This window comes from Sinohyriopsis cumingii, chromosome 4 (assembly GCF_028554795.1).
Source record: "Sinohyriopsis cumingii isolate HCF-2022 chromosome 4, ASM2855479v2, whole genome shotgun sequence".
In the NCBI taxonomy this organism is placed as follows: domain Eukaryota; kingdom Metazoa; phylum Mollusca; class Bivalvia; order Unionida; family Unionidae; genus Sinohyriopsis; species Sinohyriopsis cumingii.
In genome coordinates, this window is record NC_142964.1 from 84,230,299 (window position 1) to 84,350,241 (window position 119,943).

A 119,943-nucleotide genomic window follows, 5' to 3' on the forward strand; every position below is an offset into this window, starting at 1 on the left:
GGTCTTTATTATGGCATGCTGGCCATAAACATGCTAACGGCATACTGTGTGTTACAAAGTTGGTCAATCAATTTGACAAGTGTAGCCTTTTTCAAGCGACAAATAAACATTTGCTTTACTGGACAAAGCAGATGTCATAACTGTGTGCGTCTCCAGATTTTCACACAGGATGCATTGCATTTAAATATTTGGATACCCTAGTGTACTAATAATTTGCTTATAAGGTAACTTAAGTAGCATCTGCAAAACTACTTATGATTTACAGTTGAACCAATTATGATAAAACTTAGTAGAAGTCACATGAGCTTGATGTTAGATTGTGGGTGGGGTGGGTCTATGATCCAGAAAAAATAGAGACACTAATGTTGACTACCAATTGTAGAAACGTGCTTTCAGCGCACAAATATTAATGTCTTAGCTAAAATAAGGCTTAAACAGACAATTAATCTTCACCTTTTAAAACCGAATACATCACACACACACACACACACACACACACATATATATATATATATATATATATATATATATATATATATATATATATATATATATATATATATATATATATAGGGGTCGTCCATTAATTATGTCAACAAAATAGGGGGAGGGGTTTTGTAGAAGTTTGACAATTGTTGACATGGGGGAGGGGGAGTTCAAGATAAACTGACGTCAACAATGTTATTTTTTTACAATAAATTTAATAAATCAAAAAAATAGTAAATTAGTCGGTGCGTTGGTATGGCACACACTCGCTCGCCCGTCAGTATCCCACAGATTTCCATCTCTTTTCTTCAATCAGTCTTTGAAAGTTGATAACATGCTACCTCGATCGGCAAAGGCATTCAGAATTCTTCCATATGATCTATATTGTCCTTCCATTCAGTTGTCGTTGCTTGAACGGATCTGCAAAATCTGTCACCTCTATGTTGCTTCACTAGTCATGTTGAAGAAGCATGTTCAACAGCACCGACAACGCGATCTTGGGCCTAGGCAATTACCACATGCTCCTCAACCGCAAAGAATTCGGCCAGTACGAGTGGCTGCCAAAAGACAGAGAGAGCTGATGGCAATTATTGCTCATAGAGAGATGTTAAGCGCAGAATGGTTAAATGAAGATGATGTTGACTTGTCGGGTGTATCGGTTCCACAAGAAATCAATGAATCAGCCACTATGCCCATTATAACAATTGAGGAACATTTGGCTTCCCCATGGGAAGATGATAGAAGCTAGAATATAAACTCTCGATTTTTTCATGAATTCAAAGTGTTATAGTCAATTTTAAATCTGTTAAACAAGTTTTAAAAAAATGTTTTAAAATTTATTGGTAGACCTTTTAATTTCTATAATTCTATATAAAAATTGTTGACATAATTAATGGACGTCCCCATATATATATATATATATATATATATATATATATATATATATATATATATATATATATATATATATATAGAGAGAGAGAGAGAGAGAGAGAGAGAGAGAGAGAGAGAGAGAGAGAGAGGGTCATATATATATATATATATATATATATAGAGAGAGAGAGAGAGAGAGAGAGAGAGAGAGAGAGAGAGGGAGGGAGAGAGAGAGAGAGGGTCATATATATATATATATATATATATATATATATATATATATATATATATATATATATATATATGAGAGAGAGAGAGAGGGGGTCTTCAGTCGGATATATTAAAGTTGTCTCAAATCAAAAGAGTTAGAAACCATACAAGAAGTATTTAATTGGAAACATTTAAACAAAACTGCTAATAAAAGCAAATTTAAAATGTGTGCCAAGTCAATTCATAATAGCTTTAGTAAATATCTGTTTAAACGATAAATTAGTCTGATTCAGTGAAAGGTCCAGTCAAAAATGTGGAACCAGTAGTAAGTCATGTGGTAGCCTTCTCTCGACATGGCAGTGAAGCATGCTGGCAAAAGGTCCTGGTCGGGTATCCAAGCCTCCTTGGGAACAAGGTAAGTTCCATTCCAAGGTAAGTTACATGTTGGTGAGGGAGCGTCAAGGATCACGGACGAGTAAAATGTCAAATTTACATTCTGTAGGGAAACGAAAAACCTTTTATCAGCTTTTGATGTACTTTTTCTGCCATGTTGAGATACCAAGTGAGTGGAATATTAGACAGTCAACATTTCATAGATGGAACAATGTCAAGAGGATATATCCCACTTACCAATGCTTTTTTTATTAAAGAAAAGAAGAAAAAAGAAGTTAGCCCAAATCTAGAATAGTTGTCTGAATAAAAACGTTGGAAGAGAACAAGATCTGTGTACATGAAAACATTAATTTATTTACAAAGAAAATAAAAATAATACGACAGCAGAGACAATCAGGACGAATTCGACAAATGCTCTAAGTTGTAAGTCTACTTCAGTGAAATGTCCAGTCAAAAATATGAAACCAGTAGTAGGTCATATGGTAGCCTTCTCTGGAATCTGCAGTGAAGCATGATGGCAAAAGGTCCTGGTCAGGTTTCCATGGCTCAGTGGGAACCAGGTATGTTCCGTTCCATGGAATATTACATGTCGGCGGGGAAGCATCGAGGATCACGGATGAATAAAACGTCAGAAATACGTTCTATAGGGAAAAGAAAAATGTATTGTGTCCTTGTGATAATATTTTGTCCAACATATAATGATGGCTGGTTAGTGTGGCTTCTACTGTGCACATATATTATAGTTCAAGACTGGGGGAGGCGAGATTTCATGGCTTAATATTGAAATAAATTGAAGTCGCCAAAAAATCCACAAAAAATCCTTAAACTTTAAATTGGTTAGATGATTTTTAGAGCATGGTGAATGAGATACTACATCTTGGGAAATTAGGCGATTTGATTAGTGGAAATTATCATGTCAAAAACGGGATGATAAGAGCTATCGCGTATCTTAAATTATCCAGTAGGGTCATGCAGCGATGGAATAAATGACAGTTGATTATCAAACTGGCTTATAAAATTGGAATGAATTTGCTGTATGACGATAGAGCAAAGATGGTCTAGATCTAAACGTCTGACGAGAAACGTTCAGATGGATTTTACAACAATTACCTTTGTTGAAGATAAATATCTGTCGACAGCAGAAATAAATTCGACACATAATCGGGCTACATATTGCAAGTTTGATTCACGGAAAGGATATTAGAAGTAGAGAGTGCTGAAATACTTGCAATTTGTAAAATTTATATTTTTATATTTATTTATATCATATGTATAGCGATATAACAACTTTTCTCGATCACTCGTTTTTATACCACCAAAATATAATGGTGATTTTGTTTTTTGTTTTTTATTAAGTAATATCTTTTAGTCCCTGACAGCATACGTAGAGACGTTTTACTTGGGTATTCAGTGGCAAAATCAAATAGACTAAGGTATGTGGCCCAAAAGAAAATGAATAAACATCTTGAAGGTTATGACGTGTTTTAGATCACATTAACCCCAACGGAAAATCAATAAATGACGCATCAGTAAAAACATCAATACAACTGAGTCAGGCGCATACATTCATGCAGTCCAATATGAAATATAGTCTATTATTAATGGGAAAAATGATAGTGAAAGGACACAAAACTACTGCTTGTTTAAACCCGTGCTGGTCAATTATAATATGGCTAAGTTGCCTAGAGTTTTTAATGTCGCTGTTGTTGTGGTGGTGTTTTCTTTTCTTTTTCTGTTTCCAAATGGTCCAGGGACGAGAATGTATTTTAATTCTAAAAGACACGAGTGGTCCATCAATGTTATCGCATCTCTACATGAGATTTGAACAATATAACTGTTTTCAAAGTTTTCCAAGGCTCAACTTCTACACTACTACAGACGTCCAATCAAAAACGTGGAAGGAGTAGGAGGTCATGTAGTAACCTTCCCAAGAGTTCCTTGTGAAACATGATTGGAATAATTTGTGATTGGGCTTGAAAGGTTTACTGGGAGCGAGGTGTGTTCAATTCCATAAAATATTGCATTTTTGATGGGGAAGTGTTGAGGATCGCAGACCAGCAAAACGTCAGAAACACCTTTTGTGAGGGCACAAAAGATGCAAATGAAGTATACGTACTTTGGGGCAATTTTACATCTATAATGTTCGCTAGCCGAGAGAACAAAGCAAATCGACGACTGTAAAACTGTTACTGCAATAAGCTCTTGTAAATGAGACAACATAAACTGTAAATGTAATCAACTACATCAGTCCATAAATGTTATAAATTCCGGTAAATATAATACAATTTTCAATTGTCAAAGTAATAAACTTCTACAAATGTAACAACATCAGCTATAAATATAAGAAATCACGTGCCACGTAAATGGAATAAGCATCACCCGGTAATTCAGCTAACCTTGAAATTAACAAGTATGAGTACATAAATTCGTTTGTAATGCTGCAAAATTCTGTAGAATGATTTCTGTTGAATAATTTCATAGTGCATAATGTCGGCGTGACACATAACCATTAAGTTTGACGTATAGGTTAGACTATCCATAAACTGTTGACTGTGAGGAATGGAATCTGTTCTGCTTGGGGCATGAATTTGAATTTAGTTGGGACTCGCTCGACTAACGGTTAGAGATAGAGTGCAGTGTTAATGCCAGGTCGATAGTGGTAAAATGACAAGAGTTTGAGACGAACTATGGAAATGTGTTAGGAAGTAGTGGTCCATTTGAAAAAGGTGCAATAAAATTATATTTTCCAGAATATTTATTAATAAAGGCGCACTAGAGAGGATGATTCTGACTTATATGGGAGTGATAGAAAATTTGGCGATGAAAGTAGTAATCATGACTGGATAAGCTGAAAGAGGGGTGTGTGGTCCCAGATGGAATTCAGCGTTTTAGAATAATCTTCCTCGCGGTATTAATCATTCTAAATTTCTGAGGTGAGCCAGAATTTAGCTTAGTAGATTTTCCTCAGGGGCGCCTGTCGGAAAGTGAGAGACACGAAAAGGAGAGAGATTTGACTTCATAAGGAGGTGCAAATCTCAAATAAAGCGCATGGTTAATCTCAATCACATACAGTGTGTTCACTGATGTACGTGTAATTATTGTTGAATTTATTCATTTCAAATTCATGCTTCATTTATTCTTTGAGTTAAAAAAAACAATCGTCCATGTTATATGATTCATGTATTGTAAGAAAGTCATACACTATTTCTTTATATGAATGAGTTCGAATTCAGTTGTTTGTATGTAATAGAAATCATGTAGTGTACGATTGCATGCATTGCTCCTGACAGTAATTATGAGGAGTACATTATCTGTCTCTAATTATTTGCAATATTTATGCAGAGGATTTATTTTGCTATGTCTGATAACGTATGTCAATGAATAGCTAATTAGCAAAGTAATGTAGTTAGGACAGCGAGCGAAGGCCATTAATTCGTGTGTAATTAAGTTGTGAATTCTCTTCAACCGAGATTCGGGTAACGTGTACCTATTGGCATAGCTCTGCAGGTAATTTAAAGCCATAACGGGTTGTGGTGGTTTATATAGATAGGTCTAATTATGTCATGGTCTCAGTAAGAATGCGAGAGCAGCTTGAAACATATATTCGCGGTAATAGGGTTGTGAGTGTGTATTAGGTGCGACACGACCATATCTAGTTCTGTTAAATTTCGATGCAAGATATATGACGCAGAACGAGTGGAAATAGTGTTGATCACAGGAGAAGAAAAAAACCCTGACATTTAGGTTGGGGACTATATTTTAGTTTGAAGGAAAGAAAATAATTTCACACCTGTATTGCACATTGGAAAGAGCACGGTCTGCAACCAAGAGGCTGATGACCCGAAGAGGCTAGCAATGAGAGAGAAGGACAGAAATATAAAAACACCGGCATATCGCCAGCAGTGATTCGGAAAAGACCGGAAGCACCAGGTGATGCTGTCATGCCGTCAATCTGAGTTCAATTAATCACTCGATCATTTGATAACAATTTTTCTATTATTATAACATAACGGCTAATTAAATTTCACATAATTTTGTAACTCTAGTTCTGACAGACAACGAATCATTCATATGTCATGTTCGGTTTAACTTTTCTTATGTAATTTATTAAATTGTTGTATTTTACATACGGGGAATCGTGTTATTCTGTTCTATAGCTGTGCTCAGATCTCTGTTATTTCAACCATTAATTCATATTTTATTTATTTTTTACATGACCTATGGAATTACATAGTGGTCGATCATCTCATGGATAACAATAACGAAAAACCTACAAAGAGATGGGGAGATCACCACCACCTCTTGACATCCATATTATCTTGCAGTATTACTTTCGACTGTCATGCATTGAATTTTGCTTTATGTAACATGCACTGCAATATTTAAAAAAAACATCCGATAAGTTACGTTTCTATATTTGTAAAATGTTTTGCTGCTCTTTTATGTTATTGAACAAATAATCCAAAACAACTTCTACAGGTCACTCGCGAATTTAGTAAAGTATGTATATATGTAGGTATGTAGGTAAGGTAGGTAGTAGGTATGTAGGCAAGTAGGTGGATAAGTAGGTAAGTATTATTTTTGTGCGCATAATTTTGTATATACAGTGAGAGTTAATGGGTTATCTATTATAAGTGACCATTATCTGTTTTAGTATCTGACGATGTAGATGTTGAATGTAAAAGAAAAGGTTCACAGACTAACCTTTGTTAGCGAAGATGAGTATGTATGTATAACATCACATAATTAAGAAAGTGCAATATCGTGGCTACTTGGATATTTATTACAAAATAAAAAATAAGTCTGAAACTATATTATTATTATTATTATTATTATTATTATTATTATTATTATTATTTTCCAAGCATTAGTCGTGCACCGGGTATCAACACCTGCATGTAAATTTTATCCTAGGATCTGTCAGGATTGCATATCTATCTATCTATCTATCTCTGCTTACCTACTTTTCAGGTTCAATGTATAATAAAGAAAAGGCCATTTAATACAGAAATAGGGAGGTTCTGAAAGTCTCCGCTATATAAAGACTTACGTATTTGCTATCTCCACTATTTGATGACTGAACAGTAAACGTAAGGGGTCCATGATCACAGTCCCCAACTTGAAAGGAGTCCGACATATTGTATTTCTTGTCAGGAATCAGCGTTGGGGTCACAACTGTTGCGATGCAACCGCTGGAAAGACAAGGGGGTAGAAGTGTTAGAGTGTGTGTGTGTGATTTGGATTTTTAACGTAGCTTTAACAATTTTTCAGTCATATCGCTACCATGTCTGCAGTGTGACAGTTTATAGTGATGTCCAGCACTGGGGCATCATGCCGCAGACATGTAGCATGATGTCCCACCCAGTCACATTATCCTGACAACAGGCCGTCCAGTCCTAACACTAACCTCTTAATGCTGAGCGCCAAGCGAGGCAGCTGTTAGTATCGTTTTTGTAAGACTTTGGTATGACTCGGCCGGGGATCGAACCCACGACCTCCCGCATCCGAGGCGGACGCTCTAAGCACTAGACCACCGGAGTGGTCTAAGTGTTTGAGCGTCAAGGGCTTACAAGGAAGGTATCTTTGGCAAATCAAAATGGTATTTATTTGAGAAGTTACATATCACATAAACAGTGTAACATATATATAATTAGCCTCTTATAATATCACACACACACACACACACACATACATCCATATATATATATATATATATATATATATATATATATATATATATATATATATATATATATATATATATATATATATATATATATATATATATATATATATATATATATATATATATATATATATATAAAGTGTACAAGACATCTGATAAACGTTACGAGATATCATATAGATTATACCATATGTTAATAACCAAATTAAATTATGATTGTTCATATCTAATAAACATATTAAAATATCTAAAATATCGAATAAAGCGCATACAAATTTCCCAATTAAAGTTGGATATAAGATATCTTATAAAGCGTATAATATATTTCGTCAAGGTTATCAGCTATTAGCATCTTATAAAATTTATAAAACATCTTTTAATAGAATCTGCTACAGTTTATGATGTTTTTATGTTCTGAAATAAATAGTAATTTGGCTTGCCATAGAAGTAGGTAATAAATCGGAGTTTTAACAAAAACAGTTAAATTTAAATAGTTTCAAATTTTGGAGCAGAACAAACTAAATAAATGTATCACCTAATAATTCATTTTTTAATCGTACTCTTATATAGTACATACTACTGAACACTTTCAACATGTGTAAGTGATCACGAGAATATTGTTGGAACATATTTTCCTTACAAATAAAAACATCACCGTGTTCCTACACCTTACAATAGGACAACTGTTCTTACTACAGATTTTCAAAAGTGAGTGCCTGAGCTCACAGGTACCTTATTCCTGAAACACTACCATACTAACATGGTATTTCAAACATTATAAATGTGATATATGTAGTTCAAAAACCCCGATCGAGATGGAAGGGAAGAATACTTGATAATAACGAAGTATAATTGTTTGTTTATTAAAAAAAAAAAAAACAAGCTTTGTGGGGGAGATAAAATGAGCAGTTTGTACATCCCTGCTGAGTTTGATGATTACGCATTTATGTGTATTTGTGGATGGATGATTAAACAGAGATATTTCCATCAACCTAAAGAAATATAAACACAAAATTTGAACAGGCATATGAACCATGCATTGAAAACAGGATGTGTGTGTGTGTGTGATTTAGATTTTTAACGTAGCTTTAACAATTTTTCAGTCATATCGCTACGATATCTGCATTGTGACAGCTTATTGTCCAGTCCTAAAACTAAGCTCTTAATGCTGAGCGCCAAGCGAGGCAGCTGTTAGTACCATTTTTGTAAGTCTTTGGTATGACTCGACCGGGGACCGAACCCACGACCTCCCGCATCTGAGGCGGACGCTCTAGCCAGTAGGCCACCGGAGCGGTCCAAAACAGGATATAAAGAATAATAACCAAAACCAGAGAAATACACTGCGTTTGTCAATCAGTTAAACAAATGACTGAGCCGTGCACTGAGAGTAAACAAGTCAAGGTAAACCATCTTCTGTATTAAAGCAAATGAATGACCGATTAATTTAGATTCTAGCTATCCCTATTTACTTAAATATTCAGTATAAATCGATACCTTACTGTATTTACATGACGTTGCTTAGTAACGATGTTGTTGCTGTAGATATAATGACAGCACTGGGTCACATAGTTTTCAAGAAATTTTTCACGAAAATAAGTAATAATTGAGAATTTCTACATAATGAGCTATTCACATTTTGATTAACAATACCAACATTAATAGCTGACTAAATTAACTCAGATGCAGTGAGATCATGAAACACAAAACTACAGTATTCGTAACATCATAAACATTGATATTTGGTCAGATCAATTCAGCATAATTACCCAACACAAAATTGTCAGGACGCTTTACCGAGTTACTGTTTGCATACAAATGTTGTTACAACTGGTCTGGTAGGATGGTGAGACTAATCTACAATGAAACGTAGAAGGCAAAGCCTATGGCATGCACATATGAAAACGAACAACATTTTAACTTAACGAGTACATGTCATAAATGTAAGAGAAAAATATTACAAGGCAAAGTTAAAGATTAACTTGTTGTAACTCAACAAGTTAATCTCTAACTTTGCCTTGTACTATTTTTACATTAAACTGAGTTGCTGAACAAATAAAGGCGATGTACTGTTAAGTTTCATAAAATATGAAATCCGTTGGTTAACGTATTTTTTTTAAATCTGGAATTGGCTTCTCTTGAGCTAATATACCATTGTTCTATCGACTGTTTTGTTAAACTTACTTAGCTGTTGTTTTAGTCTCATATTTTCATTTCCTCTGACGATTCATCAGATTCTTTCCATAAAACGAGTATATTGTTGTTTTTTTTCTTTCATCCTTTCGGTCTTTAAAATCTTTTAAAATTTGTATACATCATCTTCTTTGTCATACAGTGATAAATATTGTTCATAAAGCGTGCAATTAATAGTCTTTCCTTGCAAGTCTTGAAGTTTCTAAACTATCGGATCGCCTAATATGTCAACCCTGATTTTGAATATTACCCCATTGAAAAATTGTTTTGTATTTCGAATGTCTACTGTTTCACCGATTTTGAATATTGGAGCTCTACATGTATCAGTTATCACACAGACAAATAGATTGATCCATACATTTTACCTATTTTATTTACTCGCCCACTTCAACAGGAGTCATGTCGTTTTGATGTGTTATCACTGTTATTTTATCCATTAGTCAGCTATAGTACACCTTTAACCCATTTTCCGATTTTATTTTCAATTAAATACTTCCACATTCTAGTTTTGATTGTTCCATTAAACCCTTACGTTACTGGTGGCATTTTGTTAAAAACTATCCGATTCTTTTCCTTAACGAATAAATTCTTGACTGTTTACCTGTAAAACTCCCTCTCTTCATAAATTGTATCTTACATCCTTTAGTTGTCTGAAGATATCTGTAAAAGCGTCGTGTATACCATCTCCTATTTTGTTTTTACTTTTTAGCCCATTCGTATTTTGAAAATATATTAACTACTGTCAAAAGCGCCCAAAGTGGCCGAGTGGTCTAAAGCGCTCACCGTTACGGATCACTGCCATCTCACCTCTGTCTGCATGGGCTCGAGTCTCGGGCTCGGCCAATGTGGGTATGTAAGAAAGTTTGCCAGTAGCTTCTCGTGGGTCGGTGGTTCTTTCCGGGTTCTTCCTTCACCATTTATACTGGCCGCCATGTAAAGCCTATCTTGTGCTGAAAAATAGCGTTAAATCCCATAACAACATAAAAACAAGTACTGTCAAGATGTTGTATCTGTCGTTGTATGCTTGATACATTTGCATGTCAGCAATCCCTACTTGCCAATGGACATCTGTGAAAGTAACATAAATTCTTCTGTAAGGGATATTTTCAAGGTTACTCATGCAATATTTTAGTAGATTGTTTAGATAACCATTCTTTCAATTGAACATATTTTATTCTCATTTTACCCCGTTTCATTTATTTCCACAGATGATTGACATTTATCTAAGCAGCTGTATTTTCCAGATCGTAGTAACAGTATCTTAAACAATATTCATTTTCAGCCATTTAGAATGGTATGACAGTCTCCAGAGTGTTCATCACGGTTGATATAATGTCTTTTGCCATGATCACCAGGCCAACAGAACATCTATTTAAAACAGGTACTTTCATTTTCAACAATATGTAACATTTGTTTAATCCTATCAAATTTACGAATTATTTCAGATGTATGTCATTTTTGGCCATCCCAATGGTTGATTACAAAATAACAACGTCATTGACTGAATCACCATGTGCTGTTTTGAATCGAACATAGTTTCCCACGAATTCTCTCTCTGTATTTGACGAATCATTGTTTATTGACCTTTGAGTTGTGCTGTAACTTTGAACATATGTGGCGCTCAACAGTTTAGTATTTTGAATACAGTGACATTTTTAAAGATAAAAAAATACTTTTCCAGGGTTTCCTCACTGGTTATACTGGCTATTAAAAAAAAGAGTTTCTAAACCTTAGGTATTTTAAAAAGAACTTTTAATTCTCTTTATTTTGGTGTATGATTGCTGGGTGTAATATGGGTTACACAGTATACAGCTTCGTCTTACTTTATATGCGCACGTATAAAAAGAATCCACTAGCTCCGCTTGGTCATTTTCACTTTCCTGGACATCAGAGGTAAATTGTGAAGAAAGAAAAAATAGAGCCGATAATACTTATTTTTATATTTTAAACATTTTAACATTTTATATATTTGGTAATTCAATCACTGCACTTTCAGAATCTGGTATTGTCTTCTCTTTGAAAATTCGTTTCCCTATTTTTATAACTGCTAAAGGTAGTATACTTTAGACTAATTCAGGATGATGTTTTATGAGCACATGGGAGCAGTCATTTCAGTTAGCTGTGTGCTTAGATCATGTACAGTTTCCGCAAGTACAATATCCAAAGAAATGTCGGCCAGATATACGAAAGTAGCATAGCAGTATGCCAGCATTCTCTCCATTGTATATGCAAATGTAAACAAACTTCAACTTACACTTTCACTCTCTCAGCAGTTCATATCTATAGCACGCCCCAAAAATTACCACATAGGTATTATGATTATTATTGTATGATTTAATTTTGCTTGTATAGATGAAACATTTAAGTCACAAGAATAAAACAGTTCTTTTGAATAATCCTCATGTTTTCCCATGGAAGAGTATTTATTAGCCGCAACGTCCCACACAAGCCTTCCCCCACCTTAGATGTGTGTGATTTGGATTTTTAACGTAGCTTTAACAATTTTTCAGTCATATCACTACGATGTATGCAGTGTGGCAGTCTATAGTGATGTCTAGCACTGGGACATAATGTCGCAGACATGTAGCATGATGTCCTACCCAGTCACATTAACCTGACACCAAGCCGACCAGTCCTAACACTAAGCTCTTAATGCTGAGCGCCAAGCGAGGCAACTGTTAGTACCATTTTTATAAGTCTTCGGTATGACTCGGCCGGAGATCGAACACGCGACCTCCCGCATCTGAGGCGGACGCTCTAACCACTAGGCCACCGGAGCGGCCCCCCCCCCCCTTAGATGAAAAGTGAGCTATTTTAAAAATGCAAATTGCGTTTTCTCAACATAGGAACCAATGTTATGCTGAAAGACAGGAACATGAAACTTATCAACATTATTCCTGAGAAATTACTAATAAATTTTTCAGTTTGAAAGGAGATGGATGAGATATGGTTCACAGAGGTCAAATGTCACAGTGTAAAATGTTTCCTCATTGTTCTAACACTAGTATATATAAGAATGCGAATTTGCTTTGCCATCATTTAGTTCTAAATTTCATTACAAATGAATGAAGAAAAAAAAATTTCACCATATATTTCTTTCACTTAATAAAATGGCTTAAATTTAAGTTAACTTCACTCCTGTGTTCAAGACTTCACATTTCTGATACTTAAGATTATTACACAGATAATATTGCCTCAAGGCATACTGTGTATGCAACAACAAAATCAGCATAATTAGCTTAATTTCATGCATAACATCAATGTTTATGCACCGTTTTGTTGAGAAAATCATACATGTTCATAGTTAAGGTGGCGCTCTACAGTTTCGTACTTTGTCTAGGGTCATTTTCACTTCTTAGAGTTTAGACGTAAATTGTAGAAAAAAAGAGCCGATAATTTGTTGACGTTTTATATATTTGATGATTCATTCATTTATTGCACTTTTTGAAGCTGGTATTGTCTAGCCTGGCAAAATTAGTTTTCTCTATTTTAATTACTACGAAATATAATGTATTTTAGACTAATTGCGGCTGACCTTTTAAGCAATCCTCTTTGGTTAGCTATCACTCTCAAAAGTTCATCATATCTGTAGAGCGCTCCTATGAAAATCTGTGTATTTGTCAGCACCTATTACATAATGTAACTCGTCCTCTTAGTGAAGTTTTGTTATGTATCAATGTTTTCATAATTGAAAGCAATCTTCAAATCAGCATCTTCACTGAAACATTACATCTTTTTATGTTTGAAACACGCAAATCAGCATTACATATTTTCTTGTTTGAAATAGGCAAGGCAAGTTTTTGTTGGTAATGATGTTTTGCATCACAACTAAATTTGAATACACTTTAGTTCCTTTCATAGATGTAGATAAGGCCACGTTGTCTCTTGATACCGCGATTGTTGCTTGATGTTAAACTCATTTAATATCTCTGTCACCTCTCTGAAAACTGCAGAATTGATCATTAGGTAGTTCAGCTGCATCGTTTACATTGCTCGAAGAATGTATTGTGATCTTGAAATACCACCATTTCAGCATGGTGTTAGGTTCATTGAAGGTATTAATACTGTTTGAAATATCACACTTTTATAGTAATGATTCAATAGTACGAAATATCACCCTTTTAAAGCAATGATTCAATAGTACGAAATATCTCACTTCTATAGTAACGATTCAACAGTACGAAATATCACTTTTTTTTAGTAATGATTCAACAGTACGAAATATCACATTTTTTAGTAATGATTCAACAGTACGAAATATCACACTTTTTTAGTAAAGATTCAATAGTACGAAATATCACATTTTTATAGTAATAATTCAATAGTGTGAAATATCAACTTTTTTTTAGTAATGATTCAACAGTACGAAATATCACATTTTTTTTAGTAATGATTCAACAGTACGAAATATAACAATTTTATAGTAATGATTCAATAGTGCGAAATATCACATTTTTATAGTAATGATTCAGTTGTACGAAATATTACATTTTTTTGGGGGGGGGGTAATGATTCAACAGTACGAAGTATCACATTTTTATAATAACGATTCAGTAGTACAAAATATACGATTTCAGGGTGATATTTTTTTGAAAATCCAGTAGTAAGGAAAGCAGTCCAGTAGTAAGGGCTAAGAACAAGGTTTTCGGGGGTGGGGTGGGGTTGTTTTTATGCAGAATAAGGGAACGTGGTCAAGCAATATCCTCGTGGTTGTTTGCACATATTAAAGCTGTTTCATTTGCAGATAACATAAGAGCACACGATAGAACAGCAAGATTAATTAATGAGCAATTCATTGTATATAATTATTTGTGTTGCACCCCACAAATTTCAAACTGTTTTTAAATTTCACTCTCATGTATTACGTACTGATAAATATCAATATCACATTCTGCGAATTCACGTGATCATTTCAAAGAGACTTGAGAGACTAGCCTCACATTTATACAATAATATATGAATACATGTCATGTTCTATACAATAAAATAACAATCGTTCATAAAATGCTCTGCTGAACAATCGTACTATTTCAGTTTAAAAGGCTGCTTTCAATTACATACTGATTTCAGTTTTTTCATTCATGTATTCAGGAACATTAAATGCTTCCCGCAGGAATGTACACTATAGAACATAGTTTTACCAATAAATAGGAATAAAAAAATTAAAGTACTTTTTTGAATTTGTATGCCTCTGTATAACATCACACACAAAAGTACAATAAGACAACCATTAAATAATCGCCACAAGAGGTTGTGATATAAATCGTATCTCTACCAAACATGATTCATTAAAATATAGCCAACATGATGACGATAATCGTGAGGAGGAGAGGAAGAGGGAGGATGTGATTAAATTGATTATGATGACGACAAAGACGAAAATGATAGCATTGGTGGTGGGAACTCTAAATGAAACTTTGTTAGGATTTCACCAACGGAACTTGTGTCTCGACCATTCTGGAACGAATCTGAATGTCTCCTGGAGGAAATTTAAGTGCAACTAACTTTAATGAATGAAATTTACGTAGTTTAGATTTTAAAATTTTTCTCCTGTTGGTTTGTCAGTTGTTTTTGTTGTTGTTCTTGTGTTGTTTTTTTTTAATTTATACGCAATACTTACTCGGGATCCCACGTATCATTGACACTCACGAGAAAGCGCATCGTTGCCACCTTGGGGACAACGCCACCATGTAATCCGTTTGCATCTGTTCCCAAGAAGCAGACGAACATCAAACCACCAAAAATCAGGTACATGTTCGAGCGACACACCATTATGCGAAAGTCAGATACAGACCTAAGTAAATGGCCTTGAGCTAGGGTCGCTTTCTTATCTCATTCTGGCCTTAACGTACGGCCATTTACTAATCCTCGTGTGGTTTGAAATCGGAACGTTTCCTTATCTTGTTAAAATCGCAACATTTACGGCCAATATGGGTTTAATTTAAGTTCAAGTTCATTGTATGTATGAAACAATGATGGAAAATATTTGCTATAAAGAGAAGATTAAAACAAAAATAAGGTACCCCACCCCACCCCACCCAAAAATCCCGCTCCCTTCTCACAATAGACGTGTCAAAAGAACGCATGCCCGGGGCTCAGTCGGTCGGAGCGTTCTCAAATGAAAACCGACTCTTTGAAGGCAGATTTTTTTTCAGGGCTTTTGCATATTCCGTGGCTTATTTCTTATATATATATATATATATATATATATATATATATATATATATATATATATATATATATATATATATATGAATGATTCAATCATCAAAAGTCAGTAAGTAGAAAATGTACCTGCACAAATGGAGCATATACTAGACTGATACGGTAAAGTTACTGATTTGTTGATCTCTTTCCGTCTGCACTGTGTGCACCTTTCAGTACAAGTGGCAGCTGGCATTGGCCAATAGGATAACGCTTGTAACACTCCGCTAACAATTGGAGGAAAATTAAACAGATAATGCCATAAAACAATACTGTGATTCAACCTATTATTTTAGAGAGGCAATAGCAACGTTTAATGAATTTAGTTTAAAAAGCAATAATATAAATGTCAACAGATAACGATCATCTATTTACAATTTTGGATTGTTTTAGAGTATAGTCAAAGCTAGTTGATTTACAACATAACATTGAGAGAATAAGACTCTTGTTGTGTTGGTTTTACACATGAATAGGATATCGTGCTATGTGTTGCAAAAGATGAAGCTTTCACGATTAGAGTCATTGGTGATAGCATCGGGATAAGTATCATCTATTTGATGTTAATGTTGCTAAAAGACTAAGGTATAAAGAAGGTATACATTATGTATTTAATGTGAATAAATATATAAATTTTTGTTTGCCAAACTGGCTGCATAATTAAAAAGTCTATTAAACTTCGCAAGGTCAATCTAAAACGACAAAAACAAGTAGAATTCATGGAAACAAAGTTCGATTGAAAACAGCATATGTTGAATCGCTGTATGAAGAAGCCATTTTTGAATCAATCATAGAAATGACACAATCTGTCATCAATCTGAAGTGGTTTATTGGTTTGGAAAAATTGAAGCAAGGTTGCAAATTGTTGAAAATAAAAGTTCCAATTGTAAATAAACGTCTTTGCTTGGTAATAACACCAAATGACAGTTTGCCAAGCGTAATTTATTCCTGGGATGCTTTAATACCGTTTAAAATGGTTGACGAAGGACAAAGTATCTTTATTACCATCTGGAAGGTACTATTCCTGACATAAATATCAATCAACCGTGTGAAGGAATTACACTCCACCGGGGGTAATACACAAAACGCATCAAAAAGACCTGTATTCCAACAAGGATTTCTTGACGGATACGAATGAGCGATGGTCGACTGAGAGCATCGACGTTCGAATGGAACGTCCTCGCCTTTTGTAATACAAACAATATGCCTCGAACTGAATTTTTTGTAGGACTGACCTCGAAGGATAAGAAATATCTTAATAATACTTTCAAATTGGTATGTTTTTGACGAACGAACATCCTGTCAGATGTGTACAGCCTTTCAGATGTTTGTGTGTGTGTATTTTTAAACAATTGTTAACATGGCGTTAACAATTTTGCAGTCATCGCTACGATGTTTGCAATGTGGCAGTTTATAGTGATGTCTAGCACGGGGCATCATGCCGCAGACATGTAGCATGGTGTCCCACCCAGTCACATTATCCTGACACCAGGCCGACCAGTCCAAACACTAACCTTTTAATGCTGAGCGCCAAGCGAGACAGCTGTTATTATCATTCTTACGGTATGACTTAGTCGGGGTTCGAACCCACAACCTCCCGAGGCGGACGCTCTATGTGTGAAGAACAGTCTTATAATATGAATGAACGAAGACGTTTTAACAATCGGTGAAATACCTGCACATTTCGATTTTAACGTTACTTATGCAATAATAATTGAAGATATCATTCGGTTTCAATTGCCTGCAACTGCTGCTTATGCTGCTGTTAGTAACGATATTTAATTGTGACGTTATGAAGTTATTGTGTCATATAATCATTGGTTTGAGGTCGGTTCAAAACAGCCATTAATTAGGTGGCGCTCTACCAATATTACGTATTTCTGACAGAGGGGCTGGTGTGTATGCTGAAGTGGTTTGCATCTGCAACATGCACAGGGGAGATATTGTCAAACCTCCAGGCTACTTTCTTGTACTGTGGCTGAAATATCTTTATATGTTGTATTTGTGGAAACTGAACATGAAAAAGTTATTGGCTCTTTTTTTTTTTTAACAAATGACCTGGGGAAGTCCAGGAAGTGAAAATGACCAAGAAGAGCTACTAGCTTTTAACAGATGCATATCTGAAGTAAGGCCAATCTTTACACATATACTCTATAACCCAAATCTTAGTAAACACCCATCAAACATGTACCAAAAATAACGTGAATTTAAAGTAAATACCCAAGATATGCAAGGTCATTTTTAAACAGCCAGCATAACTAGTGATAAAACCTGGGGCATTCTTTTTTCTTTAAAGATTAAAAATGTACGTAACTGTAAAGCGCCACCTTACAATCGAGGATCTGTTGTTGTTCTTGCTAATTTGCGATTTTAAAGGCAGAGGATGTTCCGAGTGACCTTGAAGTTGTAATGTGTTGTCAGTTCCCAATCTGTCAGTTCTTAAAGACAAGTAGCGTCTAACAGTGCACTCTGCACCATCGTCTCTGCTATCTCATCTGGCGATTTACAAGCTATTATCTCTACACCGAAAAACTCAGCGGTCACGTCTGTATGTAGTCTGGTTCCCTGCTACATATGTTTCCTGCGTGCAAGGCAAGTAGCATACAAATCAGGGAACCAGACTAAGAATTGTTTCGAAAAGCACCTGAACTGGTGATGTCCTAAATACGGATGTAAACACAAGCACGTGATTTCGTGTCTGACCACATTCAACAATGAACTTGTTGCTTTTAAACAAACGTTTATTGTGGGCAGTTTACATCCTAAACCTGATTTATGAAGAAGGTGAAACCTCTGGTTTTATATACTTGCTAATATGTTAGGAGTTTTGTTTAAAACGAACATTAACGGACGAACTGATGGTGGTGGAGTTGGTAGATCAGGACGTGTGATTTGTGTATGCGATTTGGATTTTTAACGTAGCTTTAAAAAATTTCAATCATGTCGCTGCGATATCTGCAGTGTGACAGTTTATAGTGACCTACATTTTTACATTTTACTGGTTTATGTGATGTGTTCGCATTTAGCTCATAAATACATTTGGGTTTTTATCTATTGTAAGATATTGTTCTATCTTGAATCATGGTACTGTACTAGTCCTACAATGCAAGACATAGCACTGTTGGTTTTGTTTAAGTACCCGACGCCCAAAACATAAATATCAGCGTCAAGGTCTTACCTGTAGGACTTGGTAGTGTACTTGGTCAGAGGATATGTCATGAAGTACAACACCTTTATCTTTAAGTGGGCCACTCTGACCCATATTTCATAACTCATTGACTTTGATTACATTTGGTGAGTGTGCGATTTGGATCTTTTATGTAGCTTTAACAGTTTTTCAGTTATATCACTACGATGTCTGCAGTGTGGCTGTTTTTAGTTATGTCTAACATTGAGGCATCATGCAACAGACTTGTAGCATGATGTCCCACCCACATTATCTTGACACCAGGCCAACCAGTCCTAACACTAACCTCTTAATGCTGAGCGCTTAGTGAAGCAGCTGTTAGTACCATTTTTATAAGTCTTTGGTATGACAACTGGGGTTCAAACACGCGACCTCCTGCATCTGAGTCAGACACTGTAAGATCAGGATGTAGTCCAACAAGTAGATCTCCATGTTGTTGTTTCCAACAAGTATATCTCTATGTTGTTGTTTTTGTACACACCAAAGAACTCTAGTTGGCTATTTTTTTACACGTTCACCTTCATTGAAATCCCTTAGTCTGACCAGAATAGTGAATTTAGGAAGGTGGCGGCTATCACTTGGGTTTAATGTCACTACTAGTTTTTGAACGTATGCCCTAATGATTTATCAGTTTCTTTGTCAACAACTCATTCAACAAAGTATATCAAAGGCACAAAGCCATAACTGTTAGGTTTTGTGTGACATTATCAGGTTTTGTTAGGCTTAGCAGTATTTAGGAGGACCCCCCTCCCCCATTTGGATTTTGTTATGTATACAGAGGACATATATATTGTCCAAGATATAGCTTTCTAGTCAACTGTTAATATTATTATTATTATTGTTATTATTACTATATCTTCAAATTGGTCAATAGAAAGACCAGCTTACTGAATATCTTGTTATAGCAGAGCAAAATTCTTGTTTCAATGCAGGTTTTTCACTTGCCAGTATTAATTAATGGATGGTTTTATTACATAAATGTTCCTAGGATGTGGTATGAGTATTCTGATTACTGGCCATTCCGTGTCAGAACCATTGTGAATATGTTGTTATTACTTAGCACCGGATGTTGCCACTTGGGAAAAGTGTGTATCATTGACCCAGTTAGAACCCATTAAGCTGTTGTATTTCCCCTAGCAGGTGGCTGAGAGGGCTTGGTGTAGACATGTACATTGAATGTACATTCTTGTATTTGCATTGAGCTTAAAGTTTTGAATATTGTATAAATACTGTTATACTTGGAATAATGAAACTTGGTGAAGGGACTCATCTTAATGAGTACTTTATCACTGTGACATTTTGTATTTCACTGAATGTATATGTATCTGCTTAATATCACACCCTTACCACCAAAGAATGTCACTGTGACTTCCATTTCACATTTGACTTAATTGTGTCAAGTTTTTGCAATTAGCTGATAGTCAAATAAGTTTTTAGCACTTTGCATACATACTGATATAACAAGATTAATTAAACTTGATGACAGAATATATCTTGATGACTACAACACCTTTGTCACAAAGGTAGATTACTGTGACCGAAATTTGATGCATCATTGACTTGGGTTTGGTCTCAAGCACTATTTATGCCTGAATCAGAATGTCACAAATATACTCCATGCAGTGAAATCAACCCACTATACTACTAAGATCACTGGCTTATGTTAAGTTGTGACATTTAGCTCATGACCTCATTGACTTTCTCTGCATTGTGTAATACTGTTTTACCTGTTAATCGTACACCTTTGTGATAGGATGCATCTTGATGAGTACTATACTCTCATCTTCATAGTAGGTTTGATGCTTTACTGTTCATGCTTTAATCATTAAACTAGATGATTGTATACATTTCTTTTAGTACTACACACATACCAAAAATAGCTCACAGTGACCCATCTTTCACTTTTTAGTGGCTGAGCTTCATTTTAGCATTTCGCTTGTGACTGCATAGGGTTTTGGCATGCTATGTACATACTATCATATTTAGGATCATACAATTTGGAGATTCATCTTGATATGTGCTGTTCTCATTCATGTACTTGGTCATTATGGCCTATTTTAAAAAATTTTGTGTTTGATGTTCATTTCTCACACTCTGCTCACGCTAAAATCATGAAATTGATATACATGTACATCTCTGATACTACCATAACCTATTTTTTACTGGCTTTCATTAATTATTTGCATTTAGCTTAAGACCATGCAAGTTTTTTCATGTTATATGCATATTTTTCTACTTGAGTCATGAAACTTGGTGTGTGGATGTATATTGATAAGTTGTAAATCTTTTCTGCAAAAAAGAGGTTTTGTGACCTATATTTTTTGCTTCAGTGACTTTATTACATTTTGTATTAAAAGTTCGTTAATCATTTGCTGTTTATATTCCAGGTAAAATTGATAACTGTATGCTTCTCTTACTATTGGAGCCATAAAATCGTAAAAGGTCACTGTGACATTAATTTTATGCTTTTTTAAATTGGGATAAATATTTGTTTATGTTCACATAGATTCATACTTGTTAGACCTTTATACATCTAAGTCTACACAGAAGGCCCTTTCTGATCAGTGCAGTCAGCAATATCTTTATTCAGTGGTAAACTTTATATAATAAAGACTGTATATTGTATATTGTGATAAGTTACTGTCAGCAGGTTAATTGTGTGTTGCAAGTGTGAATGAATTTATGAAATAAATGAGTGAACTGGTGCTGCATGGTTTTCATATAAAGCTTCACATGTAGTGGCTAATCATTGTAATTATTGATGCATGAACTATGTTTTTACTGGTTGCTCTTGTTCCAAGATTACTCAGAATCTGTGATTTTCACTCTCTTCAGCTGGGCTCCTAGATATGAACAAAAAGGGTTTCAAGTAGATTTTAAGAACCATGTTTCAAATAAATACTAAACCAACATTACCTCTATTTGATATCATAGAATATTGTTTTGTCTTTTTGTCCTGTCACAACAGATAGGTGGATGGGTGGATAGGTAGGTTTGTGGCTTCACAGAATGTCAAGATAATACTGGCTATATAGTGCTGATTAAAAGTTCAAATTGTACAGTTTAAAATTACTAATAGTTCCAGTGCCAATATAAAGTTACAAAATAAATCTTTAGTTTGAATTTTTGCATGATAATGTTTACCATGGGTAATAAAGACTAATAAAATTAGAGGTTACCTATGTGATTGTTGATTACACCATAGTTTAACAAGTAAACCCAAATTAAAGCAGCACCTCATCTGAACTGCATTGATGCCTGATGTTTTGAATACTTGCAAGACTGGTAATGGACAGTGAACAATAAAAATCTAGTCGAAAATAGACCTGAATCAAAATCCATGAATAAATTAAAAGACTACCAAATTTTATTAATAATTTTTTTTTCAAACTAGAGGTGTGATGGCTCAGACCTACCCAACTAATCATCTCAAAGTTTTCACTATGTTGACAATGGGGATCATTATAGTGTAGTGACACCCTTGATTTCAGTAGAGTAGACATTATGGTCAGTCTACCCTTATGATTTCAATGAGTATACATTGTGGTAGATCTAACTTCATGATTTCAATAGAGTAGACATTGTGGCAGATCTAACATTATGGATTCAGTAGAGTAGACATTGTGGCAGATTTAACCTTATGGTTTCAGTAGAGTAGGCATTCGGGTAGATCTAACCTTATGGTTTCAGTAGAGTAGACATTGGGGTAGATCTAACCTTATGGTTTCAGTAGAGTAGACATTGTGGCAGATTTAACCTTATGGTTTCATTAGAGTAGACACTGTGGTAGATTTAACCTTATGGTTTCAGTAGAGTAGGCATTGGGGTAGATCTAACCTTATGATTTCAGTAGAGTAGACATTGTGGTAGATCTAACTTTATGATTTCAGTAGAGTAGACATTGTGGTAGATCTAACTTTATGATTTCAATGAGTATACATTGTGGTAGATCTAACTTCATGATTTCAATAGAGTAGACATTGTGGCAGATCTAACCTTATGGTTTCAGTAGAGTAGACATTGTGGCAGATTTAACCTTATGGTTTCATTAGAGTAGACACTGTGGTAGATTTAACCTTATGGTTTCAGTAGAGTAGGCATTGGGGTAGATCTAACCTTATGATTTCAGTAGAGTAGACATTGTGGTAGATCCAACTTTATGATTTCAGTAGAGTATATATTGTGGTAGATCTAACTTTATGATTTCAATAGAGTAGACATTGTGGTAGATCCAACTTTATGATTTCAGTAGAGTATATATTGTGTTCGATCTAACCTTATGGTTTCAGAAGAGTAGACATTGTGGCAGATCTAACCTTATGGTTTCAGAAGAGTAGACATTGTGGTAGATCTAACTTTATGGTTTCAGAAGAGTAGACATTGTGGTAGATCTAACTTTATGGTTTCAGAAGAGTAGACATTGTGGCAGATCTAACCTTATGGTTTCAGAAGAGTAGACATTGTGGTAGATCTAACCTTATGGTTTCAGAAGAGTAGACATTGTGGTAGATCTAACTTTATGATCTCAGTAGAGTAGACATTGTGGCAGATTTAACCTTATGGTTTCAATAGAGTAGACATTGTGGTAGATCTAACCTTATGATTTCAATAGAATATATATTGTAGTAGATCTAACTTTATCATTTCAGTAGAGTATGCATTGTGGTAGATCTAACCTTATGAGCAGAGTAGAGTATATATTGTGGTAGATCTAACTTTATGTTTTCAATAGAGTAGACATTGCAGTAGATCTAACTTTATGATTTCAGTAGAATATACATTGTGGTAGATCTAACTTTATTATTTCAGTAAAGTATACATTCTGGTAGATGTAACTTTATGATTAGAGTAGAGTAGACATTGTGGTTGATGTAACTTTATGATTTCAATAGTGTAGACATTGCGGTAGATCTAACTTTATGATTTCAATAGAGTAGACATTGTGGGAGATCTAACTTTATGATTTTAGTAGAGTATATATTGTGGTAGATCTAACCTTATGGTTTCAATAGAGTATACATTGTGGTAGATCTAACCTTATGGTTTTAATAGAGTATACACTGTGGTAGATCTAACCTTATGGTTTTAATAGAGTATACATTGTGGTAGATCTAACTTACATGAACTCCAAAGTTTTGATGTAGGTTCTTTTCAGAAGTTCATCCTTCATTGGCCCCAGATTGCTCCTGTATGAGCTCTTAGTAACATTATTACACAGAAAGAAATCTTTTTTTATGAAGTACAAACAAATTTTTAAAATATTAATTCCGGAAGTGATTGCAGTGTTCCAGCCAGCAATTATGAATTTTGTACAGAATTTGGCCCATTGATGAGAGTTGCAATGTCATAATGGCATTTTGACTAATTATGATGTCAGTTAGTACTAAATAAATATGGTTATGATCTGACATTTAGTATGGCCACCATGGCAGCCAGCTTAAAAATCTTGTTTTGTTATTGCTTTGTCTTCTGATATGGGGGTCATATTGACATTGGGTTTTCACTAGTAGAATAACTATGATGTCTAGTTGGTCCTAAGAGAAAATGGCATCTATCAGACCTAAAATATGGCTGTCACAATGAACATATTGAAATCTTGTCACTAATTCTCCTGAATGGAAGGGATTTGCACCAAAGGCTTCTGATGGTGAACAGTTGTTCCTGAATTAAAATAGTACCAATGTTACATCCACCTTAGCTACGAAAGTTGATAAGTTGAAAATCTTTTTTCTCAAGAATATCAACACTCAGCAGTAATGAGCTACAAAAAATAGAAATGATCTCATCTGGAATTCATGGAAATTTTTTTATCCATGTTGCAGTGGAAATTATCACATTTGAGCAAGGAAGCACAACTATATGTACCCCCCACTGTGTTAATGACTTTTTGAAAATGTTTAGGAATTTCATTTAATTTCCATTAAAAATGAAGTGATGGCCATTAAAATATTCGTTATGAAATGTGTTTTATTAGCAGATTTCTTGGGGTTTTGTGGTCAGATGATTTGTCATGTACCATGGTAGTATTTATATGATATGTACAGTGAAGCAGGCTAGCTGGTATGTATATGATATGTATAGTGAAGGCTAGCTGATATGTATATATGTACACTGAAGCAGGTTAGCTGGTCTGTATATAATATGTACAGTGAAGCAGGCTAGCTGGTATGTATATGATATGTATAGTGAAGGCTAGATGGTATGTATATATGTATATTGAAGTAGGCTAGCTACCGGTAGTCTATGCATGATATATACAGTGAAGCAGGCTAGCTAGTACTTATATGATATGTACAGTAAAGCAGGGGAGCTTGTATGCATATGGTATCATATGTACAGTAAAGCAGGCAAGCTAGTATTTATATATGTACAGTAAAGCAGGCAAGCTAGTATGTATGTATGTTATGTACAGTAAAGGAGGCTAGCTGGTATGTAAATGACATGTACAGTAAAGCAGGCAAGTTAGTATGTATATGTACAGTAAAGCAGGCAAGCTAATATTTATATGATATGTACAATAAAGCAGGCAAGCTAGTATTTATATGATATGTACAGTAAAGCAGGCAAGCTAGTATTTATATGATATGTACAGTAAAGCAGGCACACTAGTATTTATATGATATGTACAGTAAAGCAGGCAAGCTTGTATTTATATGATTTGTATAGTAAAGCAGGCTAGCTAGTATTTATATGATATGTACAGTAAAATAGGCAAGCTTGTATTTATATGATTTGTATAGTAAAGCAGGCTAGCTAGTATTTATATGATATGTACAGTAAAGCAGGCTGGCTTGTATGCATATGATATGTACAGTATAGCAGGCAAGCTAGTATGTATATGTACAGTAAAGCAGGCTAGCTGGTATGTATATGATATATACAGTAAACCAGGCTTGCTAATATGCATATATTTACAGTGAAGCAGGCTAGCAGGTATGCATGATATGTACAGTAAAGCAGACTAGCTAGTATGCATATATGTATGTTGAACTGGCTAGTATTTGTATGATATATCTAGTGAAGCAGGCTAGTATGATTATATGTACAGTGAAGCAGGCTAGCTAGTATATATATGATATATACAGTGAAGCAAGCTAGCTGGTATGTATATGAATTATACAGTGAAGCAGGCTAGCTGGTATGTATATGATATATACAGTGAAGCAGGATAGCTAGTATGTATATATGATATATACAGTGAAACAGGCTAGCTGGTATGTATATGATATGTACAGTGAATCTGGCTAGCTGGTATGTATATGATACCAGTATATACAGTGAAGCAGGCTAAATGGTATGTATATGATATGTACAGTGAAGCAGGATATCTAGTATATATATATATATATATATATATATATATATATATATATATATATATATATATATATATATATATATATATATATATATATATATGATATATACAGTGAATCTGGCTAGCTGATATATTAGTTACATTAAAGCAGGTTAGTTAGTACTATTTGTATATTGCAACCGTAACAGCATCCTCTGAAATGGCCAACCTAGGCCATAAATAGAAAGTTTCAGTCCAGTGACATTCCTGTGTATACTGTAAACACTTTTCTAACTATGTACTTGTAACATCTGTTATGCATGTCAGATCTGCAGGGGTGGGGGCGAGGGGCTTTAAAGAAAGACAATTTACCTCAGGTATATACTCCAAAAATAAAACAGATCCATAAGAACAGTACAACTACTTGAAGAAAAATGTAGGGTGGGATCGGCAACATTGTTATCAATGACTGACTAGGGAAATATCATAATAGACATTCCCATTACATAAGAAATATCCATTACTAAACAACAAACTTTACTATCAAAACTTACAATATAGCATGAATCATAAAAATTAGTGACATGGCTTTTATTCATGGTGGGTTTATTTATCTCCAGTTTCCCAGCAAGGTTTCTTTATATTTATTGATATAACTGTTTTATATCATACACCCCAAGTACGGTAGATATACAGTCTCTTGTTAATTATTCATTCTAGTTCAAAACAAGGCTGACCACAGGCTCATGTATCGAGTAATATGACTGGTAGAGATAAATAGTGACAACATTGATTTTGTAACATATACAAAATCATGCTTTTATGAATATGACTGGTAGAGATAAATAGTGACAACATTGATTTTGTAACATATACAAAATCATGCTTTTATGAATATGACTGGTAGAGATAAATAATGACAACAATGATTTTGTAACATAATTACATATTTAAAAATCATGTTTTGATTGATTTTTCATTCAGTATTATTGTACCATAATTGTAAATAAACTAACAAATGAATTGTGTTTTGTTTTGTTTTAAAATAAAAATTAGCTTATGCCTACAATTTAAGGCTCTTTAATTAATGTGGCAGAAAGAACAAGTGATATCAGCTTGGGGTTAGTGAGCTTCAGTAAGATTGATGCTTCCAAGCCAGACTGCTTGATTTAATACCCGTTGGTCTTCAAGATTAGGTCAGGCCAGGATATACATCAGCCACTTGGTGTTTAATCTAATTAAAATCTGATTTGCAATCAATTAACCAAGTAATTAAAGTGTGAAAAACAATTCAACCAATCAGTTGAATTAGTGAGGCATGTGGAAAATGACTTAGTCTTTATAAGATGCTAATTTTGCAGTTAAAGAAGTTAGAGGGGTGCACTGAAAAGGTAGATAAATGTTCAGTTGTAGTGGAGGGGAAGGACAGGGTGCCCCTGTAAATGGTATATGAAAAAATAAAGCTGATGTCTATGAGATCATCATGTTATTGTGAAAAGAAAGACATCAACTTGCTCACAATAATGGGGACTATTTTATTATGGTAAGCATTAGGCTCTGCTAAACTGAATACATGTGTTGCTTTTAATATCTGTCAACATTTCATCCAAATTTAGCTGTCTAAAAAGTATGCAGGTATGTTTTAGTTTAATATGTTTGGAAAGATAGGTAGCTGATGATTTCGGTGTAGAAAGTGGCCAAAATTCTAGTAGTAATGTTAGTTAATGCAGGGGTCTCAAATTCAGATCACCATAAGTGCCACCTGAGGACTAGTACAAATTCTGGGTGTCATTGTGGGTTTCAGAAAATAACTCTACAGGCCGCATGCAGCCAGTGTGCCATGTTTTTTAGTCCCCAGAGTTAATGTATATTGTATTAAATATCGCTAAAACCTTTCTCTGCACTCTGGTCTATGAGAGAAGGTCTGAGAATAAATATGGATGAAAATGTCAGGCATTTCAGATGTGAAATATAGAACACAATTTCAGTAAATATATTTTCAGTTTTGTACAGTATTTATATACATACTAACTTAATTTCTAAAAGAAGTTGATCTTCCGATTTCAGACTTTTAGATTTATATGAAAAATTAAAAGTTCTTAATAACAAAATGATCTCCAGTGTATGAAGAATTTTGGGAAAAAACTAATTATGATTTTTATTGAGTAACTTTACCAAAAATTATATAAATTTCAACATTCCATCATTTTTATGCCTTATGTATTGGACAAGTTTTTGAGCAGTTGTTGAAGTGTTGTACAAACATAGTTTATATATGAATGGACACTAAATTACATACCATTTCATTTCCTTGAAAAAATGCAGTTTTGATCATTCCCTCATGAACTTGGAGTAAACAAGTAGCCTCCCCTTGTTCATCATAGTCTAAAACTTAATCTCTTATATTGACCTGTTTCAGTATTTGTATATTATGTATTGCAGTATGCTGCCAGCAAGTACCCTGTGCTGCCCGCAGTTATGGACAGAGTTCCTTCATTTGTGTCTGTAATGCTACATATTGTGACACAGTTGAACCAGAGAGCAGACTTACCCAGGGGTATGCAAACATGTTTGTATCAACACTGGCTGGACAGCGACTGGAGAAATCTTTGATCAATTTTACACATCAACCATCAAAGACAGGTAATATTGTGTACCGTACATGATTATAGGCAGCTTATGTTCACTGGAGCAGTAATTGAGCAAACTAGGATATTTTGATAATTTAATTTCTCATTGCAAACATTGTAAGCAGATAGTTTCTTAGGTCAGTTGACTACATCTGGTCAGTTGTTTATAAAGTCAAGAATAGAATGTGGTGGGTATACTGCCTTTGTGTACACTAATGGTTGCTTTCCTCCATCATGATACTTGACCATTAGTGACTATTCTTTGTTTCCTACCAATGAAGAAGTTCTTTGCCCAGGTAGTGCTCTCCCCTTCACTCCACCATGCTCTGACCTTTTTAGAAGATATGGATATGGGGAACTCTTTTAAAAGCATGGAAAAAGTCTAAGTGTGTTGAAAATGTTGACCGCTTTATCACAAACGAAATTCCAGTTTAGTGTACTGGAAAATGGAAAACAAATATGATAACCTGTCTTCATATTTAAGCACTTTATGTAACCCAAGTTAAATAAGTTTTGTGAGAATTGAATTTGATGTGCATAACTGCTTTGTCTCCCTGTGTATGTTTTCCAGCAGTAAATATAATACAAAACTTACATGTTGACTTGATGTATTGCTGATGACTGTTGATTTTATAGCTATCAACATGATTCATTAATTCCACCAGCTGTCTTAAAAGAGATTTTTTATGCTTTATTTAGCTTTACCAATATCCTTGATCAATTACTAAATATTAAAATATCACTGAGTCTTAAAATGAAAGGTTGTTTTTCCTTCATTATTGCCATTTACATTCTTACAACTTGCTTTGTTTTGGGAACTACTTTGTTGTGAGTTGTGGAGTGTATGAGATGGTTTATTTTGCTGTCTAATGATAGCACTTTGAGTTAATTCATTAGTTCACAAGATACTTAGGGTAATCAAAACAGTTTCTTGACCTGATGGTTGACTGTTCAGTCACCACTTTTTGATTATGTATAAAACATTCCATAGTTTAGATTCCAGCTTTAGTTTCTTAATTTTCATTTGGCTTTAGAAAAACGTGCAAGGGGTCAGTAAACTATTTATATTATTTAAAATTAATAAAAGTGTTGAAAATATGATGTCTGGAAAAATGGATGGTCAAATTATTTAGATTAATCATGGTACCAGTAATGCTAAGTTATTTTCTTTCAGTCCGACATTTGATAAACCCATTCAAGCACAATGTTTTTCAGGAAAGTGGATATTGAAAATTCTAAACTAATCTTTTTGTTTGTATTTAAAAAAAGTATAGTATTGGTTATGGGGACATATCATTATTTCATTAATTATTTAGAGTTACATTATGAAGGGTGTTATACCAAGAGAGAGGTTTATGTTTTTGGGGTGCCTTGGTCATTGAAAACTCGACTCAGTGATATTTTAATATTTAGTAATTGATCAAGGATATTGGTAAAGCTAAATAAAGCATAAAAAATCTCTTTCATTACAGTAACTTAAGTGTGAAGTTCTTATCCTACTACATTTTAAAACTGGATGTTAAACTCAAAGAGAAAATGAATTGAAGAGTTTTGTTAGGGCCATCATGTCGGGACTGGTCTTTTATTTGCATCACATGGACCTGAAATGAAATAACCATTTCTCATCCATGAGACAGAGAAATCTAGCTGTTTTGCTAAACTTTCTTTTCTTATCTCAGTCTGGTCATCTCAGACCAGTCGTCTCAGTCAAGGTGTCCACGTGCTCAGAACTACTTTAAGAAAAGAAACCCTTGTTGTCTTCTGCTGTGCCTGATGTAGTTATTCTAAAATTAAACAACAACAACAGCAAATATATAACAGAAACATAGTAACTTAAGGTCACTCCATCTTTGAGAACATACCATACACAAACATTTCGAGAGAGACAAAGTCACACACGTATACGATGTCAAGCTTTCTAGTATTATGCTAGTTTTTTCCACACAGCATGGTCAGTTTTATCCTATATGCAGGCCTAGCTCAGTACATTTTTCAGGTCAGTATCATTAAATGTAGCTAAAGCTACCTAAGTAGTTTTAAATACTTTGTGTGAAACAAATTATATACTGTTAGCTACATTTAATGGCGCTGACCTGAAAATTGATTGTGCTACACATAGGATAAAATTCTCAATGCTGTGTGAAATGAACTAAGACAGAAAACACTGATCCATGCACATAGACTATAGACCTATACACTTCATAGCCTCCCAACTCTCATAACAACTACAGAAAACTTATTAACAGCCAGAAATGTGTTATGTCAAACATGCTTTATTATAATTTTGTTAAGCATCTCTATTGTGCCCCAGTTGAACCAAAAATATACCTACAATATTTAATGACAAATAATGCACTTACCAGCCAGAAGGAATCATTTATCTGTCAACACATTAATCCATAAGAAAATTTCACTGTAGCATTTGCCATATTTTCCAAGACAGAAAAATAAATTTTCAAAGAATCAGTGAACTTGAAAGTTTAGCACATGGCTATCTGCTAGGGTCTGTATTTGGAGGGTCTTTTATACATTAGGATAATTTTACAATCAATATTAAGGACAACACAAGTCTGTCACAAACAGTTTCACTTCCTCCAAAGAAAAGGAGAGCTATATACAATAGTGACACAGATCACTAATTACCCATGAATAATCTAATGCAACATGTTACTCTTTGTTACAGCTTGTACTAAGTATAACTACAGTAGAGGTGTGTACCCAGTAGCATTTCATTATTTACAGTATAACTTTTCAAAACTGGAACTGATGAAAAGGAAACAGTTTCTTGTAAAAAATATTTATTTATTGTCAATTTCATAGAACATCCATATATTAAATGTGATAATACCTCATTATTATGCGATGTTTTATGTTGTTATTTTTCTTTGCTCATGTGTATAAACTGTGTACTTTGGATGCAACGGTCACACCACAGCCCTTATTAACATATTTGTATTAATGAACCATATGTAAACATTTGTACATGAACTATATTATACTAGTGAAGAGTTCTTTTTACTTTAAAGGAAAATATTGGGTGAGAAAAATAATCTACGTTGGGATTCGGACTGAGACAAGGAAATCCCAGTAGCAGGGTTACATTATTTGTCTCCCCTTGAGGCTTGTCTCATGGGGAGACAAATAATGTAACCCCTTGACTGGGATTTCCTTGTCTCGGTCCATACCCCAACATAGATTCTATATGTCACAGAGTATTCTGTACCTAAAATACTTTGTGCTGATGTTAACTCACATCATTATGTTTGCAGCCCAAGTGAATCTAGAAGTTAAGCCACAAATCATGTACCAGACAATGCTAGGGTTTGGAGGTGCTTTCACTGATGCTACGGGTATCAACATCCTCAGCCTGTCCTTGCCAGCACAGTACCATCTCATTCAGTCATACTTTGGCCGCATGGGTAATTTTGTCCACAATGACTTTTGCTTGGTAGGTTTTTGATATTGGAGGTCCAGTACCTCCATCTGCAGAAATGTGAGATTCCTGTTCAAAAACTTGCAATCCTAGGCTACACAGAATTTTAATAGCAATAAATGAGTTTTAGTTAAACTTGAATACTCCAATTTACACTGTCATTTTCTAGTTTATTTCAACTTTAAACCCAGATAGAATGCATTCTTAATGTTTCATTGCCTGTTAAAGATTATCTATACTTTATAAAAGCATGTTTTAAAAGACTTGTTTAGTTATATGCACAAGCATAGTATCAAAACACTCATGGCCCAGGGTTAATTAGTCAATGTTCAGAAGATGCACTGGCCTGGAAATTTATGGACCAAGCTGCAGAGCAAGCACTTGCTGAAATTGCTCCATCTAAATGGCTTTAAATTCATAAACTTAAAAATGACAATTTGCTTAAAGAAAACTGATGCATATATTAATCACACTACTAATTTGTGATCAGAAAAAAGATTGCAAAAATTGTTGGCCTTAAATATCATGCTAAATATGAAGGAATTATTATTTTAGCAATATTAGGTATTGGAAAACCTCCAAGAAAGTAATAATTATAGACTATCAGTATTCTTAGCATCTATGGCAATCTCAGCATCCTAACTTATTTATGGCATTACCATAGTTTCTCATACTGTTGACTGATCAATGTAGAAGGTCTTATATGAGATGCATTTATAAAACCTTTAAGTCAAACTTATCTTTGTTTACTTACAGCCATGAATATGAACAGGGCATATGTTATCCTAGTCCATCTGTCCATACTTAAGTCAGTACTTAACAGCCATGAATATAAACAGGGCAATATCTTACTCTAGTCCATCTATCCATCTGTCCTTACTGAGGTCAGTGCTTACAGCCATAAATATGAACAGGGCATATGTTATCCTAGTCCATCTATGCATCTGTCCATACTTAAGTTAGTACTTACAGCCATGAATATGAACAGGGCAATATCTTACCCTAGTCTATCAATCCATCTGTCCTTACTTAGGTCAGTGCTTACAGCCATGAATATGAACAGGGCAATATGGTACTCTAGTCCATCTGTCCATACTTAAGTCAGTACTTGCAGCCATGAATATGAACAGGGTATATGTTACCCTAGTCCATTTGTCCATCTGTCTGTACTTAGGTCAGTGCTTACAGCCATGAGTATGAACAGGGCAATATCTTACTCTAGTCCATCTATCCATCTGTCCTTACTTAGGTCAGTGCTAACAGCCATAAATATGAACAGGACATATGTTATCCTAGTCCATCTATGCATCTGTCCATACTTAAGTCAGTACTTACAGCCATGAATATGAACAGGGCAATATCTTACCATAGTCTGTCAATCCATCTGTCCTTACTTAGGTCAGTGCTTACAGCCATGAATATGAACAGGGCATATGGTACCCTAGTCCATCTGTCCATCTGTCTGTCCTTAGGTCAATGCTTACAGCCATGAATATGAACAGGGTAGTATGGTACTCTAGTCCATCTGTCCATACTTAAGTCAGTACTTGCAGCCATGAATATGTACAGGGTATATGTTACCCTAGTCCATCTGTCCATCTGACTGTACTTAGGTCAGTGCTTACAGCCATGAATATGAACAGGGCATATGTTACCCTAGTCTATCTATCCATCTGTCCATACTTAAGTCAGTACTTACAGCCATGAATATGAATAGGGCATATGTTACCCTAGTCCATCTGTCCATACTTAAGCCAGTACTTGCAGCCATGAATATGAACAGGGCATATGTTACCCTAGTCCATCTGTCCTTAGGTCAATACTTACAGCCATGAATATGAACAGGGCAATATGGTACCCTAGTCCATCTATCCATCTGCCCATACTTAAGTCAGTATTTAAGCCATGAATATGAACTGGGCATATGTTACCCTAGTCTATCAATCCATCTGTCCATACTTAAGTCAGTACATACAGCTATGAATATAAACAGGGCATATGTTACCCTAGTCCATCTGTTCATACTTAAGTCAGTACTTACAGTCATGAATATGAACAGGGTATATGTTACCCTAGTCCATCTGTCCATCTGTCTGTACTTAGATCAGTGCTTACAGCCATGAATATGAACAGGGCATATGTTACCCTAGTCCATCTATCCATCTGTCCATACTTAAGTCAGTACATACAGCCATGAATATGAACAGGGCATATGTTACCCTAGTCTATCTATCCATCTGTCCATACTTAAGTCAGTACTTACAGCCATGAATATGAACAGGGCATATGTTACCCTAGTCTATCTATCCATCTGTCCATACTTAAGTCAGTACTTACAGCCGTGAATATGAACAGGGCATATGTTACCCTAGTCTATCTATCCATCTGTCCATACTTAAGTCAGTACTTACAGCCATGAATATGAACAGGGCATATGTTACCCTAGTCTATCTATCCATCTGTCCATACTTAAGTCAGTACTTACAGCCATGAATATGAACAGGGCATATATTACCCTAGTCCATCTGTCCATCTGTCCTTACTTAGGTCAATGCTTACAGCCATGAATATGATTTGATTCAACTGGGCTGGTTGGGTGTGTTTGACAAAGTTTGAAGAACAATGGTCTGACATTGTTGTAGCAGTAGCTCTTAAGAGAGTTTGGATTTTTGTAACCAGTGTTGTGTATAATCTGTGTGCCTCAAGAAGTGTTTTCTGTTTTATTATATTCTACATAGTATCTTGAATTTTGTCCTATCTGTAGCTCAGTAAATTTTCAGGTCAGTGTTATTAAATGTAGCTAGGAGTACCTAATTCATTTTTATATGAAGTATTTAAAACTAATTATTGAGTTACAAATAGTTTAAAATTCACCATGCTGTGTGGAATGAACTATAGTTTCTAGTATAATACCAAATAGCTCGACTTCATGTGCATGTGTGTGTGTCTGTCTGTCTCACAGTGTTTTGTATGATGTGTTATCAGAGTTTGAGAGAGCTTAAGTTGCTTTATTAGTGAATATCTTTGTTATATATAAGTTCTTCTTCTTCTTTGATTTTATAACAACTCTATCAGGCACAGCAGAAGACTTCAAGGGTTTCATCTTTTTAAAAGTAGTTCCTAGCTCCTGGACACCATTACTGGCATAAGCTGACTGAGATAAGAAAGTGAGGTTAGCAAAACAGCTAAATTTCTCTTTTGCATGGGTGAGGTCTGTTGTCTGTTATCCATCTGTGCATTAGCACAAGTTATCACTAATTCTCTTAAACTACTTGGAGGATTGCATTGAAAATTTACACATACATTCATCCTAGTTGGTTCTAACCGAAAATGATGTTTCTTGGATGTCCATTATGGCCGCGGGTTGGACAGCACTGCTTAATATTATTAAGCCTTAGGTAGGAAAACAAAATGAGTATGAAAGGTTACCGTATTTATATGGGAAAATATTAACTCATTTTTTCAGAGTAATACTGCAGTCTCAAATAGTGTGCAGTACTACTCAGAAAAACTCATTGATATTTTCCCATATAAATGCAGTAACCTATAATGATGGCAACAGCTTGCATAGTGGATTTTAGCCATCTTATAATTGTGATCCTATTCATTGCCCCAATAGGGGCCTGGAAACTAACAACAGATTGGTTTCATTATTCCTAATTCTGTTTGGCCTATCAAAATATTCACATGAGTGACTGGTGTATAAGCTGCCAATCACATTTTACCCCAAAGATTACCTGAACACAAAGGCTAAAGATCACAGATTATAGAGATAACTCTGTTCTTACATACATGTAAATGTCTATGATTTAAGAAATTAAGGGATTGCCCTCTTTGCTTGCCTTGCCAGAAGCAAAACCAATGTGTTTGAGGGTATTTTCAAGGGAAGTTTACAAACTGGTGAGAGCATTTTATGTATCTTAGCACAATATTAACAAATGATATGACTATATCATTGGGTAAATTAGTTCTCTGGTTAAACACTTTTCTACTGAAACATGCAAATAATGGCTGTTGTGAATACTTTGAACTGTCTGTCAAAACTAGGCATCCTAATAGCAGATATGGCTGCATTGATAACACTATAGCTTTATCCATTATGAATGAGCACAAGTAAGGATTCCAAACCCAAATGTACAAATGAGCCGATAGATCTGGTTTTGGTCATAAAAGCAGAACAATCACTGGAGATATGGCTGATATCATAACTGTGTTGATTATCTCCAAGTGCAGCATAAAATATCAGAAATTGACTGCAGCAAGTTTGTTTTCCATAGCCTTACTGATAATGGAAACACTTCCAAATTGGAGATTTTTTAGTGGGTGCATTATGGTGAGGTTCTGTGGAAGAAACAGAATCTTGGACGTTTCAGTATGTACAATTGATCAGGCACAAAAGACAGTAGTTTGGGGAACGATGGCTCAGTACTCAAGATTGTTGCTACCATCACCACCTCCCCTCCCTCTCCTCCAGTTTCTTAGAATTACACTGAAAAGGGGGAAGAACGTATGGTAGAATGTAAATACTCCAAGATACCACAAAGGTATCAATAAATGAAGTTTGAGGGTCTGGTTCATATGAAATATAATTAGACATCTGACAATTCAATGTTAAGGCAAAAGGGCCAGTATCACATTTACCACATTGTTTGATTTCCTGGATATTTTCAGGCCTCAACCTTCATTAAAAATCATGGTTTAATTAGCGCTGTACAATTATTCTAGTCACTTTGGAGTCCATGGTGTTTTTCTGATTTTTTTCCAGGTCTAGAATATACTCTTGGCAGAATCCCTATGGCAAGCTGTGATTTTTCCACACACCCTTACTCGTATGATGATAATCCAGGAGACTTTGACCTTGCCAATTTTTCTCTTGCCATGGAGGATCTCAAATACAAGGTGAAAGCAGTGATCCAGATAGTGATTGCTAAGTCATGTTATATGATTGTAGATTTATGGTACAGTCTACTCTTTTTTTCTCTGACGAATTTCACAGGAGTAGAACTCAATGCATAAAACCAAATGTTAGATAGACAAAGAGTATCTTAATGGAGTGAATTGTAACATGATGCTCTTACAAGTACATTAAAAACATGTGCAAGTGTATTACAAGACTGCTAATTTAGACCAGTATGCATTACAAGACTACTAATTAAACCAGTATGCATTACAAGACTGCTAATTTAGACAGTATGCATTACAAGACTGCTAATTTAGACCAGTATGTATTAGGACTGATAATTTAGACCAGTGTGTATTATAAGACTGCTCATTTAGACAGTATGCATTACAAGACTGCTAATTTAGACAGTATGCATTACAAGACTGCTAATTTAGACCATTATGTATTACAAGACTGCTAATTTAGACCAGTATGTATTACAAGACTGCTAATTTAGACCAGTATGTATTACAAGATTGCTAATGTAGACCATTATGTATTACAAAACTGCTAATGTAGACCAGTATGTATTACAGGACTGCTAATTTAGACCTGTATGTATTACAAGACTGCTAATATAGACAGTATGTATTACAAGACTTCTAACTTAGACCAGTATGTATTACAGGACTGCTAATTTAGACAAGTATGTATTACAGGACTGCTGATTTAGACAAGTATGTATTACAGGATTGCTGATGTAGACATTTTGTATTATAAGACTGCTAATTTAGACAGTATTCATTACAAGACTGCTAATTTAGACCGTATTCATTACAAGACTGTTAATTTAGACCAGTATGTATCACAAGACTGCTAATTCAGACAATATGCAATAAAAGACTGCTAATTTAGACCAGTATTTATTACAGGACTGCTAATTTAGACCAGTATGCATTATAGGATTGCTAATTTAGACCATTATGTATCACAAGACTGCTAATTTAGACAATATGCACTAAAAGACTGCTAATTTGGACCAGTATGTATTACAAGACTGCTAATTTAGACCAGTTTTATATTAGAAGACTGCTAATGTAGACCATTATCTATTACAAGACTGCTAATGTAGACCATTATGCATTACAAGACTGCTAATGTAGACCATTATGTATTATAATTCTGCTAATTTAGACCAGTATGTATTATAAGACTGCTTATTTAGACAGTATGCATTAAAAGACTGCTAACTTAGACCAGTATATATTACAAGACTGCTAATGTAGATGTATTACAGGACTGCTAATTTAGACCAGTATATCTTACAGAACTGCTAATTTAGACCAGTATGTAATACAAGACTGCTAATGTAAACCATTTTATATTATAAGACTGCTCATTTAGACCAGTATGGATTACAAGACTGCTAATTCAGACAGTATACATTACAAGACTCCTAAGTTAGACAGTATGCACTACAGGACTGCTAATGTAGACTAGCAAGTATTACAAGATGCTAATATAAGCCAATATGTAATACTGCTCATGTAGACAGTATGTATTACAAGACTGCTAATGTAGACCATTATATATTACAAACAAGACTGCTAATGTAGATCAGTATGTATTACAAGATGGCTAATTTAGACCAGAAAGTATTACCAGACTGCTAATTTAGACCAGAATGTATTACAAGACTGCTAATTTAGACCAGTATGAATTACAAGACTACTAATTTAGACCAATAAGTATTACACCCCTTCCTTGATAAATTGCAATCAGCAGTGTCCATGAAATCAACCACAGCATAATGAGTGATGGTGGTGATGAAACAGCTAAAGACATTTTGGTTAACATTCATGGTGGGGGTGGGGGGCTGTTAGCAACTCTCTTTTTATATATGAGAATTATAGTCTTCTTTGTTCTAAGCAGATATTCATATTATTTGATGTTCTGTTTTGCAAAGTCAAATAAAGTTGATAAATTACAAAAACAAACTTTTAATATAAATGAAGGTGAGATGCAGTGCCTTCAGATTTGTGCATTAGTAAAGTTGGAGTTGCCTCCCACTTGGTATCATTGCATATATATCCATCATAAATGAAGACAAATAAACTAAAATTTCAAAGCAAGAATTATACTTTGAAACTGCCCATGTTGAGCACATCCTTATGGTTAAACTACTTAATTCCTCCAGACAGCTGTTGTAGATGGCACAACTTGTTCGTTGATAACATGTGGCAATGATGTATGACCCCATGGAGTTTATATTAATAAACGGCATATGCTCTGTCCAGGAACTCTAAACCAGGAACTCTAAAATTGGAGGGGGTAATTAAAAATATGGTGCAAAAGAAACGAATAATCCAGAATATATATTTTATTAGAACAAGTTACTTTTTAATCCATGACTTAAAAGTTTTAGATGAACACGTGCATGATAGCCAAAGAGAGGTATTTAAAAATTGTCTACAAGAAATAAGGGTGATATACTCTAGTGTGTTACTGATATGTTGGCATTTTTCGTGTGCTATAATCAGCTGGAGTCATGGACAGCTTATCTGTTAATTAATCATGTTAAAAAAGACCATTAAGTTCTGAACAATAGTCAGAATAAAACTAGATTAGCCACTGAGCAAACATTTAGTTAGGTTCTCACAGATGTACTCAAGGTGACAATTAGGTGATTAATTTATATTTGAATTACTTGTGATAATTATAGTGAAACCTATTTAAAAGATCAAACTGAAGTAAGAATTTCACTTAAAATGACATCTTTATTTTGATATTTATTTCATACAGTCGTGCCACCAGTAGTCATTTACCAACATATTCTTTGATATTTCATTGTTTTGTTGTGTCACTCTTTTGTTAATGAAAATCTTACAAAATGAATGTTTTTTTGTTAAACGTTTGAAATTTCGTTGAGATTATTAAAAATTTCTGAACAATAACTGGCCTTTATACAATAAAATCTGCACTGTTTGGATCTTTTATTGACAGTTTTGAGTGTTTTTTTTAATGTTTGACCAAATAGGAGCTGATCAATTGATTGTTTTATGAGAAAAAATGGGATTTGCACCTACCTATGTGTTATAAGTGGCTCATGAGATATCGGTGAGCCATTAAACAAGGAAGCAGAATAGTTTTAAAATTACACTTCTTACAATTTTGTGAGCTGAGCCCATCTATTTCATATCATGATCATAAAACATAATATGACCACTTACCCAGTATGGCATAAGGAAGAAAATTATCTAGGAGATGACATTGCCAGGTAAATGAATTTGATGCATTGGGGTGAAAATGAGAATGATACACTTGATAATCACTTTAAATGGCAGTAAGATAAAGTAGGCTTTATATTATATAAGTGTTAAGGGTAATGAGGAAGCAGATAACTCAGCCAAAGCTGCCTTATATGTCTCTGAGCAAAAGATCCAGTAAAGTGACTCTTTCATTTTTCATTGAATCTACTCAAAAAATGGTGAGGTAAAAGGACTGTTTGTAATGGCAAAGACCAAATATTGTTTGTGCTGTTTAATACCATGGTGGTATTCTGGGAATAGTGAATATTGCAGTTCTGACAAGATTTTTTTTTGGCTTCTCTTCGATGAGGCAAATTTTTATACCAAAAGTTGGAAGAAATTTGATTCCATTCGTTCAAGGTTTGGTATTTGGGTCTGAACATAAGGTCCTAATATCATAAGGCCATAAGGTCATAAACCTCATTAGATGGATTACAGGATATGTCAGTAGTATACTGAAGAGCCAGTTTCGTTCATTAAGTGATATTCATTTCTGCCAGTTTCATTTGTATGAGATAAAGTGATGTTCATTGCTGCCAGTTTCATTCTTATGAGATAAAGTGATGTTCATTGCTGTCAGTTTCATTTGTATGAGATAAAGTGATGTTCATTGCTGCCAGTTTCATTTGGATGAGATAAAGTGATGTTCATTGCTGTCAGCTTCATTTTTATGAGATAAAGCGATGTTCATTGCTGTCAGTTTCATTTGCATGAGATAAAGTGATGTTCATTGCTGCCAGTTTCATTTGTATCAGATAAAGTGATGTTCATTGCTGCCAGTTTCATTTGTATGAGATAAAGTGAAGTTCATTGCTGTCAGTTTCATTTGCATGAGATAAAGTGATGTTCATTGCTGCCAGTTTCATTTGGATGAGATAAAGTGATGTTCATTGCTGTCAGCTTCATTTGTATGAGATAAAGCGATGTTCATTGCTGTCAGTTTCATTTGCATGAGATAAAGTGATATTCATTTCTGCCAGTTTCATTTGTATGAGATAAAGTGATGTTCATTGCTGCCAGTTTCATTCTTATGAGATAAAGTGATGTTCATTGCTGTCAGTTTCATTTGTATGAGATAAAGTGATGTTCATTGCTGCCAGTTTCATTTGTATGAGATAAAGTGATGTTCATTGCTGCCAGTTTCATTTGTATGAGATAAAGTGATGTTCATTGCTGCCAGTTTCATTCTTATGAGATAAAGTGATGTTCATTGCTGTCAGTTTCATTTGTATGAGATAAAGTGATGTTCATTGCTGCCAGTTTCATTTGTATGAGATAAAGTGATGTTCATTGCTGTCAGCTTCATTTGTATGAGATAAAGCGATGTTCATTGCTGCCAGTTTCATTCTTGAGATAAAGTGATGTTCATTGCTGCCAGTTTCATTTGTATCAGATAAAGTGATGTTCATTGCTGCCAGTTTCATTTGTATGAGATAAAGTGATGTTCATTGCTGTCAATTTCATTTGCATGAGATAAAGTGATGTTCATTGCTGTCAGTTTCATTTGCATGAGATAAAGTGATGTTCATTGCTGTCAGTTTCATTTGTATGAGATAAAGTGATGCTTCATTGCTTCATTTTAGGGACTTCTGAATGGAACATTCCAAATCAAATATGCTACATTTTCAAAACATTTGTCAAATTTGAGGGGCTGAAATGTTTCACAATCTGCCTTGTTCAGTTTCTATCTCTGGCCTAGCCCATGATGTTTGTATTCTTACATATACTGGGAAGTGGTTACTACCACAAAGGTCATCAGCAAATTTCCACAAGAAGTCAAGTTAAAGAGATGGATCACAGATGGTTATGTCTAAGGATGAGTAGTACTGTATGGCAGGATGCAAGTATGTATACAACTTGTTTTTAGAAAGACAAGGATTAAGTTTTTCAAGCAAACTCTTCTATTTTCTTCCCTGCCTCTGTGATGTCCTTGCAGTGTATGAGGCCATAAAAATTGACAGGGTGCTGGAAACTGTTCAGTAAGATTATCAAGATCAGATTGAATGATTTGCATGATTGGATTGAGATATGTTGAGCAAAGTATAAGAATTTTATATATGCACACTTGAGTGATTATAGCTGGCATTGCAGTATCGAGATTAATTGGGTTGTGAGGAGCTTTGCTATTTATGATGCTGGATGCTTTTCCAGTGGCCTTATCAGTATTTCTTAATTTCTTGTAGTGTATGACATTATTTTCAATTGTTCTCATTTTGAAAAATCAACTAAAGTTGTACAGGAATTGAGTCATGTTGTTTAAGTAGACTTATTTTATCAAATTTCGCCTTTTAACCTCAATAATTACATTGTATTGTTGTGTCAAATATATTTATATATAAGTAGTGGAAGAATGGAAATTTGAATCTAGTGGTGAAGTGATACACATGTGCCACATATAGACATGTTACATGATACAGATCCTACAGTACAATACATTATTGTCAACTTGATAATCTTTTCATCTTTTGAAGGTCTGTCAGTGGTAGAGTGGTGCCATCTTATATGTGTTGGCATCTTGGTTTATTTCCAGTATGCAGATTATAGATAAACAATATCATCAGTTCATATGCCGTTCTCATCCTTAACAAGATGGAAAAAAAATGCTTCTGAACAGACTACTTGTTGGTTGTCAATGGTTGCAATTCAGCCAGTTTGGCCATTTCAGGCTCCTCCATTGATCAGATGCAGGACTCATCTTAGTCATCATGTACTTAGTTTTGCATTGTGTAAATGTTTTAAAGGCATGTTATTTCATGATTTTATAGGAATGCATTACAATCTAATCTTCATTCCTTTCTGTCAGTGAAAAAAGGAGATTATTGACGAGACCCACTTGCCTTCTAGAAATTAACAAGGTGACTATTTAACTCATGTGGCTTTGGCATCTACTCTCTCCGCATTTCTGTCCTAATTTTTTTAAACCCTTGTTGGCACGGTTAGTTGCTGATTACATATATCAATATAAAAGGAGACATTCCAGACTTGTTCTCTGTATACGATTTAATTACTGTGCAGACCATTTAAAAGCCACTCTTGCTAGAAGCTTATTTGTTGTTTTGTATCTGTTTGGGTTGGGATTTGATGTATGGTATGTCATGCAGTGAATAAGCTACAGTTAGTTCTGATTGGTAGTTCTTGTTTTATCTTGGACATGGATTATACATTAACCAAAAATCAGAATCAAATGCAACATATTTCATTGTATGACACACCAGCAGTGTAGCCTTCTAATTCAATCTTAGGAGACAAGATATGAAGCAGAAGAGAAGCTTTGCATAAAAGTGGTTATTAAATAATTAGTAAAGTACTTAATTCACACATCAAGAACAAGTTTGGAATGTCTCCTTTATGTTGAAACTTTATCAGTGGCTGAACTTGCTCACAGGATAAAATAATTAAGATGGAAATGGCAGGAGGGGGTAGATTTCAAACCATATGAGTTCAAACCACCTTGTGTTAATTTGTAGTAAGCAAGTGGATTTTTCAATAGTTTTTTGTTACACTGACCGAAATTAGTGCATATGCCTGCAACAGCTGTCTTAGACAAATTCTCAACTTAAAAAAAGGCAAACAACTAATAGTTATTTATGACTGCTGAAGATTAAAGTAACTTCTATAAAGTTAGTATTGTTTTGTATTGATTCTTTACTGCTTGTATTGATATGGATATTAATATGCAAAAGGTATTGATGTATCAATATACTGACTAATCATTTCACCCCTTCTTGACATGATTGTCAGATCCTTTCAACAGTACATCAGAGTCTTTAATTTGTTCTTTGTTTGGCTTTTAACATGCAGTTACCACTGGGACAAGTTGTTTGCTTGCTGCTGTTTTTGTGGACAGAACTGAATGGGTTTGTCACTAGTAGTGTCAGGTTTTTGTGTTACACTGTTACAGTGATTAGTTTATTTTATCATTCACTCTTGGTTTGCATGGCTGTTTGCACTGTTACAGTAATTAGTTTATTTTCTTTTTCACTCTTGGTTTGCATGGCCTTTGCACTGTTACAGTGATTAGTTTATTTTCTCCTTCACTCTTGGTTTGCATGGCTGTTTGCACTGTTACAGTGATTAGTTTATTTTCTCCTACACTCTTGGTTAGCATGGCTGTTTGCATTGTTACAGTGATTACTTCATTTTCTGCTTGACTCTTGGTTTGCATGGCTGTTTGCACTGTTACAGTGATTACTTCATTTTCTGCTTCTCTCTTGGTTTGCATGGCTGTTTGCACTGTTACAGTGATTAGTTTATTTTCTCCTACACTTGTGGTTAGCATGGCTGTTTGCACTGTTACAGTGATTACTTCATTTTCTGCTTCGCTCTTGGTTTGCATGGCTGTTTGCACTGTTACAGTGATTAGTTTATTTTCTGCTTCACTCTTGGTTTGCATGGCTGTTTGCACTGTTACAGTGATTAGTTTATTTTCTTCTACACTCTTGGTTAGCATGGCTGTTTGCACTGTTACAGTGATTACTTCATTTTCTGCTTGACTCTTGGTTTGCATGGCTGTTTGCACTGTTACAGTGATTAGTTTATTTTCTGCTTCACTCTTGGTTTGCATGGCTGTTTGCACTGTTACAGTGATTAGTTTATTTTCTGCTTCACTCTTGGTTTGCATGGATGTTTTCACTGTTACAGTGATTAGTTTATTTTCTGCTTCATTCTTGGTTAGCATGGCTGTTTGCACTGTTACAGTGATTACTTCATTTTCTGCTTCGCTCTTGGTTTGCATGGCTGTTTGCACTGTTACAGTGATTAGTTTATTTTCTGCTTCACTCTTGGTTTGCATGGCTGTTTGCACTGTTACAGTGATTAGTTTATTTTCTTCTACACTCTTGGTTAGCATGGCTGTTTGCACTGTTACAGTGATTACTTCATTTTCTGCTTGACTCTTGGTTTGCATGGCTGTTTGCACTGTTACAGTGATTAGTTTATTTTCTGCTTCACTCTTGGTTTGCATGGCTGTTTGCACTGTTACAGTGATTAGTTTATTTTCTGCTTCATTCTTGGTTAGCATGGCTGTTTGCATTGTTACAGTGATTACTTCATTTTCTGCTTCACTTTTGGTTAGCATGGCTGTTTGCACTGTTACAGTGATTAGTTTATTTTCTGCTTCACTCTTGGTTTGCATGGCTGTTTGCACTGTTACAGTGATTAGTTTATTTTCTTCTACACTCTTGGTTAGCATGGCTGTTTGCACTGTTACAGTGATTACTTCATTTTCTGCTTCGCTCTTGGTTTGCATGGCTGTTTTCACTGTTACAGTGATTAGTTTATTTTCTGCTTCATTCTTGGTTAGCATGGCTGTTTGCACTGTTACAGTGATTAGTTTATTTTCTGCTTCACTCTTGGTTAGCATGACTGTTTGCTCTGTAACAGTGATTACTTCATTTTCTGCTTCATTCTTGGTTAGCATGGCTGTTCACACAAGTTTAAGAAGCATCAAGACTAAACTTGTTCATGTCCTATGGCCAGAATATTTATGTCTGGGTACAAACAGAATTTGTGAATTTTTTTTTCTACAGTATAGTTACAGTCACTTATGATTTGTACCAGGATTCATAGAAATTTAATGCAGATAACAAACCAGTTTTATTAAATATAAAATGTGCAGAAAAATCTAAATTTACCAAAGCTTTTGATTTTTAGCGCTCTTATAAGTAATATATTCATACTTTAATTTCAGTGCCGAATGTAATTAATAATCTGCATTTGTCTTGGAAAACAAAACATATTTGAAGTGAATGGTGCTGTCAGACTATTCCTTCACATATGGTACCATATGCTTGCAAATGTGTCTATTTGTACTGGTCTCTATCAACCAGATAATGCAGAAACTTAATTTAAACTTAATCATGTAATTTTATTCAGAATTACCATTATATTAGTATCTGATACACCAGTTTCAAATTGCAACAGAAGAATTCAAAAAATAGTGACTGGTTACATTATTTTGTCCTCATTCCATTCATTCATAAGATACTGGAATGTAAGCAGAGGTACCAGTCAGCATGGATTGGTTTACATCTTTAAAGATTGAAACACACTTTTGCCCTTAATTTTGTCAAAGCACCATACTGTGAAAGGAATTACTGATGTCACCAGTGATCACCTGGAGACGTATCTGGCATTAAAATGGTATTTTGGTGGTAGGTTGATTAAGTTTCATATTTTATCCCTTCAACATGACAAAATTTGGTTTTATAAAGACTTTGTTGCCTTATGCAAATATCGTTGCACAGCTGTTTCAAGTTTGAAGTCCAATGTCCAGCAGGACAAGTAGTTGACTGAATTTGTTTTAGGCTTGCTGATGTGATTTGAATGCATTTATCATTAACAGTCATCTAATTGGTAAATGAAGCTGGAGGCAAAATGTCAATAGTCAGTGCAGATTATTAAAATTAAATGTTGTGGATACTTGCAAAATACAGAGAAGTAGAAGGTAAATTTTGTCATCTATTAGCTTTTAAGAAAACACTGATACACTGTGTTGTAAGTTTGATGGAACAATTTATACTTATATTTTTTTATACTATAGTATCATTTCAAGGTGAACAGTATTATTACAGGTTTAGTATTGTGGGCTGAATGTCCATAAATTTCACCTTTATGAATTGGGATGTATATTCTAACTATTAATTAAACTAATTCAACTGTTTCAATGTTTTATCCAATTGATTTTCAGATACCAATCATTCAGAAAGCCCAGTCTATAAACAGACACAAGATATCATTATTTGGCAGCCCTTGGAGTGCCCCAGCCTGGATGAAAACCAATCAAAATATGACAGGATATGGAACATTGATTGGAAACCCTGGAGGTCCATATTACAAAGCATGGGCAAAATATTTTGTAAGGTGGGTTGTACAGGATTTATTTCTCTGAACTATTCTTCTTTTAGCTTTTATACAAAGAATTATATTGCATAAATAACAAAGTTGTAAAGTTGCAGAAGTTAAAAAAAGTTGCATCTAGAACAAATTCACTTGTGTTCTTTAAATTAAAGTTTCAGAGAGAGGGGTCTTGATGGTTTTTGGTCCATTACTTGAAATACTAGAGGATGGACATTTTATATTTATTCATTTAGAGTGCGAGCATTTTTGTTGAACATGAAGGAATTTGTTTTGATGTACAAGACTACTATGTAAAACCATTTGTGATAATTTGAATTCCTGGGTTTTGAGGGCAGTAATTTTCAAAACACATAATATTGTCCCTGCTGGTGCCTCATAGCCCAATGCAGTCCACTACAGCAAAATGAAATTACAGGTCATTTGTTCACATGATGCTGCCATAATGGTAATGTCATTTTGTCTTCATTCATTTAATTGGGGGAAATAAATATTTAAAACATCAATAACATAGTTGATAAACAACTATACACAAGTAGCAGAAGATGCTTGAATACAATAAAGGTCAGTGCTACATACTTTATGGGGAGTAAAGTACTTGTATTATTAGCTTACCTCTGTGAAGTAGAGGAGATCTATTGTACTAATGTTGACACTGGATAAAAAATGCATATGCAATATACACAGCATCACTGAATCTCAGCCATTATTTCTTATAAGGTTGTAGGCAGCAGTTTGGCTTTCATAGTGCCTACTCACTAGGGAGTGGGCTTACTTTGTACATTAGTTGCACAGTTTTGGTCAGGTTTTATAAGCTTATAATAAGACAGCATGTTATATTTTATCGTTTACATACACCCAATGTTAACAATTAAGTTTTTGCACAATTACTCAAGTTGTACACCATCTACAGTTACCAAATTTATCAGATTTTATGAATAGCATGCACTTGGAGTAAGGAAGAACCCTATTAATTTTGGGTTTAAAAGGTCAAGGGTCAAGGTTGTTGTAAAAAAATAAGAGAGGTTTCTGAACCATAACTTCAGTTCACCACCATTTAGTTACCCAACTTTGTTGATGGTTTGCATATAGTGTAAGAAGAATCCTAGTGTGTGTGTGTGATTAGGATTTTAACGTAGTGTTAACAATTTTTCAGTCATATTGCTATGATGTCTACAGTGTGTCAGTTTACAGTGATGTCTAGCATTGGGGCATCATGCCACAGACATGTAGCATCATGTCCCACCCAGTTACATTATCCTGATACCAGGCCAACCAGTCTTAACACTAACCTCTTAATGCTGAGCACCAAGCAAAGCAGCTGTTAGTACCATTTTTATAAGTCTTTGGTATAACTCGGCCGATGTTCGAACTGCGACCTCCCGCATCCAAGTTGGACGCTCTAACCACTAGGCCAGTGATTCTCAAACTCTGTGCCACGGCACACTAGTGTGCTGCGAGAGATTTGCAGGTGTGCTGTGTGAGTTTTGAAAAATATTTAAAATTGCTAGCATTTTGAAACCTTGAACATATCAAAAAATTAAATGGTAAATCAATGTCGCAAAAGTTAAAAAAGTAACATATATAAAAACGCAATTTCTGTCAGTCTGTCATTCAATGGTTCCTTTCGTAACGTGAGACTTGTGCGAGATCTTGGGAGAACTCGATTGCTCTAATTATAATAATAGTCAAATAATAAATACATGCAGCCCATTATACAATGTTCTCGAATTTTCCACACTAAAATAATAAATATATGACATAACAAATCAGACCACTACATTTGGCCGCTAGGGGTGGCAGCTATACAATTTTCTCATATTTTCCATGCTAAAGTAATAAATACACGACGTAACAAATCAGACCATTCCATTCCAACTTTGATGTTCAGAAATAAAGTTCATTGTTTAGCCATGAAGAAATACTTAATCAAGTTTGGAACTCTGAAAGAGAAACTGTCAAATGAAAAGCAAGGAAGCAAGCGAAAGTACAGAAAGATTACATTGAGTTTGGTTTCATCGCTTTGGGATCTGAAGATGCTCAATTGCCATTCTGTCTCATCTGCAACGCAGTTTTGTCGAACGAGGCGCTTGTTCCCAGCAAATTGAAGAGACACTTGGAAACAAAACATCCAGCTGTAAAGGACAAACCAAAGGAATACTTCGAAAATCTCATGGCTCAACAAAATAAACAAGTTAAGAAACTTACAAACTACATGAAGCGGCCCGAAAAGGGATTGATTGCAAATTATAAGGTCGCTCAGTTGTTGGCAAAATGCAAGAAAGCGCATACAGAGGCTGAATCAGTCATTGCGCCAGCATTAGCAATTGTTGTTGAAACTATGCTTGGAACCGATGCTGCCGAAAAAGTAAAGAAAGTTCCTTTGTCAAATGACATGATTTCGTGTAGATTTGAAGACTTATCGTCAGATTTAAAGGATCAAATTTGTGAACACCTCTAAGCACCTGATGATGAATTGTCTTTGCTGTGGTCTCTTCAAGTTGATGAATCTACAGATGTTAGTGGCAAAGCTCAGCTTCTGGCTTTTATTTGATTCATAAAGGATGGAAAATTTGTGAACGAGTACTTATTTTGCAATGATTTGGAAACTACGACGAGAGGTGAAGACATTTTCCATTTGGTGAATGAAAACATTTTGCTCTTCAGCCTACAGTGGAAAAACTTTGTCAGCGTTTGCACTGATGGATGTCCTTCAATGCAGGGAAGAAAGAAGGGATTCGTCACTCTCGTGCGCCAAGAAAATCCAAACGTGTTAGTTGATCACTGCATGATCCACAGAGAAGCTCTCGCCTCTTTATTCAAGTTGTAAACTTCATCAAATCTCAACCGCTTCAATCTCGACTTTTCTCTCAGCTCTGTGAAGCGATAGATTCAGACTACAAATGCCTGCTGTACCATACCGACGTTCATTGGCTTTCAAGGGGAAAAGTGTTAAAGTGTCTTATCCATCTCAAGATTGAAGTGATTTCGTTCTTTGAGGTTGAAAAAACTTTGGATTCTCTCTTCATGACGAAATCTGGTGGCTGAAGGTTCAATTTCTCTCTGATTTATGCGACAAATTAAATTCGCTGAATTTAAGTCTTCAAGGACCATCGGAAAACATCATCACTGCAACATCAAAACTTAAGTCATTTAATGAAAAGTTGTTGCTGTAGCAAAGTAAGGTCTCGAAGGGAGTCCTCGACTGCTTTCCAACTGTCAATGAATCTCATTCAAGCAAGAAAATCATCCCCGAAATTCTGGACACACTGAGAGACCTACAATCGGCACTGCAGCATTACTTCCCATCACATGCAAGCGATGAATATGGATGGGTGATCAATCCATTCAGAAACAATGAAACTACAGATCTTACAACCAAAGAAGAAGAACAGCTCATTGATTTAAAAAATGATAAATTGTTTCAGTCAACATTTCCTGAAAAGAGCCTGGATGAGTTTTGGATCTCAATCAAGAAGTGATATCCTACAATCAGTTCAAAAGCAATCAAAGTAATTCTGCCATTTGTGTCTTCATGGTTTTGTGATTTTGGATTTTCAGCATTGACTGAAATCAAATCGAAAACGAGAGAGAGAGAGAGACTTCTTAAAATCGATGATGAAATGCGTGCTTGTTTTTTTACTTCGGAACCTCGCTTCAATCTGTTTTGCTCTTGAAAGCAGGCATATCCTTCACATTAAATTTAAAATTAAATATATATGTAAAAATAAATAAGTTCTTCACCACAAAAATTGTTAAATCTTTTCAGGTGTGCCGTGAAAATTTTTAGATCTTTTTGGTCCGCCGCAAGACAAAAAAGTTTGAGAAACACTGCACTAGGCCATCGGTGCAGTCCAGGAATCTTAGTAATTTTGGCCTCAGGAGGTCCAATCTGAAATTTAAAAAATGGTTTTCATGCAGTAGCTTGACTTATCCATATCTATAGTTACTAAACTTTGTGGATGGTTTGCACCTGAGGTAGTAAATAAGCCAAAAGATTTTGGAGTAAAAAGGCTAGAAGTTTGTCAGAGTGACTGAAAAAATGAAATAGTTTCAACACAGAAACATTAGTTCTACATCAGATGCTTAGAACAAACATTGTTGATGGCTTGAATTTGTTGTAAGGAGGAAGCCAGTTGATTTGGGGGTTTAATGGTCAAAAGTCACTGAAGTTAGGCCTCAACATTAAAGAAGAAAAATGGTTTCTGTACCATAATCATATACCTGGACCAAACTTTGTGGTTGGTTTGTACTTAGGCTAAGGAAGAAGCCTGTTGAGTTGTTAGACAAAGGTCAAGGTTACTGAGATTAAAAGCAGAAATGGTTGCCAAAATATTTAAGTTGCCCACACAGAAGACTTCTAGGCATGTGACAGGCATATAAAGTTCCACTCATGATACTCTTGTAGCATTTATCTCTGGCTTTTGCACACTATATAAATACTATTATACCTGGAATTGTGAAAACTTGATGAGTACTACACTCTTATCATAAAAGTATGTCTGTGTCCTATATTTTGCTCCATTGATTGAATGCATCTCTATTACTAACATACACTTGCTCAAAAGAAGACATGGTGACCTACATTTCACATTTTAATGGCATGGGTTTTGTTTCTTGCTTTGATGTGATGATGCAGTAAGTTTCTACACCTGTTAAAACTGAAATTCATGAATCTTGGCAGGATGATACATCTTGATGAGTACTTCACCCTCATCACAAACGTATGTCACTGTGACCCATATTTCATATATACTTGAATTACTATCTCATGATGCAAGAATCATCAAACTATCTGTATTGTGAGTTAACTGTGCATTATAAATATGAATACACACAAGAAGTAGATGAATGCACTGCATGTTATTCATGCAAGACCGTATCAGTATCTGTAAATCAGGGTAGTTATTGATGCATAACAAAACTTGTACTTTGTGACGACACTCCAGGGTTACTCAAAGCCTGTGTCTTTGACCCAGAAAAATATGGCTTCCAGGCGTGGACATTAAAACTTGACTTGAGTGGCCTCAGTTATGTATCACAACCTGACATTTCATCTTGTTTGGATCAATTTTACTATATAAATGCTCTGGCATGAATGACTGCCTGCTAAACATGACCAGTGACCATGGTATTTGGGCAATATATATTTCAGTACTGTTATGAATGATCATATCATAACAATCAGATATAAACACTACAGAACATATTGAATCCTATGTAACTACAGTTGTTGAGTCTGCAGGTGGAATGTCAGTTGGTCCAAACTGAGATGCACCTAGAAATGAGGGAAACAAGTTTAGTCCCTGATTTTATTAGGTTTGTAAGATGACGACCATAAACCAGATCTGTGTCAGACTGCTGTTGTAGCACCATAGTCAGTAAAATGCATATTATGCTTCACCATTCCATCTTTAAGGGATGAGCCATCATTATGCTTAGTCAATTCAAAGGTTTGTAGCAATTGTTGATCAGTTGTGAAAACCAACACAGTGCCAGTTTGTGTGACTCTTATTGTCTTAAAATACTTAACAAGAAAGAGCAAAACCATCAAGTTTTGTGTAATAAAAATATTTATTTCCCAAAAATACAAAACGAAGACATAAAAATAACTTACAGGATGGTGAATGAAATGCTAAAGTCCTAAATGTCCTCTATTCCAAATGTTTTGAGTAATTAGAATGAGTTTCAAAGGTATTCTGAATGATTGTCAGTAATGTACTGATGTGTCAAAGAATCATGAAAAATCCGAAAGTGTCTGTAAATGAATTCACAGTATTTCTGATACAGCTATAAATCCAAATATCTTTGAATGAATTCACAGAAATTCCTTAACAGTTATTATTTCAATTAAGCTGAAATATTTCAAGCACTGTAATTCTAATGAATGATTAAATCAAATAAATGAATTTCCTTTCAATGTAACTTCCAAGAATGGTGGTACTACTAAGAAAGCCTAACTTAGCATAATAATTGTGTTATATAGCTTACCAATATGTATTAGATAGAATGCAATACAAGGCTTGAATGAATCATCTTGGCATTTGGAAATCACTCTATCAGTAAACAGATCAGCTGTTTTAACACTGACCAATAAGGAATTATCTCAGCTTGGCCTCTTTCTAGAATTCATATCCAGAAATTGGATCATTGTGATGTTTACATGATCTGCATCTATGCTTTTGAGACATGACTCATCTTTAAAGTGCAAACTAGTCATAGTATATTAGTATTAAAATTTTCACTTAAAAAAATTATGATTGTGAAAGTAATATACTAGAAATATAGATACACATAACACTGTAATGTCATAATGACATGTTTTCATCCTGGTGCTGTCTTAAATTGTTTATATCTAGATTTATGGTATGTGAGGTGGGATGAATGCAGTCTTTGTCCTTTTTTCTTTTTAAAGGTATTTGCTTTTTCTGAATTAATTCAAAATGTATTGTAAGGGTCTGTATTCTTTACTTTATTGATGTTACTCTTGTTAAAACTTACACATGAGGCTGACTGGTCAGAGATCTTGACATCTGTTCACCTTGTTGATTGTGTTGATCTGTGTATTATTTATGTCATGGGTGTTTTAGGGTTCAGCTTTTAGCTGTAAATAAATTCATTATGTGTTATGAAAGCTAACTTTATAATTTGTGGACAAGATAAGTAACTTTGAAGTTCATTTGCATATTGCCAGCAGATTGCTTTGAATAAAAATGAGAGTATTTGATTGATGTATATTTAGTATCATCTGTATGATATTTTCTTTTTTATGTTAATACCAGATGTATTTCATTGTTAGGTACTAAAAACATGATATTTTAATGAGCGGCAAAGCCACGAGATAAAACACTGTTTTTAGTACCACAAGATGAAATATATCTAGTATTGTGGGAAAACAAAATTTTCTTTTATTATATACCAAACTTGTTCTGGATTCAAAATTTAGAGGGTTAAATTCACTCTTTGCCACAAAAGTTGTACTCACCATCATTCCCTTTTGGTAAATTCTCCTCACTTTCACATGCTGATCATATAAATATATGTGACTTAAGAAAGCAGTAGGATTGGGTCGACTTAATCTGTCACAGTAAATTACGTTTGTCATTTTGTAAGCTATTTCACCCAATCTGAAAACAGTGCGAGTCCAATTTAGCAATGCATCACCCAGCGGGTTTATTGTTGTTGTCAAGGAGCATGAGGGAGATAACTTAAGAGAGATGCAAATGACATCTGGTGAGATTCTTTATCAAAGATTAATTTCCATATCTGTAACGTAAGTCAGTTTTTATTTTTCTCATTTATGTTGCTGCAGGCACAATCTTTGTGGGCACACAAAATCAAGTGTCACATGACATAGTGGGAAATGTTATATTTTCACATGAGAAAATATAAGGATATATTTTTCACTTGTGAAAATATGAGACTGAAAAAAATTATTTTCCCAATCAATCTCTATATTTTACACTTAAGTGTGTGTGTGTGTGTGTGTGTGTGTGTGTATATGTATGTATATATATATATATATATATATATATATATATATATATATATATATATATATATATATATATATATATATATATATATATATATGGGTTGTGCTACCAGGCAAAGTGGGCAACTAAGTCACCTAAAAAATGTAAATTTCACCTTTTTCTGTTAGGAAAGCAAAATTTACTTTGCCTTGTGATTTATTTTTAGACATACAATGAATTATAGTAGCTAAGACTTTTGAGATGCCCCCTCACTGTAGCTAGGAAGTTCTAACAGTGTAGTGTTATAGCCCAAGGCTAAATGTATTCTATACAGTTTTGATACCAATTGCGCCAACAAAATGACCTTTAATCCTTTCCAAGCAAGTTATCATTGCGCAATTTCTGTTGTTAGGCCTACCATTTGAAGATGAAAACAAGTTTCTGTTTTGATACTTAAACTTCAATATGTAAATAGCAATTTGTGTTTTAAGAATATAATTGGTGAAGAACACATTCTAATATAAATTTTTGAAATGAAGATTTTAACTGCAGTGTTTGCATTATTTTCTTTATAAAATCAGTTTGAAACTGTATGTGAACATACAATGGCAGACATTGCAGTGTCTAAGAAATGCTACTTTACTAGATGGTCTGTTTTGATGAATAATTCAACAATTAGGTTAAGGAAAATGTACAATTCATGGAAAGCAAAATCTCAAGTTTATATGATAGAATTTTTACCTTAATAACTTAATCATGTAGGTCAGAACCATATTTGACAAATGCTATGTTCTGGAATTCAAAAGGCGCTGCAATTTTCTATGGTCAAGGTTGTTTTCTGAAATTCATTTTTGTGACGTGAAAAAAGTAGTGAAGTAAATATTATCTAACCAAAGCATGACATTACAGCAAGTATGGTGGCAAATAATAATATCATACATTTGCAATCCTATCATTATATGGTTGTAACAAAGCTAGAAATTGTGAGGTTATATTAGGAAAATCTCCCTTTCTAAAATTAGAAGCACTCACATGTTATGCATGGAGCCATGCATATTCTTGGTTGTGTCAATTACGTTGGAAAGAAGAGTCAAGTTTGGTCATACATCAGATTAATGCTTCATTGTGTCGACTATGAATAGGCAGAACAATGTTTAATTGGCAACAGTGCAATTAGGATGACAGTATGGTAATAAGTTATATGCACCTTTGCTCAATGTACATGTAATGGGTGTTGTTTCAAAGTAATTTAGAAATCTTTCTGTCTGCCATTTTATACAGAACTTTCAGAAAGTTAAAATAATTAAGTGATAGTTTATGAAGTATTTTCCTGACTTAAAAGACTATAATCTCATTGCTCTTACTAGTTAAAATTACAACATGCTCTTTTAAAGTCATAAAGCCAAAATATACTGCTGCATGTTTCTCCATCCAAACACACTTTGAACTATGAATACAATGTGCTTGAATATAATAATTTTATGCACATAAGAAAATATATTTATAATAAACATATAACATAATACTGTTTTTGCAACTTAAAAATAAAGTATTGCTTAAAACCAATGTTAAATAGATATTGAGAAACAGAGGACATAATTCATATAAGATAAATAAATCATGGACACCTTGTACCTGCCTTAGACTTTTGGTGACACTTAAGTGAACACTTGAAGATTACAGTGTCTCACTATGAACAGACTACCAATTCCAGTCACTCTCCTTTGTCACACTCCCTTTCCAGTTACCACTACCTTCACAGCAGTTTGTTTTGCCATCCCACTTGTTTGAGTTTTATGACATGCTTATGTGCACCATCTTCCTTCCTTGATCTGTCATCAGTGGAAAACTGAGCCTTTTGTGCACTGACTGAAATAGTCATCTGACCTCTACCTCCTTCTGCTCCATCGATGGTCTCATACAAAATACCACCTTTTTTGAAAACAGTGTCTATAGTTTGCTCAGATTGATGAGACTTTGCACAGCAAATTCAAGACCCAAGCATCATCAGACCTATCTATTGCAATGACAACTTGTATCAACTTTAACCCAACTGTTTACAAGACAAGCACACCAGTCTTTTAGACTTAAGTCCCAGCTATTGACAAAGACATTGCAGGCCTGAGACTGTTGTAACCTTCCTCTTTGTACATGGTCCAGAAGTCCTTTTTGATATACAACAACCATTATGCAATGTTGGTAAGTGACTGACTCCATGCTTAACTTTGTCTCATTGGCTATATTTTTTCTGCAACAAGGACATAGCCTGGACCACTTCCATGTCCAGGAGTCAATTTCACTTAAGGCTTGAATACTCACTAGGGCAGCTTAGCAATCACTCTATAATGCCATAACTGCATCCATAAAACAAACAACTCTATCATGTATAAAAGAGATGCATTCCTAAAAGACCATCACAGGTCCATCCTTAGATTGCACCCTATTTTTTTCAACCTTTTATTTCACAACCAGACAGAGGAGGCCAGAAAGTAAGCTGCCAAAGGGGCAAACTTTGTAGTGGCCCAGCGACCCAAATATTAATATAGGGAAATCATATCTGGTCTTGTAGTGGCCCAGCGACCCAAATATTAATATAGGGAAATCATATCTGGTCTTGTAGTGGCCCAGCGACCCAAATATTAATATAGGGAAATCATATCTGGTCTTGACCCACATTTTTTCATGACAATTTTTCCATGGGAAATGATGATATTCCCTTGTTGCCCTTCTTCTGATACACGGGTGGGTTTAAGTGTTCACCCTTCACCACAGAATGGGAGACACACTTCTCTGATGACCCATGGTTCCCAATGGGATATACACACTCTTACAAAATGAACGACTGAGTTCCTTCAAAACACATCCCCAGTAGGATCTTCCACTAGGCTTTTTTAGGATCATAGCTCTCTGAACCAACATCTTCAGGCATGCAAGTTCAGCATGAATACTTTGATATTGGTCCCCAAAGCTGCTCAGCGGGAAGAACTTACTGGTCAAAAGTACAAGGTGAGAATCCCTTTGCAGCAAGGCATGAAATCCTGTGTTTCACTCATGAATTATCTCAGATTCCTTGTAAAAAAGAACAAATATTATTTCATTCAGTCCCAACACTTCATCCATCTGGCTATTGGGTCCAAAACCCACTTTGTCATCCTGTAGAACATTGCTTGGGGATTACCTTGGTGGTTCTCTCTCCAAGTGGAGAGTCATATTTTGACTTAGGAATCTCTTGCCACTTGGGTCTTCGCAGTGCAGCCATTACCCATCATCCTTTGAGCAACTGGTTCAAGAGATCCCAGAAGACCACCCTATCCTCAGAGGTGACCAAAACTTTGCCTGTTAGACCCAGTGATTAAAGTTTTGGATTATATGAGGTACCATCTCAACAAATGTGATAACTTCCCTACTTCCTGCCCTTCCTCCAAGTCAGTTGGGTATGACCTCTTCTGGCCTGCTCCACATGTCAGCCTTCTGGAGATGAAGACTATACTAGTGAATGTCTTATGATCACAGCAGATGTCTTTAGGAGTGTGATATCTCATGCATTTCAGCACCTTCACTATCTTTTATTATTTCATTTGCTCCTGCACCTTCTGTTCAGTCTGTAGCTCCTGGGATTGCCTTTTCAGTTCTCTATTCAGTGTGGTGGAATGCCTAGTGCCCAATTCTCTTCTTGCCAGCCACAGATTCAAAACCTGAGTTGCAAACACTCTTTTCCTAAATCAGAATGGTCTCACTAAACATATTCCTATTACCCCTCAGATTCCTTGCAGAAGTGAGAGCATATGAGTGTCAACTTATCCAGCTGAGTCTTCTCAAGGGAGAAACACCATTGATCAGCTGCCTCCTCCATCTAGCAGCAATGATTGCCAGAAAAACTTTGCCTTTTTGTGTCTGCTGAGTCAACAGTGAATGCAGGTTTCCATCTTATACCAGACATGGTGAATCTGCATGCCTGATTCAGATTTATAAAAAACCAGGAAGAAACATCTCTCAGAACAATTGATGGACAAAATTAGTCAAGCATGATTACTCACCACTTTTTTCCAGTCTTTGTCATTTGAATAGAATACATCTCTGTTGTACAGTGCTTTTCAGGAAGAAGTTGTTAATTTCCATTACAGTAAAGGGCTATCATTTCATGATCTCAGATATGTTGCATAGTATGGATGGGAGGCTATAGGATGGAACAAAGACCTCTTCATCCATCATGCACATTTTGACTTGACCAAAGGCATTTGCCTCTTTATCCACATGGGAATCTTCTGTGAGTCTGGCATAATTGATCAAGACACTCCTTGAACAGCATTCCAACTTCATTCTCATACAAGACCTACTTTCTAATCACCTTAGCTACTTCAGGCAGAATCAGTCCAGATTCAGGCCTTGTTGGTCAACCCAAACTGTCTGTAATTCTGCTATGATGGTTTAATGTCTCTCATAGTGGCACCTGCTTTCATCACCAAGAACATGCACTTCTGACCAGTAATAACTGATGATTGAGCAGATTTGGTGCCAGTCCTGCTACAGGGAGGTCACTTTTGTCTGACTGACCTTGACAAGCAGATGACCATTAGCACTTCTGTGCAAAAGCAAGCCAAAAGATTTGTCAAACACCTCTTTATCTTACAAGAGCTGGATATGAGCAGTAGTGGATGTAACCCTTACCTACATTAATTAGGTAAGTAGATGTATTATTAAACATATTTTCTAGCACATTGGTTTAATAGAGTCTGATGATCATTTTGTACTTGCTTCCGATGCAGGTTTTTGGAGGAGTACAGAAAGCATAACATCACTTTGTGGGGTTTGACAGCCCAGAATGAGCCCACAGATGGATATATTCACTACTTTCCATTCCAAGCCATGGGCTGGTACCCTGATCAGCAGAGAGATTTTATTGCCCTTGATTTAGGACCTGCCATGAAGGCAGGGGGTTTCTCAGATGTCAGGTTGATGATATTGGATGATACACGCCTCAACTTGCCATACTGGGCAGAAAAGGTATTTAAAAAATTCATAGGCCAGCAAATTGTAAACCAAGGACAATACATTACCTCTGTCCTTCCATCCTATCACATTACATCACATCTGTCACAATTTTATTTCAGCTCAAAACTGTATTGAAATCAACTTTGTTATGGGGTTTATTATAATAAGTTCTAATGTAGCTGCAGTTTTTACCTATTTCTGTTAAAATTTGGCTGTTACAGTCCATGTATGACTTAGAAGATGTATTGGAATCATAGAAGATGCATTTGCATCTATGATTCCATTTCTGCTCAGTTGTTTTGATGAACTAAATTAAAATATATGGATTAAAATAAAATTAAATATGAGGTTTTAAACTGAGGAAATATATGTGAAATTCAGTTTTTATATGTGTCAAAACTTTAGTAAGTTACAATCCTCTTTGACCTTGAAGTTTTTGCCCTTGCATCATGAATTCTGTTCGCACTTGGTAACCTTTCAGGGAATTAATGGATTGAAACAAAATTTACTACTAAGTTTATTTTTATCAGTCATACCTAGGTCACATTTATTTTGCACTTATTCTTAACAAAATGTCTCTCTGTTACAACTCCAGTAAGATGATTAAGTTTGTCCTTGCATTATGATTTCCATTTCCACCTAATGACTTTTTAAGGTCTTCATGGATTGAAACCAAATTTGATATAACCTCTATATTGATCGGACTTAGACAAGTGTCTATTTTACATTATTTGGTGAAAATTGTTAAGATTTATTGCCAAGTTTGACCTTGAAATTTTTCATTTTATCTTGTATTCATATCTCAAATACACTAGATTAACAGGGGCAGCCATGTCCTCTAGACACATTTCAAATTTGTTATTGAATTCATTTTTGGAAGAAAACAGTTAGGTTGTCAATTTCATGTTACAGAACTGAAGAACACAAGACAAGGTGGGATAATGGCCTAATTTTGGACCCTAAGCAGGTTTGGATGGAACTTATATAATTAATAGAGGTCCGTCTTTCTTCCTTAAATAAGTAAAACAAAATTTACAGGACTGATTTTAAGAATGGAAAGCAGCTGTTAAAAAGTTGATTGTTTTCTTCTCCACTGTAGTTCCTGAATTTGTTGATTACTTGATGGCTTACAAGCCCCTCTCCAGCTTATTGCTGAAGAAAATACATCTTAAATTGTGAGTGTTTTTTATTAAGTTCAGTGTTAGAGTGTTTTTGATTGAGTCCATTGTTAGAGTGTTTTTGATTAAGTTCAGTGTTAGAGTGTTTTTGCATTAAGTTTAGTTTTAGAGTGTTTATGATTGAGTTCAGTGTTATTGTTTTTTACTATCTTGCTAAATAAAAGGATGGCTTGAAAAATAGGAAGTCTCTTCTTTAGAAATTAATTCAGAGAAGGTGCTGGTGGATATGAACCTTCCTAACCTACTTCCACATCAGTATGTTCTTCCAAACAGAAGCAGTGGGAACTGTGAAACTTTTCATAGTTTTCTTGCTGAGCCTTTTAGCTATCACAAAATGATGATAAGGCATCAAACAGTAGAACACCTTATGTACAGATAGGACATTGAACCATAGAACATCCTATGTACAACTAGGGCATCAAACAGTAGAAGCACCCTATGTACAACTAGGGCATCAAACAGTAGAACATACTATGTACAACTAGGGCATCAAACAGTAGAGCACCCTATGTACAACTAGGGCATCAAACAGTAGAAACTCCCTATGTACAACTAGGGCATTAAACAGTAGAACATGCTATATACAAATATAGCATCAAACAGTAGAAACACCCTATGTACAACTAGGGCATTGAACAATAAAACATCCTATGTACAGATAGGGCATTGAACAGTAGAACATCCCATGTACAACTAGGGCATCAAACAGTAGAAACACCCTATGTACAACTAGGGCATTGAACAATGAAACATCCTATGTACATATAGGACATTGAACAGTAGAACATCCCATGTACAACTAGGGCATCAAACAGTAGAAACACCCTAAGTACAACTAGGGCATCAAACAGTAGAACACCCTATGTATAGATAGGGCATTGAACTGTAGAACCTCCTATGTACAACTAGGGCATAAAACAGTAGAAACACCCAATGTACAAATATGGCATAAAACAGTAGATACATCCTATGTACAAATAGGTCATCATACAAAGAAACATCCTGTGTACAAATAGGACATCAAGCAGTAGAAGCATCATATGTACAAATAGGTCATCAAACGGTAGAAACATCCTATATACAGATAGGACATTGAACAGTATAAACACTTTATGTACAACTAGGGCATCAAACAGTAGAAACACCCTTTGTACAACTAGGGCATCAAACAGTAGAAACACCCTATGTACAACTAGGACATCAAACAGAAACACCCTAAGTACAGATAACGTATTGAACAGTAGAACATCCTATGTACAACTAGGGCATCAAACAGTAGAAACACCCTATGTACAAATAGGACATAAAACAGTAGATACATCCTATATACAGATAGGGCATTGAACAATAGAAACACCTTATATACAACTAGGGCATCAAACAGTAGAAACACCCTATGTACAACTAGGGTATCAAACAGTAGAAACACCCTATGTACAACTAGGGCATCAAACAGAAACACCCTATGTACAACTAGGGCATCAAACAGTAGAAACATCCTATGTACAAATAGGTCATAAAACCATAGAAACATCCTATGTACAGATAGGGCATTGAACAGTAGAACATCCTATGTACAACTAGGGCATCAAACAGTAGAAACACCCTATGTACAAATAAGTCATCAAACAGTAGAAACACATGTACAAAATAAGTCATCAAATAGTAGAAATGTCCTATATACAGATAGGACATTGGATAGTAGAACACCCTAATAACAACTAGGGCATCAAACAGTAGAAACACCCTTTTTTCAAATAAGTCATTAAACAGTAGAAATATCATATGCAGAGATAGGTCGTCAGATAGTAGAAATTCCCCATGTACAAATAGGGCATCAAACAGTAGAAATGTCCTATTTACAAACAGTAGAAACACCATATGTACAAAATGCCATCACACAGTTATAACATCATTGGTACAAATAGGATATGAAATAGTAGAAGCATCCTATGTACAAATAGTTAATCAAACAGTAGGAACATCCTATGTACAAATAAGTCACGAAACAGTAGAAACATCCTATGTACAAATAAGTCATCAAACAGTAGAAACATCCTATATACAAATAGATCATCAAACAGTTGAACATCCTATTTACAAATAGGTCATCAAATAGTAGAAACATCCTATGTACAAGTAGGGCATCAGACAGTAGAAACACCTGTGTACAATTAGGGCATCAAATGGTAGAAATACCTGTGTACAATTAGGGCATCAAATAGTAGAAACACCTGTGTACAGTTAGGGCATCAAATAGTAAAAATATCCTATGTACAAACAGAGAATCAAATAGTAGAAACACATTATATAAAAATAGGGCATCACACAGTAGAAATGTCCTATATACAAGTAGGTCATCAAATGGTAGAAGTATCTTCTGTACAAACTGTTTGTCAAACAGTAGAAACAGCCTATATACAAGTAGGTCAACCAACAGTAGAAAATTGTATGTAAAAACAGGGCATCAAACAGTGGAAACACCATATGTACAAGTGGTGCATGAAACAGTAGAAATTTGCTGTGTACCAACAGAGCATCAGACAGTAGAAAATGTAGATGCAGAGCATCAAAGAATAGAAACTTGCTATGTAATAAAGTAGAACAGCTTATGTACAAGATGGTCTGAAACAGTTGAAACACCCTCTGTACAAAAAGAGTATCAAATGGTAGAAGCACCCTAATCATCACAAGTAGATTTAAGAGAGGTCATTAATCCATATAAAGTCTGTTAATGCTTTTTCTCATATAATCCATGTACCCTAATTTTGAGCAAGATTGTTATGACTTTATTTATCTGAGTCTTCTTTTCTACCTTTTTTTTAAAAAGGACTGATATGCTTGCTACATGACAAGATAATAACATACTGGCACTCAAGGGTCAGACCAAAACAGATTTTATTTGTCTTCATGCTATTACTGAATCACAAGATAATAATGTACTGGCACTCAAGGGTCAGACCAAAACAGGTTATTTGGCTTCATGTTATGACTGAATGACAGGATAATAATGTACTGTCACTCAAGGGTCAGACCAAAACAGGTTATTTGGCTTCATGCTATTACAGAATGACAAGATAATAATGTACTGGCACTCAAGGGTCAGACCAAAACAGATGTTATTTGGCTTCTTGCTATTACTGAATGACAAGACAATAATGTACTGGCACTCAAGGGTCAGACCAAAACAGATGTTATTTGTCTTCATGCTATTACTGAATGACAAGATAATAATGTACTGGCTCTCAGGGGTCATACTAAAACAGATGGTATTTGTCTTCATGCTAGGACTACATAACAGTATAATAATGTACTGGCACTTGGGGGTCAGACCAGAACAGATGTTATTTGTCTTCATGCTACTAATGAAAGTATAAAGCTTCCTTGAAAATACTCTTGTAGTTTTGCATGGCATAATGCTATAAATAGAACTTTGCATTTGTGCTCATTCTATGTGAAATGTTTAGGTTATTGGTTTATTGGTTTTGACAGCACTTTGAAGATATTATTGGCTATATCATACCAAGAAAATGGGATAAATGCCTTTCCCAAGGGCAAACGGAGGCCGCTGACCTGGGATGGCCTGAGCAGATATTAAACCACTGACCCTTGGATTATAAGTCTGACACTCTACCAGCTAGACTTCTGCAGCTCCTTGTAACATGTATAACAATTGTTTAAAAATAATGTGAAGATGCAAAATAATCAGATTTTTTGATAAATTTTTATGTGAGATCCTCTATATTTAGAAAATTTGTTACATAGTTTTTAAAAATTCCATTTTCCTTTGTAGGTATTTTCCCAGCAATCGAATGCCTCGATGTACGTGTCTGGAATAGCTGTGCATTGGTATGAAGACTTCATAGCTCCCACACTGTCACTGGATGTCACACATAAGGAGTACCCAGACAAGTTTATCTTAGCAACAGAAGCATGCATCACCAGTAATTTCCCTAGCAAAGTGTCCCTTGGCAACTGGGAGAATGCTGAAAAATATACACATAGCATTATAGAGGTAGTGACATTTATTCCATTAGTAACAGGTGTAATTTGCCTTTTGTCAAAATACGTAATTTTCAGTAAAAAAATATAATCAGTTTGCTGTAAATAACTTCAGAACAAAATAGATTTCATATCATTGGATTTTATTTTGTTTTCATAATATTCCAGGCACTGTACATATGATGGCTTGGGGTCAATACTGGAGTCAGTTTCTCCATCCTTCTGAACCGTTTTGTTTTACTTAATTTCTCTTGAACCTTATGAGAAATCCTCATGGAACTTGATATGCTTTTGTCATGACTAGACATAGTTCCCAGTAAAAATTGTCCACAGAAATTCTTATATGAGTCTTTCTTAAGCATTCAGTTTCAGAGAGGTCTAGGTATGATATCAATCTGTTTCTGGATCAGTTTTGCAATGTATGTTGAATCACTGAATCCACTGTATCCAGCTAGAGGGAATTAACCTGATTATGTAAGACTGTACAAGTTATTTGAACAAAAGTCAATTTATTTTATCTCTACTTGTCATAGACCAGAATAGCTTATGGGATGGCCTGTCATTTATAATTCATTATTTGTCCATCCATTAGCACAAGTTTGTTACAATTGTTGCCTCACATAAACCTCTAGGAAGATCACTATGAATCTTTACATGCAGTCATCACAAGGCCTAGTCTGTACATGAAAGGTGTGCTGCTTGGACATTCAGTATGGCTGCCAATGTGGCCATCTTGAAAATGTTGTTATGGCTAATGGGGTTTCAGAAGAATTTGTTGTAACGTCTTGTTGGTACTAAATGGAAGTGGTACTGGTCTGATAGCCAATGTGATCACTATGGCAACCATCTTGTTATCACTACTTCTTCTGAACAAATGGTCATAGCAACACCAGGTTTTTACTAAACCTTCATATGGTACCTAGCTGAAGTTACCATCTGATACCTAGTGTGGTCCCCTTTTCAGCCATCTTGAAACTCTTGTCATCATTACTTCTCAACAGAAAGTCATATTGACAAAGGATTCTCACCAGTGGATTTTTTTTATTGTGTCCAGTCTGTCCTAAGTGAAAATGGTGCTGATCTGACATCTAATATGGCTATGATGTTAGCCATCTTGAAAATATTGTTGTGGTTATAAGAACATGGGGTTTTCATGAAGAGACTTCATGTGATATCAAGTTGATCCTAAATGAATAACTCTGCTGCCCCTACATCCAGTGTGGCCACCATAGCAGCTGTCATGAAAATCATATTGTCACTGTTCATAAACAGAAAGTCAGATTGACATGGGATTTTTATGAGAAGTCTTTACATGGTGTCTAGCGGGCACCAAATGAAAGTGATCTCATTCTGACAGCCAATATGGCCATCACAGTGGCTGTCTTAAAAATATTATTATTGCTACCACTTAAGAATACGTGGTCATACTGAAAAATTTCTGATGATGTCTTGTCAGTCCAAAATGAAAATGATACCAGTCTTACTTCCAATACTGCTGCCATGATGGCTGTCTTGGAAAAATCTTTCTACCACTCCTCCCTAATGGATTATCATATTGATATGGGATTTCACTAAAATATGTCTTATGATATTGTGTTGGTCCTAAATGAAAATGGTGGCAACCAATATTACAGCCACAGTGGCCATCTTTAAAATCTTGTTGTTGCTCAAGAATATCAGAGATGGTTTGAGTACTCAACAGTTATAAAGAACAAACCATATTATTTAGGATTCTGTTCATTTTGCCTAGTAGAGCATCAGTCCTTTCAAGGGACTCTTGTTCAGAATATTTGATGATGGCTTGAAATTGTGTTGGAATCATAACTGCTCTTTTAACAAAATACTTTTGTGGATGTGTAACATAAATGATAAAACATCATCATTATACATTATGTTTGGCTGCAATTTGAGGTCAGCCTGTTATGACACAACGGTAGTGCTAACATATATGTGGCATCAATTTGACTGACAGAACAGTGTGACTAATGTCACTGGCCTTTCCTTCACTTTACAGATAATGTTTTGTGGTGTAGATGCTATTGTAAATGTTTACAACTAGGAGCACAAATTTAGAATTGAAATATTGGATTCTCAAATGTACACGTCACTGTTGAGAATTCAGACATGTAATTTGGCTCATTTAAACTTAGAAACTTTTATGTTTGCTTTGTACTTTTTCTGAATTTATTAGTCTGTCGTAATGCATAAAAGAATCCATAAAACCATTTTCATGTAGACTTTTATCTGATTTATTGTAAAAGCCAACACATCACTCTTTTGTTTGAATAAACAGTGTATTTATTACCAAACGCAGGGGCTAATGTGGGTATGTGAGAAAGCTTGCCAGTAGCTTCTCATGGGTTGGTGGTTCTTTCCGGGGTTTTCCTGGGTTCTTCCTCCACCATTAATACTGGCCGCCATGTATAGCCTATCGTGTGCTGAAAAATGGCGTTAAACCCTACAACAACAACAACAACAACAACAACCAAACGCAGGGGGCCCCGAGTGGCCGAGTGGTCTAAAGTGCTCTCTGTTATGGATCACTGCCATCTCACCTCTCTCAGCGTAGGTTCGAGTCTCGGATTCGGCCAATGTGGGTATGTGAGAAAGCTTGCCAGTAGCTTCTCGGGGGTTGGTGATTCTTTCCAGGGATTTCCCGGGTTCTTCCTCCACCAATAATACTGGCCGCCATGTATAGCCTATTGTGTGCTGAAAAATGGCATTAAACCCTACAACAACAACAACAACTACAACAACAAACAAATGCAGCATTTCCTCTTACTTTTGTTGTGAATGTAGTACATGCATCTGCTAATGTTAAAAATTTTGAGGGTGCATTTGTGTATGAGACTGTACAGTGGTGTGGAAATCAAATCTGTGGTCAACTGTGGTTTAGCATGTTATTTGTCATGTCATACATATAATTCATGACATAATATCAATTCATGAGCAGTGGTTTAAAGTCATGTTATACATATAACTCATGACATACTATCTATTCATGAGCAGTGGTTTAAAGTCATGTTATACATATAATTCATGACATAATATTGATTCATCAGCACTGGTTTAAAGTCATGTCACACATATAATTTATGACAATATCAATTCATGAGCAGTGGTTTAAAGCCATGTTAAACATAATTCATGACATAATATTGATTCATGAGCAGTGGTTTAAAGCCATGTTATACATATAATTTACGACATAATATCAATAGAGGAGCAGTGGTTTAAAGTCATGTTAGAAGTATAATTCATGACATAATAGTAATTCATGAGCAGTGGTTTAAAATCATGTTATTCTTATAATTCATGACATACTATCGATTCATGAGCCGTGGTTTAGAACCATGTCATTCATATAATTCATGGCATAATATTGATTCATGAGCAGTGGTTTAAAACCATGTTATACATATAATTCATGACATAATATCAATTTTCATGAGCAGTGGTTTAAAGTCATGTTATACATATAACTCATGACATACTATCTATTCATGAGCAGTGGTTTAAAGTCATGTTATACATATAATTCATGACATAATATTGATTCATGAGCAGTGGTTTAAAGTCATGTCATACATATAATTTATGACATAATAACTATTCATGAGCAGTGGTTTAAAACCATGTTATACATATAATTCATGATGTAATATCTATTCATGAGCAGTAGTTTAAAGTCATGTCATTCATATAATTCATGGCATAATATTGATTCATGAGCAGTGGTTTAAAGCCATGTTATACATATAATTCATGACATAATATTTATTCATGAGCAGCGATTTAAAGTCAAGTTATTGTTTCTTTGTTAATTCCTAACTGTGACCATAATCTGGAAATATATGATTAACAATTGATCAGATAGCTTGTTAGAGTATGCCAAGAATAAACATGCCTTTCTTATTCCTACTTGCCTTGGGCTGTAGTTATCAATTTATTTTGGTCATAGCCTCAGTGTCAGACTTGTTTGTCTATTGCTAGTGACAGATCTATTTGTATATTTTCAGACCTGTATATATATTACTAGTGTCCAGTCTGTTTGTCTATTGCTAGTGTCAGATTTGTTTGTATATTACTAGTGTCAGGCCTGTTTGTATATTGTTTGTGTCAGGCCTGTTTGTATATTACTTGTGTCAGACCTGTATATATGTTACTAGTGTTAGAGCTTTTTTTATATTGCTAGTGTCAGACTTGTGTGTGTATTACTAGTGTCAGATCTGTTTGTATGTTACTAGTGTCAGACCTATATTTATATTGCTAGTATCAGACCTGTATGTATATTACTGGTGTCAGACCTGTTTACATATCACTGCTTTTCAGAAGCAGACAGTCTTTTAAATATACTCTGTACTGCATCATCTACATACGTGAAGGTTCAGAGTATTGGATCCTACACATGTTTGATCACTTATATTGTCCACTTCCAAAATCATACTTATTGTCATGTCAGTAAATCTTCACACCTTCTAATTTTCTGCACACCCTCAATCTGTAAAAACTAAATTTATCTTCAGTACTTTTATTTTCCACACAGATTATTTTTATGTTAAAAATTAGACAATTTTTATATTTATAAATGAGTTGAACATTTTGTATGCATCTTATTACCCATAATTAGTTGCAGTGAAAAAATATTAAAAGTGCACAGTACGTTTCTTGGCACTGTATTGGATAAAATGACTTTCAGGTGAAGTAGAAAGTTCAGTTACTATTAAATTCCATTTCCAAATTAGAAATTCATTTAAAGTATTGAACTTACCAAGAATGATTACCACACAAAATATTACAATTTAAATGATTTTATTCAGTAATAATGTTGGTATACAACTATTTAAGATTCATTATTAACATGTTACAGCAAATATATTTACTTTTATACCAAACAGAAGTTTTCATGCTTTGAACATAACTTACCTTAAGTTTTGATTACTCTACAACACTCTTAAAATGTCAAATTATCTGACCTATCCTGTATATTAATGTACCACAGTATGAATGGATAATCTCAGGATCATACTCAGATTGCTGATTTCAAATGTTTGCAAGAGGAAAGATCATAACTCTGAGGTGAAACTAAAGGGTATTCTTTCCCATGTATTCTGGTAAATGTTTGAACTTAGCAAATTTTAATGGATTATTATTCAAAGATGAAGGTTCACCAGAAAGAATAGTAAACACTGGTGGAGGTTGTCTTAAAATTGAAATTGAACTTTGCTCAATGAGTTCATGAATTTGTCATGTGTAAATAGGTAGGAGTATGAAACTGCATGCTGAATCCACATTGAACTGGATTAGTACAAATGGAGTGATTAGTATGAACTGCACAGATTAGTATGAACTGGAATGATTAGTATGAACTGCATGGATTTGTATGAACTACATGGATTTGTATGAACTGGATGGATTAGTATGAATGGATGGACTTGTATGAACTGGATGGATTAATATGAATGGATGGATTAGTATAAACTGGATGGATTAGTATGAACTACATGGATTAGTATAAACTGGATGGATTAATATGAACTGGAGGGATTAGTATGAACTGCATGGATTAGTGTGAAGTTCATGAATTAGTATGAATTGCATGGTTTAGTATGAATGGCTGGATTAGTATGAACTGCATGGATTAGTATGAACTAGATGGATTAGTATGAATAGAGGTTGTAGTATAAGATGGGCAGTGACTAAAGTATTCAATTAACAATGTATACATGTTTGTTTCATTAGTCATGATGAGTTTCATTTTTTTAATTTACAATAAGAAATATATTTAAAATTGGAACAATAAATTTATATAACTAAGATATATTTACCTCAGGATGCCAGTCACTGGGTGACAGGTTGGTCAGACTGGAACATGGCTCTTGACATGGAGGGAGGACCAAATTGGGTGAATAACTTTGTGGACAGTCCAGTTATTGTCAATGCCAAGGCAGATGAATTTTACAAGCAGCCGATGTTTTATGCAATGGGCCATTTCAGGTAACATTTAATAAAAATCCTATTCATTAGATCTATTTCAAATAGTATCTCTAGGTAACTATTCATGTGGTGACTGCCATTTTGGTTTGGTTCAGTACATTGCTCCATCATTGGAAGCTTGTCACACCAAAGACATTTGACATAGATGAGATTTGATAAGATTGGTCTATATGTAGATCTTTAAGGACTCACGGTACTAATTCCACTCCAATGGTAAACATATGGAAACACTGTCATATTCAAAATTCAATAACTTAAAATTTATGGGTGCTGATAATGACACCTATAATTTTTCGTGCACATCTAACCTTGGTGCAAGCTTATGTGTGGAGAACACCATATGACCCGCGGCAATTTGTTTACATACATGTGCATGAAACACGTGTTATTGATTCTGCACCAAATGAATCAGGTGCTACTTTCAGTATTGAGTACTCCTGAGTCAAGCCTGTAAAAATGCTAAAATTGCATCAGTAGAAATTTGTCAATATTTTTTTTACATTACATATAGGACAAGCTCTCAAAAGATATTTTTCCTAAAATTTTAATTTTCATTATTAACCAATTATGGACCACCAAACCTGTAAATACTCTATCATTTCTTCACCCATTTCTAGACTGGTTCACAGTTCTTCCGTATAATTAGTACCGTGTGTCCTATAACCAGATTTAATTTTTTGGGAAAAACTTGTATTTTACTCCTTGATATTAGAGCATAATTGTAAGAAAGAATTGGCCATGCTTCTGCATGGATAATAGTGCAATAGCATTTTATGTGATACCAATATCTATAGTTAAATTGCATCCGCATCACATGTTGCTGTGTTGTATTGTACTTATTAATGGCTTATTCTTGTTATTAAAATAATTGTTTTCTGCCTTTGTATCTTCATGTTATCTTTCTATGGCATGCATGCTACACAAAAGAAACACAAGCATGCTGACATCAGCAAGTATGACATCACAGGGTATCAAATTACATGACGCATTGTATTTTCATCTCTCACTGGCTATAAGACAAGTTTTAAATGTTTTAAATTTCAAAATTGCATTTCTTTTCTTGCTGACTCTCACAGAAATAAGATACAGTGCATCCCTATTCACATCAATCAAACAAAACAAATAAGTGTGCCACATGACAGGTCAAAATGATAAGATGCCATTGCCCTTTTGTGACTAAAACATATACACACACCCATGAAGCATCAAGAGATGCTGACATTCCAAACTTATTTAAACTATCATCACATGTGATTCATGACCCCCAAATGTTAATAAAAAGGTATAAAAGCCAAGGAAGAGTTCCATAAGCTTTATTATACTGAATAATTAAATAACATAGTGCTACTTTTTAGTATAAAACTATGGGGAAGGGTGAATAAGCAAAGAATAGACAGAGTAATTTCTTCAAGCCTGGTAATGTTCCCCACAACGGGGGTGGGGGGAATGTGTATCAACCCAAATAACACATCAGCATGAGGTATGTTACATAAGGACAGCAAGAGACAAATTTGAAAAAGCTATCCAAAGTTCCTATAATGCTGACATTGATGTTGGAGACAGAAAGTGTATGCACAAACTGTTATGACTCAAGCTATTAAGTATGCTGGAGGTGGAGAAATGTGTGAAAAACTTTGCTATGCCAAGACAAGTTCATGTCTCTATGCAATATGCAGACACTGATAAAAATTGTCACTGAATACACTACTTGTTAAATTTAAGTAATAGAATTGAATTGCATATTGAAGTTGTCTAATACATAAACATATACCTACATTTACCCAAAGCTCTTAAAAAGTTAAGAAAAAGTCTCAAAATCATTACTGTGGCTACTTTCCACTATAAGCAGTGTTAAATTACTTACTTTTTAATATAAAGCTGAAAAAATGCATACATTATTGAACAAAAGAGAAACAAAGCAAACATTGCAATCACTCAATTACAGTCAAAGGGGAGGTAATACACCTTGAATTGGCAAACCAAATAGCAAGCTCTAATTTACAGCTAAATGATTCCTTACTATTACTTGATGGTAAGAACAGAGCAATGTAGGTTTAATAAATAGCTTTTGTTTCAAATATGAAACCATATTTCTGACATGAAGCTTGTTTTCATTTATTCACAACAACATATATGGTGAAGAAAACCCATATCACTTAGTGCACGCAGTAATCAAATGCTGAGATTTGGAATAATGTGTTCTGAGACCACAAGTTGCAACACCCTGAGTATAAAGGTTTTCTATCATGGGACTTGGTACATGAAGAAAAAAGAGATCTGGTTTGGTGGGAGAGAGCAGTATGTTCACCATGCAGTTATACATCAAGAATGTTTCAACTGTATGAAGGGAGGTTGGGGAAGAAAAACTGCCTGTGTAAAGAATGCAATACAGATAGGACTTTTGCAGACTTATATTGGGAATGAAGGGTTGATAACTATTATTTTAAGTGAAAATGTCCCTCCCTGCTCCCTCAACAAAAGGAATGCAGAAAAGTTCCAATACTGTTTGCCCAAAAATGTAATGTACCAATATGAGAAACATGCTGAACATAGAATAGGTGTCAAGGAGTTTAATTCTAGGATAAGAAATAAGACCGGTATAATTGATATTCAATGTGACTCGACATATAATAATTCGATTTACAGGTTGAGGCAATGCAGCATGTGCAGTTTTGTGCACAGTCCTTATTTTTACAATGTTCTCTGCTTTGATCTGCTGAGTGTGTCTCTAAAGTTAAATGATCAGTACTGATACATAAGTGATTGTGACATAAGTGGCTTACATATAAAATCTACCCCACCCCACCCCATTTTTGGGAATTATTGCATGTGTTAAATGGTATTTAACCATACAGGCCAATCTATGGGTACCATCATATGAAATTCTGCCATCAGGCCATACTGTGCTCTTTTCCCTATGGCCTGAGCTACATACTTCCACTCTCCAGTGTATAAAACCATCCCCATCTGTCTTTTGTATAGAATTTTTCTCCAAAATCACATGCAAACCATGATAAAAAGACTCCATTATCACTGTCATATGTAAAAACCACCAAATTGATACCCTGGATGCACGTGGTAACCATGGAAACAACAAACTCCTATTATGGTATAGGTCGCATATAGGACTCACGGTACTAATTCCACTCCAATGGTAAACATATGGAAACACTGTCATATTCAAAATTCAATAACTTAAAATTTATGGGTGCTGATAATGACACCTATAATTTTTCGTGCACATCTAACCTTGGTGCAAGCTTATGTGTGGAGAACACCATATGACCCGCGGCAATTTGTTTACATACATGTGCATGAAACACGTGTTATTGATTCTGCACCAAATGAATCAGGTGCTACTTTCAGTATTGAGTACTCCTGAGTCAAGCCTGTAAAAATGCTAAAATTGCATCAGTAGAAATTTGTCAATATTTTTTTTACATTACATATAGGACAAGCTCTCAAAAGATATTTTTCCTAAAATTTTAATTTTCATTATTAACCAATTATGGACCACCAAACCTGTAAATACTCTATCATTTCTTCACCCATTTCTAGACTGGTTCACAGTTCTTCCGTATAATTAGTACCGTGTGTCCTTAAAGCACTAAACAGTTTCTTAAGAATGGCCATGCACAACTGTTTATTGAAAAGTCACCCATATGTTATCTCTGTTTCTTTCTCATAAATTACATTGGTCTGTAGTATGCATGTTTTTATGTTGTATCCACAAGTGGATGATTCTGGTGCAGAAAGGTGTTTGTTCTATCCGGGCTCAAGATTAAGTTTTAGCCTACAGTGTGCATGGGCAGCTATCCATTTTCTCCAAATTCAGTTTGTATGCAATTATGGAAAAATTTCAGAGGGAGTGATTTTGTGGGAAATTGGTCCTTTCATTGTGCAACTTCTTCTTAATGAAAGCAATGTCAAGGATGCAAGTGTCACCACCGTGTAAATTAAATCACTCTGATTTTCTTTGCTTTACTGGTCGTACACCAGAAGAGCTTGTTGTCTGTCATCTGTCATTAATCCTTCTGCCCAGAAGCACAAGTTTGTTATCGCTGTTCTTCCTAAACTACTTGGAGGATTGCCTTGAAAATTAACACACTTATTCATCTCATGGTATAGTTTGTCCTAAATAGAAATGGTTCCACTCAGACATCCAATATGACTGCCTTAGTGGCTATCTTAAGACTCTTGTTACTTGTTATTGTTACCCCACCTGAATGGATGATCATATCAACATGAGGTTTTCGTGAAAAGATTAGTGATGTCTATCTGGTTCCAAATGAAAATTTAGCTGATATGTTGTCTAATATGGCTGCCACTTTGGCCATCTTGAAAATCTTGTTATTGCTACTCTTCCTGTACAGAAAGTCAGATTGACATGGGGTGTTCAATAGAAGCATTGTTATGGTGTCTATTTAGTCCTGAATGAAAATAGGGGCAATCTGATGTCCAGTATGGCCACCACAGTGACCATCTTGAAAATCTTGATATTGCAGCCTCTCCTGAATGAAATGTGATATTGCCATTCAGTTGTCACTTAAAGACTTGGATGTAAATGAAAATGGTGGCAATCTGATTTCTCATAGGATTGGCTTCTTGAAAATCTTGTTATTACTACCTTCCTAGATGGCTGGTCATATCAACATTGTGCTTTTACCAAAAGACCTCTTATAATATCCAGACCAAACCCCCATAATATTCAGTATGGCCAAAATGGCATACATCTTGAAAATCTTGTTATCATTGATCTTCCAAAATGGAAAAGAATTTCAGGGGTTTCCACAAGAAGGCTTCAGTGGTTCTAAATAGTGCCAAGTTGATAGCCAATATGTCCACGACAGTAGCTAATTTGAAAATCTTGTTATCACTGAAGAATTTCTATGAAGGGTTAAGCACTTCATAGTTAAAAGGAAGAAATGGTCTTATCTTGAATTCCTGGTAGAGTGTCAGTCCTTGTTCCTTGTTCAGTTTGGAAACTATTGGTTGTAAAATGTCTTGAACTTTAGGGATTTTCACACATCACAAGGAGGGGAGTTTTGTGTGATTCTAAAGATCCTGCTACAGAGTTATCAAGCACAGTTGAAAATGGGGAAGTCACATGGCAGTGTTGTTTGCTCTACAACTTTCATAATGTAATGAAGTTAGGATACATTTACTTGTCTATTTTGACATGGATTGACATTTATTTTTTATCCCTATTTGGAAAACCATGAATTGTCTGAAGCAGACATGTGACAAAAAGAACTACTTATGTGTGCAGGGTAATGTGCCTGAAATAGTGCAAAGTACATGAACTTTGAATTTGCTTTATATATACAAATGAATTTTCACAGTGTAGGCATTACTAGAACACTTGTGAAATTGTAAAATATCATAAAACTACACTAAGATTCTAGCTGATTTCTTAAGAATAGTTTATGTTGGGTCCACACAGAGCTAGAAATCTTACTTGAATAAGATCTAGCCTCAAACCCACCCCCAAATCATTCAGGTATAAAAATAAAGAAAAGCTCATTAAACTTCCCATAGGACATAAACATTTTATTTTATGGAGCCAACTTTAGTGAAAAGTAAAATATATCATTCACTTTAGTGAAAAGTAAAATATAGCATTCACTTTAGTGGAAAGTAAAATATAGCATTCACTTTTCCAATGATTATGCAGTAACAGTTTAAGGTTTTGATAAATAATTTCCTCTGCATATAGTTACTAAACTGTTGATAAATTCTCATCATATTTGTGAGTAATTATGAAACAAAGGTAGTTCATTGTACAAAGTGCTTGCTTGTTCCTTGTACCATGGGATATGATCACAGTAGAAGCACATCCATGTCCTTACCATGCCAACAAAGGAATGGTATTCCTCTAATTTAAATTGATTACTCAGCTAATGGCTTCTCATTATCACAATTAGAGTATGTTCAGTAACACTTCTGCTTTGTCTTGTGGTTTATTTCATGTTTATAAACCATATTAATAATAAGTGTTGATATACAGTTGGACTGTGGTTTATTCATCTTGCCAGCATGGAGAATATCTTTCCTTTTGCATTCCACAAAGGTATATCCAAAAATTGAGTTCCCTTTCACTAGACAATTTGGAGGAGACGCCACAAACATTTAAGTAGCTTAGGGCATTTCATGTATATTTTGTAGATGGTAAGCTTTCTGTTTTCTCATTAATGCCTGTTTAGATTTAGTTAGGGTGAGTCACTTTAGCATTTATTTAATAATAATAATAATAATAGTAATGTCTTTATTGATAGAGGGTAGAGCAGTTAAGTGAGTACAGCTAATCTCCCTTGTTGCTCAGTTATCACTCATATAAAGGCAAAGTATCCAATAGGTACATTCTTATTGATCTTATTCTTTTTTTCCTGGCAAAATACACTACTCCTTCAATAACTCATGCCCTGTTAACTTGGGAACCTGCTTATAATACGGGGTTAGCCGTGGATCCCATTTTTTAAACTAGAAAGTACCAACAATTTGGCCCCTATTTGTTGAACATGAAGAAAATCATGATCAAAATTGGCAAATAAACCTTGATATATCACTCATTTTATTGTCAAAAACAGTTAATATGACCTGGAAATCTGAATCAACATTATGAAATTATCAATTTTTAATAAGAAATGATGTATTTTACAATTTCTTTCCAAACAACATTCTTGGTACACTGTAAATAACTATGCAATGAAATTGTCACAAATGCCTACTTGAGTAATAAACATACACCAATTAATGAAGTGAAATATGTGTTTTAGTTATATCTTTTAGTTTGGTTTCAGTATAATGATTTTGTTTACAATGTACACTATTGTATTCAGATGTGAAATATGTCAGTCTACCTTAGTAACAGCTATATCCATGAGCATTTCTGTGAGAACCTAATTAAGTGCAGACATTGGTTTGATACCTAATTTGTGTAAGTATTTGTTGCATTGTTGTGTGGAATTAAAAGCTGACCTCCTTGTATTACCACATTAACTATGTCTTTCGTATCAAATAAAGGGGGTGGACTAATTGAAAAGTTGAAAGGCATGCAAATCCAACCTGCATAAGAGCTAGCTGCCCCTGTCTAGTGTCAGGTCAACTTATTTTGAGTGATCAATCACTGTTACAATTTTTTTTTGAGAACGAAATATAATTAAACTACCTTAAATTAGCATATCTTTCACAAATGTGATAAACAAAAGCAAGACAACCATGCAAAATGAATACTTGATGGCATAAAATTCTGTTTCACAGATACGTTTATTAATGAAAAACTAGTTTCAGAGTTTGTAGTTAATTTGTAATTCCTAAATTGGCACTCAGAGATTTCCTTACAGATGAGAAAAAGTTTCACTGTTACTTGCAATGAAATCATTGCATCAATATTTTATTGTAGAACAATAAAAAAAATATTCTTTCGATGATGATGGCTGTTTCACCAACTAAATGTTCTGTTTTTTTAAATAAAAGGAATCTTGTTTGATTGTGAATTTGAATTAATGACTAGTCTGGTTCCCTGCTTAGTATGCTCCTTGTGTTGCATTCCACTATAGTAGAGAGCAAAACAGGGAACATAAGGATCAGGGAAGTAGACTACTCAACAAAAACTTAAAGCAGTGATGTAGTACACAATGTATTCATATACATGTAAAGGTTGTTGAAACCATTTGGAATAATGTGAGCAATCTCTCAGCAGTTGGACATCTTGAAAATAAAGGTCATTTTTACTAATACATGAATAACATTAGTTATAAAAAAATGCTTTATTGACAATTATTCCTAATGTGATTTTAAAATGAGTACTCAGCCATTAAACGGATTAGTTCGCTACCCCTCCCCACCCCCCACCCCCCGGTGGTTTTCTTGATGTCCGGTGAGAATGGAACCATTTCATATTGTTATGGAGGTCCCTCGATAACTCATACTCTTGCTTATAGTGTGGTCTGTGTCTTTGGATCCCATTATGCGCAAGTTATCGAGGAAGAGGTGTAAAGTATTTTAACAGTAAACACCTGCAGATATTTATATACAAACCCTTTAAAATCATATTTTTGACAACACATAAGCCACAATTCTTTTCATTGTACTGATTGATTATCTTTATCACCTGCATAAGCAGAAAGCCGCTGGCATCATACCCAGCATTGTTACAGTATGCTGTTTTCAAGTTTTAAAAAATTCACAATATCTTCTACCCTATTTGCTTGTATCTGGCAGCAACGTTGTAGCAACATTACTGTATATATAATGTTTGCACAATTTCAATGTCAGACTTTCCATCTTGCCTGTGTAATCAGAAGTTATGACATCACAGGTAAGACATGGCATTCTGCAGAACCCTGGTGTGCAAGATGTGACTGCTTTGTGACAGTCAGTAGCCAATGTGAATGATAAGGCTTATAATACAGTATTTCTCATAAAGTAGGGAATACACTTTTTGTCCACATTAGGGCAAGCTTGACATAGTGATTTTTTGGGGTATCTGTTTGCATACCTGTACAGCTATATGTCCATTTTTCTGTCCACACCCTAGATTAGGTCAGTGTTAAAGTTGTTACACTCTGCAGGTTAAATATTTTAACTAAAAACTTGCTTGGTTGTGAAAATAGGGGTGGTCTGATCATCAAGATAAATGCAGTATGATCATTATTTTTATTTCATCCAAGTTTAATGTGATACAAGTTTGATACATCCGATGCAAGTAAAGATATCAAACAAAATTTGTAACAAAATTTCATTTCTCTTTTGAATACATTCTTTGATCACAATTACATTAGTATGTAAGCCTGCTACCTCCTAAATTCAGCCTACAAATAAACGAAACTTCATTGTTCTGAAAATTGGATAGACAAAGGGAAATTACTCTTGCTAATTACCTCCCCTTGCCACCACCGAGGTATCACCAGTTTTTAAGCTTCACTTCAACACAGCAACATCATATGACCCACTTTCTGTCAATCCAAGTGTTACAAGTCTATGCTCTTAAAATAAGTAACAGAAAAGAGTGAAAAGCAACAAGCTTTGTAAAATTCAATAAATAATTTATTTCCATTGAATACAAAATGAAAATGAGAAAAAAAGAACTTATGGTATTATGTGTGTGTGTGATTTGGATATTTAACATAGCTTTACTAATTTTTCAGTCATATCGCTACGATGTCTGCAGTGTGACAGTTTATAGTGATGCCTAGCACTGGGGCATCATGCTGCAGACATGTAGCATGATGTCCCACCCTGTGACATTATCCTGACACCAGGACGACCAGTCCTAACACTAGCCTTTTAATGCTGAGTGCCAAGTGAGGTAGCTGTTTGTACCATTTTTGTAAATCTTTGGTATGACTCGACCGGGGATCGAACCCACAACCTCCTGCATTCGAGGTGGATGCTCTAACCACTAGGTCACCAGAACAGTCTACGATATTATGAATTAAATCCCAAAATACTCCAAGAATTATGGACACAAATCCTAATAATTTAAAGTCCTGAATAAAATTCAGTAGAAGTATCGAATAAATCCAAAAACTGAAGGTGATTATATCTCTGGTGACCTAATGATTATATGGTAGTTTAGAATCTGTAACAGTCTTTTGTTGAACCACAGTAATATAATTCCAGGTTTGAATTCACTATAAATTCCAGTGAATGTCTCTATCCAAGAATTTTATCAGAGCACTTTTGTATTTCCAGAGAAAATAATCACTTGAATTCAATAATTTTTGAAGAAATAAAATTCAGCCCAACTGGAAACAACATATAATAGGACTTGAAAGTGCTAGATCCTAAAGCATGACTGAAAAATCCTCTCAGTTACAAGATTATATAGTTCTGTACCTTACCTCATTTCGCAATTAGCGTTTTCTAAAAGAAACTTTACCTAATGGAACACCTTCTATAATGATCCTGATGTTTACAAAATAATCAAATAAACTAAGGAAATTCCAAAACCTATACTAGACACAAATCAACACATTTACGTCTATTAATAATGATTCTGATGTTTAATCCATACACAATGAGAATAATTTAGCTATGTATTAGTTGTTACCACAGAATAAAATTAAAAATGTCAATTCAGGTCAAGCAGAAATGAACTCTTTTTTGGACAAGGTCAAGTCCAGCATACAATGTTACATTACATTAACATGTAATGAAATGAAGAAAAAAATTAAAAAACTAACCAACAAATAAAGCAAATTAAATATACATAACACCAGTCAAATTTGTGCTATGTTCAAATCATCCATTCAGGATTTGGGATTCATTTGGATAACGATTCATTCCTAAACAGCTGAGAAATATTATTTTTTAAATTTTGCAAATATTTTTCTGTTTCACCTTGGACTTTGTCAAATTTATACCAGCAAGTACAACATGCTATAATTGATGCATGTTGTTCATCACGGTTTTGTGCACACTGCCTATTGCTCACTCTCCTTTTTAGTAACAGGTGTTGTTTTAGTGACTTTGTAACATGCCTCATCATTAATTTATACATTTTTGTTGTTTTGTTTCATTTTGTCATTTCATTGAAACCTCTCAGTGAAGTTTAATAGATGCAACAAGTTCAAGGCCAAGGAGGACACACATGAGTTGTTCCTTGCATGTACAAATGTACTTCATCAGTACCATGTAGAGTGCACACCATTTGGTCCAAAGTCAACCAAAGCACAAAGAAAGAAGGTGACACAAATGTTAAATTCCCAACAGGTACTTAAGATACAGTGGGGAAGTGTACCTCAATTTTTAGGTACCCAGATGGCATGTCCAAACATAGCATTTGGACCTGTAAGTCTGGGAAATTTTAGCAAATCCAGTGGATCCATCCTTTACAACCGGATCACCATCCAGAGCTGTCCACAATCGTCCAACCAGTTGAGCCAGCTGTCTATCCAGTCTAGTCATTTCAGTAGGGGATCATAGAGATAATATGTTTGTCAGGTCTGTGGCTTCATATGTCTACATTTATGGAGATCCTAATGATATATATACACAAATATATTATTATGGGGATTTTAGTGATAGATCTGATATCCAGCCATGCCCATGGCAAGGTCAGTACCAACCAGACCACCTTCATCATAGCCAGTAACCATGTTGGCTATACTCCCAACAAATCAGCCATCTATACCAGTATGACAAAATTGTCTGGCAGAGCCAGCTTCTCCTTTAGTCACTGCTTACACACAGGATAATGGCTATGAATTTTATAGAAACAATGACATTGCATCATCATTGTGATAATGAATGGTTGGTCCCAAACTGGAAGAAGACCATGAACAGGAATGAGTGCATTGATATTCCTGAGCAAAAGTCCTACTCTGATCTGGCCATTGAGAAGACAGAGTTTAGTTTTAAGGCTACTGTCAAGGAGATATACCAGGTGATGTCAGTGTTGGAATTCCCTACACCCCCACACAATGCATACTTACAAAGTCAAGGAATTGGTCAACATTGACAATGAAGATGTCTTCATCGTTCCTATTGCTTCCCCAGTCAGCAGAAATCAAGGAGGTTAATGATAAGCTCTCTGGACATATTTGTGATCTGGAGTATGCTAAGGATTTATTTTTCTGAGAGCCAAGTACCAGCAACATTTTCATTGCAATGGTACAAGAAACATTAAACCACCTACCATACTGAACTCCTGGTGCTAGATAAAAATTTAGTCACAGTTAACATGCCAGCCCCATCTTTTTTTAAAAGTGGATTAAATGTTTCTGTATCTTATTTCAAAGTAGGTTCAGAACATTGTTGGCACATCTTCGATATTGAATTTGGCCTCATTGAAAGTTTTCCAACTGGCAGAAAAATCAGCCAACCAATACATCTGGGGTCAAATTGGTTGGGTTACTACCAGACCAGCTCACAATTCAGTGGCAATTGCATTGACTGCCCCTTCCAATCTTGATTTTTTTAAAGTTGTGACATGTTTAACGTGCCATGTTGTGGCTTTAAAGATTTGTCTACTTTGCTCACCATTGCAGTTCGTGGTCAAGATTGAAGAAGTCCAAAATCAGTCAGCTCAAGAACTACCCCTCCAACTTGCTGATCCACCCATATCCTCATTTTAAAAAAATTGGATCCCTGTTACAATGGATGGATAATAGGTGAGCCAATCAAGAGGTCTTTTATGTTCCAAGTACCATTCAGATCTCAATCTTGTGCCAGCAGACAACATCTGAACCAGTCTAGGAGGCATCCTTACAGGGGAGGCAATAAACCAAGTTTCTACACCCTCAAGCCTCCTGTCTCCCACCACTAAGTTAACTCACTGCCCACAGACAGTTTACAAGGGTGTACCAGACTACTGCAATTCCCGTCATGTTGAATCAACCTAATCCCGCAAAATTAATGAGTGATCCAAAGTTATTTTGGAGGGGTTTTGGATTTTGTTTATTGAATTCCTTCCTTTCTTCCTCACCACTTATAATGAACATGCCATCAGATCATGAAAAGGAGCAGGATATACATTTGCTTAGTGATTGTACAAAACTATGGTCACAGGTGTTCCACCCTTGCCCATATCACCTTCTCCTTCAAGCATGGCTCTTGTCAGGACAGCATTGTGAAAGAATTTGATGTTTGGAGAGAATGTCAAGAGCAAGAATACCCTACACTCTGAATGCTTGTGAGGGAAAGTAGCGTGTTTTCAGGGACTGATGTTAAGTTAATAACATTGTTCCTTCGAGTGCCTTAACTCCTTAACTAGCCAACTTTTTTCTCTGGCTCTATGAGAAGAAAAAGTTGGTACCCATTATCATCAAAGTCTCCATAATATCAAACATTTTTCAGGCATCATGACAGAAGGGAGTTTGGGCAGGATAAAGGTCTGTCAGACCTACTTACCAATTTGATTTGAATGTATCAAAATCCCTCACCCTGTTTCCAAACTGGAATCTGTCATAGGACTTAACATGGCACATTTTAGAAAAATTTGAGCCATTGGCAGGTACCTCAATGAAGCTGTTGTCATACAAAACTTTTTCATGATACATTGAACTTCAGCATGCAGGGTGAGCAGCTTTAAAGGTCCTTTCATTTGACCCAAATTCTTTGTCAGTTCAGATGGTCCTTTCAGTTGACATGAACTATCTTCAGTTCAGATGGTCCCTTCCATTGACCCACAGTCTCTTCAGTTCAGACAGTCCTTTCCATTGACCCACACTCTCCAGTTCAGATGGTCCTTTCAGTTGACATGAACTATCTTCAGTTCAGATAAGATGGTTAGAGATCCTTATGACACAATGAGGTTTTGAAGCCAAGAACTTTTTGCCATAGTTGGTCAGTAAGAAATTGATCATATGCTGGATAATTTGAGAGCAGCATCCATGCAAGTTACAGTCCATGTTCTTCAGCACTGCTTGCACAGAGGCAAGTCATGGCAACCACAAAGGACTCTTTATCTCCATGAAGACATGAAAGCAGGATATCATCTCCCAAGCCTGAACGTTTTGGCTTAAGTTGGTTATATACTCAGTGTGCTCTGACATCTCAAAAGATCAGAGTGGCCTCATGAGGATTTCAGCTCATCAAATTAGAGTGATCTCTCTGAGCTTCATATTTGAATGCTACATTTTGATCTGAGACATCACAGAAGTTGTTGACTGACATGCAGAGTCAACCTTATTGAGATTTTATCTCAGGAATTTAGCTTGGCAGAGATTAAACCTGAATCAGATGGGTCCTGTGGCCATCAGACTCAATTAAATCAAAACAGCCATTTAGCTTTGCTGCATCTGCCATTGAATTTTGATAGTAATATGGAAAGAATCAATAATAGAGCAGTCATGGTCCATGCAACCATAGGCTGTTTTGTTTTAAGTAGGAGAGTGGTTAGCATTCACAAAGGGAATCCAGTCTTTTTTCTCTAGCAAGTTACTTGAGGTATAGCTTAGATTCTCTCCTCCTATAACCTATTCTCCTTATGTTAATGTGATTGGGGAATATATTCAAAGGAGAAAGCATTTTTCTAGTAAATTATGTTTCTCCAAGGATACTTACCCAATCACAGTAATTAAAGACCTTTCCATCCACCCTGCTATGGGAGCATCCTTGTTGGTAGTTGGCTCAGCTCAAAAACTGGTGACACCTAGTGGTGGCAAGGGGAGGTAATAGGCAGAAGTTATTGCCCTGTATATGATATAGTTAGAAAATATGAATTTCGCCTCTAGTAAGGCTGGATTTGGGAGGTAGCAGGCTTATATCCTGATATTAAAGTGATTAGGTAAGCAGTCTTGGAGAAACATATTTATTAACAACACTTTTTCCTATTGCAGCAAATTTATCACCCCAGGTTCACAGAGGATAGAAATGTCACAAGTAACTTCATTAGAGGATTTTGAAAGTATCGCATTTCAAAGACCAGATGGGTCAGTCGCTGTGGTTATGCTCAATAGGTAATTTAGAAATGCCTTTATATCTTCACCAAATTTTCTTATTTTTTCAGGGTTTTCTTTTTTGTTCTTGTGGCAATTATTTACAGCTAATTATTTTATGAACTTCAGAATCAGTGTATGGTATTTGTTGTAGAATATTTAATGCCATACTTTAACAATATGCAGGTCACTGATTCGCTGAAAATCATTACTGGAATTTCAGTTGTGATTTTTCTTTTCAGAACATCATGCATGGATAAATTGTACACAATAGTAGGATCAAACCCAAAACCAGCTACAAAGGATACCATTTTTATCATTGTAAATGTTTAATCTCAGATTGTTGATGGGATATAAAACATTATAATTACAGTCTTTGTGAATTGAATTAGTTGTCTGTGCCAGTGATAGCAAATTCATTCTGATATGACCCGTATAAAGTACATCACCCAAATCATTCGCCACCTTACGATGCATTTGTCTTTAATCTTTTAGAATAAATTGTCTGTTGTATAAATTTTAGACACATTTAATTCCTACATCAATTTTTAATTGCTCTGGATTTTTAAAACAGTTATCAGAAGAGAAATGTGAAATGCCGCATTATGCAGTTTGTAGGTAATGCTAATAATAATGCTTGTCCAAAAAATCAACCAGAAATTCAAGCACATAAATGTATGATCAACAGTACTCAACTTTTAAAAGGTGCATTATAAGATTTTCATTATTAAAGGTTAGAAGAGCAAATAAGTATAGCTTATTGCATTGTACACATCTTTTTAAATGAGACACAGAAGCCCAGAACAGATGATTAAAAGAGGTTGGATGATCATTATCTGCCAAGTCTAAGTCCTGTAAATTACCAACCAATTTATGATGGTATTTTTTGTGCCTTGGAGGGGTGGGTGTTCATTTTATTAGCACTTTTAAAACATTATTGGCTCTGTCTTAGGCATATTATGGTCATGTCATCCTAATGTTAACACGACCTAATGTGTGTCCAACACACAGCATTTTTGAAGTTGGAGAGATTTTCATGAAGCTTTGCCCAGGTTTATATCACAACCAAATGGTGTGTTGTTTGCCATAATTACACCCCTGCCCAAAGGTCAAGGTCTCTTCAAGGAAAAATGTAATTTGATTTAGACTACAGATTCCTCACCACTTGAAGACAATTCCATTTTCCTCATGCTTTCAAAGTGGTGGGTATTCTTTCCCGACCAGTTATGTGTGCCATTTGTTTAAGAACACTTTATTCCACAGGTTGTGGTTGACATGAGCCATGTATACAAGTTCAGCATCTTCAGGTTCAGATGGAAGAACTGCATCTATAGCTTTTTTTTGGCAGTTTGGGTAAAGGCAGAATTTTCCTGTGAATATCCACTGCAAAGTTAAATAGATCACTGATTGGTGAATTTTCCCACCTCAGGGGAGTAATCAGGATTAGATGCACTCTAATTCTCCCACTTTTGCAGTACTCAGGGAATCTGAGGGGTTGGGAGAAAAGTGTATGTAATGAGGCCATTCCAGGTCAAGGTTGACTGCCAGGGTTTTTGGTTCTAGGTTTGGCAGAGATGAAGGATGGATGCCTTGCCGTCTACTTCATTAGGTAAAGTTCCATGAGGGGTCAACTGCAAAAAATCATAGATTGAAACAGATTGAAATGAATACTAAGTGGTGAATGGACAAGTTGATATGAATTAGTCTGGGATAATGAGTCTGCTAAAACAAGGAACTAACATGGAATGTGACTGACTTTGATGCAGATTTGTTGATGATAACACCATCCTAGATAATCCCAAACCACAAAGCAGGTCAGGAGACATTCTGATGTAATTGATGACTGTCAAGTTGTCAGATTGAATGTGAGTGCCTTTTCCAAACAGTCTCCAGCTATGAGTGAATGGCATTCTGTATGGCCTTCATTTCCTGGAGACTGATATGCAGTAAGTGCTCCCAAAGGGGTCAAACCCTGCTGTATTATTGAAAGGAGAGCAGGATGTTAACACCCCAGGCTGCCATGCTGACATTAGTTTAGGTTATAATTTCCAGTGGTTAATCCTGCAATGGGATGCCTGCTGTATGTCAGCTGAGGTTCTCCCATTGGCTGAGATGGGATTGGTTGTTTCCTAAAACTGAGACCCCCATTGTGGCTGCCCCTGTAATAGAAGAATCATCCAGGGATGGTGCTGGCTTTAAAAAGACTTGTTTATCACCAAAAAATTGCCAACCTCAATGTTTCATTGCTGATTTTCAAATAATGTTGAAATTATCATAATACAATACTACCTGTTTATTTCAAGATCCGTGGGACCAAGGTAATATTGTCAAGATAAGCAGATGTTGAAATAGGTGTTTGGGATTGGAAGGGGGGGGGGTTGCATACAAGTGAAATTTGTAAGAGATGACCTGTCATCAGTGAGTTGGATTCACACTGAAAGAAAATTAACAATGGAAATTTTGATGAAATGAAGACAAAACTAGTCTGAAATACACCTATATACTGACAGTTTGCATTTGTGTAGTACAGTCCATAACGTGTTAAGTACTCTATATATATATGAAATATTCATGAATTTGAGTATAGATCACTCGTTAGAAAATTTATGTATCAGTCACATCCCATTAGAAAATACAAATAACATATATTTAAAAAATGGTGGTCCACATTAGATCTTTATCTTATTGTCAACAAGCACGATATTCATTGTTGCCAATAACACATGGCTGTACAGTTCTTGTTTACGTGCTACATGTACATGTACTTAAATTGGCCTTGATTTTGGTCAACCTGAGACAACTTTCATCTTGCCAAGACTACCAAAGGGATGAGGCTATTTATAGGGAAATAAAAATGTGAACAAATATGAAGTTGAACAAACATCTTTGCAATATGTCCCAGTTTCAATTATCGTGATGGATAGATTTCAATAATTTTTAAGTTTTGCATTTACACCACCATTTTAGTAGCATTTGTAAGCTTTTTTCCTGCAAAAAGGAGACTTTCACAGCACAATCAATTTATTCCAGTCACTTTGGAAAATGCAACAATTGATCAGATTCCATTGCTTTTATGTAAGTTTGATGCTGACTTCTATTGGTGAAAGGTGCTTTGTTTTTATTGAAAATTATAGTCAGCCTGCTTTGATGAAGGGTGCATGTGTTATTGAAGTCAACACTAAAGACCAACTTTGGAGAACCAAAGATTAAGTTAGATGGTTTGTCAATATGAACACTGATTTGTGTATGTAACAATATATATTGATTCAGGTGCATTTGATATCCAAGTTTGTGGCTATCTTTCATGGTGCTTTTAAATCTTTCCACTCCAAACCCAGGATTGTATATACAAAAAAAAATTGCAATTGCAATGTTGGCAAAGCCCAGTGTGATACCTAATCATTTTCAGTGGTCCCATAAACAGGCATCCCAAAGAGATTTGCTGCTGTATTGATGGGGATCCAAAAGTAACAACAAAATTATGTGGCTGATATTATCCTTTGAGTGAATACAAGACACTACTGAAAGAGATAGATTTGGTTCAAATGGGTTTTGAACTCCATGTCTAAGTACGTGAAATGTTAGGGTGAAACTGGATTTATCTTTGCTGACAAGGACTTCAAGGAGAAAAAAAAAGGAAAACAATCTGATGTGTTAATAACTCACCTGGTACTTTTGCAGAATGTTGCCCAAGAAGCTGGAAATCATGGATGTTGAGTTAATTGGAAGTGCAACACAGCTCTCTAAAATTCTCAAGAAACCCATGGTCTGATACTAAACTCAAAGGGAATACTTGAACTGGCATACTATGTCCCTGAACATGCACATCAGGAATTTCTAAGAAGACTTGCAAATGGGAATATGGAGGCACATATATGTATCTTTCAGGTCTAGACTAACTGTGGCATTTGTAGTCTTGCATGTAGTAATTTACAAGAAAATGGGGTGGGAAATGAGGCAGGGTACCACAGCTTACAGGGGAGGTTAATCATCCTGAGATTCCTCTGTGACATGAATATTGTCTCTGCATCTTCTGCCATGTTCATATGCTTCAGCAGCAATCCTTATTCATTTCAAGCTCAACCAGAGTTATTCCAGATGGTCCGTTTGCACCAGATGCTGACATTATGGGGAGGACATTTATATCCTTCCAGCTGTCTTTTGCTGGAAAAAATCAATAATCGGCTTCATTTAATGTGTAATAACACTTTAAAAGTGTTAAATACAGCAACTACTGGTATTCCCTGGCCAGGTGGTAGCGATTTCAATACCCCACTATGCACAAATACATACTAGAGAATAACAGTCTTAGAGATAAACTGTGCTGAATATATTGGTTTTTACAAAGGAGACTATGGTACACTTTGATGCAAATGACAAAACTATTTGAATTTTTATTAGAATTATCATGTGCCATTATATAGAACATTGAGGATTTTTTTTTCAAATTGTGTGACCTTTCCCCTTTAACACTTGTATTCTTGTGGGAATTGTTCAGAGAATGGAGGGAATCCCAAGAATCCCATGATCCCTGGATGTAATATGACACTTGTGAACATTAACTTCCAACATGGTTTGGGACTGGCACCAAGTTTCCAGGAATGGGGTCATAATCAGAGGGGGCTAGTGTCTGGTGCTGGTGCATGATACTTCCAGAAATCACTTACTGGGTGTTGTGAGATGGTTCACTGGTTCGAATACCGGTTATAATAAGCAATCAGGTCAGAGTCAGGGCTGGGATGGGGATGTCTTGATATCAATGTCTTGAAGGTAGGACCAGATATACTAGGAAAATAAATCACCATAACCTGTTTCTGGAAATTGAAAGTATAAATCATGGCATTGTTAGAGCTGGTGGTTTGTAACCTTGTAACCTGTTGGTGTCTGGTGTAAAAGTCCCGCATTGGCTATTTAGGGAAAGATTACCATAGCCAGTACCTGGATATGCATGTGGTGCTGGTATATATTCACCACTGATCCAGATTGGTCACTGTACCAAGATATTACTGGCCGTAAAAGTACAGCCATGAAAAAATAGACCAGATGAAGTTCTTGTGCATATTGGTTAATGCAGCTGCTTTCTGCATCCAAACCATCAGATGAAGGTCAGAGATTACATTCTCTGGCTTTTACCTCAGAGATGTTTCATCATAAAGGGCTAAGTTTGACCTACTTGGGACTTATATCAACAGTGCAATAGGACACTGTCCCAGATGATTCAGCAGCTTTGTAATAAAACAGGTTACTCTACTTCCTCCTGATTTTAAGGAGTGAACATTTTTCTTCACACCACATCTGCACATAAACTATTAGATGATCCTAGTTATAAAACTTGAAGCTGATTCACATAGAGTAGATCAGAGCCATAACCAGTTCTGGTTTAAGGAGTTACAACTCCGCTTACTTACTGTAATCTATTATGATCAGGTAATGTTTTTGAGGAAACAGTATGAGAGTAAAATCTGTTTCTTTGAAAATACTGACACAATCGTATTATAGGCACACCCTCCCAAACCCTCCCCACAGTTACATCCTGGGAAGAACATGCACATCCGTTTTGGTTGTAACTGATGAACTGATGGCATTCTGTGCTATTTACTCTATGCATGGGGAGATGACTCTCATATGACTTCCATTTAGCAAACATCCAAGTTTTCACCACTTCTGTAGGTAAAACAAGCCAGAAGATGTGGTGAATGTCTTTATTAGCTTGAGAGGCTGAATTTGCATTGTAGTGGATGTGTGTCTGATGGATTATGGTTGGGTAGATATCCTTGAAGAAACATATTTTACTTATAATTATTTTTTTCCATCCCATCATTTTGGTCTAGCTTAAAATTTTGGGTATAATATTGCTCTTCTTCTTTATTTTGTACAAGTGTATATACAAGCTTGAACTGACTTGCATTGTCTCACCTCATTTCCATTTTACTTTTTATCATGGAATTTGTTATTATCCATTAAATTTGATTATAAAGTAGAATACTGATTCATATGTGGCTGTTCATTCATTCCTTTTGACTTGTTTTAGTAGTACATAGTATCCAAGTACAAAATTGTTTGGTCTAAAGCGCTCACCATTACAGATCACTGATGTCTCATCTCTGTCTGCATGGGTTTGAGTCTCAGGCTCGGCCAATGTGGCTCAGTGGTTCTTTCCAGGGTTTTTCTGGGTTCTTGCTCCACCACTGACAGTGTGACTTGCACATCCTTTACCATATGCAAAAACCCTACCAGCCAATCTATGATGTCCCATTTGCAGACCAACCTGTCTCACCAACCAACTGGCTCATATGTTGGTATGTTGAGCAGAGATCAGTGATATGGCGATGTCAAACTGCTATCCGGTCAACAGCTCCATCTGCAAGAAACAGTTACAGTTTTCTGACTGTCTATCCCCTCTAGGTGGCCATCCCAGCACAGTGCAACTTGTAGACCTTCCACACCTAACTGGCTGTACAGATACGCGAGGGAAAGTGTCATGATTTCATTGAGGGGTGTCAACACAATGATGTCATTTCTCTCTAGACTCAATTGGCTGACTTCTTTCTTTATTCTTTTTGAGGAGACAAAGTTAACCCCAATCACTATCAAATGATGTTATTCTATGATTTGTGATACATGGAAGAAAGGATATTGAACAAAACAAGGATCCATCTAACCCTTTCCAGTTTTGACCTATCAAGGCCCTGCTGACACACCCTGTTTTCAAATATTAACATGGATCTTGGCATCTAATCTAGTTTGGGTCCCTGTCTTTAAGCTGTATAGTTTCTCTGTAGTTCTAGCTTTAATTATCAGCTCATAAAATTTAAACAATTCTGACAAGTCTTGCATTCAAACTTAATATTTCCATTCAGTATATTATTGAGTCTTTTGGCTGGCATGCACAGTTGACTTTTTCCACTTTTAATCAGTTTGATATGGTGTCATAAAGAAGAGCACTTGTGAACCTTGTTGGGCTCCTGATGGCTGTCCAGACAGTCACCAGGCTCCTTTCATGATGGCACAACCATCATCCTGGGCACAAGTGCAAAACCATACAGGGTTAGCTGTCATGATATTCATACGCATAGTGGTCCGGATGTACTTCCTTCACATTAGGAGAACAGTTCATCTTTCTTTGAGGGTGCAGTCATATTGCCCACTGAAGGGTGACAATGCTAGAGGTTGAATGCTCTTTCATTGTTTTCTTACTTATTGTCCAAATTCAATATGTTAGTATATTCAGTCTTGCAAGGTATATATATTTATCATTAGTAAAATTGTTTTTGAAAATACTTATCAGATTACATTATATATTAGGTTCTCCCACCCATGTCCATATCCTGATGTTTCATTTTGCGCAAGCTTTAACTGGTAAACATCCATTATACAAGGAGCCAACTATGTGGTCAAGGGGAGGTAATTTGAAAGCTACTAACTTCAGTTTATATGGTATGTAAACAGGAAGTCAGACATATTGTTGCATATAATTTTTCATCTGATGGTTGTATTTTATTGCTATTTTCACATTTCTTTCATAAAATCATGTAAAGTAGTCTCCCTTTCAGAGGAACCGGTCCAGTGCTGACAGCTATACATGACCCAGTGGTGGGATATCTGAATCAGATTGTGCCACCAAGGAGTCTAATAACCTTTACCTGGTGGAGATAGTTCCTGGAAACTTCATATTGCATTCTTAAAAACCTTAAGATACTGGATCAATGGATTTTATCTTTTTTTATCACAGACATTAACTTCTTAAATATGGAAAATGTAAATGATGTTTGGAAAATTTGTGTATGGAAATACATTAGTTTAAACTTTTGAAAATTGGTGTGTCTGTCAAGTTTGGTACTGACATACAGCAGAGGGAAAATGCTTGAATAATATGAAAGCATGAGAGGATCCCCAAATGGTTCATTGCATCATTTGAGCAGTTTGCATTCACTGTGATGCAGCATACATTATTGACAAGATTGTTGTTCAGCACCTCGTGATAATCATGCAGATTGTTTGATATTGTCTGATATTGTCATTGGGATAAGCAGTGTCCTCTACACTTTGCCTTGCAACACTTAGGTTAATTATAAATGTGATGACCATTTTGTCGATTTGTTTGCATCCAGATATGCAGGTGTGAAAAACAACGTGATGGAAATGCCCTAGCTTATTTGCATACTAACCAACAGATCTGGGATCCACCTGGATCTCCACCATTTTTATTGAGTTTAGTGTCTTTTTTAATTTAGAAAATAACTTTCATTGTTCAGACCCGCACAAATCATGTCATGTCTAAATTGACAAATCATGTTATGCCTAAATTGACAAATGATGTCATGTCTAAATTGACAAATCATGTCATGCCTAAATTGACAAATCATGTCATGCCTAAATTGACTATACTTGGCAAGACCACTGATAGCAGACACTGATATAATTCTACAGAAGGACTGTACACTTTGTACTTTTGAACAACTTGTATGCTAAGTATCTCACACTTTTGGACAACTTATGTATTGTGTATATCATACTGTTGAGCAAATTATGTACTGTGTATATTCTGCTGTTGGACAACTTTTGTACTGTTATCTAAAAATATAAAGTACAGATTATATATTTTGCTAATGGCTGTTTTAATGAAGAAAATTGTTTAATGGGAGGGCTGTGTTTTGACATGTTGTTCATATATTAGTACCTTCTCTGTTCATTATCGTTGTCCTAATTTTTATTTGTATAAATGCTCTGCATTTCTGTGTCAGTAGCTGTTTCTTATTTTTGTGTTGGGAGTTGTTGTTATTTCTCTGTCAGTAGCTGTTATTCTACAATTACAAACCATTTCCTACATTGATAATTTATTATGTATATATGATTTATGAATAAATCAAAGCAAGTTATTCTGGTATAAAGAAATTTTGAATACAAATTGATTTGTTTTAATCTTACTGTAGAATAATAGATTACATAGAGATAATCTATTGTATTCATCACCATTGGTGTTGGCTTCAGTGTCTGCATAGGTAAAAGCACATACATATGTACAGCCTCAATGAATTGTCAACCATGCTTTTTATTAAGATCCTAGGCAACAATTTTCAAATGAGTTCAGAACAAATACCCACAAATGGAAAGGGTGCTGAGGTAGCTATTTTGTACATGTACATTAGTTGTACAATCTTAATTTTTTGCATTACAAAGTAACAGAAAAGAATGAAAACCACCAAGTTTTGTAAACTCAACAATTTACTTCCCTAGACTACAAAGTGAAAAATATTTTTTAAATTCTGGTTTTGCGAATTTAATCCCAAATAATCCTAGAATTTTCTAATACAAGTCCTAATGATTAAAGTTCTAAATATAATTTATAAATATAATTTAGTATTATTCCAAAATAAATCCAATGCTAGAAGTGCTGATGTGCCAGCAATGAGCTGAATAGTAATGATGTGTCAACAGTTTTTTATTGAATCACAATAATAATATCCAGTAATAAAACTTTCTTTTAATTTTACTGTCAATCCAAGTCTCTAATTCCAAGAATATTAGATGAAATACTGGACAAAACAATATGGCTGCATGCAGCAATTGTTTTGTGTCATACAAGTCCATTCAACATGTACATTCTAACTATGCATTCCACTGCATGTTCGGATCACACCCAAGGGAGGTAATGAAGGTATCATTTATGGCTTAAGGCAGTGTAAGCATACTGTAGTGCTGGATTATGGGAAATAGGCAGTTACTGTGGTCAGTTGTACAGAAAAAAATGGAATTTTAATATTTGTTCATAAACACTTTGTAAAACATTTTGAAAACTTTCTCCATATTTAACTTTGAATGTATGGTTTTTATAGCTCATTACAGTACCCTCTACTTCTGTATATAATAGACAAGAAGGGTCTTCATTTATTATGCATTCTTTTTGATCCATCACAGTAGGAAGGTAGGTGGTTTTACAGTATGTCAGTACAATATTGGTTATATAGTGCTGGGAGCAAAAATGACAGTTGTCAGTTTAAAAATGTGAAATACTTCAAATGTAAAGATAAAAGACTGCCAAAAAAATAAGTAGTTACAAATAATGCCATGATTACTTTTGTTTTAATGTCTGAATGATAATGTTAAAAATGAAGACTAGAAACTATTAAAAGCAGAAGTGAGATATAATGGGTTTTTCCAGTGTCCTATGCACAGAAACTGTTGTGGGTGCTGCAATGGGTTGTCTCTAACCCTAAGTTTACTTCAGTGGGTCTCTCAGAAAAGAAGTGAGCAGGGATCCTAGGGTATGGAAATCTAGCTTAAGTCAAAGCCCTAATCCTCTCTTGAACATCGTGCACTGGCTTATTATAAACTACACTTCAAGATATTAATATCACATTTATTATAAATGATGAAATAAAATCATCAGCTAAAGCGGGGGGGGACTGATTTTCCTTAATGCATGAGGAGATGTAAAACAAGTGTTCTGCCCCTCTCACCACTGTTACAAGTCTTTGCTCTTAAAATAGGTAACAGAAAAGAATGAAAGACAACAAGCTTTGTAAAATTTAACAAAAATATTTATTTCCCTAGAATACAATGTGAAAATGAGAAAAAACTTATAGTATTGCGAATTAAATCACAAAATAATCCAAGAATTACAGACACAAGTCCTATAAATTTAAAGTCCTGAATAAAATTCGGTAAAAGTCCAGAAAAAAATCCCAAAACTGAAGTCAATGAAGTGCCTGTGGTAGCTATTGAAGTGTTGATGTGTCAACAGTCTTTTGTTGAATCACAGAAATATAATTCCAGGTTTAAATATACTATAAATTCCAGTGAATGTCTTTATCCAATAATTTTATCAGAGCACTTTTGTATTTCCAGAGAAAATAATCACTTCAAGATTCCGGCCCAAAATAAATAAAACTACTGGTCACAACATATAATCCAACTTGAAAGTGCTAGATATTAAAGCACAAATGACCAAGTCCTCACAATTACAAGATTGTATGGCTCTCTACTTGACCTCATGTCACAATTAGCATTTTCTAAATAAAAACCATTACCTACTGGAAAATAACCTTCTAGAATGATCCTAATGTTTACAAAATCAAAACCATAACCTGTAAAATTCACTTAGGAAAATCCAAAACTTTGACCCAGATCAACATATTTACTTCTATTAATAATAGTTCTGATTTTAAGCTCATAAACGTAGAGATTAATGAAAATATGTATTAGTTGTTTACATAAAAGGAAATAAAAAGAAAGTAAATCAGGTCAAGCTTTGGACAAGGTCAAGTCCAGCATACAATTTTACATTACAATAGCATGTAATGAAATTTAATTTTTTTAAAACTAACAAACGAATTAAATATACATAACACTTACCCTCATAAAGAAAAAGAAAGATTTATGCAATAAAGCTTTCTTTTTGCTAGAAGTCAAAATATACATGTGGAAAAAAACAACATTAGATGAACTCTTATGAATGACACAAATATACATGAAACAATATATTTCTTTACATGTGAAAGTGCATCTGCTATTAAACTGTCTTTTCCTTGATGTACCTGGTGTCAATGTTATATTCCTGCAACAACAAACTTCACCTTAATAATCTCTGATTTTTGTTTTTCATCTTGCCGATGAAAGTAAGGGGGTTGTGATCACTAAACACATTAATCAGAGAAATGAACCAATGTTAACTTCAAAGTGTTGTAATGCTAATGCCAATATCAAAGCCAAACATTCTTTCTCAATTGTGGAATAATTTCTCTAGTGCTTATTTAATTTCTTAGAAAAATAGCACACTGGATAATCTACACCATGTTTGCATCACTTGCATCAACAGACAGTTTAAATGATTGGCTGAAATTTGAGCTGTAAGAACTGGTGTACTCTTAAGTATGGTCTTGAACTTATCAAAAGCCTCCTGACATTTTTCAGACCAATGAAACTTTGTTTTCTTGCTCAATACATTTATCAGGGATTCAGCAATTATGGACAAATTTCCGATAGTATCTAGCCATACCCAAAATTCGCATCAGTCGCTTTTTACTGATAGGCACAGGAATTCAGAGATAGCCTTGACCTTAGCATATATAGGTTTAACTTGTCCATGCCCCACGCTATGTCCTAGAAATGTTACATAAGCACGGCAAAACTCACTTTTGGATAAATTAATTGTCAAATATGCATCAGTGAGTCTGCCGAAGAATTTCGGAATTTGTCGCTAAATGATCTTTCCAGCTGTTGTTGTGAATGATGACAAATTCGATGTAAGCATCACAATTATCTAGACCGGACGTAATTATGTACATTAAACGTTGAAAAGTATTAGGCGAACTTTTCATCCCAAACGACGTCACTTTATATTGATAAAGTCCATCTGGAGTCACGAATACCGAAATTTCCTTTGCCCTTTCCGTCAGTGGATTTTGCAAAAATTCTTTGCAGTTGCGGAACTGCCACCAGGATCTGTCCGGATAGGATGGTTGACGTCCTTGGAAGTTAATCAATAGAATAATGTCCAAACGTGTAGGTGGCGATTCAGTCGAGGAGTATCTATCGCTTGGTATCAACCAGGGACAAACTCACTTTAGTGCATCGCTGAACAGCCATGCAATGTTTCTGACACCGTATCATATTTGCCGTGTGCGCGAATTCACGTCGGTCTCGAAGACATTCCACCTACATGTCCTGTTTGATATCCTTTTGCACAATAACCAGTGGAACATCTTTGGCATTTTTAATGTTTTTGATCATCTAGCCCCACCGGGGGGAGAAAAAAAACACAATCGAGTACATTATAAGGTCGAAGTCCCACATTGTCTTCGATTGGTTTACCCCAGCACTCGTCCTTGATCTTAATAACAACCCTTTTATTGTTGTTACGAAACACAGTATAATCTTTCGGATAATTGCTGGTGTCAAATTAATTTACTAAACTTGATTCAGCCATGTCCGCCTACACATTGTTGGTGGTAATATGCACAGGGCCGTAGAGAGTGATCACGGGCCCTGGAGTAAGAAATACCCGGGCCTCTCCTAGTTCTTGTTCAAACAAAAATTTTCTTTTATTAAATTAAAAAGTGTTGTTAGGCACGGGTCCCATTACGGCCCTGGGCCCAGGTGATATATCCCCGGTTGCCTTCCCCTTGTCGGCCCTGAATATACATCAGCAGCGAGTTAGTGTCGGTGTACAATTCCTTGACCCAATCCAGGTAAAACGGTTTGATCTTGTCAATGTGAAACATGTACATTAGCAGCTTCGACAAGCCCAACACGGAAGATCCATCAATGATTGGTTTTGTGAACTTGAATTTTGATTTGTTAGTGTCAACGGTAATGAATCCACCATCAGAAATGTTCTTAGACTCAAAAGCTCCGTCAGCGATGAGCCTTCGAAGTTTGTCTTGTTCACCATCACGGAAAAGATCTATGCGAATTCGTTTGCGCAGATTCTCCATGGTTTTACCGAACACGTCATTGTTCATGAATTTAAAGAAATCTTTCTCAAGCTCATTTGTGGCCTCCGTGAGCAGATCCGTATTCATCTGCCATCCATGCGTGCTAGCGAAATTAAAACACTCGATGGGTCTTTCCTCTGTACTTTCCACTTTCTCTCATACTTTCGATGGTAAACTTGTACAGTATCCCTTTAAGGTCATTTGCCTCCACTATTTTCGGCCAATGTACAATGTACCACGCTTTTGGTTAGTTGGTATTGCATACTAAGGAAGGCCACTCATGAAATCCAATAGATGTCCCTAGGACAAAGCACCAATATATATGTTGAATCTGCCAATGTGTAGATAGGGTTTTCGTATCGGAACCATGGCTAGCGAAGATGACTTATACTGGACGGACAACCACGCACCTGGCACCGACAACGCTTCTGGCACTAACGGATAATTGGTATGTATATCGTGTAAATTTTCCTGATACTCGAGATTAATTTCAAAGAAGTATCCGTGGTCATTGTTTATGTTGTAATCGAGTACATGTTTTTGTATGTCAGTGTATTTAGGATTCATCTACCCACCGAAAGGTAACGGTCGCATCATTGCCCTATCCATGTTAATTATTGTCTTCTAGATACATGATGTATCTGATAGGGGCAGAGGGGTCATACCCGTATATGTTGTACTGTTTGCGCGCGCATATATGTGACTCGCCAAAGGAATCCCGCCGCGAAGGTTCGCTAACTAAACATATAGGGCCTACTGGTCAATATCAGTGATCAATTCCAACTCGATTTTGGTTTATGACAGCAAAGCGACCCAAGCCGTTCCCGGTGACGAAAAATAATGTGCAGGATCGAACATGTGCACGTGCATATCAATGTCGCGAAATTTCTCAAACACATCAGTGAGCAACAACACTTCTGTGAGCAGATACAGATCGTGATAGTCACCCATGCTTTTGCGTTTGAATGCTAACCGAATCTTGTTTGCGTGCGCATATTCTATCCCAAGTGAACACATTAATAGCGATACTTGTGTTAATTTTTTCATTTTCGCTTAGTATGGCCTTAGTAACCTGCACGGGAAATTCAATATTGCCACAGTTGAGTTCACCAAGGCGTTTCCGGTATTTTCGATGCTGGTCTTCATTGTGAGTAAGACCGTCCATTTCAAGTATCTGCCATAATTCTTTACATTTATCACTGACTTTGGCGGAACACTCTGACGTAGGTATGTAACTAGATCCACGCAACAGTTGATATATAGAGATATGTAGATATGTACCTGGGGCCCCGAGTGGCCGAGTGGTCTAAAGCGCTCTTCGTTACGGATCACTGCCATCTCACCTCTGTCTGCGTGAGTTCGAGTCTCGGATTCAGCCAATGTGGGTATGTGAGAAAGCTTGCCAGTAGCTTCTCGTGGGTCGGTGGTTCTTTCCGGGATTTTCCCGGGTTCTTCCTCCACCATTAATACTGGCCGCCATGTATAGCCTATCGTGTGCTGAAAAATGGCGTTAAACCCCACAACAACAACAACAAAGATATGTACCTCGATTGGGTATATCGGTCAAGAGCCCATCCGGATCCTGCATTTGGTGTTTTTCTGCAACGTCTCGAGAATCATTTCAATGCCTCTGTTAATTTCGTCATTAATGGCGCTAGTGTCGCTGCGGTTCACTATTATACGAGCACCACTGTGAATCCACTGCGTAGTCATTTTATATCCTTGTCACGACTTAGTGGCACAACCAAATGCAAATTAAGGACAATATCTGCGTTGTAACACCGATATAATTCCAGGAATCATATTTGTTAAAAGCTGTCGAGCATCTTAGCCTGGTTTGCATGTGTGTGGGATAATTGTCACGCGATTTTCTAATTCACCACTACGCGTATGAAATTTAAATTCAAGTACTTGTGATTGCAGTGCAGTACGAACATACTTAGCAGCTTCAGTAACAGTAGCAGATGCAATAATTTTTTGTTCACGCCGATGACGGTTTTGTTAATCCACAATACAACGACGGTTTTCTCAAACGCGTCTAATAATACAAGTATGTCAGCTGTTCTTGCACGTTTTGGTATTCGTATTTGAAGCTCATATGCAATTTTTTCAGCTATTGTACCGTTGTAAAAGTAATCGTTGTTATATTGCATTTCTTGTTGGACGAGCAATCGTTGTTGTATTATCTGGGGCAGCAAGCTGATTCAGTGCAACTATGGGGCTCAATAATTCAAGGATATCAGCTTTTGGCAATTTGCATTCCATGATGTGAAATTTGTTTTAGCTGATGTGCATTTGGCATGCTTTTATGAGGGGAAAGCCTTATCTAATTAAGAAATCCACCATTAACTTGTTTGAACTTTTTGTATTCCACCAAGCTGAACAACTGCAATCGCCTCAATCCTAGCGATTATTTAATTTATTTATGTGTCGTTTTTTTATTTCTGTATCAAAGTTGTTATTTCTGTATCAGTCACAAGTGTTTGTGCCAATCTCTGATGTCTCGCGCGATAATATTCACGAACAGGGACCCGTTTCCCCAAAGAACGTACGCCCAAGATTTTCTTAAGTTTTTAAGCACGATATTCGTACGTGATTAAAGGTATTTCACCAACGAGAATTATGTACGTTTTTTTCCCCTAAGTTTCCCATACAGTTTTACGTAAATTTACGGCATGTACCAGGCAGACGTAAGAGGCAATTATTTTTCGTAGGTGTTTGTGGAGAGCGAGTCACAGTTAGAGGGTTGTTTTGAGATGCGCCCTGACATTCCAATACATATACCGTATAGTGGGTCCTTCACTATCTTTAATCATATTTATAAACGTTCTCTGTAAAACAAATAATTACGTAAACAACAATGTGTACGATACATTTTACTTTGTTGATTATTCCAAAAAATATCAACGAGAGAGACATTAAATCATAAAATTTAATTAAATTCCTTAAAAAAAATTACGGCAGAAATATTATTTATATACGATATATCTAGGTCATGAATTGCAGATATACAGGGAAGTATTCCATCCAATGTGACTTAGAACATATTGATTTTAGTAAAGAGATAAATCAAGATGCTGAAAATCTAAACCTGTAGGCTAAGTTCTTTCATACCTTCTATTAGGTACATCAACATTTCCACTCCTTATGGTAATAACAGCTGTCTTTTCTCGTTGTTTTGGATTATCGTCATTTTTCAGCGTATGATAGGCAAGATATGGCGGTCAGAATAACTGGTGGACGAAAAATTCGGGAAAACCCGGTAAGAACTACCGGCCACGGGAAGCTGCTGGTAAGCTTTCTTACATACCCACATTGTCCGAGCCCTAGACTCGAACCCACGCAGACAAGGTGAAATAGCAGTTATTAGACCACTCAGCCATCCACAGGGGCTCGTTACAAAGAACATTAGGAGTTTCCGTCAATGAATTGAAGGCTAGGGGTCTAACCCGTTACCTGTGTTATATTGTTACAGGTTAGACACCCCAGTCCTCGATTCATTGACGGAAATTCCTAATTTTCTTTGTAACGAGCCCCTGTGCAGCCACCCAGGTGCTAATCAAACTAAAAAACAAATAAACAGTCCTTGCTTTAAATGATGATGATAATCATCGTCAGCAACATCTTCATTGTCGCCCAAATCAGATAGTCATATCCTAAAGAAACTGCAATTAATTTTTTTTTAAATAACGGATAATATAAGGAATTTTTTCATGGAACTCTGGAACTTTTATTTTTTTTAAATCGTGTTAGCTAAAACTAAAAACTAATATTTATAAAAGGGACATATGTATTATTGAAGAATATTTAAAACGGAAAGTAAAAAAAAATAATCTTGGTTGGTATCCACAACATGTGTGCAGTATTTAATTCCAGTTAGGACCGCTCCGGTGGCCTAAGTGGTTGGAGCATCCGCCTCGGATGCGGGAGATTGCGATTTCGAAACCCGACCAAGTCATACCAAAGACATAAATATTGTACTAGCAGCTACCTCCCTCGGTACTCGGCATTAAGAGGTTAGTGTTAGGACTAGTGGGCCTGGTGTCAGGATAATGTGACCCGGTGGGATATCACGCTACATGTTTGCGACATGATGACCCACTGCTAGAAACAACTATAAACTGCAACACTCCAGACATCGTAGCGATATGAGTAAAAAAAAAAAAACATTTAAAGCTACAATAAAAATGCAAATCACTCACACAGTTCCAGTATGGGTATTACACAAAATTTAATTTAGACAAAACCATTCGAAAGAGAGACTAGTATACTGTTCCCAGTGGTTTATTGTGATGCCATAGTGAGCTTAATAAATTATTCTCACTTTTTCTGTTCCTATTTCCATTTGAAACTGCATATTTGTACAATGATTCCTCAGAACTACAACTACTGTGATTAAGAAACACTGGTGCATCAGTGTGTACCTGAGCAACATATTATTAAAGCAAATGATTTAAGCTGTCTATATATGCATCATGTAAAATTTTACCATAGGATGCACAGTGCATGATATCAAAATTCGATTGAAATAATTCAGTCTAGATGGCTGCATACTAGAGTACACCTAATTCGGGTAATGCTGATTCTCTAACAGCGGGCCAATCACTCAAATAGCGGCGGAAAATTGCAGCAAATCAAAAGAACAAGATTTTTAAAAAAATCTAATTATCTTAACAATTTAATTACATGTTCTTTAGGCTTCTACTTCGAGTTTGTAGCTGTCTCAAAAGAATTATGTCATTCCTTTTTTCCTACGCAATTGTCAATTTGCTCGCCTTATTTATTGAGCAGATTTGAATGTTTTAGTACAGGTCTATATAATGTCGCTTTTTAAAATTAAATTGTATTTTATTTTTCAATCAGGACATTCAGACATCTCGAAACAGTATCTCATGACTCTTTATTTATATCATACAGCCTTATTATGGCATCTGATCTTAATATGAGTTTATTCTTCAAGTGCTCTGGCTTACAAAGATAATGTTTCTATAAACACACACACACACACACACACACACATAAGAAGAAAAAGAATAAAATGCATCTTGTCTGACATCCAAGTAAATACGGCAGTATTCCACTAACGGTAAGAATGTGGATACTGTTGGGTGTTTAAATGCAATTCAAAATAGAAAATTTATCATCTTTCCACCTAACTTGTATGCCTCGAGTAGGATCATGAATATATGTGCTACTTTCAAGTAGTTATTTATGTATTTATCTCGGTTTTATTTAGATACAACGAAAAAGCGAGACATGTATATGCATAATCTTGGTAACAATGATTTGTTTTTAAAACAATGTCCAATTCCAAAGAACTTTCAAATATGTACAAAAAAATAATAAAGGATGGCTGTATGCCCTGAAAATCAAATAAAGTCATCTACTCAATTATGCCCCAAAAATGTCAGCAAAACTTATTAGTATACTTTGAGTGATTCTTGCTGTTAAAAAATCTTCTCGAGACAGACAGACAGATCTAGAGAAGACAAGTGAAGTTCGTTTGAATTGTTTATATACATATGTGCCCGTTTCAATTAGACCTCATTGCTATTTTTATAACTTTCAGCACTGTAGGGCACCCTTTTTTAGTTTATAAAGTTTAAGTCAAGTACAATAGACTGTCCGGAACTTGTAGACCTTAGTGGATACAGTAGATAGGATGATTAAACTACTAATTGTTTTTATGGATCTCAGTCTAATTGGAGGCATAAACCTTAATAGTTGATAGACTTTTTTTGTTGTTGCATGAATGTATCATTAAATAAATAAATAAAAAGAATTAAACTAGTTTTTGTTATAGAGTTTAAAAAATGTTATCAATACATGGTCATTAACTTAATTTAATCATATGTTGAGAGGATTGATGAAGTGTGTTTGTGTATGTGTGCGTGTGTGTGTGTGTGTGTGCGAGAGAGAGAGGGAGAGAGAGAGAGAAAGAGAGAGATTATTTTGAGACGATCTCCCATTCAAATGATGGATCTACATCACGTCCCACGATATACCAGGTAATTTTATCCCAAGGTTTGACGAGCTATAAACAGAAAGGGAGTGTTAAAAGCATGAATGTATGGTGATTTTTTTTGTCTTTTTCAGATTTCGATCTTATAGTGCAAATAATTTAAGCAAACGTAAATTAATACCTAACTAAAACTATGTAGTTGACGCAAAGGATTGCATAAAACGTCACATTTACCTTCTCATCTATAATGGTGGACTCTGCTGGCTTGTTGTTGAAAACGGAAGCATAAGGACCTTCAAGTACATATATGAATTTTTAAGGAAATACAAGTCGATAAATGCAGTGAAGTGATTAGATAGCCAGTTTTTATGCAGACAGCTAAAGAAGTATGGCTTAGCCGTTACCTTCAACAAGTAAGTTAAATTATGTTTCTTCATCGACTTCTGTTATAGCTCGAGAATCTATCTCTCTCTCTCTCTCTCTCTCTCTCTCACACACACACACACACACACACACACACACACAATTACTATTTTCCCATTAGACAGACAAGGCAGCTGCCTCTCTAGAGCGGAAAGAAATCCAAGCAGTGGCAGATTTTAAAGTATGAAAATCTGGAAATGTTCAAAAGTGTATTTGTTTGCATATAAAAACACTAGTTACAATTTTTATGTTATTTAAGAGAGTAACGATCTTTAAAGAGCCTGGTTTAAGAATTTATTTTGGACGAGGGGTGGTGCTGGTAAAATCATAAATTCTTACACACACATACACACACACGAACCCTTTCTTCTTCAATCAGAATAATATCTATAAGTCTATTTAATTCAATATGACCAATACGACAAGGCATTTTTGCCCGAATTTTTTTTTTTTTTTTTTGGACAAGGCATTTTTGCCCGAATTTTTTTTTTTTTTTTTTGGGGGGGGGGGCGGGGTCATTGTATTGTTACAGTTGTTCTTCTCGTAGTCATCTTCGTCGCCATTCCCTTGTAAGTATCTTGCATGTGCCCTATTATATTTTTCCGATTTATTATTTACCTCCCATACAACAAAAAAGGTAGCTGTACAAGTTTTTCTTTGATGTACGAAATGTTCCTACGGATATCGTTAGGAAATACACATAAGAAGTAGCATAAGATTTTCTTATGCTTAAAACTTACATTGCGTCGTGAAGTGGACCCCAGATCCACATAAACGACGGCAAAGATGATATGTGTTTCGACTCCGATCCTACAGTTAAGACGGGGTCGAGTACCGGGGGCCAGCAAGGAACAACAGCAAATGTGTTTTACATCGTGCATAATAACATCTTCTGTCGCTGAGTTCATATTGTCCAAGGCATACACCTTTACATTTGTTGCGTTCCAATGTCATTTATATATATATATATATATATATATATATATATATATATATATATATATATATATATATATATATATATATATATATATATATATATATATATAAGTTTTTTCAAGTAGAAAAGCAACGTCGTTTCGGATTCACAAACTTTTCTCATTTCGTTGAGCACAGATACCCGCCGCCGCTCTTTTATCTTCTCCTCCGCATCAAACAGCACACTGATATTGAGGCTAAGCGGATAGAGAACTTGACAAAGTCCATTAGACCGCTCCGATGGCCTAATGGTTAGCGTCCGCCTTGGATGTGGGAGGTCGCGGGTTCGAACCCCTGCCGAGTCATACCAAAGACTTATAAAAATGGTACTAGCAGCTGCCTCGCTTTGCGCTCAGCATTAAGAGTTTAGTGTTTGGACTGGTCGGCCTGGTGTCAGGATAATGTGACTGGGTGGGACATCACGCTACATGTCTGCGGCATGATGCAACGTGCTAGGCAGAACTAAACTGCCACACTGCATACATCGTAGCAATATGTCTGAAAAACTGTTAAAGCTACGTTAAAAATCCAAATCACACACACACACACACACACACACACACAAAAAGTCCATTACATGATCGTATCGTAATTCGAAATTGTAAAGCAGGTTTTCTCAAATACAAAGCTTGTTCTTTCGGGATAAAAGATGAAATTTTGCAAGCGTAGGTGTAACTTCATCGGCAAACGCGAATAAAATAAATTCCAACATACTATCAGCTCGAAGTAACTCAAACTTCCAATACTGAGTATTACGCCAACTCGAGTACGATGCAACAAAAATTAAATGTCTTGTAGCGCTGGTAAATTTCCTCAACAGTTTTTTTTATTCTTTGCTTTTAGTAATGGATTCTGAAAATTATTTTCATGTGTTTGTGTCACCCCTCTTCTGAGTCTGTGTACCACATTTCGTATGACTACTGAAGACTGGCAAGTTCAGATTCCATTATTATATTAACCCCCCAAAAACATTTGTATAATTGATTTGCTCTTTGATATATTCATCATTACAGCATCAGATGTAGCAGGTGATTTACTCAGTTTCAGGGACTGCCCTGTTTTGCACAATATTATACATTTTTTTTCCTGCTTATAAGCTTAGCATACTTTTTTTCCGTTCCAGTTCTAAAGTCATTCTTTAGTTAATCAATTTATCAGTATATTTCGGCGGTGTCTCTGAAAACACATACAAAATCTTTTGAGCTTCTTTGCTAATTCTGTATGATGCATTCAAATGAACAACGATTTAAGTTTTTTTTCTTCTTCCACATGCTTTATTTGTTATTCCTTTTGAAGAACGATGTCATTTTTAATGACCTTATATATGCCGCGGCAAAGCTTCAAAATAAAATATATTTTCTGCCAGGAACTTATTTACTGCTATAAAACATGTTCCCACAATAAATAATTTTCCTAGTATGAGGAAATTTCCTGCTCATACTACAAGTAATACTCTCGGTGCAGTAGAAGAATAAATTACTGGTATATACTGTTTGCCGTAGATAGACACAAAGGTATTACAAACATTTATAATGTACAAACAATGGTTCAATTCAAAGATATATCGGATCCAGCATTTGACATGGGCGCGCCTGTGTTTGTGGATCGAAATAAGAGATTTTCAGTATTACTCATACCCGGCCAGAGACCCCATTCAACTAAAACTAAAATTGCAAGTACAGGACACACAGTAAATGTTTTTTCTTCCATATGAGGCATTCTTGAAAACGGAGGGAAAACTTGTACAGAATGACGATGCTGATTACTCCGCTGCTGCTCGGGTTGGATTTATCAACAACGGAATCATGGCGTTGTTTAACAGTGCACCCTATTCTAATGATGGAAAAAACACAGCGATGATTACGCGAGAACAATCGGTCCAACAAAGATGTTTGTTAAAGATGCAACCAATAAAGCAGATCGTAGACCACATACAACAGCTCCTGTTGATCGTACTTTTTTTTATAGCCCAAACCTTGGTACTCACGTCACCGTAGTCCTTGGCCCCAACCCGACTTTAAACCTTGGAATTGCACAGCGTCGATCAAAACTTATTGGTGGTTCATTAAATTTTTAGTGTACAATTCACCTCATTCACATATCCGAGTTATTTTTGGAGCCAAACACACAATCACATTGTTTTGTAAAAACAACTCCAGCTATGCAATTCGGCCAGTAGAAGGTGTTGATGGTAAAGTTGTATTAGAAACATTGACTACATTGACTACAGAATCAAGTTTTTTTTTATCGTTTATGCAGTGTGGAACAACGTCAACCTGGTCATTTCTCGAACATACCACAGAAGCGCACCCACCAAGTGATATTATGGGACAATTTACTAGGCAAATAAACACTCATTATTGTCTTACTGCACCAAACATGTGTTTGTGAAGTTTCAAATTATAGCGTGAGATAATAGTCAAACCCATAGTAAAATGATACTTGTCAACTTAGAAGTGACTGAAGTTTCTGTGCGGCTAAACCGTCAACAGGAACCTTCTGAAGAAAGTCAGTTTAACGATGCAAAAGCCACTCCTCATACTGCACATGAACATCACATTCTGTGGTCATATATAGACCGGTGTCAAAACGTTGGTTTGCAGATTTCCCAACAAGACTTTCGTAAACTGTACCCGATTTATTACTTTTCACTGCAACACATGAAGTTGCTCGGTTGTTGACGTGTATTTTCATGCAAGGGTATGTGCGGATGCTGGAAGATATTTCATATTGACCTAGAAATCGATGAGCCATAGCGACATCTATTATTTTATGTTTATTTATGTACGCGGGATATAATTTGCGCGTACATAAATTAACATAAAATAACAGATGTCGCTATGGCTCCTCGATTTGTAGGTCAATATGAAATATCTTCCAGCATCCGCAACAAGTCATAGTCATGTAAAGTTTTCCAAAGACAACGGTTTTTATGTTTCATTTGTTTGTCTTATCTATGTTTTGTATTTGCATTTGAAAAAGACTCATTAAGAGTCGAAAGCGCTCAGGCTAGTTAGATACTAGTTTTGCACTGTTTGTAGTCAGTTTATTACACACACACACACACACACACACACACACACACACACATATATATATATATATATATATATATATATATATATATATATATATATATATATATATATATATATATATATCTGTGTGTGTGTGTGTGTGTGTAAGTTTTTGCTACACTGTTGTCATGATGAAATATGTGCTGCCTAATGTAGGGCCAGGGCTAATTAGGTTTATTGAACTTGTGCCTATTCCCATTGTAACACACTCGACAGCAAATTACGTTTCAACATTCAACTGATCCCTGGTGCCTGCTGAATCTTCTGTGAAAGAATCGTTTTTACCAACCGACCAATAAGAAACATATTTAAAAATCTTAACTTGAGTTAGAAATTTCGAGATGTTTTATGAACCTGGGGCCACTTCGGTTCAGCCTCCATGCTTGGTGTCGGATGGCGAATACGGTATCTGTGATAAATGGGCGTGTCGTACTACACTAATGCTTTGTTCATATAATTGAAAACAAGTGTTTTCCTCGCGTGATGTTATTAATAATTCTTTGGTCAATATACTGCCAGGTCAAAATTGAGAAGCCACTCGAGCAAGAAAAGTTGACGTCATTGAAAAAAATATATTTAAAACGGTCACTGCGTGGATTATGATGATTTTCAACTTCATTTTGTCTATGTGCACTAATGTACATATTGACTGTAGTTGGAAATGAAAAATTTGTAGCAGTAAGGATTTGACAAACGGTTAGAACCAGACGATAATTCATTTAGCCAAGATAGATTTAATAGAAAAATATCTGGAAAAAAAATGGAACACCAGGTTATATAATTAAGAAAAGTTTGAAAGGGCTTCACAGCTGAGGATCCTTAGAACATGATAAGAAAAAATTAAAAAAAAGCTGGAAGAGCAAAACTCACCATGTATAAGGTATAATAATGTAATTTCTAGCCTTATTCATCGAACTGATTGACAATATTACCATGCGCGCCCCATTTCACATCTAACATATTTTGGCCTACATCCGTAAAACGTAACATGTAGCTGATCGCTACATGTTTGCGCCCCACCCCCCGGTCACCCGACAAATTTCTGCGGACGATCTTGAATATTACCAGCTGTTGCCCGTAGTTTTAATGAGTGTGTCAGTGCTTGTGTTTCTGAAATCACTATCTTTAGAAGAGGAAATCATTTACGTTTAAGGCGATTACTATGACAATGAAGACTTAGCAGGATCTAAGCAGCAGGGAGGGCGAACAACCTCTAATTGGTTCACCTGTATTTCGCCAAAATACGACTTCCTGGGGGATAGCAAAAATCGTTATAAAAAAATGCGATATTCAGAAAACAACTCCGTCAACGACAAATTGGTTTACCTGTTATCGCTGATGGTTTTTTTTTTCTTCGACGCAACTTAAGAAAAAATGCGCAATTGTCGGTGACGCGTTGAGAGCGTCGCCCTCCCTGCTGCTATGAATTAAAAAATTGTTATAACAAATAATGGCCAATATTGGAGAAGCGTATACTACTAGATTAGCTCGAGAGCGGCTAGAAGCAATTAAAAAATGTCTTCCTGTGAGGGATTCTGTCAAAAGAAAAACTTCGAGCAAGACAAGAAGCGCAAGTTGAGTTTACAGAAGGTGCAGAACAGTTATTTAAACCCATTACAAAAGATACTAGTAAAATCGTGACAAGCAAAATTGTGTAGGGGATATCGAGGCTGGCAAAGAGGGTATTCTTCAATTATCAAAAGAAAGAGAAAAAAAAAAAAAAAAAAAAAAAAAACTGCGGAGGCTACGGCGGCGTCGCAAGATGTTATCAAAACCCTGCCAACCCAAATTCCTGAAGCTGAAGAAGCTGCTAATCAAACACGCGCGGAAATCGATGATGTTAAAAATATTGTCGATAAACTACCTAAACCAGAAATAAAAACTAGATATTTTTACTCAGATGCTTACGCGGAAATATTAAAGGATCCTGTTAGTGTTGCGGCGGTGGGATATCAACTAAAAAGTCAGCTACTGAAGCCACAGTTTCATAATACTCCAGAACACGAGTGGAACGCAAGAGTATTTCGTGAGCTTAACGATATTCCAAAAATCATCGGTAAATATAAGCGCGAATACGATGATTTTGTTGGTCGGGTTAATAAAATGAGGGGGGTTGAAACACCGCCAGCGCGGAAACCTTGGTCACGGAGATGACGACAAGCATCGCCCGACTCGGGTGAAAAATCCGGTGATGTTTCAGGAAGTGGTTTTATTGACTGTCCTAACAATATCATCAATGATGCGCAACGGTTAGAAGTTCTCATAGGAGGAAAGCGAGCTGGGAATAACTCACCAGAAATAATAAATGAAGCAGCTGATATCTGTCGACGATTATTTCAAGAAGGTATCATGGATATCGATATCTACCGAGAACTTACTAATGAGCTCGTTGATGACTATCACAGTGACTAGTTGTTAGATAAATAAATAATTATATAAATGATTATACACGATTCTCATCGTAGGCCAGATAGGGTCAGGGTGGTAAATTCACGATTGCCAGTATACAAAATAACTTACGGAGATGGATTTGGTGATGTTGTTCAAGGCTTATTTGCGGGAATGGCTCCTAAAGCAATACCGATCGCAAAAAAATTATCAATGAAAGCTATTGACGTTATTCGTGATAAAGCTACTGGTGCTGTTGGTAACGTTGCCAGTAAAGCGCTCTTGGCAGTCAAGGATAGACTAGCACGATTAATACGTAGACCAAAACCACCGGTGAAATTACCAAGCACCGAAGTGATGCCTGTAGATGTTAGTAAAGTAATAAATCAAGCTGCAAATCAAAAACTAGCAGAGTTGATAAATCAAGGGGCTGAACAAATAAATACAAGTCTGGTGTCGGGAAGTGGTCTTCATTTTAGAAGATAACAAATGATAATAAAATGTTTAAACGTCAATCTGACCCAGCGTTCGACATGGATGCACCAGTACTCAAGGACGAATCGGTGCGCGATTTTCAGTATTATTCTTATGACGCACGAGAACCAGATAAACGAGGACGAATTGAATTGCAAGTTCAAGACACAAGTAGATATTTCTTGCCCGCTGAAGTGTTTATTGAAGTAGTAGGTGAAATTATAAAAACAGATGATAACGTATATGGAAATGAGGTTAAAATCGGTTTTGTCAATAACGGAATTATGGCCTTGTTTGAAAGTGCTGCGTATCTCATTAACGGAAACAAAAATTGAGTCAATTGAGAACAATGTTGATGTGGCTACAACAATAATAGGTTTAGCAAGATACTCTGACGATTATACAAGATCAGCTGGTCCATCAATGATGTTTGCCAAGGATACTTCTAATTTTCCTAACAGTGATCAGTACAATATTAGACGACCAAAAATCCGTGCTGCTCCTAATCCTGCTGATATTGACGTCGAAGACATGATTATTAATGCTAATACAGAATTTAATTTAGGTTTTCATACACGTAGACAAATGTTAAGCGCTGGTCGTATAAATTTTTCGTATGCCATTCCACTGTCGCATATTTTTGGATTTTGTAGAGATATCAAAAAGGTAATTTTTTAAGCAAAACATACGGTTGCGTTTTTTAGAAAAAATGATGATAATGATGCTTTATGGCGACCCATAGGTGACGCTGGGAAAGTAGTGCTGAAAAAACTTTCGTTGTGGATGCCGGTAATGACTCCGACAATTGCTGAAGAACAGCGACTGCTTTCTTTTATGGATCAAGGTGGTAAATCGTTGTTATCATGGCTTACAGTAACCACAGATAGTGCGCAAAGTGATATTAATGGTTTATTTACATGGCATATAGCATCACAGCAGGGGGTTTCTGCACCGCGACATATTTTCATTGCTCTTCAGGATACTACACGAATAAACTCACAGACACGGAGTCATATGATATTTGACAAACTCGGTGTTACTGACGTTTCTTTAAGAATAAACGGGCATCAAGAACCATCTGAAAATATACAGTTAAATTTTGATAATTATCATGTTGCACGTGTATATTATCGCTTGATGAAATATCTTGCGCGTGACATAAATATCGATACTGGTTTGCAAATATCACAATTGGATTTTATGACATATTATCCAGTCTATTACTTCTCACTAGAGCATCTTGATTTAACCAGACAGCCTGTCGTCGATGTGTATTTCAGAGCTCAAGTGAATAGAAATGTGGCTGAAGTAGCTAATTACAGAGCAATTGCTGTTATACTCAGCGATAAGACAATGTTACTTGAGGGTGCTGGTGGCCGAATGAGGGTTGTTGATGCACCAGTAGAAAATATGTAGACAATTAGATCAATCGCGTTTACTATAAAATGTCATACAGTCACGTTAATGTTACTTTGACTTCTGGTCAGGCGAAAAAATTACAATCAAAGAACGCGAGTGTGTGTGGGGCAACGATAACACTAAAAAACGATCAAATTGTTAATGGTGGTCCAAACAAGTTATCGCTGACTAAAACCCAACTAAAACATTTCAATAAAGCGAAGCAAGCAAAAACCGGAGTTCAACTTGATTTCGCTCCAAAAGCCATCAAAGATATGATTAAAACCGGTGGTATATTTCCACTTCTCGCAGCAATACCAGCATTTAATAGCTGCTGCTGCCCCAGCTGTCGCAAGAGCAGCCGCGTTAGGAGCTGTTGGAACAGCTGCTGGGATGGCATTAAAGAAAGCAACTGGAAAAGGATACAAAAAAGGACGGGGTCTAAGACTTCCAGGAACTCCGCCTTCATGGTACCCAAAACGGTTTTGACACAATACGAAGACGCACCGATGTCAAATTTTGATTTACTCGATGCTGCTAAACAACTTAAAATAAAAAATTTCAAAGGTGTTTTTATGCGAGATCAATTACCACAACAACCGAATAATCCAGAAACTGGAATTATTAATCTCGATAACAGTGATGGTCCAGGAACTCAATGGGTTGCTTACGCGATCGATCCACGTGGAATTATCTATTTCGATTCGTATGGGTTAGCACCGCCAGTTGAATTCCTAAAATACGTACGTAGAGTACGAAGTACTCCAACTCCCATTCCAGTCTGGTATTCAACGCTACCAACACAAACACTAACCGATCCGCCAGTATGTGGCTGTGGAGTATTAAATGTGCTTGACGCGATATCAAAATCAACCAGACCGCCTCACAAAGTCGTGCACGAGTATACAGCGGGTCGATTTAAACAATCCTTAAGAGAATAATTGTAGATATTTACGGAAGATCTCTCATCGAAGCAAAGATAAAAAAAACGCGGTGATGTAGATTTATCGAAATATGCGACCAAAGATGAAATCTACAATCTTTTATCGTTATCCGGGATAGACCCAGATGAGGTTGTTATTTTTCAGGACCGACATGGCAAGCTAAAAACCAGCAATATCAAATTGAATGACATAGTTCTCAGAGTTCTCAGAGCTACCCCGGATAACATTCCTGTGTTTACTGACAGCGGAAAAATCAGGGATTCAAATGTATCAATTGCAAGTTTCAGAGACGAGGTGAAAAAAGTTGTATCAAATCGTTTAAAAAACACCGGTGACACAATGACAGGTGAACTCAGCATGAACGGAAACAAAATAGTTGTTTTAAGAGATCCAACATCCGACGAAGATGCTGCAACGCAAAAGTATGTTGACGTTAAATATGGCTCCGTTGACGATACATTATCCACGTTGCGGGCCGAATGCGACGTTCACGTAAACGCGTTTTCAAGACGTCGCTATCTAGCATCACGTATTTTATGGTTTAAATAACGAAATAAATGGGCATTTGAAAACCAATAATCAATAAATAATGTATTGATGAAACTAAAGTTGTTTTAGAGAAAAGATTTAAAATTTAAGTTTGGAGAATACCCAAAGAAGAATGGCATCCAGAATGTTAGATCCATACAGTGCATGTATGCAATTCAAGAACATGTCGGAGCTTTACGATTGAATTAGAGGTCTCGATTTCTTTTACAGACCTCTTTAATTCTACTATAGAAGTCTGCAATTCAGTTTGAAAGGTCTACAAATGAGACAAAATATTGAGGTTTCTAACTGAATAGGAAGGTGTATAGTTGATAAATAGAGCTCTCTAATAAAACGGTAGAGGTCTCTAAATGAATTAGAGACTTCTCTAAAGAACTAGAGAAGTCTTATTGAACTAAATATATATAAAAACGCACCCACACACAGTTCTGTACGCAAGTGCCGTTTAGTATTTATCAACAACAGCAAACTATACTAAATATGTATTTTTTTAAATTGATAACATCATCCTCCATTACTGTAATTTTTTTGACATTACAGTATTTTCATCTCCATTACTGTGCTTTAGGGGGACCCCAAAAGGATTCTTGCCGGAGCTGCGGATTCACATGAATCTGCGTAATTTAAAAATTTAAAAAAATGGTATAGTTTTCCAATTTTCTTGGCTACTCTAAACGGGTTGTCATACCAAACCTGCTACAATTTTACAGCTAACGTCATGCACTATAGCTATTTTTAAGGACATACACAGCGTACCTACTCTACCTAGACGCCCCCTCCCAACTAACTTAATTTATCCGAAAGCATTCCTGCTGCAAATCCAGCCGTAGAAATAGCATATTTAGTTTGAATAGAGTGGGCCTAAGGTTTCCTTTTTTTTTTTTTTAGCGGAGAAAATCCAGCCGTAGAAATAGCATATTTAGTTTGAATAGAGTGGGCCTAAGGTTTCCTTTTTTTTTTTTTTAGCGGAGAAATATCTGTGGTACAACTTATGAGTTTTGTTTCTTGCTGTAAAATTACCGCGCCGAGATATATCCAAAGCATATTTTTGTCTCGCGCCAGGGAAGTCTGAAGTTGCCGGAAGTAGGAAGTTTTATTTGCAAGCTCCAGCATAAACATGACTAGGACGAAGTGTATCTCATGTATCACAACGGCATCACGTTTCATGCCCGATTGACATGCAGAAGAGGATGTCAGGTTTCATCTCTTACCTTACACAATCAGCTTTAGAAAGAAGAAACTCGGTAAGTTGGAACCCAGTTTCTAAACGTGGCCTGTAGTGAATATGAGGCGTGTCCAAACTGAGTTACAGCTGGCGTGGAATTCGTTTACTTGAACGTAGGCAAGGAAGATCATGCATTGTAAGGGATTGGAAAGTTTAAAGCATGGGTTTAGTTTCAGTTCGCAGACAAGGCTTTCCAAATATGGAATAATGTAAAGTTGGTGGAATTACGGAGAACTCGCCTTGGGAGAACTCATCCCAGGTGTCGGGAGAAGTCGCCCCGTGGTGGTCGGAGAAATCGCCCCACTGCGCCTGGAGAAGTCACTCTAAAGATCATAGATACTGATTCTGAGATGTCGCCACATGGTTGTTACTGCTTTATTTATTGTTGTTTTCTATAACTGAATAACTTATTAAATCCGTAAAATGTGCAACGTGAACTTTTCAACTTTTCCATTTGATCAACTCCGCTTCTGTACTTAACGAAAAAGAAGTGTTCTGTGTACCGTTTTGCTCTGCTCTTCAAATCATTAGATGCATTTGAATTGGAAAAATAGAACGGATGTAAGCATGATGTGATGTTTGCAGTATTATATATAAAAGGGTTCCAGCCTAATAACCGAAGTCATCCTGATATGACTTTATGGCATGGACCTCTATAACCCTAAATTGACTGAACTGGTGCAAACCGTCAGCAAGCCAGAGGGTGATAGTATTGTCTCTCTAATTAAACAATTTAATCTGATTTTTCATGGAGATTTGCTGACCACTGGTGAATGTGGTACTTGGACGTTTCGGCCCAAGACATTTCACCCCACTTCAATGGACATTTCGCTCCACTTGGTACATGGACATTTCGCCCCATGGACGTTTCGGCCCAGGACATTTTGCCCCACATTAATGGAAATATCGGACATTTATAGAAATTCATCAGCATTACACCATGTTCTTCATTTTACTTTAAAATGATCAAAAATATAATTAAGTGTCCCTTGTGATCTGAATTCTTTGGCATTATTCTAACTAGTTAAAGAGACAGCCTGCTCCAGTCGGGAGAAGTACAGTTAAATAAAGTATGGACCCTCACTCGAGTACAGCCTGTCTCGGTATAATGGTAATGCGAAAAACAACACACATCGTCAATTATACAAAACAATATGGCCAATGTGGGTATGTGAGAAAGCTTGCCAGTAGCTTCTCGAGGGTCGGTGGTTCTTTCCGTGGATTTCTCGGGTTCTTCCTCCACCATTAATACTGGCCGCCATGTATAGCCTATCGTGTGCTGAAAAATGGCGTTAAACAATACAACAACAACAACAAAACAATATGGTTTATTTGTTGTTTACATATAATACACCATTTATTCGCCCAAATTCCAAATTAAATTTAAAATAAAAATCCCTAATTAAATTTAAAATAATAAAACAATGACAAATTACCATTGGATGGATTGTATCCAGCAAGAAAGTATAATAATAAAACATGGATAATTTGATTTAGTGGCTGTCCCTTCCTCTAGCCAAGGTCAACTTGAAATTATGGGGAGGGATTTCGAGTAAGGTGACAAAAACCGGACTAGGATGAACAACCCTATGGATTACACTAGGGAAATACATAAATACCCCGACAAAATTTTGAAATTTTTTGTTCAGAAACCTTTTATAAAGTAAACAAACGACATACCTTTGGGGAAAACATACACATATAAAACAACTTTATTTTTTTTATAAGTAGGGGTGCATCTGTCTGGTGCCATAAAGAAAAAAAATGTTCTGGCGTTCACTATTGCTCCCAGCAAGTGTTAATAGGACTTAATTACAGCCAGGTAACTTCGTTGATCTTCATATTTAAATAATCTACTAAATGTGGTATCAAGGTAATTAAGCTGCAGCCAGGGTTTTGAGTAAGTCGTGTAAGCTTTTATGAAAAGGAAATTACAATTTAGCACAGATATTATGGCGTTCACTAATAACAAAAACAATGACATATAAATAAACAACGTTTGATCTTAGTATATCAAAATCTGAGTTTTAGGATAAAAATTATGATTCTTCAAGTGCATTGTCCGACAGATCGTTTGGTATAGAAGCTCGTGCACGCGTTTGCATGGAAATTTATCAGTGGCTCTATAAATTGCAGTCTTTCCTTTTCTTGGTGCTAGTTGTTTTAATATCACATAAATCAATAGAGTGATGGGATTTTTATGGCATGAAATTAAATCTTAACTGTAGGCCCCTAAAGTAAAATGAAGACAATGGTGTAATGCTTGTGAATTTCTATAACTGTCCGACATTTCCATTGATGTGGGGCGAAATGTCCTGGGCCGAAACGTCCATATACCATGTGGGGCCAAATGTCCATTGAAGTGGGGTGAAATGTCCTGGGCTGAAACGTCATGGGGTGAAACGTCCATAATCCGTGAATGTTACTTTGAACTCAATAAAAAGCATCATTGACGCCTACTCAGGAAATGTGGTCGCTACTGAGCTCAACATTATGGCTAATGCACAGAATTCGGATGGTTTCTGAAAGCTTACTTGTACTATGCCCTTGATTTAGTTTATTTCTTTTTTGTCAGTGGTCGTAACTTTATTATTTCTTAATAAAACAAACTATTTAAAGTTAAACGTGAAGTTAAAAAAATATTTCACTACTAAATTGCCAATGCAAAATAAACAGGATTAAGTTATTTCGTTATATATAACAACACCATGATCATGTGTACTAACAGGATTTTGTTACCTTAAATGCATATTTGAACTGCTCAACATATTGGAGACATAAAGAGAAGATCATCTTTAAAAACAAATTTCACATTTAAATCCTGGACTAAACTGAATAATATTTCACATGGGCTGAATCAGCCAGAATTCTGGGCCTAATCAGTCAGTAATTTGTACAGAATCAGCCTGGTCCAAGTTTGAGAGTAATTACCACATTAATGAATATTGTTATTATAATAGATATATCAATGAAGATAGTTATCAACCACACAGACTTTCAATTATAAATGATATATTTTTATATTACATTACACAAACAAGATGAATGCGGAATGGGAAGGAAGGATTTATTATACGAGTGGACAACAGTCTTGAACGTATGTGTGGAAAGAAAAATGCATATTCATCTGAAGCAGTTACTTACAATATCAAAGGTGCATAATAAATTGATGTTGGAAACATTGAATGACAAAGCGTAAGCATGTCTTTAATGTTATTTCATTTGGTAGATAATTTCTTACTTTTCAAAGATGGAAAGAGTAAAAACAAATTGAGGATTATTTCAGTACCATTGTTAATATAATTTTACAATGTAAATATCAGAGTTCAACAATATAAAGTAAGGATTTCAAAACGAATAGTTTTTGCTACGAATATTATAACAGTTTTGCCGTATAACTGTCAGAGATAAGCACTGATGGAAAATAACG

At 35.6% G+C, this 119,943-nt stretch overlaps 2 protein-coding genes across 4 annotated transcripts; one reads left to right on the forward strand and one right to left on the reverse strand.

Annotated features, from left to right (window-relative positions):
• Nucleotides 1-1,822: 1,822 nt before the first annotated feature.
• Nucleotides 1,823-15,714, reverse strand: LOC149801574 (uncharacterized). 2 transcript variants are annotated; one of them, XM_089954329.1, is made up of 3 exons: nt 15,459-15,714; nt 7,013-7,154; nt 1,823-2,065 (listed from the first exon to the last, which is right to left on the reverse strand). In XM_089954329.1, exons 1-3 carry the CDS (start codon nt 15,608-15,610, stop codon nt 1,859-1,861), a joined length of 501 nt encoding a protein of 166 aa, XP_089810455.1. In that variant the 5' UTR covers nt 15,611-15,714; the 3' UTR covers nt 1,823-1,858. The 2 variants fall into 2 exon arrangements, with proteins under 2 accessions (XP_089810455.1, XP_089810454.1); XM_089954328.1 differs by lacking the exon at nt 1,823-2,065 and adding an exon at nt 2,297-2,603 and having other exon boundaries at nt 15,459-15,709.
• Nucleotides 15,715-18,433: 2,719 nt separating this feature from the next.
• Nucleotides 18,434-94,567, forward strand: LOC149801575 (lysosomal acid glucosylceramidase-like). Of its 2 annotated transcripts, none has more exons than XM_089955804.1 (10): nt 18,434-18,455; nt 28,966-29,166; nt 32,423-32,572; nt 37,352-37,485; nt 47,465-47,637; nt 59,873-60,110; nt 65,070-65,291; nt 71,112-71,275; nt 85,561-85,680; nt 93,213-94,567. In XM_089955804.1, exons 1-10 carry the CDS (start codon nt 18,449-18,451, stop codon nt 93,313-93,315), a joined length of 1,512 nt encoding a protein of 503 aa, XP_089811930.1. In that variant the 5' UTR covers nt 18,434-18,448; the 3' UTR covers nt 93,316-94,567. The 2 variants fall into 2 exon arrangements, with proteins under 2 accessions (XP_089811930.1, XP_089811928.1); XM_089955802.1 differs by lacking the exon at nt 18,434-18,455 and adding an exon at nt 18,665-18,823.
• Nucleotides 94,568-119,943: the final 25,376 nt, after the last annotated feature.

Excerpts from the sequence above, each read along its gene's own strand:
- LOC149801574 (XM_089954329.1), bottom strand. The coding sequence starts at position 15,610 with ATGGTGTGTCGCTCGAACATGTACCTGATTTTTGGTGGTTTGATGTTC. Across the intron at positions 7,155-15,458 it reads AATGATACGTGGGATCCCGA|CGGTTGCATCGCAACAGTTG; the intron begins GTAAGTATTGCG and ends TTGTCTTTCCAG. Across the intron at positions 2,066-7,012 it reads ATAGTGGAGATAGCAAATAC|AATGTAAATTTGACATTTTA; the intron begins GTAAGTCTTTAT and ends GTTTCCCTACAG.
- LOC149801575 (XM_089955802.1), top strand. The coding sequence starts at position 18,754 with ATGAACTTGTTGCTTTTAAACAAACGTTTATTGTGGGCAGTTTACATC. Across the intron at positions 47,638-59,872 it reads TGGGCAAAATATTTTGTAAG|GTTTTTGGAGGAGTACAGAA; the intron begins GTGGGTTGTACA and ends CTTCCGATGCAG. Across the intron at positions 71,276-85,560 it reads TATGCAATGGGCCATTTCAG|CAAATTTATCACCCCAGGTT; the intron begins GTAACATTTAAT and ends TTCCTATTGCAG.